Source organism: Balaenoptera borealis (assembly GCF_965194805.1).
Source record: "Balaenoptera borealis genome assembly, chromosome: 8".
In the NCBI taxonomy this organism is placed as follows: domain Eukaryota; kingdom Metazoa; phylum Chordata; class Mammalia; order Artiodactyla; family Balaenopteridae; genus Balaenoptera; species Balaenoptera borealis.
Window position 1 is genome coordinate 28,619,696 of NC_138865.1, and position 102,299 is coordinate 28,721,994.

Here is a 102,299-nt window from a genome sequence, read left to right on the forward strand (position 1 = left end):
GTATATGTAGGTATGTTGTGTTTGTATGATTCTGTATTCTGCAAGATGGCAGAGTTAATTCTGTGTGAGAGGTTGGGAATGTGGGGTTATGTATATGCCAGTAGTGTGGTACTGTATGTGTATTTGGAACAAAGGGCATATAGGATGATATTATTGCATATTTGTAGTGTTCTGGGTAATTGTGGTTGCATTTGGGACTTGTGGAGAGTTATGTGTTAAATGAGTTTGTGTGTGTATTCAAGGGGCATGGCCACTTGGAGGAATATTTGCTGAGGCTGTGCATTTGTAATTTTCAGTAGGAGCCTCTGAAGCTTATGTATTTTGGGAAGTGAGTATATGTGTATCTGATAAAGAGGTGGGGTTCTATGTTTCTACAGGGAAGTTGGACAATTGCATTTCTATGTATTAGAAATATGTGATATGCGTATTTGTTAGTACTTGCATATGTGTGAGCTGGCTCCTAATAGCTAGGGATCATTTGATATATGGAAGTTGTTTCATAAATGGTTTGCTGGAGACACTTCCATGTATCTTACTTGTGTATTCTAATCTGTGTGTGTGTCCATCATCAGGTTCATGCATTATCAAAGTTTGTTCATAAGGTATGGAGTTGTTAGGAGTATTCAAAGTGTATTTCTTTGGAGAATGCTAGGGTGTTTATACATGTGTTTGGTAGGAGTAAGAGGTGGTCTGTCTATATATTCAGGGTGAGGGTAGAAATATATATATATAAACACCCCCCCCACATATACAGTTGATATGTTGGGGTGGTGGTGGGGAGCTTGTATTCTGGAGAGGTAGCATAACGTATAGTGTTTGGGAGGGGATCTGTATGTTCAGGGCTTGGGAATATTTGCATGTGTGTGTCCATAGGTGTGTGAGAATTGTGTATGTATATTAGTAAGACTGCAGAGGTTGTCAGTGTTTTTCTGTTTTGAGTGTGTCTGAGCATTTGGGGTGTATACTCATGAGTAGTTTGTGGGTGTGTGTATTTGTGATTTGTGAGTATATCAGGAGGCTTAGAGTCCTCTATGTGTCTATTTCCAAATGTAATGCCTGAAGAATTTAGTGGTGTTGCTTGTATGTGTGTTCTCAGTATTAGTGAGGTGGACTTATATGTACAGTTGACCCTTGAACAACACACGTTTGAACCACACGGGTCCACTTCTAGTGGATTTTTTTTCCAGTAAATACTACAGGACTACTACACGATCCATGGATGCAGAACCACTGCATGGAGGGCTGACACCCTAACCCCCAAGTTGTTCAAGGGTCAGCTGTATGTGATAAGAATAGGTTATTTGTGGCTGTGTGTGTTTTTGAGTTCCTGGGGCTTCTGGGGTATGTATTCTGGGGGATGTGAGAGTTTAGTTTGTGTGTTTGGAAACCAGTAGACGGTGTAGGTTATGTGTGTGTGCAGGAATCCTGGAGTATATGTATTTTAGGGCTGTGGGATTGCATATGGGTCTTTTTTGGGTTGCCCATGAGACAGTTGTGTACTTGGTGAGCCTGTGTGTTTAGGTACTCAGTGTGTACATCTGGATGGCATATTGGTTGCACGTGTTTGTTTTCAGGCCCATGTTGTGTGTGTATATATAGTTGTGAGAGTGGAATGTGAATATTCAGGGTGAGTAAGGTTTCGTCTGTAAAAATTTAGGTAGTAAGAGGTAGTCTGTGTATTTATTCAGGGTGAGGGTAGAAATGTACGTGTGTGTTCAGGATATATATATATATATGTATATGTACAAACACATATGTGTATGTGGTATCCTTTTGGTTATATATCTGTGATGGGAGTTGAGGGTTCTACTTGGGGTGTAAGTGGATTGTGTGCACAAATTCATAGGAAAAGGTATGGGATGTGCTGGAACTGGTTCATACTATCCTGGGATAGTCAATGGTGCATATCTTTTCCCAGCTCTGTGTTCAGTGATGTCAGGTGGGTAGCTTGAAATTGGTCATGCTGGGAATATTTATACCACGTAGATAGCATAGGTGAAGTCTTTCCCACCTTTCTCGGAGAGTTTTTTAGCACTTACCAGCACACCACTGATGTGCGTGTTTGGATGTATGTATGTATGAAGCAAGAATATTTGGGCATCGGTGGGTACGTATGGGACACCCATGTGAATTGTGAGTGGGGCATCTGGGGCTATGGGCCCCTGTATATGTGCATTGACCCTGGTAATCGTGAATCATTGCATTGCTCCTATCAGATTGGTCTGTTCTTTAGGGCCAAAGAATCCCCATAAATGTTGTTGATTCCCAGTAGAAATCATGCAGATGGATACAGGGGTGTCTGTACCTTAGGCAGGTGGACACTCCTTCAGCATTTGGGTGGTCCTAGCATCTGGGTCCCTAGAAGGGGGGGCCTGGTGGACAGATGGCCATGCAGAGCAGAACCTTCACAGGTGTGTTGTTGGCGTGACAGGCAGCAGTCAGAAAGTCACGGGGCTTCCTGGATAGGAGGTCAGATGACCAAGGGCTCTCCCAGGAAAATACCCTGAGAATCAGTTGGACAGCTACAGGCGTTACTGGCTCTTCTGGGGCACAGCTGACGTGCAAGGACACCCTCCACATGGGGTCCAGAGCCACGTGTCCCTGAGCCCAACTGCCCCAGGGTGGTGGGAACTGTTGCGTATCAGGCTGGTCAACTGTATCACTAGGTCTCAACCAACCTGTCTCCATGGAAACCTAAGTCCTCAGGGATAGGCAGGACCTCTAGGGAGCAGTGAGCTGACAAGGACAGAGGTGAGGAGGCTTTGTCCCTGAAGGAGAGTTGGGGACTGAGACCTGGAGAGCCTGGGGAGTCCCACTCTGAGGAGATATGACTCTGATGTTCCCAAACCCTTTAGACATGTTCTCTGTTCTTTTCTGAAGGCTCAAGATGCTTCTAGCAGTGGGAAGCTTATCTCAGTTTCATGTTTCTCTGATAGGATGAACTGACCCTTTTATTCACTATTCCACATCGAGCTGCAAACCCATCAGATGGAACCATGTGATCATTGTGGCCACCAGCTGACCCCACAGCCACCTTGTGGCTCCCTTGGACCCACCCAGGAATTTCTGAGCCTTCTTTATGGTGAGTCTTGTGGCCTTTTCTCCCTCATTGTGAATCCTCCTGCCAATAAAACATGCTGTGAGTGTTAACAAAAGGAAACCTCAACTAGAATTGGAGTCTGGAAGGCCCGTAGAGGGAGCTCTCATGCCGTGTCACTCATCATCAATTACCCCAACAGGAAGAGGTCATTTACTGACCCCAAACAGGAAGTGCAACCACTTTACTACCCCAGCTGGAGGAGGGAAGACTTCCTTCCTGGCCAGCAACAAGAAATAGAAAATAGAAAGAGCTAATAGAAAATTCCGCAGTTTAGCCAATGAGAAGCCATTGTCACCTGAAGTTTCACTTTCCTCCAGTGAACTTTCATTTTTTCCCTTGATGATGATTTTCTTTCCTTGTCCCACCCTCTTTACTTTAAAAGCCTTCTGGGACTTTCCTGGTGGTCCAGGGACTGAGACTCTGCTCTTCCAATGCACGGGGCATGGGTTCGATCCCTGGTCAGGGAACTAAGATTTCCACATGCCATGTGGCGTGGCCAAAAAACAAAAAGCCTTCCATGTTGTGTAACCCGTTGAAGTATCTCCCTTTCTGTCAGATGAGATGCTGCCTGATTCACGAATCGTTTAATAAAGCCAATTTATTCAAAATTCAAAGTAAATCTTCAAATTTACTCAGTTAAATCTTGTTTTTTAATACATTGGTGGCATTCAGAGGTGGCCACTAACAGTTTAATATGTATCCCTTCAGAAATGTTCTGTATAAAAATATGTATGTGCACTTTTGTAAAATCCACTCTTATGATTCCTCCTGCTAACACGATGATTTTATGATTAAATGCTTATCTTTTTAAAAAGAAAAAGATAAATATATTGGTGGCAGTGATGGGATCTGAAGCAAATTTCTGATAACATTTGGGACAAGGAGAAACAGGTGTGGTGCCCACAACTCCTTTGAGTTCACTGTCTTTTGCCATTCCTGAAGGTTGTTGGTAAGTTCCTCTTGGTTTGAGCTCCATTCTCTTTGATTGAGTTTGTGCTCACAATCTAATTGGCTTTCCTTTACAGGGCAGGTCAGTTTGGCTGGTAGAGGATTCTCCCTGAGGCCAAACCCCTAGCCTTTCAGATGGAAATTCCCAGGACACAGTAACATCTCTTGGTTATTGCCAGTATATTTTTGAGTGGTAAAGCCTAGCCCCTAATTTTGTTCCCTGGATTCCACATTGGGCACTGCTGGCAGTGTAGTCTGCACTTCCCCATCTGTTTGGCATCAGCCCTCAGTTTCCATGCTTGGAACTGTTGGTGGCGGCTATAGTTCTCCATTTTGTTAGGCATCAGTTTGCAGTCCCCATTCCTTGGGATTTGCTGGTTGGATCTTTTTCCTCAGTCCAGGGATCCCTGGGAATTGGTGGTGGTGCATACCAGGCCTTCTTTTGGCCAGGACATAGTAACATCTCTTTGTTACTGCTGATATATTAAGGCGCAGTTCTTTTGTGTGTTCTTTTGGGTTGACAAAGGCTAGCTAAGGAAATGAGATCCTTTATCACCAAAGAGTTGAGAATGCCAGCTTCTGGCACACCTGCTTATTTTATTTTTGAGAACTACGGTCCTGGAGGCTGTAGATATTTAGAAAGATGGCAAAATTATACTAATATTGATCTAGAATTACAATGGTCATTGTGGGGAATGTTCCAGTTAGACAAGATTGTTCATTTGAGGAAAACACTGGAGAGCAAGGGTTCCCAAATTGGACAGGGAGAATGAGATGCCTGCTTTAATTGGTATGTAAAAGTTTACAGAAGGTCTCAAGATTCCAAAATAGCTTCGTTTAGAGACTTAGAACAAAAAGCTAATGAAAAATTAAGGAGACAAAAGGTACCTGAAACAAAAGACCATAGGACGGATGTGACTGCAGATTTAACTCCTACTGTCCCCCCCTTTCCTTTTTCACCTGAGTACTCTTGTTTTACTCATTTTCTGTCTGAAATACTTTTCTATTCCCAAGAGAATATTTAACAATTGCCATTTAAAGTAAAACTAGCTGAGGTTGCAGGTGAGCCCCCTCAGGTGTCCTTTACCCCTTGGTCAAAGACTGAACTGAGAGCTATAGTCAAAGAATTCTCTAAACCTAGGGAGGAACCCCCAACATTTTTTGAAGAATTTAGAGTCACTGTCACGGCCTATGTCCCCAAACTGCTAGATCTTTATCCGCTTGTACACATGTTGGTAGGACTGGGGGAAGCCCCAGAATGGACGCGGGAAGCAAAATGACATAATCCCTAGGATGATATTCAAGATCCTCAACCTAAAAAGGCTTGCAGAATAACAACTAACCTTTTATAAGCTATTCCTAAAATCTTCCCTGCTCACACTTGGTCTATTATTAATTGGCCTAATAATGATTGGCCTGTTATTCACTCATACAAACAAAAGAGGGGTGAATCTGTGGAAGACTTTAGAGCCAGTTTGTAGGGTCTCTTTTTACAGCATTTGGGGTTGCAAGCAATAAAAAGGCCACTCAGCCTACTTTAACTGCCCTCTTTGTAAATGGATTATCTTCTGAGATTAGTGGATTGATAAAAGGGCAGAAAATAGGCTGGGAGGCTGTAGGCCTGACTGAACTCCTGACTGTAGCTGAGCATTTTGAAAGGACCTTGGAGCAAGATCACAAACAGAAATCCACCAAGCTTATAGCCTTACAGTTACAACAGCTCTAAGGCAAGAGACACAAAATAACACCTAGGCCTCCCCTCATTACAACCTCCTAGGGGTCCATGATCAATTCGATGACCCAAAGTTGATGTTTCATTTGTAATCAGTGAGGACACTAGAAAAAAAGGTGTCCTCAAAGGTCCTATGCAAACTCTTCACAAATGCTCTCATATCTGTCTTAAAGGGAGGGCCCCCCCCCATGACCCTCTCCCCTAGTTGGCAGAACTCCAGAGGTTCTCTGGTAAACTATTACCAGCAATTACCTTAAACAGCCCAGAGGAAAATAGAATGAAAATTGATGAAAAACTGCCAAATTTTAGTTGATACTGGAGCTATGCTTTCTACGTTAAACCCCACTCTCATATTTTACTTTGAAATCTGCATTAAACCCTAACCCTAACTGTAAACATAATTACCTAACCCTTTAACACCCTAGCCCTAGCCCTAACCAGAGCTGTGCTTTCTACTCTAAATCCCACCCTCAAAGAACAACAGGTCCCTCTGAGTCAAGAGGATGTTTCCATAGTGGGAGTACCTAATAAAGTTCAGAGAGAATTTTTATCTCAACCAAGATTCCTTTTTGCTATGCAATATAGCCCCAGTTAATCTATTCGGTAGAGATCTCTTTTCTAACTTAAAAGGGCCAGTACATTTTGCCTCCAGTGGAGATCTCACCTTAAACTTTCCTGATCAACCTGAACCTGATTATTTATGTTCCTTACAATCTGTCCTGGACATAAAAGAGGAAGTTCAGCACAAGTTCTCTAATTTGGTGGAGATGCCTGCAAATTTGGGGGCTACTTCTGACAGTGTTAACATCAGAAGAATAAAAAAAATGCAAACCTATAAAGATTCAGATAGATGTAGCTAAACCTCTCCCTAGGTTTCCTCAACAACTATTAAAGCCTGCGGTCATACAAGGTCTCACACCTATTGTAGAAAACTTAATTTCCTGGGAGGGGAGGTAGTCATTCCTGTACTCGTCCCTGCAGCATGCCAATCTTGCCTGGTTGGAAACCTGGCAGGACGGCGATTTGTCCAGGACTTGGGAGCTGTTAATAAAAATAGTTATTCCCTGTTTTCCTGTTGTTCCAAACCTAGCCACCCTTCTGTCACAAGATTCAACTGACTTGGAATGGTGTACTGTTGGAGACCTTTGTTCACCTTCCTTCAGCATCCCGGAGACCCAACAGCCAATATCTATCTGCCTTTACTTGGAACAATCAACAATATACCTGCACTTTTATGCCTCAAGGGTTCACTGGGACCCCTTCTTTTTTCTCCCAAGTACCTCACCAAGATTTAAGTACCCTCTAGTTCCCTGAGAAATCAACCTTTTTACCATATGGAGATAACCTCCTGCTGTACTCAGCTACTGTAAAGATTCCATAAGGCATGCATAAAAGATTCCATTGATTTGCTGCAACAGTGAGCTGAGAAAGAACACAAAGGAAAAATTACAATTATCTCTAGACACTGTTCATTACCTAGGACATAATCTAAGCACTGAAGGAATTCAGCTATCTCCAGAGAGAATTAGGCTGATACAGGAACTTCCTAGACTCACAACTAAGTGCTAGCATTGTGGATTTCTAGGTTTAGCTGGTTATTGCAAGCTCTGGGTTCCAAATTTTTCTCTGTTACCTCTTCCACTCTATGAACTTATTAAAGATTTAGTCCCTGAATCCTTTGCTTGGGAAGATAAACATAAGCAGGCTTTTATAAGGCTAAAACAAGCACTGCAAGAGCTGCCTGCCTTAGGGTTACCCAAATGATCAGGTTCAGGTTGATCCGGAAACCTTAAGGTGAGATCTCCACTGGAGGCAAAATATGTTAGCCCTTTTAAGTTAGCAAAGAGATCTCTACCTAATAGATTAACTTCAGGTTATGCAGAACCTTTTACTTGATTTGTGCATGAATGGCATAATCAGGCCCCGCGGAACTATGTGAGCATGGTAGTAAACATAGGCCTTTTGCCTATTATAGCATGCAACTTGAGTCAGTTGCTTATGCCTATCTCAGTTGTCTTAAGGTTATAGCCACAACTGCAAATTTAGTGGAAGCCTTGGCAGATTTGACTCTAGAAAATGAAGTTTATTTGCAAACTCCACACATTGTCCACAGTCTTCTTAACTCTGAATTGACAACGTTTCACTGCAAGTGTCACTAGATTCACTTCCTGTGAAATCCTGCTTTCACCACCTAATCTTTATCTTAAACTTTACAACGTTCTCAATCCTGCTACGCTACTACCTCTGTCTCACAAAGGTGAGGACCATGACTGCAAGGTAACAGTGTCCCATGGGAATTCCCTGGTAGGCCATTGCTTAGGACTCCGAGCTTCCACTGCAGGGAGCGCGGGTTCGATCTCTGGTCGAGGAACTAAGATCCCACAAGCCACGTGGCGCAGCCCAAAACAAAAACAAACACAAAAACAAAACAAACAAAGAGAAAACAATGTCCCATTTTGTGACACCGTGTCCTGAGTAAAGATGTTACCAAGTCCAAGCTTGCTGTGCTTGCCACACGACAGGCCAATAAGTCGGAGATGAGGTGTTGAGGCAAGGAATATGACTTTATTCGGAAAGCCAGCAGACCGAGAAGATGGCGGACTAAAGTCTCAAAATAACCATCTTATCGGGGTTTGGATGCCAGTTTGTTTTATAGCACAGAGATGGGGAGGAGATGAGGAGGTAAAGTAAAAGGGCCATAAGTTTTGCGAATATCCCCTGGAATGGCCAGCCTCAGGGAGGGGATGTGTTAATTTCTTCTTAATTGCAGCCATCCACAGGTGGACAGAGTCCGTATGTTTCCCTGAACAAAGGCACTTTGGTTTAACATTCAGGCAGAGGGGCAGGGTTCCCCGAGGCAGGCCATTATGTACAGACAGTATCCTTTTAGTGAACAAAAGCAGCAGAAGGCAAAGGTTAAAGTCAAAGAAACAGATCCAACGTGTAGTCAGATTTGGTTCTTCCCTGTAACAAGGTCTCAAAGAGTGAGTGCCTCCCTCCAGGTCACATATAATAATAATATATATAATAATAAAAATTATTCTGGTAGAGAAAAGAATGCAGAACTCTAGCCACTCTAACTCCTTAGTTAAAAAATGAGATTTATTTGCAGGATAAGAATGATGCTGCTATTAAAAAAAATAATAGCAATAGCAAGTTTGAAAACTTTCACGTGGACCTATTCAGGTGCTTAATTGGCATTTAAGGCCTTCTGAGTATCTGTACTAGCCTCCTTCAGGTCAGCCTGTGTTGCTGGGAAACTGCTTTTCTCACTACTCTCTGGACAAAACTCTGGGTCTAGTTTCCATTATTCCGTGGAGTGTTTTTAGATCCCACCCGTTGTTAAACACACACACTTTTGTTATTAATACAAGAACAGATTTTTCAGAGTTTTTTCTTTGTCTTTTATTGTTAAAATTTTTTTAATTGAGGTATAATTGACGTAACATTACATTGGTCGCAGGTGTACAATGTCATGATTTGATGTTTGTATATGTTGCAGAGTGATCACCACAATAAGTCCACTTAACATCCACCACCTCACATAGTTACAACACTTTTTTTCTTGTGATGAGAATTTTGAAGAGCCACTCTTCTAGCTACCTTTAAATAGGCAATACAGTATTATTAACGTACATAGTCACCATGCTGTGAAAGTTCCATCCCCATGACTTACTCATTTGATAACTGGAAGTTTGTACCTTTTAACCTCCCTCACCCAGTTGGCTCACTCATCCCCTGCCTCAGGCAGCCACCAGTCTGTTCTCTATCTGTGAGCTTGACATTTTTTTGTTTGTTTTTTAAGGTCCCATATATGTGAGATGATATGGTATTTATCTTTTTCTGTCTGGCTTATTTCACTTAGCATAGTGCCCTAAAGGTCCATCCATGATGTTGCAAACAGCAAGATTTCATTCTTTTTTATGACTGAAAAATCAAAAACAGATTTTTTATTGGTTCTTTAGTAGATGCCAGCTTCTGATATCAGCTTTTAGGTGAAATTATTGTTAATCTTTTTATGTGTGATTTTATGAGTCAGAGTTCAGAAGACCATTTGGATTTGCTATTGTAGGCAGATGTTGAAAATTCAGTTTTTTAATAGAATCTTGTACTGTTTTGTAGATTTTACTTTTTGGATTTGATTCTCAAAAAGAAATCTTAACCTGTAAAATGTTTCTTACTTCCTTTTCTTACCAGGAAGAGATATTAGGAATCATCTAGGAAACAAATGTAACAGTTTTATGCAATTTAAGCAATAAAAATGAGTTTCAAAATCCTCCTTTACTACCAGTAAAGCTTGAATTTTGTACTTAAATATAATATTTTCCCCCTTCCCCTTTTACCCAAGATTTATCCGCCTATTAATGTGCTGCCCTCGTCGTCTCGGTGAATGAATCTGCTACTGGAGAAGGTATGACCAGAAAGGATCACGCCGATGTATCTAACCAGCTGGTACATATGTTTTCTCCAGGATGGTGTTTAAAGAAATGAATACTTTCTCAGTTCATGCTGCTGTCTTATACCTCTTGTCTTTCTTCCATATCACTTTTCTTCTCCCCCCATCAAAGTAGAATTTTAATATAGAATATATAATATAGAATACTGGAATACAGAAACATTCATTAGAGCCAAACAGTCTTTTTCATAAGGATAACTGCTCATGACAAAGATTAAAGATCACATGCTTGAAACCCACCTCTAATGCTGTATGAGGTAGTTTTTAAATAAAAAAGGCATAAGACGATTAAGTTTTTATTAGTAACCTTTATTAGAGAGTATTTCTGAAAGACTATTCCAACTAATTTTTTGTTTAACATATTAGGCAATCACCAGAACGCTAAGGGATACAGCTGTGTATATTCTATGAAATCCTTGGTTTCTATAGTCCTGAGATTGTATACCAAGCATAATTAAAGAAAAATACATATGACCTTAAAGTAGAAATGATAAATAAACCTACTGATAACCCAGATATTTTTTTTTGAATAGAATTTAGAGATGGATTTCTCCTATTGCGTAAGTTGTGATTTTTAAATGCTCTACAAAATGGAAGCTCATTGATATATTGAGGGAGTGTATTTTTTGTAGAGTGTTAGTAATGTCTATGTATTGCATGCCTGAAGACTCCTTCCTTAGTGAGACTGCCGTATAATAAAGTCTTTCCAATACTTGCATATGTGAATTATGTTTGGAAATAATGTGAAATACTGTGAAGATAGCTACAGCAATACACTTATAATGCCCAGAGTACCGTTACCATTTATAAAGGTTCACGTAAACCTTGTTTTCTCTTTAGTATGCATGCTATGCTATTGGTAAGGATGTGCAGGCCATGAAAGCCGTACTTGGAGAAGAAGCCCTTACCTCAGATGATGTGCTTTACTTGGAATTTCTGCAGAAGTTTGAGAGGAACTTCATTGCTCAGGGTAAGATTACTACTTTCCTATGAATAGAAACAGCATCATATGTAGTTTTGAGGACTTCTTTCCTAGTCTGAGAGAATTTACATTGGTCTCCATACAATTTTCCTTCTGATTAGAGAAGAGGTTCTTCCAGCCGCCTGCCATGTCTTCGTTCTTAGCCCTCTGGTTCCTTCCCCTCTACCTTCAATTTCTTTATCCATTTATTTAGCTCCTATCTTATTTTATATCTTCCTTACAACCGGCCTTCTGCTCTCCTACCTCCATTGCCACTTCTCCTCGCTCTTAACCTCTCTGCAATGCTCTCCTCTGGCTTTGGGGGTTGGGGACTTTCCCAGTCCCTCTGTTTTCATCCTCCTGATTTCTTATCTTCCTGCTTCTTAATTGTTAATGTTCCCAAAGGCTTCATTACCTGTTCTTTCTGTGCTTTTTTCCCCTATGCTGATGACTAACTTGCTATGTATGAGGCTTTACCCTCTTTCTGAAGCTCTAATCTCACATCTCCAGCTTGGAAGCCTGTGTTTATGCCACCATCCTCTCTGGCTCAGCGTGGTGAGAACCAAAGTCTTTTCCCAACTGACCACCTGCCTAGCAATTCCCTTTTCAATTTCTGTCTACCTCTGGCATGACCATTACCCTAGTTAGCCCAAGCTCAGGAATTGGGCATTCTTAACCCTCTTCATTTATTCTCCAGTCATCAAATATTTGCTGATTTGCATTGTTCTCCTTTGAAACATCTTATCCTGTTCTCTTTTCATTCCTATTAAAAAAACTTCGGCCAGTGTTTCTCAAAGTTGAATATGCTTTTGAATCTACCAGGGATCTTGTTGAAGTGCAGATTCTGATTCGGTAGGTGTGGGTGGGGCCAGAGAGCCTGTATTTTGACAAGTTCCTGGGCGATGTTGAAGCTGCTGATCTCTGACCACTCTTTGTGTCCCAAGACCTAGTCCAGGCCTTTGTCCCATCATCCTTGGCCGTTAGTGCCAGCATTTTCACCAGTCTCCCTGACTATGTGCCATTGCCGGGGTAAATTTAGTATTAATTTTATTGATTGTCCTTCTGTTAAAAAGTCTATAATGGTTTTTATTACATAGCATGTGTAGGGCTTTCAAGCTCTTTTGTTTGGTCTCTTCCCTGCCACCCCTGCTAATGCTGGTAAACTCTATTTTTGACCTCAGTGACACTTACAAACGATGTGTTTATTTTGGAATAATGCATCAGCTGCACACTTAGGATTTGTGCACTTTTCTATTTGTGTGATACATTTTTTAAGTACCATTAAAATCCCCAGAACATATGATTGTTGGGTTTTCTAAAAAAAAAAAAAAATTTATGCAGAACCTTAATATCATAAAAGAATAAAAATTATTCTGGTAGAGAAAAGAATGCAGAACTCTAGCCACTCTAACTTCTTTTTTTTTTTTTTTTTAAATTTATTTTATTTTATTTTTGGCTGTGTTGGGTCTTCGGTTCATGCGAGGGCTTTCTCTAGTTGAGGCAAGTGGGGGCCACTCTTCATCGCGGTGCAGGGACCGCTCTTCATCGCGGTGCGCGGGCCTTTCACTATCGCGGCCCCTCCCGTCGCGGGGCACAGGCTCCAGACGTGCAGGCTCAGCAGTTGTGGCTCACGGGCCCAGCTGCTCCGTGGCATGTGGGATCTTCCCAGACCAGGGCTCGAACCCGTGTCCCCTGCATTAGCAGGCAGATTCTCAACCACTGCGCCACCAGGGAAGCCCCACTCTAACTTCTTAGTTAAAAAATGAGATTTATTTGCAGGATAAGAATGATGCTGCTATTAAAAATAATAATAGCAATAGCAAGTTTGAAAACTTTCACGTGGACCTATTCAGGTGCTTAATTGGCATTTAAGGCCTTCTAAGTATCTGTACTAGCCTCCTTCAGGTCAGCCTGTGTTGCTGGGAAACTGCTTTTCTCACTACTCTCTGGACAAAACTCTGGGTCTAGTTTCCATTATTCCGTGGAGTGTTTTTAGATCCCACCCGTTGTTAAACACACACACACACGCACGCACGCACGCGCCCAACGTCTCGCCTGCGGGCTTTCTCCCTTTTCTCTGATTCCCAGGGGTACTTACTGTCTAGACCCTCATTTCCACATTTGGTCACATCCAGTCCTGGGAGACCTGACTGCTTTGTGTCTCTTTTTTATACTTCATGCTCACAGTGCTAGACCCATAACAATAAATTTTGAATAACGCTGATAAGTTGGAAGTACTTGGCCTTTATTCATCTAATCTCAATATTTTGTAAGGTCCTTAGGAAAACCGCACTGTCTATGAGACTTTGGACATTGGCTGGCAACTGCTCCGAATCTTCCCCAAAGAAATGCTGAAGAGAATCCCTCAGAGCACCTTGAGCGAATTCCTCCCTCGAGACTCTGCAAAGCATTAGCTGCTACTTCATCGCTGGCTCGATGCTCTTGTGAAATACTGGTTCTGTTTTCTTTATTCCTTTTGCACTCCCCCATCCCCACCTTTGTGTTGGAGTTTACTGTGTTACCCTGTAATTAAAAACAAAGAATAGGTAACATATTGTGCCAGTGCTGCAATGTTTTAAATTGCTAACAGACTTTAAAATATCCCCTGTTCCGAAAACCTGGAACTGCAGTGCTTTGTTTAAAGTAGCTGAGGGTTGGAGGTGAGGTTTTCTTACTGATGTGTGTATTTGTACGTAGTGGTGTAGTTAGCTGCCTAGTGTCCTCATTATTTGGGTCTCTCAGACCTTCCCTGTCCACCCCCTCCAGAGTATCACTATCTGAAGTTACAATGCTTTGATCTCCAAACTAGGGACAAGATAGGGTCTGAAAGACGCTTCCTCTCCGAGCCGAGACGCTTTCCTGAGCGCTTGTTTTTAGATTTTGGTGTGCCTCTGGGTCTGCTCTAAGCAGATGGCTTTTCCTGTCCACCTGCTGTTTCCTATTTAATGAATAGGTTAGAAAAGGAGTTTCCTTTTCCTCTTTGGTGCGGATAAGTTTCAACTCCTGTGTCTTACTGTTCTCCCTCCCTCTGAGTAACACAGAATCATGCAGCTTTTGCCCAACTGGCATTGATCTGATAGTAGTGAGATGCCCTGTCTTTTTTTTTTTTTGTCAGAGTCTTTTCCATGAATTTCTTGAAGATGAAACCCTTTAATAGGAACATATTTGCAAAAGCATCAGAGTACACCCAGAACTGTCTGTAAATGAGAAAAGACTTAAAAATGACCACAGTTAAAGATTTGATGAAAGTTCATAATAATGCAGTTGACAAGAAAATTAGTTATTTCTGAGATATACATTTTAAAGTAATAACTAGGATTATTACTTATAACATTATACCAGAACATATAAGATTTTTAGAAATTTCATGTAATGTCTGAAACATTTATATTAACATATTTCCATACATATTTCCATACAAATACAAATATAAGATTTTTAGAAATTTCATGTAATGTCTGAAACATTTATATTAACATATTTCGATACAAATAACCCAATGAAAGTTTAGTATTAGTTGTTTTGTTTGTTTGGTTTTTTATACTGCAGGTTCTTATTAGGCATCAATTTTATACACATCAGTGTATACATGTCAATCCCAATCGCCCAATTCAGCACACCACCATCCCCACCCCACCGCAGTTTTCCCCCCTTGGTGTCCATATGTCCATTCTCTACATCTGTGTCTCAACTTCTGCCCTGCAAACCGGCTCATCTGTACCATTTTTCTAGGTTCCACATACATGCGTTAATATATGATATTTGTTTTTCTCTTTCTGACTTACTTCACTCTGTATGACAGTCTCTAGATCCATCCACTTCTCAACCAATGACTCAATTTCGTTCCTTTTTATGGCTGAGTAATGTTCCATTGTATATATGTACCACAACTTCTTTATCCATTCATCTGTTGATCGGCATTTAGGTTGCTTCCATGACCTGGCTATTGTAAATAGTGCTGCAATGAACATTCGGGTGCATGTGTCTTTTTGAATTATGGTTTTCTCTGGGTATATGCTCAGTAGTGGGATTGCTGGGTCATATGGTAATTCTATTTTTAGTTTTTTAAGGAACCTCCATATTGTTCTCCATAGTGGCTGTATCAATTTACATTCCCACCAACAGTGCAAGAGGGTTCCCTTTTCTCCACACCCTCTCCAGCATTTGTTGTTTGTAGATTTTCTGATGATGCCCATTCTAACAGGAGTGAGGTGATACCTCATTGTAGTTTTGATTTACATTTCTCTAATAATTAGCGATGTTGAGCATCTTTTCATGTGTTTCGTGGCCGTCTGTATGTCTTCTTTGGAGAAATGTCTATTTAGGTCTTCTGCCCATTTTTGGATTGGGGTGTTTGTTTCTTTAATATTGAGCTGAATGAGCTGTTTATATATTTTGGAGATTAATCCTTTGTCCATTGATTCGTTTGCAAATATTTTCTCCCATTCTGAGGGTTGTCTTTTCGTCTTGTTTATGGTTTCCTTTGCTGTGCAAAAGCTTTGAAGTTTCATTAGGTCCCATTTGTTTATTTTTGTTTTTATTTCCATTACTCTAGGAGGTGGATCAAAAAAGATCTTGCTGTGATTTATGTCAAAGAGTGTTCTTCCTATGTTTTCCTCTAAGAGTTTTATAGTGTCCAGTCTTATATTTAGGTCTCTAATCCATTTTGAGTTTATTTTTGTGTATGGTGTTAGGGAGTGTTCTAATTTCATTCTTTTGCATGTAGCTGTCCAGTTTTCCCAGCACCACTTATTGAAGAGACTGTCTTTTCTCCATTGTATATCTTTGCCTCCTTTGTCATAGATTAGTTGACCATAGGTGCGTGGGTTAATCTCTGGGCTATCTATCTTGTTCCATTGATCTATGTTTCTGTTTTTGTGCCAGTACCATATTGTCTTGATTACTGTAGCTTTGTAGTATAGTCTGAAGTCAGGGAGTCTGATTCCTCCAGCTCCGTTTTTTTGCCTCAAGACTGCTTTGGCTATTCGGGGTCTTTTGTGACTCCATACAAATTTTAAGATGATTTGTTCTAGGTCCGTAAAAAATGCCATTGGTAATTTGATAAGGATTGCATTGAATCTGTAGATTGCTTTGGGTAGTGTAGTCATTTTCACAATATTGATTCTTCCAATCCAAGAACATGGTATATCTCTCCATCTGTTGGTATCATCTTTAATTTCTTTCATCAGTGTCTTATAGTTTTCTGCATACAGGTCTTTTGTCTCCCTAGGTAGGTTTATTCCTAGGTATTTTATTCTTTTTGTTGCAATGGTAAATGGGAGTGTTTCCATAATTTCTCTTTCAGATTTTTCATCATTAGTGTATAGGAATGAAAGAGATTTCTGTGCATTAATTTTGTATCCTGCAACTTTACTATATTCATTAATTAGCTCTAGCAGTTTTCTGCTGGCAGTTTTAGGATTCTCTATGTATAGTATCATGTCATCCGCAAACAGTGACAGTTTTACTTCTTCTTTTCCAATTTGTATTCCTTTTATTTCTTTTTCTTCTCTGATTGCTGTGGCTAGGACTTCCAGAACTATGTTGAATAATAGTGGTGAGAGTGGACATCCTTGTCTCGTTCCTGATCTTAGAGGACATGCTTTCAGTTTTTCACCATTGAGAATGATGTTTGCTGTGGGTTTGTCATATATGGCCTTTATTATGTTGAAGTAGGTTCCCTCGATGCCCACTTTCTGGAGAGTTTTTACCATAAATGGGTGTTGAATTTTGTCAAAAGCTTTTTCTGCATCTATTGAGATGATCATATGGTTTTTATTCTTCAATTTGTTAATATGGTGTATCACATTGATTGATTTGCGTATATTGAAGAATCCTTGCATCCCTGGGATAAATCCCACTTGATCGTGGTGTATGATCCTTTTAATGTGTTGTTGGATTCTGTTTGCTAGTATTTTGTTGAGGATTTTTGCATCTATATTCATCAGTGATATTGGTCTGTAATTTTCTTTTTTTGTAGTGTGTTTGTCTGGTTTTGGTATCAGGGTGATGGTGTCCTCATAGAATGAGTTTGGGAGTGTTCCTTCCTCTGCAATTTTTTGGAAGAGTTTGAGAAGGATGGTTGTTAGCTCTTCTCTAAATGTTTGATAGAATTCAGCTGTGAAGCCATCTGGTGCTGGACTTTTGTTTGTTGGAAGATTTTTAATCACAGTTTCAATTTCATTACTTGTGATTGGTCTGTTCATATTTTCTGTTTCTTCCTGGTTCAGTCTTGGAAGGTTATACCTTTCTAAAAATTTGTCGATTTCTTCCAGGTTATCCATTTTATTGGCATAAAGTTGCTTGTAGTAGTCTCTTAGGATGCTTTGTATTTCTGCGGTGTCTGTTGTAACTTCTCCTTTTTCATTTCTGATTTTATTGATTTGAGTCCTCTCCCTCTTTTTCTTGATGAGTCTGGCTAATGGCTTATCAATTTTGTTTATCTTCTCAAAGAACCAACTTTTAGTTTTATTGATCTTTGCTATTGTTTTCTTTGTTTCTATTTCATTTATTTTTGCTCTGATCTTTATGATTTCTTTGCTTCTGCTAACTTTGGGTTTTGTTTGTTTTTCTTTCTCTAGTTTCTTTAGGTGTAAGGTTAGATTGTTTACTTGAGATTTTTCTTGTTTCTTGAGATAGGCTTGTATAGCTATAAACTTCCCTCTTAGAACTGCTTTTGCTGCATCCCATAGGTTTTGGGTCGTCGTGTTTTCATTGTCATTTGTCTCTAGGTATTTTTTGATTTCCTCTCTGATTTCTTCAGTGATCTCTTGGTTATTTAGTAACGTATTGTTTAGCCTCCATGTGTTTGCCTGTTTTACGTTTTTTTCCCTGTAATTCATTTCTAATCTCATAGCGTTGTGGTCCGAAAAGATGCTTGATATGATTTCAATTTTCTTAAATTTACTGAGGCTTGATTTGTGACCCAAGATGTGATCTATCCTGGAGAATGTTCCGTGCGCACTTGAGAAGAACGTGTAATCTGCTGTTTTTGGATGGAATGTCCTATATATATCAATTAAATCTAACTGGTCTATTGTGTCATTTAAAGCTTCTGTTTCCTTATTCATTTTCATTTTGGATGATCTGTCCATTGGTGTAAGTGAGGTGTTAAAGTCCCCCACTATTATTGTGTTACTGTCGATCTCCTCTTTTATAGCTGTTAGCAGTTGCCTTATGTATTGAGGTGCTCCTATGTTGGGTGCATATATATTTATAATTGTTATATCTTCTTCTTGGATTGATCCCTTGATCATTATGTAGTGTCCTTCCTTGTCTCTTGTAATATTCTTTATTTTAAAGTCTATTTTATCTGATATGAGTATAGCTACTCCAGCTTTCTTTTGATTTCCATTTGCATGGAATATCTTTTTCCATCCCCTCACTTTCAGTCTGTATGTGTCCCTAGGTCTAAAGTGGATCTCTTGTAGACAGCATATATATGGGTCTTGTTTTTGTATCCATTCAGCCAGTCTATGTCTTTTGGTTGGGGCATTTAATCCATTCACGTTTAAGGTAATTATTGATATGTATGTTCCTATGACCATTTTCTTAATTGTTTTGGGTTTGTTTTTGTAGGTCCTTTTCTTCTCTTGTGTTTCCCACTTAGAGAAGTTCCTTTAGCATTTGTTGTAGAGCTGGTTTGGTGGTGCTGAATTCTCGTAGCTTTTGCTTGTCTGTAAAGCTTTTGATTTCTCCATCAACTCTAAATGAGATCCTTGCCGGGTAGAGTAATCTTGGTTGTAGGTTCTTCCCTTTCATCATTTTAAGTATATCATGCCACTCCCTTCTGGCTTGTAGAGTTTCTGCTGAGAAATCAGCTGTCAACCTTCTGGGAGTTCCCGTGTATGTTATTTGTCGTTTTTCCCTTGCTGCTTTCAATAATTTTTCTTTGTCTTTAATTTTTGCCACTTTGATTACTATGTGTCTCGGCGTGTTTCTCCTTGGGTTTATCCTGTATGGGACTCTCTGCGCTTCCTGGACTTGAGTGGCTATTTCCTTTCCCATGTTAGTGAAGTTTTCGACTATAATCTCTTCAAATATTTTCTCTGGTCCTTTCTCTCTCTCTTCTCCTTCTGGGACCCCTATAATGCGAATGTTGTTGCGTTTAATGTTGTCCCAGACGTCTCTTAGGCTGTCTTCATTTCTTTTCATTCTTTTTTCTTTATTCTGTTCCGCAGCAGTAAATTCCACCATTCAGTCTTCCGGGTCACTTATCCGTTCTTCTGCCTCAGTTATTCTGCTATTGATTCCTTCTAGTGTAGTTTTCATTTCAGTTATTGTATTGGTCATCTCTGTTTGTTTGTTCTTTAATTCTTCTAGGTCTTTGTTAATCATTTCTTGCATCTTCTCAATCCTTGCCTCCATTCTTATTCCGAGGTCCTGGATCATCTTCACTATCATTATTCTGAATTCTTTTTCTGGAAGGTTGCCTATCTCCACATCATTTAGTTGTTTTTCTGGGGTTTTTTTCTTGTTCCTTCATCTGGTACATAGTCCTCTGCCTTTTCATCTTGTCTATCTTTCTGTAACTGTGGTTTTTGGTCCACAGGCTGCAGGATTGTAGTTTTTCTTGCTTCTGCTGTCTGCCCTCTGGTGGTTGAGGCTATCTAAGAGGCTTGATGGGAGGCTCTGGAGATGCCCTGTCTTGATGATCCCTTACTGGGTTTCCATGCAGAGGAATCATAATGAAAATAATTAATAGAATTCTTGGTTGTAAAGAGTTGGGATACAGTTTTTTAAGAAAGAAAAAACCTATATCGGTTCTACATTCGGACATGCTAACAGTGGTTTTAAGTTTCTAAAGTGTTGACCGGATGCGAAAGGCAAGGTGGGGAAGAGAAAGCTCTTCTGTGTATGGAATCTTTTATATATATATATAATCTATGGATATTTTAAACTCTGTTAGATAGCAGCCTTTGGACAATCCCCTATTTGGTCCTGCTTTCTGACCTATCTGCCTTTTCAGGGTAATCTTGTGGCACAAGTGATAGCATTTAAAAGCTTTAGTCTTTTAATTCCTCCTCCTTCCTGCTGCGAGCCCTGAGCTGTCTTCTGTGCACTTCTGACATGTCTACTGTTTGGTCTCTCTGTGTTCTTTGTTACTTGGGTGCAGTAGCAACTTCTCTGTGCATTCTATCTTTCTTTCAAGTTGTGTAAAGTTCTTCACTTTTTTTCTCTGAGGGTGTAGGGGGTGGGGGGAGTCAGCATGATTATATTTTAATGTAGAAAATGTGACCTGGATATAAATGAAAATAAATATTAAATTAAATGGAAGTTACCTAAAGTGACTCTGTATCTTCTAATCAGAAAAGCAATAGCAACAAGCAAATATATAATAATGCACCTCTCTTTGATTGACAGTTTTGAACATCACCAGTATTGTGAACCAGCCCCTTGATTCACAATATTATGAACCATGTCCCCTTTACAGGGACATGGCCCATGTTCTGTACCCTCTGCCTTTTAGGCTGCCCTTTCAAGCTCTTTTCAGTAATACCTCTTCCAACATATTGTAGTTTGATCCAAGGTTGAGAGTTGCTAGGGTGTGGGGTGGTTTGTTTGTTTATTTGTTTGTTTTGCAGCTCGTTAGTGGCTGTAAGTTCTCTGAAACTTGAAGTTTTGATTCAGGGTTCACTTAGCATTTTCGAGAGTTACTAAGGTGTTTTATAGCATTCTTTGTTTCAGACATTCTCAGGACCTCTAGAGCCTGTCTGCCATGAATGAAAGAGGGTAATAAATAGAAAATGAAATACATACTGAAGCAAGCCAAAACTTGCTTCAAATAAAATCTGAACTAGATGGTCCAGTATATAAAGGAAACATACTGGTTAAAGCACAGGGATGTGGCATCACGGTGGTCTCCCATTTCTTTCCCCTCTTCAACTCAGAGTGACATTTAGAAGATGTAGAGGAAGAGGCTCAGTCATAGCAAGAGTAGGTAGACCTGTGTTCTGATTCTGGTGCTGCCACTAACTGTATGGTCTTGCTTAGTCATTTAACAGATTTGTGTTCCTTTTAGGGTTATTATAAGGACTAGAGATTTTGCTTTTTATATCGCTTTTTAACTTATGTAAAAAAAAAACAGTTTGTTGTATTGGCATGTGTCTATTTCTGTATTCTCTATCCTATTCATTGAACTATGTCTCTATCCTTCCACCAATACCACACTGTCTTACTTATAGCTTTACAGTAGGTCTTAATATCCTCTAACTATATTCTGCTTTCTCAAAATTGTTTTACTTATTCTGGTTCCTTTGCCTTTACCTTTTGTTCATACATTTTAGAATAAGCTTGTCCATGTTGACAAAAAAATTCTGTTGGAAGTTGACCTTTTATTATGTTGAGTCTTCCAATCCATGAATGCGATATGTCTCTCCATTGATTTAGGTCTTGTTTGGTTGTATCATACAGATCCTCTATTAAAATATTTATAATCAAATACTTCATGTTTTGGAAGCATTGTGTATGGCATTGTGTTGTGTTTTTTTTTTTTAATTTTTCTTTTTTTTATTTTTGTCTGTGTTGGGTCTTCGTTTCTCTGTGAGGACTTTCTCTAGTTGTGGCGAGTGGGGCCCACTCTTCATCATGGTGCGCGGCCCTCTCACTGTCGCAGCCTCTCTTGTTGCAGAGCACAGGCTCCAGACGCACAGGCTCAGTAGTTGTGGCTCACGGGCCTAGTCGCTCCACGGCATGTGGGATCTTCCCAGACCAGGGCTCAAACCCGTGTCCCCTGCATTGGCAGGCAGATTCTCAACCACTGCGCCACCAGGGAAGCCCCGGCATTGTGTTTTTAGTTTTGGTTTCCAGTTGTTCATTGTTAGTATTTGGAAATATGACTAATGTTTTTGTGTTGATCTTGTATCCTGAGACTTTGTTAAAGTAATTGCCACTTATTAATTGCTTCTTAGAGATTTCTTGGGATTTTCTATGCAGACAGTCATGCTATCCATGAGTATGGACAGTAATATTTCTTCCTTTCTAATCTGTGTGTCTTTCTTTCTTTTTCTTGCCATGCTGCACTGGCTAGTACCTACAGTACTAAGTTGAAAAGGAGAGATGAAAGAGGACATTCTGGCCTTCTTTTGAATTTAGGAGGAAAACATTCATTCTCTCACCATTAAGTATGATGTTCACTGTCGTTTTTTTGTAGATATTCTTTACTGGGTTGAAGTAGAGCCCTTCTATTCCTGAGAGTTTCTGAGATGAATGTGTGTTGAAGTTCATCAAATGCTTTTTCTTCATTAATTGATGTGGCCATGTAGATTTTCTTCTTCAATCTATTAATATGGCAAATTACGCTGATGATTTTTGAATAGTAAACCAAGCTTGTGTTCCGAGAATAGACTCCAGTTGATCAGAGTGTATTGTTATTTGCTTCCTTCTTCATGTGTTGATTTTATTGTGCAATTTTTTTCCCGTTTCCGTGTGTGAAAGCTTAGATTATTGATCTGAGACCTTCCCTCTTTTCTATTATAAGCATTTAGTGCCATTCGTTTCCCTCTTAATAACGTTTTATCTGGATCCTTCCACATTTTATGTGTTGTATTTTCATTTTCACTCAGTTCTATTTATCTTAAAAATTTTCCTTGAAATTCCTCTTTAACCATGGATTATTTAGAAGTGTGCATCTTAATTTCCAAATGTTTGGAGGCATTCTACTTCTCGTTCTCATTTTTATACAATTTAAAGCTTAGACTTTGGACACAGTGGAATAAAATGCGATTATGTTTGTTTAGTTATTTTATAGAGGTTCTTCAAATATCACTGGAGTGAAGTTTTCAAATATTAGTTTTACATAGTAGTTCTCAGTCTTTTGCCCTTGTAACCATAAGAGAGTTCCCTAAAAATATGTAACCCTGGCTGCTGGAGCCATGTTTATCAGGGGCAGTTCACAGTCACAGGAATAGTGGGGAGTTTGTGGGTCCCCACTGCACACTTTGTTCTGGGCCAGCACACAGGGATCCAGTAGGGATCCAGGGTCCAGGAGAGGGACCCAAACTTTGGGCTCTGGTGTTTATATTGCAGAATCAGGGAAACCCAGGTCCCGTGTGGGCAGGAACTAGGACCAGCACTGGGACACACAGGACCCAGGTCCAGTCCCTCTCCATGGAACGAGCAGTCAGGCTGAGGGAGGCCCAGCCTCTCTCCTGCTGGTCAGGGCTGAGCCAAGCTGTGGTTGCAGCTGTATTGTTCAGTAGGCCCATGGCTGAGTCACCAGCTATGACAGCCGTAAGCCCTGGCTATGGGTAGTGTCCATGAAGTCTTGAGGAAGGCCAGCCTTCCTCCTGCAGGGAGGCAGTCTTGAACAAGTTAGCCCTGCCCTGTCACTACTTCAACAACCAAAATTTTCATTACTCCCTCTTGCTCCCCAACCCCACTCAGATAAAAGCATAGTTTCTCATGGGGTGGCCAACCTTTTATTTTTCAAACATTATCAACATCATTTCATACAAGAAAGGACATTCGAACCCCAATTAACTAAGAAGCACATATTGCAGAATAAGCTCGTTTGCCCTAAAACAAGACCCTTAGCTATTTCCATGGACCATCCTTGATTTCTCCATTATGCTGCTGAGTAGTGCAAAGTTGGTGCTCAAGAACTCCTTGGATGATGGTGTGCTATCAACAGCTGCTGTGAACGCCAGCAGCTGGCACCCTCGGTGGCTATATGGGCAGAGGAGTTGAGGAGACAGTAGGTGATGGCTCTGTGCTGTCAGTGAGGGCTGTCCTCTGCCCGCACCCCTTTTAATCCCTTTGCATCCCTACCACCTGAGGAATGAAGGCAGTGATGAGTTATTGGCAGAATTGCCCTGTCTGATAAGAGGGTCACCTGCAAGCCAGAGGGCCCAAATCCTCCCTGGAACACATCACTCCCTACCCACCACTTAACAATTTCCTTCAAACAAAGGTGCAAATTTGTAATAGCTGTACCGTTAAGATATGCCGTCTCTGATTCGGACAATTGTGACTGCTTGCCCTGTTCTTGGAGGAACATGACATTTTGTAGGGAGAACCCAGGCCAGGTGGCCAAAGTCTCTGTCAAGTCTGTTTCTTCAGCCAATACTTTGATTCAAGTTGAGGGTGGTGGAGATGAGTGGGCCTTCACCATGATAGCCTTTTCCTGGTATCACTGGCCAAGGTTCCCTTTGGTGAACATTACATACAAAAGCTTGCCCAGCACATGCCTCGCTCTCAGCCGAGCCGTGGCCATGCTGCTCCTGGGATTAGGCACCTCCTTTGCACACCCTGTGGATGGTGCTCATTTCCTTGATTCTGTGAATGGGGCATTTGTTAAACTATTATTTCTTGAGGCCTGTAAACTATTATTTCTTGATGTCTGTGCAAGTTTCAATTCTGCAATTTCTATTTCCTTCTTCTTACGGATTGAAAAACACTAGTGAAATTCCTCATCTTACAGTCTCTGCTCCTTAACATTAACCGTAGTCTTCTTAAAGTCCTCGGTCTTGCTCTCTCAAAGGCTCCCTGGGGCTTGATTCCAGTGGGCTGGTGAGGTGGACACCACTGAGCTTGACAACATGCCATACTCCACCCAAGCCTGGAGATCTCCGGTGTCTGGGGGAAAAGGCAGGGGCCGTGAGACAGGAGACAAGAATGGAGGTAAATTCAGGGGTAAAGCCCAGGGAAGAGTCCATATGTCAGTTACAGGTCAGCTATGTGCCCTGTGTCCGAGAAGACGCCCCTCAGTGTGGGATGACCAGCTGCTCTCAGAGAGAGCGAGGCTCCCGGCCCCGGCTTCTCATGTGATACTGGGGCAGATCCTATGCACAGAGGCTGTGGCCTGCAGGGGGCGTGTATCGGCACCTCTGCAGGGTTGAGGGGCCAAAGGGGGCCATGGGCAACCTCTCCCAGGAGAAGTCACCTGCCCTGGGGCTGGGGCATCAGTCCCTCAGACCCACACCATCTACCTTTCTACCTGGGTTCCAAGCCCAGCAAGGCACAATCCTGACTTCCCCAGTGTAGGATTTCCCCAGTGTGTGACAAGCCAGGCTGTGGCCACCTACCCCGAGGGTATAGTTCAGCGGGGCAAAGCCCGTCACTGCCCCCTGGTGAGGCAACTACAACAGAAAGGTGAGCTTTTGAGAGCAAGGGTCAGGAGTCAGGGAGGAGAGGCAGAAACCCAAGAAAGGACCCATCGCCTGAGCCCACATCCTTGTCCACCTCTGTGGGGTCAGTCAGCCTCCAGTGTCTGCTCTGAGATCACAAGACCCCACAGTACTGGCCATCACAACCACCTGCCTCAGAACAAAACAAGAGGGCACAAGAGCAGGAGGCCCATATGATAAGTGTGGTCCGTTGAGGAGGTGCTCCCTGGGCCAAGTGACAAGACATGGCTTCTCAGGGCACAGCTGCCCCCAGACTCAGCATAAATGTCTGGGCTGTGAGCCCATTGATTCTGGGAAGGGCACCAGCACAAGGTGAACAGATGCTCCATCCTTTGCGTCAGGCAAGCCAGGAGCCAAGCACTGACAAGCAGCCTGCGTTACACCCTCGTGTTTCACAGGGCAGGAGCCTCGGGGGTTGGGGGTGGGGAATGGGGCCTGCCCTGAGGTCACAGCAGAGAAGGTTTGCTGCTGGAGGGCCACACACAGGACAGCTGTATAGAATGTGATCAAAGGCTCTCTGGTGCTTCATGCCATTCAAAACCAGGGGCTCTTAAACAGCCGGAGGGTAAGATACCGCCAAATCCTTGCTGAAATTTCTGAGCCCATCCTCAGATCCCAAATTTTGCCCAGATTGCCAAAAGTTTCATGGACTTCTGGTCCAGGACCCGATTCATCTGGACTGCTCAGTGCACAGCAAGATTGCCAGGACGGGGCCTAGGGATCTTGCCCACACAACCGTCCCTGACATTTGCTCCTGGAGAACCACCTGCCCAGCTACCGACATGTCCTCCTTCCCTCTCATCAGGCTAAATGCAACTGGGAGAAAGGCAACACAAAAGGAGGCAAATGTGGAAACATAAACCCGACAGTGCTGTCTCCCCCAGCCAAGACTAAGAGTCCATGAGTCTACCCACTGCACTCACTTGAAAGCCCCCACATATCACCAGGAGCACAGAGAGCACACAGGCCATCAGATACACCTGACCTCAATTTCCTCCTGAGAGAGCACTCAGGGGCCTCCCTGGGATTTGGAGGTGTCAACAATTCACTGCATTGTGGCTTATGCCACAGAGCAATTTTGAACAAGGATTATAGTACCGGTAAACTTTAAGCACTGCTTTAAGTCCAATCACTTTATGTTTAAAGAGAGAGGAATTGGGACTTCCCTGGTTGCGCAGTGGTTGGGAATCCGCCTGCCAATGCAGGGGACGTGGGTTTGATCCCTGGTCTGGGAAGATCCCACATGCCACCGAGCAACTGAGCCCGTGCTCCACAATTACTGAGCCTGCGCTCTAGAGCCCACGAACTACGACTACTGAGCCCGTGTGCCACGACTACTGACGCCCGCACGCCTAGAGCCCGTGCTCCACAGCAAGAGAAGCCACCGCAATGAGAAGCCTGCTCACCGCGACTAGAGAAAGCCTGCGCACAGCAACGAAGACCCAACGCAGCTAAAAACAAATAAATCAATTAATGAATTTGAAAAAAGAGAGAGAGGAATGGAATATTTTGAACAGAGACATAGGAGCCCTTTAAAGGGCAAAAACATGTTGCTTACAGATTTTCACATGGAAAAGGAAACAAAAAGTGACTGAGTTTGCCGTTTTCCTTGAATTTGTCTAGTACTAGCACTAGATAATATTGACGATCTTCACGCTTGATCACAAACAACATGATGCTGTAATATTCAAACTGTTGGTGAAACTTTTTTAATCTCATGATTTACTCTGGAACAATTGTGTTGACATAGGTACTGATGGTGCAAAAGCAAAGGTGGCAGAAGTGCTGGCACCTTAACCCAAATCAAGGAGTAGCAGCAAACTGTACTAGTTGGGCTTGTATTCACTATCATACACTTGTATTAACAGTGCCAGTTCCAGTTAAGAATGTTCTGTCTTCAACAGTAAAAATGATTGATGTTAGTAAATCTTGACCATTGAAATTGAATATTTTATAGTGGATGATGAAATTCAACATACAAACATCACACATCTGTATATCAAAGGGAGTGGGAAAAAGTTAGATCAGATACTGATAAAGAGGAAGTGGATGACATGGATGATAGATGTGAAAAATTAGCTAAAATGTAGCACAGAAAAGAAACGGTCAGAAATTATGAATGAGAAATGTATGGACCTAGAGTCCGCTGGTGGCTTGATTTTGGACTTTGCAGCCTCCAGAACTGTGAGAAATATACGTCTTTTGTTTAAGCCACCCAATCTGTGGTAGTTTGTTATAGCCCTTTGAGCTAAGACACATTTTAGTACCAAGAAGTAGCAAATACCTAAATATGTGGAAGTGGCCTTGGAATTGGATAGTAGGTAAAGGCTGAAAGAGATTTGAAGTGCATGCTAAAAAAGAGCTGAAATCGCCATAAAGTTCTTTCAGCCTATACCTATTAAAAGTGATTCTGGTGATGGCTCAGAAAGCAAAGAGGCACACTGGAGAGAAAATCTCCACCTTTGTAGAGAATACAGAAATAATCATGAACAGATAGAAATATGGACGTTAGATGCTATTCTGGTGAGGTCTCCAACAGAAATGAGGAACACATTATTAGAAATTGGAGGAGAGGCAATTCTTATTATAAAGTGGCAAAGAACTTGACTGAACTGTGTTCTAGCGTTTTGGGGAAGGTAGACCTTGTAAGTGATGAAATTGAATATTCATCTGAGGAGATCTCTGAACAAAGTTTGGAAGAAGTAGCTTGGTTCCTCATCACTGCTCCTAGTAAAACACATCAGGAGAAAGATAAATTGAAGACCAAATTGTTAAGCAAAAAGAAATCAGAACTTAGAGATTTGGAAACTTCTCAGCCTATCCATATTTGAAAGTGAGAAAGCTTGTTCTGAAGAAACTCTAAGGGTGCAGCTGAGCAACCCTTTGAAGAAGAGATCATAGGTGTGATATTAATTTAATTAGTCATCTCAGCAGAGGCCAGGAGTAGAGAAGGGACACTGCCAGTTTGAACTAAAGGGGACAGAGAAAGCCAGGCAGAATGAGGAAGGCTGTCAGAATTCCTGGATTCTACAGAATGGGAGACTAGAGCCATTTGGCTGTGAATGTGTACTCCTCTTGACGAAAAGGGAAGAAGGACCCCAAAGGTGATTCCGAGGTCATCGGGTCTGTCAATCCCACCACAGGCCCAGGGGGCCTCAGTTTCAAAGTGTGAGATTGTCGCCCTCACAGAGAGTCATGGTGTAGGTGGAGGCCCTACAGAGAGCTGCAGTGTGGGTGGCACCCCACCAAGCTGAAGGAGTGGGGCTGCCCCACCGAGCTGTGGGGATGATGTTGCCACCCCAGCGGGCCTGGAGGGCAAAGCATCAAACTAAAGAGGGTTATTCTCGTTCCTTAAGATCTAATGGGATTGGCCTTGCTAGGCTTTGGACTAGCTTGGAAACTGTCACCCCTTCCTTCTTTCCTGTTTCTTCCTTTTGGAGTAGGGCTGTCTATTCTATGCCAGTCCCAACATCGTATTTGGAAACACTTAACTTGTTTGGGTCACAGATTTACAGCTACAGAGGAACTTTGCCTCAGGATGAATAGTACCTCCAGTCTCACCCATATGTGATTTAGATGGTGTTTAGATCAGACTTTGGACTTTAAATTTTACAGTTGATGTTGGAATGAGTTAAGGCTTTTGAGGCTGTTGGGATAGAATGAATGTATTTTGCATACAATAAGGACACGAATTTGGGGTACCAGGGGCAGAATGCTATGGACGTATATCCCCCCCACCAATTCTTATGTTGAAGCCCTACCCTTCAATGTATTTGGGGATAGGGCCTTTGGGAGGTAATTAGGGCATGGGAATGGAGCTTTCATAATGGGTTTAGTGCCCTTAAAAGAAAAGACACAAGAGAGATCCCTCTTTCTCTCTGCCACGTGAGGACGCGGTAAGAAGACAACCATCTGAAAAGGAGGAAGAGAGCTCTCACCAGGAACTGAATATGGCACCTTGATCTTGGACTTCCAACCTTCAGAACTGTTAAGAAATTACCGTCTGTTTTTCAAGCCACCAGGTCTATGGCATTTTGTTATAGCCGTCCAAGCTGATGAAGACACAGAGAATATATAAGATGGTCTAATATACATATATCCAGGGTTCTAGAAGTAGAGACAGGAGAGAATGAGTAGAAGTAACATATGAAAAAGATAATATTATGTTCTAGATGAGATGAAGAATGTGTATTATCAGTGAATGAAGCAAAATAGATCACATGGAGGATACATTTTTTTAACCTGAAACTAATCACACGTCAAGAAACTGGAGAACACAAAAGACAACAGTCTTCCAAAAAACAATTAGCAAGGAAACTGATCACCCACCATGAAAGGGTGTATTGATGGCATAATTTGAAAAAAACAGTAACAAAAGCCATATTCGATGGAATAAATACTCAAAGTTCGGAAAGGAAAAACTTTTCCTCTGGAACTGATTACCCTGTCACATTATAATTTATAAAAGTTCACCAACAAGGGAACTGATAAATTATTTTTAATGTATGCATACAATGCAAAATTATAAATAATTAAAAAATTAAAGAACATCTAATATATCCATTTTTCTTAAAGTAAGAATGTTGAAAGAAGAAGCCAAAGGCAATATGATTTACATGACACCGTATATAACCAAAAATATTGTTATTATACATAATTTTGATTATCTACAGCTCTGCTAAAAGCATAAACATTTTTATAAGATGGATATATACCAAGTTCTTGATGGTGGCTATCTTTCTCATTGTTGGTGAGAGGTGTAAAATGGGACAACCCTTACGGAAAACAATATGAAGTTTCCTCAAAAAATTAAAACTATAACTACCATGTGATCCAGCAGTCCCACTTCTGGGTATGTATCCAAAAGAATTCAAAGCAGGATCTCAAAGAGATATTTGCACACCCGCATTCGTCGTAGCATTATCCAAAATACCCAAGACGTGAAGAAACCCAAATGTCCATCAACAGATGAAGGGATAATGGGGTCTATAAACACAAGGAAATATTTCCTTCCTTGAAATAAAAGGAAACCATGTCTCATGCTACAACATGGATAAACCTCTAATACATTATGCTAAGTGAAATAAGCCACTCATCAAAGGACATATCATAGCCACTCACATGAAGTATCTACAGTAGTTAAAATCATAGAAACATACAAAGGTGATTGTCAAGATCTCAGGGAGGAGGAGGGAGGATTAGGGAGTCTCTGCTGTCCCAACCCCCGCCTGGGTCCTGGGGAAGGAGTCAGAACTCAGAACCGGGAGAAGAGGCTTTGGCCAGCAGGGAAGGGGGGGTGAGGCCCAGGGCGGGTCCACAAAGGATCAGAGCATCTGAGTGCATTAGGAGGAAGGGGCTTCAGAGGTGGGCCAGCACAGGCCATGACGGGGGCTAAGCAGGCTGCGAGGGGGGGCAGTTCAGGGAGACAGCAGGGGTCTGCTCCCTGCCCCTCATTGTTTGCTCGTCTCACCCTTATGAGCGGGTCATTTCCCCTGCTCTGATGATTCAAAGTCTCTGCCGGCAACCGCAGGACGGTGACTGAGGCCTCCACACTCCTCAGCATGGATCCCAGCTCCCACCCAGATCTGGGGCCGCAGACACCTCTCCCCCACCCCTGCTGCCCCTGTGAGCAAGCTGTTCTTGTGAAACACGGTCATAGTTTGTCAGGAGGAACTGTTTTCTATGGGAATACAAATCAGTGTTGATACCAATACACACACATGTCCAGCCATGGGTGGAAAGGGAAGGGACAGTAGTTCTGGGGTGTCTTTGCACACCCCTAGGCCCCTAAGGCCAGTCCCCACAGCCACAGCCAGATGGGTCCTCCTCCCTCAGTTGAAAGAGATGCTGCTGCACAGAAATCCCACAAGTTCCACAAAGGGGCCCAACTGTCGTTTCCCTTAGACACACCTGTAACAGGTGCCCCATGAATTTCCCCGCGCCCATTCCCCTCGTTGCATCCTCACTGGGATTAAGAGGTAGCTGCCTCAACCACTCTCCACATTGCAATAATCCCAGTGGGACTAGAGAACGCTCCCGCTATGACGAGGCAGACAGTCCTGTCCCCATGGCCAAAACTTTTCCTGTCTGGTCAGGCCACCCACACAGGAAACCCTGGATGAGCGGAGGGTCACCCCAGCGCCATCGCCTGGCCACTTTAGGGAAGCAGAGAGCAGCTCCATAAAGACAAGGGCTGTCTCCAGGCTCCGTCCTAGAAACTGGTTAGTGTCCAGAGGGCTGAGAGGCACAAAAGCAGCTCTCCCTCCCCAGACGGTTCAGGGATGCAGAAGATGCTACAGATGCCCCAGAAGGCCCCTAGCCAAGCAGGCTTTAGAGAAGGGGATGGTGAGGGGGTCCCTGGGGAAAGTGAGAGCTATGTGTTCCCAGGGGCAGCCTGAGGAGTCCTTGTCTATGTGGAGGAAAGGTTTGGCCACCTGTAGATCCATAGCTCCTGTGACCTCCCTCACCCTTCCTTCCTCTCAGGATCGCTCTCTGTGGAGCAGCTCCACACGAAGAAGATGACAGTGGCCTGAGAGCATTTCCCACCAAAACTATCTTTATTCACAATTTTCATACATCACTCCAAAGGTCCTGCCCACACCCACCTCCCCCACCTCCCTAACCCCCCACAATCCCAGGATCAGCTCTGGGGTGAGGAGGAGCCCCTAGGCTCCCCTGGGGGCCGCCCTGGGGGGCTCGCCCTGGAGGGCCGGCCCGGCTGTTCCCTACTGGCTGCAGTGCTTCCTCTTCTTCCTCCTCTTCCCTGTGACAAACGGGTCACGCTTTCTCTTTCTCGGCTGTGAGGGGCGAGCCAGCCCCAGAGCCAAGGCTGGCCTCGCAGAGACCCCGTGGCCAGCCCCGGGGATGGGCAGCTTCTCAGCAGCGGCTGGGCGCCCACACAGAGCCCGCTTCCTCGACTTGGGAGCGGCTGGTGGAGCTGGGCTGGGGCCTCTTCTCTGAGGGGAGGGGGCCTGGGGAGCACTCTGGGCCCCCCAACCTCCAGGGGAGGCCAGGCCTGAGGCAGGGGAAGGACTCTGGGACAGCCCGCAAGGCGGCAGGCTCTGCGGAGAGGCCAAAAGGGAGGCCAGGCTGGGGAGCGCCTCCTCGTTCTCACAGGATGCGTCCCTGGGCCCTCGGGCCTCCAGAATAGGAGACGCCTCTCTGAGAACAGACGCATCCCTGGGTCCCAGTAGAGGGCCAGTGCGCCTTTGACCCTGGGGAGGGGAGGGCCGTCCGGCCCGGAATGGAGAGACCTCCTGACGTCCTCGAGAGGGAACAAAGACTTTGGGCCCGAACGGGCCAGTGTCTGCTCGGATGGGCCTATGAAGAGCCTCAAAATCAATCTCTGGTGGGCAGGCTTCATCACTGACCCCTCGATGGCGGTCTTGGTCGTGCCTCTGGGCACCTTGGCCGGCGTGGGACTCAGAAGGACTTGAGCCCATTCCGGGTGCACTGTGGCTCGGGGCTGCCGGCCCACCTTCCTCCTCTTTCAAGGCCAGGAGTCGTTTCTGCACCAGCTGGTAGGAGGGAGGAGGACAGTGACGGCTCCACGCGCACGTGTGAGAGGAGGAGCACTGGGCAGTGGGACAATGGCCCTGGGGGGGAGGAGGGGACGGGTGACCCCAGGACTAGACTCCAAATACAGACACGGTGGCATTCCTGCCATCCTCCTGCACCTTATTCCCAGCTGTGTGTCCTTCCCTCCGCTCCCGGCTCCCCATCCTCTCCTTCCTATCACCCTGCGCTGCACCCACCCCAGAGAGGGCCCTTCCCCATGCCAGGCCTCCGAGGCAGGGAAGGGACGGACAGAGCCATGTGGGCCTCCTGTTCTGGGGCCCTACCTCTCCCCTGCTCACTGGGGTCCCTCCGTGCCCTGGTCTTCCTGGGTGTCCCTTGTCTCCCCTGTTCTACCTGCGATCCCTCCCTCCTCTGGCTCCCCTGGGCCACCTGGTTTCCCCTGTCCCCTGGATCACCTGGGGTCCCCCCTCCCCTGGAGTCCCCTGGCTCCCTAAGTGTCCCTCTCCCTCCCCTGGCTCACTTCTTCAGGGGTGAGTCCTTCCTCCTGCTTCAGCTCCTCAGCAAGGGCCAAGACATCCAGCTGTGGGTCCGGGGAGAACAATTCTGCCGGGAATCGAGGATGAATGACTGCCTCCACCTCGGACAGAAAGAAGAGGCTGTGAGCATCCTTGGCCAGGAGTGGCCTGTGACACAAGAAGACCAGGAGGGAAAGTGAAAAGCAGAGACCCACCCCAACTCTCCTCCACAAAGCGGGGATGGTCAGCACACACACACAAACAAACATGCACATACACAGTCACACACAAAAGAGCACATATACAGATGCACATACACAGACACACAAAGGCATACACACAGACACAAACATATACACACATACATCTCCGTAAACCTCCCCTAACACCAGGCTCAGGAACAAGGAGCTGAGCTTAAGTCCCATCGGCCTGAGCAGAACCCAGATCTTGGGTGCTGAGAGTTCCATGCCCTGGCATCTTGTAGACCCCAGGCTCCAGGCCCAGCCTACCTTGGTGACAGAGTGTTCCCGGGAACGCAGCTCGTCAGTGTAGCTCAAGAGACCCGGGTCCAAGTAGGTGTCGTCCTCTTCCTGCTTCAGCTCATTTCCGTCCTTTCCACATTCTGCAGGCGACTTGCCTGTGGCTGAGTGGACGTGCCCCACCAGCGCCTCCATCCTGTCCACATACTCCCTCACAGTCTCAGGGGGAATCTCCTTGGGCGCCTTGGGCTCCGGGGGCCACTGGGATCTGTGTGGCTTCGGGTGCGAGGGCTGGGCCCTGGGGCCGGACATCCTGGGAGCACAGGCTGAGGCAGAGCAGGAGGAAGGGAAGGAAGGTGAGGGACTCCCGGTCCACCTCCTGACCACCGAGCGCACGTTGGTGAGGGCATTGTTTGGGGGACGTTGATGTGGGTGTGGGAGGGGTCAGGACCATCTGAAGCCTCATGCACACTTGGAGAGGGGAGGTTAAGGGGTCATCTAAGAGAGTCACAAGTAAGGAAGTGGGGAACCTCCAATTTTCTAGGGGTCTCCCCATCAAGCTCACTTCTTAGGCAGACTTCGTGTGGGGTCCTTTGACAGGGAGGTGTGAGAGGAGTTACAAAACTGACCAAGTCAATACCCCGTAGTGACAAAGGGCAGCTGAGACCCCACCCCCCCACCCCCCGCCTCGGTGGCTGTTTTGGTTGAAAGACCAATGCCCCTGTCTTGAAAGAAAAGGATCCACATGGGGACGGTGGCCAAGCCTAGGCCCTGTTACCTGTGCCTTCAGCTCCAGTGGGAAGCTGGGTGCCTGGCTGAAGGCGCACTTTCGGGGCTGCGGGCCCCCGAGGATCCAGCTTCGGTGGGGCTGGAGGAGGCAGGTCCTGCGCGCACTGCATCCACTGCAAATGCTGAATGTGCGTCTCCTCCTCGGCCGCAAATTCCATGAACCTGGGGGGTGACGGAGGCACAGGCCACCCTGAGAAAAAGGCCTGGGTTCTGGAGCCCAACAAAGGCAGCCAAGAATGAGGCACTCGGAGAGGATGTGCCTTGGGGCCGTCAAGGCCCTGTGAGGTGCTGTCCACAGCAGAGAGCTGCTCCTGGAAGTGATAACAAGATCTGGGACCCTTCCTGCCTCACCAGCACTGGAGGGCATTCAACAGCATAGACCCAGGTCGCTGAATTGAACCAGGTCAACGGGACACATGGCTGACCCAGGGGGCACCCTCCTCATGCCCCCGTCCCCATCCAGAACCACATGAAGGGCTGACAGCCAGAGGCTGGAACAGGCATGTGTTCCCCACAGGGGTCCTTGCCCGAATCCAGGACCCTGGGCTAGGACTGAGACTCCTGGAACATAGACCTGGAGACAGGGCCCAGGAGAGGCTGGACGATGTGGATGCTGAGCTTAGAGGAGAGGCCTTCCCTTCCTCTGAGAGGCGCTCGTTTGTTTGCTTTTGTTTCTTAAACCAAGGGGATTACCATGGAGCAAACACTGGAAGGGCCGGAGACCCTTGGGCCGACGACAGCTGGCTTCCCCAGCCTCTTCAGGGATGCCAGGGTACCCACACAGGGCACTTTTCATGAGGAGAGGTGGTCCCAAATCTATGTTAGTGGCCGCCAGTCACCCACCACTAAGGAAGCAGCAGGCTGGCGGGTGGAGCTCTTTCCCCGGCCCAGCCCATATGGCCGGAGTTGGACCCCTACTGGACACACAGCTTCACCCTGCCCCGTCCTGAGACCTTCATGTCAAGGCAAGGGTAGGTCAAAATCAGGGGAGGGCAGAGCTCCTGGTGGAGGAAGGACAGAAGTCTCAAACTCTCCAGGTGAGGGAGGGGTTTCTGGGGGACAGTAGGACCCCTGGGCTGCGGGGACCCTGTGCTGGGTGACAGCCCTTCTCCTCTGTCCTCTCTGATGAGCACCCCCATGGCCAGACCCTGCCCTCACCCATTCGCCTCACCCTCCACGCAGCCCCTGGGCCCAGGACGCTGACTCACTTTTCCGCCCTCTCGTAGTAGATCATCCGGTCAAGGTTGCTCAAGCGCCGCCATTCCTGCACGGCCCTCCACAGTCCCTCCTCCAGCGGCATGTAGGGATTCAGGCGGGCCACGGATCGAAGCACTGGGCTGTAAGCCCTCGGGGTCAGTCTCCGGGCCCAGCCCAGCCCGCACCTGCCTGACCCCACCCGCCCATGTGGACCACACATCACTCAACCCAGAATGACTGAGCAACAGGAGGGTGAGAGGCGGGTGTCTGGGAGGGCAAAGACAAGCCTTCCCGGCCACTGCTGTCACCGCCTCACACTCACTCAAGGATGACCATCCACTCCCAGGCTAGAGCTGGGACATTGTGCCTTGGGGAGCTCTTTTCTTCCTCAAGGCTGCATTTTCATAATAAAAATCATCATCATCAATGAGGCATGGCATGTGCCAAGCAATCTGCTAACACTTCATAGATTGGCCCAAGGCGTCTTCTGCACAGTCCTCTGAGTGAAGTGTAATTGTCCCCTTTTTACGAGGGACCGGAGGTTTAGGATGGAAATGCCTGCCAGGCTCACAAGTCTAGTGGGAGAGAGCCCACGCCCTTAGGAGAGCTCTACCATCACCCTGTTCCTCGTGGAATTCTCCACAACGAAGTGGAGGCATGCATAAAGCGCTCTCCTGGGCCCCGCGCTCCTCCCCCTCCTCTGAAGTGACCTCCCCTGGCCATGTACGCTCAAGTCCTGTATGAAGGACACGGCACCACAGGACAGTGCGGCATCCACTCCTTGGCTCCTCACCTTACACCACGACCCTCTCTGACTGCAAGTCTTCAGTCCAGATTACCATGAGAATCATGGAAGAGCAAGCTGGCCAGACTCACAGGGTGGTGGGGCCAGTTGAGATAGGGCACATTTCAGTCCTGATGTCACGGACTGGTAGGCCCACCCATGTGACCGACAATGTGCCCTCTCATAGCATGGACATCGCCCTCACACCTTCCTTCCAGTATCCCTAGAAAGCTAACGTGCGAGTCCATCCCCAGTTCCTCTTTATCTAAAAGCTCCCATAAGCTCAGGACCCCCTGAGCGTTCACTCACATGAGAAAGCAGGAAAAAGCTTCTGCATCAGGACTCAGGTGAAAGTGTCTCCGGGCCAGGGGCTTGATGTGCTGCCAACGTCGGAAGTTAGTGTACTCTCTCTGGGTGTTAGAGGAGCCATCGTGCGAGGCGTTGGACTGGTTGGTGGCCAGGCGGCCCTCCCTGGAAGTGCCATGTGGCCATGGCCCAGAGTTCACTGGGCGAATGATAGGGGCCAGCTGGGCAGCTGGTGGTGGAGCTTGAGGAGGAAAGCCTGGGGTCCAGCCTCCCTTGCCAGCCTGACTAACTCCAACAGCTGAAGCAGTCGCAACGGTCCCCATCACAGGAGTTGCTAAGAATACGGGGGCAGGACATGCAGTACTCCTGCTAAGGGCCCCTGGAGCGCTCCAGTTGAGGGGGGCCTGAGTAACGACAAAGGTCTGAGTCTGGGGGGCCTCCACTGTCCTCCCTTGTGACCTGACTTGGACAGTGAGGTTGCAAGCCCCAGGGGCACTGGGGCCACGGCCACCATTAGCCACCATAGGCGTCCTGGGGAAAGCTGGCAGCAGCAGGCTGCTGCCAGGAGGGAATGCTGGGGTGATGGGACGTGGCAGGTGCTGCTGCCAGGGTGGCCGGTGCTGGGCGCCAGGAATGGGTGGAGGGAAGGGCACTGCCGTGAAAGTAGACAAGGAGGCACCGGGGTTCATGGTCACATCCGTTCCCAGCACTGGACATGCTGTGGAGGCAAAGGAAAGGAGTGAATGGAGAAGGAGAATGGGCAAGTGGGACTGAGGCTTTCTGTGGCATCAGAGTGTACATCTCCACAGGTGAGGGACACTTGGACAAGGGAAACTGTGCAGCGTGCAAATGTCTTCAAGTGATTTTCACGCCCTGACCTCCAGTTGAGAATTATTCCACTGGTGACCCCGCGCCCATCCACCAAGGTCCCTGACCCCTGTCTGCCGAGAGGAAATCGCCTCAGCAAGCACTGACTTGGAGAGCCTCCCTAAGGCACCGCCTGGCACCTAAGCCTCACAGGCTGTCTCCCAAGACCTGGAACTGGGTGGACATCCGCTCTGTGAGAAATGCCCCTCAGCCGGCGTACTAGCAGGTAGGGACCTTCTCCAAGGTAAGTTCTAGGCACCCAAAGGCCCTTTGTGGACAGGTATTGTGTAAAATATTAGGGCCCCACCTCCTCCTCAGTCCTCCTTTTCCTGATGCTCAGTAGAAATCCCCTCTTTCTTTCCTAGCCTCACAAAACAAAACAAAATGCTGGAAAATATCTCTCTAATGGAATCCTGATACAAACCCATAACACTGGCCCAGAATGCACCTGCATCTCAGAACAACCCACAGCAGACACGTAACATGGGCCAGGTCCTGTCACCCCCTCCCCAGTGCCCAGAGTCACTGTCATCACTCAGGAGTTCTGTTCCTAGGAGGCGGGGGTGGGGGGAGTGGTGTGTGAGAAGTAGGCGCGTGTCCCTTAGATTCTGTCATTTCACAGCCAGTGATGGCTGCAGAGGATTAAACAAGGGCCAGGGAATTGTCATGTTACATTGGTCATGGGACTACAGACCGCCTGTGGTCCTTCCCCCTCCAGCTCCGAATAACGGAAAGACAATCTGAGAAGCACGCATAAGCCAGGTGCCATGGCAATCAAGTTGTCTGGATCACATCCCTGTTCAGGAGAACAAGGTACACACCACGGTGCACCTAATTAACCAGAACAGGTGTCATAGGACGTTTAATAATAACACAGAAGATCGTCTTCCTGCCCCTGGGCTACACTCCTTCCCCCTTTAAAAGAGGAAGCAGCCTTCACAGACATTCCGCCCGAAACAACCCCACTCCACATCTGTCCCCTGTCCATGAAGGAGTGACAGGAAATATGAACAAACTCTTCCTCTCAAGGCAGCCTGAGGGTCCACCATGAGATACTGGACGAGATGAAGTAGGTCTGAAGTACTGCGATTCCACAAAAGGAAGAACAATTCAGAGCAACTCAGGAACCTGAGCCCTCTCTTGGCTGAAGTTACACGGTTGCCCATCCCCTGTTGAATCCCAAGCAACAGTTGCCTGAACTGAGAAGTGAGCTCTGGGCTGGGAGGAGTGGACGAGGTGTGGGCTGCGGCAGTTAGAGTAACCTCCTGCCTAGCTCTCGGAGAGGACACTTCACTGCAGGTGTGGCCACACACAGCCCCACTGAACAGTTTTCTCACCAAGACCATCTCTCCCCACGGCCCCCTTAGATACAGTATGCTCCTGTTCAAATCCCTTAGAAAGATATGGTGAGGCAAGCTTCAGGTGCCTCAGGAACACAAGACACGTCTAGGCTTTCCTCATGACCCTCCCTGTGTCACCACCAGGACATCACACACATCCTTACACACACGTTTCAAAGTGGCTTGTCTCCCTTCTAGAAAGAATCAACCTGCCTGCTGCCATCCTTTCTCCATAGCCAGGGCAATTCCTCTTGATCCACCTCCAATGACCCCTCCTCCCCAGTGCAGTCTCAGGTTTCTTCAGGCTCCCCAGTCTCCCCAGGTGAAATGTCCTCGTGTGTCCAGGGCTCTCTTCTCCCTCTACTTCAGTCCAACTGTGTGCCCACCGTGAAGTGTCACGTGTGAACCCGAAGGATGTGAGGGATGGCAGGGTCTCTGAGAACACACCCCCAGCCTATAGGCTTACCTCCTGCTGAAGCCATCCTGCAGGCTTGGGCACGGACTACTGCTGCCTGGTAGCCTCAATGAGAAAAGTCAAGACCAGGACCCAGAGAGTGACCTGCTTCAACAGACGCTCAGGATCCAACTGAAGGAGGGGCACGTTTGAGTCATAACAGTAGAATGTGGCTGAAACATTCTGCAGTGGGGGAGGGGCAGAGGGCACGTGGGTCTGGGTAGGGTGGGGGTGGGGAGACATTCCACGAGGGCTCTGGCAGGTAGGCAAGAACCGGAAGTTCCTTCCACCTCACACGGTGGCAACACAATTGGCGTGTGCCTCTTTACGCACTTTATACACTGTTTTTTTGATTCACGGCACCGAGGTTGGACTTGACGGTCCCTTCCTTTCACTTCTTTTTCCATCAACCTAGTTTTGTGTCCCTCAACACACTCTGCTTCCTACCTGGCTCTTGACTTACTTCAACAGAGACTAGACTTTCTGAACAAAATTCAGAACTGTTAGTCTGATAAACACTTGGGTATTTGTGGCCACATGGAACTGAGTATTTGAAATTAGGATTGTCTCAGCAGATCCAGTGTCTTTGACTGCTGTATGTACATCACTCCTAAGGGAGTGGTCCTTGTGCTCCAACCAACATCCAGCAGGACCAGCCTTACTAATGATCCTTTGTGCTGGAAAGCCCCCGTCCATCAAAAAACCGTCATGCAGCCCCCATGTCCAAGACCAGAATTCACTAAATGTCTTTCTCATAGTATTCCATGGTTGTAAAACATTTAGTTTTTTACCTTTTAAATGATTTTAGTATAATATTTTAAGCGAGCAACGCCTTCTCATCGTTCAAAATTAAAATGTGCAAAATGGAATATGCAGTGGCGAGTCCTCCTCCCACCTCTTTCCCGGAGGAAACCAGTGTTACCTGTTTCATTAAAATCTTTCCAGGGATACGCCATGCAACTAAAAACGAAGGCAATCTGTTTTCAGTTTTTAAAATGCCTTCATTTTTTTTCTAGATGAAAATTCATATATGTTCCAATATATCTGAGGATATTTCCAATGATTGTCTTTGTACGGGTATCGTGGCTCCTCTGTTTCTGCACTAGATTCCTAGAACAAGACTTTCTAGTCTCTTAAATTTCAAAGCACCTGAAAGAATAGGGTGGCTCGATCTAGTAAAGAAAAGTAACAAATGCCTAACTGAATTTGACTTTTGAATTTCACATAAACAATGAATTCATTTCTAGTACAATTTTGTCCCATGCAACATTTTGGACATAGTTTTACGCAAATTCTTTCCCTGTTTATCTGAAATTTATGTTTAACTCGAAATCTGTATTTTATCTGGCAACACTACCAAGAAAGTATAAACATACCAAGCTATTATTAGTTACTCATCTTTATGAGAAAGAGAACTTGGAGTAAAGAGACTCAAGTGTGCACATTGGCTCCAGCAGAAAACACAACTGTAAACATACATAAAATCTGCAGGCTCTTTGGATGAAATGGATTTGGAAGAGCCATCATATAAGCACTGAATATCTTGGCTTAGTAGGGGTAAGGACAGAAGTAAGGAACAAGAAGGCAGAAAATCTTTTTCTCTTTCCTTATGGTAAAGGGACTAAACATCCTAGAGCCCTGGTTTTTCTAGGTGTTAAAAATCCACTACCCATGAAATGGATGTGCACTTTGACACAATGCCAAGAGTTTATCTACCAGTTACAAATCCCCATTCAGACAAACCCACTTCCATCTAAATCCTAGCCTGCAAGCCCTGCTTACAAGTTTGTTAATTTCCTGTCTGCATTTCTTACCCTTGCTCTTTAGAATCTAGGCCTCATCATTGCATATGGTCCCATCTGCACGGGAATCATGGTAGCATTCCTTTTAAAAAACTTGTTTGATTATTTTTTTCATATTGAGAATCCATGTCAGTCAGTTTAACACTATCAAAATGATGTGAAAGAGTATTTGTGTTTTGTGTTGTGAGAGGAGAGGACTGTTAGGAAACTTGTCAAGGGAGATGAAGGCTGAAAACCTCAGAGGATGGCAACCAAATCTCTTGCGAGACGAGATTCACTCACTGCTGTAGCAGCAGTACAACTCCTACTGATTGTGGGGTGTTGGAAGGAAACAGAGGTTTAGAAGGACTGTTCCACAGTGTGAAAGAGACTCCTGTTGGTGCTTAAGAAGTTCCTTGCCCCTTGTCAGGAAAAATTGACTCAAAAGAAGATGAGAAGATAAGGTGAGAATATTTCAAGCAACATCATGGTGAACTTTATATCTAAAGAAACTCCTCTTGGGGACTGAAAAAAATAAACAATTTGGGAATATCGGTCAGTACTGGAGCTTTTATAATGAAGGAAAACTTAAATGATTGTCAACCAATAACTTCACACTAGAGGGATGGTGAGGCAAAATATTGTACCCAGGCACTCGAGAAAGGCAGGCTTCCTTGTTGCTTCCTCCCTTTGTTCAGTCATTCAACCAATTATTTACAAGATTCTCACTCATAATTCTGATACAGTATTTGAAGGACTCTTCTCAAGGCCACTGATACAAAAATTGCGCTGTGCAAAAATTAGCCAGTCCCAAATCTGCAATCACTGTTGTAATACTTCAAAATCCTACACCCCAGGGACAGAGATAATCAAATTAGCCCAAATGTAATTTGGGAAGAGCAGTCACAGAAGGGAGTATCTAAAAGTCCTTTGGATCATGATCTCTGACTATTCCTGCACAGAGGCTGCGGGCAGGCATTGACTACTGAGAAAAAACAACTCTGGACATGCATCACAAGCCTCAGAAGACAGTTCATCTTCCACTCAATCACGAAACATTAAAGAAACGAAGAGATACCATGTTTGTGTCTTGTGGAGTTTTCAAGTCTGTGCACTTGGAGGCGCTTAGTGCTGTTAGACGTGAGGGGTCTTCAGGGGCATCCTGTTGAGTGAGAAATGCTCTAATCTTGCAATTGACCAGAAAGAGGATCTGATGATTGAAGTTTCTTTGGGAAGTATTACAGAGTCAGGTCAGTAAGTTGATTCCGCTACTATTTTTGTTGTTGTTGTTGTTTTTAATGCCAACTGAAAGTCTGCCAAGATATTACAAAAAAGGAGGGAGGGAAAGTAAAATTGTTCCCATACTACCTGCTGTGTTGAAATTGGCCCAGATTGTCCACTCTCTCTCAAAGTTATTTAAAAAAAAAAAAAAAAACCGTACAAACACCTGTGAATCAACATTTATTGAAAAACCTCCATGTATTAAATACACTGAGAAAAAATATTCTAGTAGAGTAAATGCGTTTGGAAAAACTCTAGGAACGGAGTCAGGAGACAGTATCTTAAGAGTGTTTCCCAGGTCTGAATTCTTGGCTAGAATTGTTCTTTAACGGAAACTTCAGGCTTGCTAGGAAAAAGGACCTACTGTTTTTTGAAAGGCATAAACAAGAACCAAGGAAGTGCAGTCCAAAGGGCATGAAAGCACTTGCCCCAATTTGAGGCTACTGTGCTTAGAGCGGAGCTCTCCAGAACTATTTGTAGCTAAGTGCATGGGTTTCACGTGTGCAGTATAAAAATCAGGAGTGCACATCTCACAAGAGCTGGTTTTAAGAAGAGACCGTCACGAAGGTTCCCGGCAAGGAGCGTCGCCAGAGATGCTGCGTAGCGTGCCCGACCCTGCATTTCTCTCCTCTCCTGCAGAGACCTCCTGGAACAGATCCCCGCGCGCCCCTCGCCTGCACGCCTGCGCACGCCCACTGGGGCGGGGCTCTCGGGCACGCGGACCGCCGTCCTCCAATGGCTCCTGGCGTCTGTTGGGCCAGTCGGCTCCAGAAGACAGGAGCGCATGCGCGAGCGCGGAGGGTGGGGCCCCAACGGCCGTCCGGCGGGGGCGGGGCCTGTCATGGCGGCCTCGAGAGTCAATTCCAGGAACCCTGAGGTAAGGGGTACGGGGACTTTTCACCCCTCAGGTGTCACCGCTCTGCGCTGTTGTTCACCCTGTGGGTTATTTGTGCCCTTGTCCGTGTAAGGAGACTCCCCACAATGTGGATTCACGCCCCCATAGAGCTCGATTCCCTTGAGGGGTTTACCCCAGGGTTATTGGCACCACTGGGGAGCCGGCTGCACGAAGGGTTCAGTGATTGCGGGGCCTACGGTGGGGGGTAAGTAGTGTGTGCGAGCTATTAAACAGGTGCCGTTCTAGTCTGTGCGTTCTGAAGAGTACAAAAGCTAGAGGGAGTTCTTGCGAGTTGAAAACCCTCATCTGGTTCCAAAGGTGTAGCTCAGGTCACTGGAATATGAGTGAAGATCTAGCGAACATCCTCACAGCTTCACTAGTAACTTTTTAACATAAAAATATCAATCAACACTTATGTTCAAACTGTACTCTTTTGTCAATGAGAGGAGTAAGTTTCCTGAATCTAACAATAAGCATTTATTCGTAGTCTGATACTCTCAGATCATGACGGAATTGCAAGCATAGTTTGGCTGGTGATGCAAAAGTTCAGCAAAAATCAACGAAAGGATTAGGTAAGAATCAATTCGGTATATAGAATTTACAGTGAAGAATAGTGTACATTTTAAGTTATTTGTAAATTCTGTGCACACATCCATTATATCTTTAAAATTAATTATATGGTATATATCTCCACATTTCTTTAGGGAGTGCTGATTCAGGTTATTAAGGCTTTGCTTGATGACACACCACTGCAGGTGCGTATGGGGCTTAAGGTAGTTTATGTTTGTATTCTGAGGTTGTGAAAGTACTGTGTGGGTGTGTTTGTAGTGTGAATTACATATATGTGCGTTTGTGGCTTGTTGGAGTTCAGTGTCTGTATTTAAGGATATTAAGAAGTTACATCCTTGTTTTTGGCAGTTGGGGAGTTGTGGGTGTTTATGTGTATCTGGAAGTGTCATGTTGTATATGCGTATTTGTAGATCTTCCAGGGATTGTAGGACCTCATGGGCAGTGGGTGGTTTTATGTATATCATTATTTGGGAGTCTATTGGGAATGTGTTTCCATGAATTCCTGGCGTGAGGTTTATTTGTGTATTTATGGAGTTGGTGAGAATCTGAGTAGTGTATTTGTATTTGTGGGTTGGTGATGTCTGTGTGGATATTTGGGGTTCAGTGGAAGACATGAGTGTGTTGTTGTGAGAGTGGATGTATTTGAGTTTATGTAGAGGGTTTGAGATGTAATTCAGATGTAGTCAAGTTGTTTGGGTTATGTATTTGTAGTGTAAGACTTTGGGAATGTGCGTTTATTTGTGTGTTTTCTCCCAGCATGTTAGAAATGCGTGTCTGATGGTGGGTTTTGAAGGGTTAGCTGCATGTACATAGTGGAAAAGTTGGAAAAAGTACTTGTGTTTATTATTTTTGGTGTAGGGTCATGTGTTTTGCCTATTTTTGAAATGTAGAGGGATCATTTGTATATTTAGGGCATGCTGTATTTTGTGCGTTTCTTCTGGTGGTTTTCAGGAATTGTGTGTTTTGGGGTGTGTGAGGGCAGGTTTAAGACTATTTTATGGGACTGGTGGTATAATGTATATGTGCATATGAATGTGTTGTTTGGTGTGGGGTTTATATGAATCTGTGTTCTGGAAGCAGGTGGTGTTATTTCAGTGTGAGTATTTGGGAGTGTGGGATTATGTATATGCAGATAGTGTGAAGCCTTATGTTTATTTTTGGTTATAGGTTGGTATATTTCCATATGTGTAGTATGCTGAGTAATTGGGGGTATATTTGGGGCTTGTGGTGAGAAACATGTATGTTGAGTTTGTGTGTGTATTCAAGGAGCGTAGCCGATTAGATGAATATTTACTAGAGTATGTGTTTACATTTTTCATTGGGGGTTATTTGTATCTGGAAGTGAGTATTTTTGTGTTGATATAGTAATGTAGTTATGTGTATACAGGAGAATGGGAGAATTTATTTGTACTGGAAGTATATGATATGGTTCTAAGTAAGTATTTAGGGGTATGGAGGTTTAAGATGTGTAATTTGGGACTTGGAAGGGCTTTTATGTGTATTTATATATGATATGCTGGAGATGTGTCCATGTGTCTTAGGAGTGTGTACTGGTTTGTGTGTATATCCATCAGGGCATGGGTGAATTCATAAGGTTTGAGGTTGTCAGAAATGGTCACAGTGGTTTCCCGGAATGCTCGGATTTTTGTGTTTGGAAATGTTTGGGGATTGTGGTGGTAATGTTGGATTCTGGAAATGTAAGGATGATGTATAGTGTTTGGGGGGATATATATATTTAGAGATTGGGAATATTTGCTGGTGTGTGTGTCCATGAGTGTGTGGGGGTCATGAGTGTATAGTAGCTACAGTTGAGGGATTGTTGGTGTTTTTGTGTCTTGTATGTATCTGAGCATGAGGGGTGTATGTTCATGGTTAGTTTATGAGAGTGTGCATAAGGGCTTTGTGTGTGTATTAAAGTATTCAGGGATCCTCTTTGTGTCACTTCTGGAATGTACTGGTTGAAGAACTTGGTGGAGTTGCTTATATGTGTATTTTCAATGTTCGTGGGATGGTCCTGTATATATTTGGTAAGTTTGGTTGTTTTGTGCCTGTGTGTGTGTCTTTAGGTTCATGGGGCTTACGGGGTGTGTATTCTGAGATATGGGAGAGCTTCAGTGTATGTATTTGGAAACAGAGAGGCTGTATAGGTTGTGTGTTCAGGAATTGTGGAGTATATGTATTTTGGGACTGTGGGATTGTGTGTGGGTATTTTTTTGGTGGTTCATGAAACAACTGTATACTTGGTGTTTTTTGAGAGCCTATGTGTCTACAGGTTATTTGTTGTGAATATACAGGTAGTGTGTTGGTTGCATATGTTGGTATTTGAGCACATTCAAGGTGAGTGGTTTTGTGTAAAAATCAGGTAGTGAGAGGTGTTTTGTATGTACATTCAGGTTTCAGGTAGCAGTTGTATGGGTGTATTTAGTGTATATGAAAGATTGTATGTTCTGAGATATGTTCTGGGGATATGTAGTGTGGTTTTGTTTGTATATTTGGGGTGAGAGTTCAGGGTGTTACTCAGGGTGCAGTCAGACTGTGTGCACATATTCACATGAAAGGGGATAGGGTGTGCTGGAAGTGGCCCGTACTAGCTTGGTATAGCCAATGGTGCATATCTCTTCCCAGCTCTGTGACGTCAGGTTGAAATTAGTCATGCTGAGAATAGTTACACCAGGTAAGTTGTGAAGCTCCGTAAATCAAAGCTTTCCTACCTGCCCTTGGAAAGCATTTTATTAAGCATTCATCAGCATTTATCACCGGTGTGTGTGTGTGTGTGTGAAGTAAGAATATTCAGGCATCAGTGCGTACGTGTATGGGAGACTCTATGAGAATTTTGAGTGGGGCATTCAGGGGCTGTGGGCCTTGGTATTTGTGCCTTGACCCTGGTCGATCAAGTTGGTGCATTCTTTTTTTTTTTTTTCCTTGCCCATGTACTTTTAATGTTACAAGTACATTGTGTTTCAATTCTGACATATTATTTTATGCTATAATTGATATGTTTTATTTACAATAAATATAACAAAATATCCTTTTATTATTTTATTAGGTTTTTAGATTCTGTTTTGCTCTAAGTACTCTTTATATGTATACCTGTTACAGTGCCCTTAATTTTCCTTTTTCTTAAAAAGCTTTTGCTATCTAGTCTGTCAGTTTTAAATGGTACTCACTGACACTCATATATACAACAGTCAGTTACCTTTTTCAAATTTCACTCTTCTCCCTCTCTTCTCCTCCCATTTTTAATGGAATTCTTTCCACATACTCGGAACATGTAACAATTAAACACTATTCTCTCACCCATTACCCTACTCTTGTGTTAGTATTTGATTTACAATTAAATATGTTAAATAATCACCAGCAATCATTTACCAAGGTTTCCTCAGTGTGTGCTGTTGACATGAGCTCATCCTATTGTAGATTCCTCATGAATGACTCACCTGCACAATAGTCCCTGGGTTCTTGCACAGTCGAAACTGTTTACTTATAGACTTGATACGTTAAAGGCAGCTTGGCTGAATATAAAAACCTTGGGTAACTTTTGTTCTATGGAATATTTTGAAAATGCTGTTCCACTGTTGCTTTGCATTGTATGCTGCTCTTGAGAGGCTGGTGCTAGACTAATATTCTTCTCATTATAGGTAATTTGATTATTTTGTTTAGAGGACCTGATGATTTTTTTCCTTAGAGTCGTTTTACTAACATGTTTCTCAAAGTGATTTGTTTTTGAATCATTTTCCCGGGTACAAGGTAGGCCCTCTCAACATGTCAATTTAAGTTATCTTTTATTTCCAGGTAGTTTTCTTGCCTTACAGATTTAAATATCAATATTTATTTCTGTTGTGTTTCTTTTTCATTTCTAGTAACTCTAATTATATAAAGATCAGATTTTTTTTTCTTGCCTGCCTGGCATTTCATCCACTTTCTCCTTAAACATTTTTACTCTTTGAAAAAAATCTCAGATGTACTCTCTTGGTTGTCTTCCTGCCTTTCCTCAAAGTCCCTTATTAAAATTTTATTCCAATCTGTACTCTCTTGGGCACCCTCTAATTTGTTCTTCCTTCCCTGGTGGAATTTGTCTTTTTCTTCAATTCGTTTTCTGAACTTGATTGACTTTCATTGAATTTTTTGTGTGTTTTGTCCTGTTTTGTCATTAGTTTTTAAAATTGCTGATTCAATGCATGCATTCAATGTTAAAAAACTTATTGTTTTAAAACTAATTGCTTGTTTATGAATATTTAATTCAATTTAGAAGTTTGTTACAGTATTCTTCTGCTCCCTTACTAATTTTTGGAAAGAATATCTATCACAGGAAATATTTTAATTTGAATTTTCTATTTACTTTTTGTAGTACTTTATGTTGAATTGAGTTAATTTTTTTTCAATCCTAGGCTTTTTGTTGATAATTTTCCTGGTGTAAGAGTGCCCTCTTTTACCAGTATTTTAAAATGCATTTAAAATTTTTGATTATGTTGGTAATGGTTGGGATGGCGGCAGAAAGAGAGGAGAGGTGGTGTGACATGTTTGTCTTTGGTTTCTGTAGGATCCTTAACTTTTACTTCTTCCTTTTTCTTCCTTCTTTCTTTTCACTGCCACCACTTCTCCATTTGGCAGATTCTCCCCCAAGAAGCAATGCTTCCCAAAGGCTAATACCTAGAGTTCTGCTTACTTTCAAGCCCAATTCTTATAGCTGATGCCAGAAATTGACAATTCTTCAACTTGTGTTTAACATTTTGACACTTACTCTTGTAATCTCACTTTCTGGAAGTGATTTTGTCTATCTTTATCTGCATCTTCTGTTCCACTTTTCTTTTTCACAGAATCTCTTAAGTTCGCCTTCCCTCATTCTTCATGCCTGTAGACTTTTACCAGCCATGATGATACCGACCAGGGTTCTTGGCCTTCCTCAATAAACAGAAATTGACTAGAGGCCAGACAAGAAATTCAGGCAAGGCTTTATTGGGGCCCCTGCTGCAGCAGTGGGGAGCCAGAACAAGTTACCGGTTCCCTTGCTCACTTGCTCCCTTGGTGGGGGGGAAGTGAGCTGGTTCTTTATATGGGGTGAGCGTAGGGGGTGTCCAGGGGTCGGGCCAGAGGGGTGGCTTAAGTGTTTTGTCCACCCCTCTGGTGGTGTTGAGTGCAGGGGGCGTGCTCAGTACCCTGCTTTTGCTCCGGACACCCTGTTTTTTTGCTCCTAGGTCTTCAGAAATGACAGTAGGGAGGTTTTTTGTTCTTTTTGTATCTTTTGTACATAATTTGTCCCAACTGCGCATGCATGCAGTTATCTTTAGCCCCTTATAGTTTCTTTGTATTTTTTTGCTTGAGGAGAGGTTTGTCCAGGTGCAAGCATTGCAGCACTGCAGCAAAAGGTCCCAGGTCCCAGGCCTGTCTCAGTGAGAGCCTGTTGAAACTTGTTTTTCATTTCTCTACTTGTAAATAATTAGAAGTTCGTGGTATTCTCTGTACCCTAGTATATCTAAAGTATGGCCAATAGTAATTTTATTAGTGTTCTTTATTTGTGTTGTTTTACTTGTCATTGTTGATCTTCTGGTTTGGAAGGTTGAAGAGATTCAGATTCAGGTGGTCACCATTACAATCTGTAGCTGGACAGTTTCCCAGGCGAGGTTTTAAACAAGAAAATGGCAGTTTTAGAAGCTGAGCTGAGGCACTACTGCAAGATTGAAAGAGTGGAATTGGGGATCACAGTAATTGTTCTGGTTGGTGAAGTGACTCAATAAGTAAGTGGCAGTGGAATTTAGAAGTGAGGGTGGATTCAAATTGCACTCAAAACGATAAGGACGAATTGTCAGTTTCTTAAATAAATTGTCTTGGGACTTCCCTGGTGGTCCAGTGGTTAAGACTCTACGCTCCCAATGCAGGGGGCCCAGGTTCGATCTCTGGTCAAGGAACTAGATCCCACATGCCGAAACTAAAAGATTCTCGCATGCCACAACTAAAGATCCCGCATGCCGCAACGAAGATCCTGCACACAGCAACTAAGACCTGACACAGCCGAACAAACAAACAAACAAACAAATAAATAAATAAATATTTAAAAAATAAATTGTCTCTTTTTAAAAAATTGTTATGTATGGACTAAATTTTCTATTCATCGATAGCAAAATAATCAGTTCATGGGTTAAGATAACCTCCTGCCAATGCACAGTAAAGATACCCACTGGTCATTGACCTTCAGGAAAATTCCAAAGGAAGCATTGTATTTTTTTTATTGACGTATAGTTGATTTACAATGTTGTGTTAGTTTCAGGTGTACAGCAAAGTGATTCTTTTCAGATTCTTTTCCCTTACAGGTTATTACAAAATATTGAGTATCGTTCCCTGTGCTATATGGTAGGTCCTTGTTGATTATCTATTATATATATGGTAGTGTGTATATGTTAATTCTGAACTCCTAATTTATCCCTCCCCTCCTTTCCCTTTTGGTTCCATAAGTTTGTTTTCTATGTCTGTGGATCTATTTCTGTTTCATAAATAAGTTCATTTGTATCTTTTTTTTTAGATTCCACATATAAGTGATATCAAATGATATTTATCTTTCTCTGTTTGACTTACTTCACTTAGTATGATAATCTCTCAGTCCATCCATGTTGCTGCAAATGGCATTATTTCATTCTCTTTTTATGACTGAGTAATATTCCATTGCATATAAATAGCACATCTTCTTTATCCATTCATCTGTTGATGGACACTTACGTTGTTTCCATGTCTTGGTATTGTTAATAGTGCTACTATGAACATTGGTGTGCATGTATCTTTTCAAATTAGACTTTTCTCTGGATATATGCCCAGGAGTGGGATTGCAAGATCACATGGTAACTCTATTTTTAGAGTTGGTCCATTCTCTAGGGCCAAAGAATCCCCATAAATGTTGATGATTTCTGGCCCCTCTTCGTGCAGATGGGTTCAGGGTGTCTGTACCTAGGCAGATTCACACTCCTTCAGCATTTGTGTGGTCCTGGCATATGGGTCTTGAGATGAGTGAGCCTGGTGGACAAACGGCCATGTAGAGCAGCAGCAGTGTATTAATCAAGTTTTCATTTTCTGTATTTTGTGATGTTTTGACACCTTAAAAAGCTGTCTGGCCAGGGAGAGACTGCCCCACACTGGGCTAGCAAAGGGCTCTCTGGGAGCTTGTCTTTCATATGCAAATCAACCAACCAGTCTGGGGTCTAGAGCCCCAATTACCCCATTTATCTAACTTACACACTAAGCCAATATTTCCCCTGACCTAAAATGTCCCAGGGTCAGGTACCAGGCAACTAGGGACCACACCTATAGCCTAAAACCCACCAGAATTATTCAAACTAAGCAATCCTAAATTGTTTACTCTGCCCTCCCTTACATTTTCTGTCAAAATTCCAATAAACGCTCTGGCATAGGCTTTCTCCTTGTTCCTGCTTCTGCCTCCTGACCAAACCTGGTACTTACCCACTAGCCCTGTGTGGTGTTGCATGTCCCCTTCTTTCAGGAAATGTAACTAATGAGTTTCAAAGGCATTGGCCTCTCTATCATCACTTGGTCACCTCTGTAAATTAAATCCTGGACATAATTTTAGAACAGTTGGCACAGTGAGCAGAACGACTCAAGTGTTCAATGGAGGGGCCACCTCTGGGCTGCTCTTGGCTTTCTAACTGATTTTACCACACAGCAAGTTCTGCCTAAGAAGGCACTGTTAGTTCTTGGTGCATTTGCACTTTGGCTGCTGCCACTTTGTGCTGTGTCTACCATATGCTGTATTCCAACTTAAATTGTTATAGGATCTTGAAGGAGTAGTCCTTAAGGTCCTTCTCAGCTCCTTTTGTAACTTAAAGGTGCTATAGTATAGGTCTGAAAAGGCTATAATTCACTAGTTGGCACCTTAGCCAGGACAGATTCATCTCATCAGTCTCTTTTTGTCTGAGATCAGCATACCTGCTTTTTAGGCTGGTGACTCTAGGAGTGACTAGAATAACTAGTTAACATACAAGGCAGAGGCTTCTCCCAAAAGTGAGTGAGGGGAGGCTTCCTCCAATAGACTGTGTTGGGATGCCAGTCTGATCAACTAAGCGAACAATGGTGGACTGCAGTTTTGTTTTGTTTTCCATCTTCATTGAGAAATAATTAACATATAACATTGAGTGAGTTTAAGGTATACAATGTGATGATTTGCTACACATACATAATTGCAAAATGATTACCACAGTATGGTCAGTTAACTTTTCCATTCCTTCACACAGTTACCTTTGTGTGTGTGTGTTTAAGCCATTTGAGATCTGCTCTCTTAGCAACTTTGAAGTATATGATACAGTATAGTTAACTGTAGTCGCCATGCTGTACGTTAGATGACCAGAACTTATTCGTCTTATAACTGGAAGTTTCCACCATTTGATCAACATCTCCCCATTTCCCCCAATTCCTAGACCTTGGCAACTACCATCCTACTCTGTTTCTGTGAGTTTCAGCTTTTTTACATTCCATGTATAAGTGATAGCACACAGTATTTGTCTTTCTGATTTATTTCACTTAGCATAATGCCCTCATGGTCAATCCATGTTGCTCAAAAGGCAAGATTTCATTCTTTTTCTTGGCTAAATAATATTCCATTGTGTGTATATCTATATATATAGATATATTTGTCACATCTTCTTTAACCATTCTTCTGTTGATGGACACTAAGGTTGTTTCCATATCTTGGCTATTGTGAATAATGCTTCAGTGAATATGGGAGTGCAGATATTTCTTTGAGATAGTAATTTTATTCCATTTCCTTTGGCTATATATCCAGAAGTGGGATTGCTGGATCATATGGTAGTTCTCTTTTTAATTTTTTGAGCATACTGTTTTGCATAATGGCTGTACCAATTTACATTCCCACCAACAGTGTACAAGCATTCCTTTTCCTCCACTTTTATCTTTTGTCTTTTTTATGATAGCCATTCTAATAGGTTTGAAGTGATATCTTATTGTGGTTTTGATTTGTGTTTCATTAATGATTATTGATGTTGAGCATCTTTTCATACACCTGTTGGTCATTTATATGTGTTCTTCGGAAAACTGTCTATTTAGATCTTCTGTCCATTTTTAAATTGAATTGCTTGGTTTTTTGCTGTTGGGTTAAATGAATTTCTTATGTATTTTGGATATTAACCCCTTATTAGTTTGTTTACAAATATTACTCTCATTCCATATGTTGCCTTTTCATTTTGTGAATTGTTTCTTTGCTGTACAGAAGGTTTTTAGTTTGATGTCGTCCCATTTTTTAATTTTTGTTTTGTTGTTTGTGCTTTTGATGTCATATCACTAAGACAAATGTCAAGGAGCTTCTACCCTATGTTCTCTTCTAGGAGTTTTACAGTTTCAGGTCTTATGTTTATGTCTTTAATCTATTTTGAGGTAATTTTTGTGAGTGGTGTAAGTTAAGAGTCCAGCTTCATCTTCTACACGTGATATCCAGTTTTCCTAACACCATTATTTGAAGAGACTATCCTTTCCCCAGTGAGTATGCTTGGCTCCCTTGTCAAATAATAATTGACTGTATATGTGTGGGTTTATTTCCGGGCTGTCTACTCTGTTCCATTGTTTTATGTGTCTGTTTTTATGCCATACTCTTTTGATTACTATAACTTTGTAATAAGGTTTGAAAACAAGAAGTGTGGTAACTCCAGCTTTGTTTATTCTTTGTCAAGATTGCTTTGGTTTTTCGTGGTCTTTGTGGTTCCATTCGAATTTTAGGATTGTTTTTTCTATTTCTGTGAAAAATGCCCTTGGAATTTTGATAGGAATGACATTGAATCTGTAGATGGCCTTGGGTAATGTGGATATTTTAACAATGTTAATTCTTCTGATCCATGAACATGGGGTATCTTTCCATTTATTTATGTCTGTCAAATTCTTTCATCAAAGTCGTATAGTTGCAGTGTACAGATCTTTTGCCTCCTTGGTTAAATTTGTTCCTAAGTATTTAATTATTTTGGATGCTATTATAAATAAGATTGTTTTCTTTATTTCTTTTTCAGATATTTGTTTGCTAGAGTATAGAAATGCAATTGATATCTGGATGTTGATTTTTGTATCCTGGAACTTTACTGAATTTTAAAAATTAGTGCTAACAGTTTTTGATGGAGTCTTCAGGATTTTTTATCTATGAGATCATAAATCTGCAAACAGATTTACTCCTTTCTTTCTGATTTGCATGCCTTTTATTTCTTATTTTTGCCTGACTTCTCTGGTTGGGACTTCTGGTATCATGTTGAATATGTGTGGTGCCACTCTGGGTACCCTTGTTTTGTTTTCTTGTTTCTGATCTTAGAGGAAAAGCTTTCACCCTTCCACTCTTGAGTGTGATTTTAGCTGTAGGATTGTTGAATATGACCCGTATTCTATACTCAATTTGTGAAGAGTTTTTTTTTTTTTATCATGAAAGGATATTTTGTTTCATCAAATGCTCTTTCCCCATCTATTGCGATGATTATATTATTTTTATCTTTCATTTTATTAGTGTGGTGTATCACAATTATTGATTTGCATATGTTGAACCATCCTTGCAGCACAGGGATAAATTCCACTTGATCATGGTGTATGATCCTTTTAATGTGCTGTTCAATTTTTTTCTATTGTTTTTCTGGTCTCTATTTCATTTGATTCTGCTCTGATTTTTGTTGTTTCCTTTCCTCTGCTAACTTTTGGTGCAGTTTGTTCTTTTCTTTAAATTTTTTGATGTGTGAAGTTAGGTTGTTTATTTGAGATATTTATTTTTTCTTAACATAGTCATATATTGTTACAAACTTCTGTTAGAACTGCTTTTGCTGCTTCCCATAAGTTTTAGTGTGTTGTGTTTCCATTTTCATTTGTTTTAAGATATTTTATTTCTGTTTTGATTTCTTCTTTGACCCACTGGTTGTTGAAGGGTGTGCTGTTTAATTTCCACATATTTCTGAGTTTTTCAGTTTTTCTACTGTTAATTGATTTCTAGTTTCATACCGTCATGGTTTGAAAAGTTGTTTGGTATCAATTCAGTCTTCTTAAACTTGCTGAGAATTGTTTTGTGAGCTAGCATATGATCTATCCTGGAGGATGTTCCATGTGCACTGGAGAAGAATATGTATTCCACTGCTCTTGGATGGAATATTCTGCATATGTCTGTTAGGTCCATTTGGCCTGAGGTATAGTTTGAGTCCAGTGTTTCCTTATTGATTTTCTGTCTATATGGTCTGTTCATTGTTATAAGTGGGATAGTAAAGTCTTCTACTATTATTGTATTGTTGTCTATTTCTGCCTTCTTCACTGTTAATATATTTGGGTGCTCCAATGTTGGGTGCATATGAATTTACGATTGTTATATTCTCTTGGTGAATCAACCCCTTTATCATTATGTAATGATCTTCTTTGTCTCTTGTTACAGTGTTTGAGTTAAAGTCTCTTTGTCAAAGATGCAGACATAGAGAATGGACTTGAGGACGTGGGGAGGGGGAAGGGTAAGCTGGGAAGAAGTGAGAGAGTGGCATGGACATATATACACTACCAAATGTAAAATAGATAGCTAGTGGGAAGAAGGCACATAGCACAGAGAGATCAGCTCGGTGCTTTGTGTCCATCTAGAGGGGTGGGATAGGGAGGGTGGGAGGGAGATGCAAGAGGGTGGAGATATGGGGATGTATGTATATGTATAGCTGATTCACTTTGTTATACAGCAGAAACTACCACATCATTATAAAGCAATTATACTCCAATAAAAATGTTAAAAGAATTAAGTAAAGTCGTTTGTCTGATATAAGTATAGTTATCCATGGTCTCATGTTGTTTGCATTTTCAGGAAATATTTTTTTTTCCCTTCACTTTCAGTCTGTATGTGTCTTTGAATCTGAAGTGAGTTTTCTGTAGGGAGCATTTAGTTGGATCTTTTTTTTAAAAAAATCCAGCTCCTCTGTCTTTTGACTGGAGAATTTAATCCATTTATATTTAAAATAACTGTTGATGGGTAAGGACTTACTAATGCCATCTTATTAATATTTTTCTGACTCTTTTGTAATTCCATTGTTCTTTCTTCCTCTCTTGCTTTCTTTGTGAATTGATGATTTCCTGTAATGTAAGCTTTGATTCTTCTCTCTTTAACTGTTATGTATCTATTGTAGGTTTTTGCTATGTGGTTACCATGAACCTTACATAAAACATAGATGTAACAGTTTATTTTAAGTTGATGACAACTTAACTTCAATTGCATACCAAAATGCTACCCTTTTACTCCCCGACCCCGCATTTTATGTTTTTCATGTCAAAATTTACCTCTTTGTATATTGTATATTTTTACAAATTAATATTATTGTCATTTTTAATAATTTTGTCCTTTAACCTTTATACTAAAGTGATTAACACAACACTGTATTACAATATTACAGTATTCTGAATTTGTCTATATACATACCTTTACCAGAATGTTTTATATTTTCATATGTTCTCATGTTAGTAATTACCGTCATTTCCTTTCAGCTTGAAGAAATCCTATCAGCATTTTTTGTGAGGCAGGTCTAGTGTAGAATAGCTCCCTCAGCTTTTGTTTGAGAACAAACATCTCTTCTTCGTTTCTGAAAGATAGCTTTGCTGGATAAACTTCTTTGGCAGTGTTTCTCTTTCTGCGCTTTGAATTTTTCATCCCGCTCTCTCCTCGCTTGCAAGGTTTCCACTGAGTATCCACTGATAGCCTTATTGGGGGTTCCTTTATTATGTGAGGGTTTGTTTTTCTCTTGACAGTTTAAAAAATTCTCTCTTTGTCTTTGATTTTACACAGTTTTTTAATAGTGTGTCTTAGAGAAGATCATTTTGGGTTGATATTTGGTGTTGACCTATTAGCTTCATGACCTTGTATGTCCAAATCTTCTCTCCCCAGATTGGGAAGGTATCAGCCATTCTTTCTTTCTTTTTTGGCTTAAAAGAGCAGAAATTTATTTTCTCACAGTTTTGGAGGCCAGAAGTCCAAAATCAAGGTGTTTGCAGGGCCACGATCTCTCTGGAGACTCTAGAAAAGATTCCTTTCCTTGCAATTTCCAACTTCAGCGAATGGCTGTTGGCATTCCTTGGCTTGTGGCTGCACACTCCAATCTCTGCCTCCATTTTCACATGGTCTTTCTCCTCCTTTCTGTCTGTGTCTTCTCCTCTTATTATAAGGACACTTGTCATTAGATTTAGGGCCCACATGGATAATCTAGAATGATTGCAAATTAGTTTTTGATATAATTACATATGCGAAGACCCTTTTCCAAAATAATGTCACACTAACAGGTTCTAGGGATTAGAACATGGACATATTCAGTGGGGGAACCATTTAATTCATTATACCCAATGTGTGGTGCCCTTCCAAGTGGCAGGGAAGCATTTGTCATGAACACATTGAACTTTCCTACAGGTGCCCACATCCTGTTCTCAAACTTGCCAAGTACCCAGATGGGTTTCTGTGATGCCAGCAAACCCAGACGGGATGCAGACTGGGACCCAGACACAGCTTTGTTTCATGTTAGCTTTCAGTGATGTCTCTTTTTTTTCCTTTCTTTTTTTTAACCTTTCTTTTTTATTGAGTTAAATATATATCTAACATAAAGTTTACCATATTAATAATTTGTAAGCATTCAGTTCAGTGGTACTAAATACATTCACATTGTTGTGCAGCCATCTCCACCATCCATCCTTATAACTCTTTTCATTGTAAATCTGAAACTGTATACTTATTGAACAACTCAACTTCTCCATTCCCCCAGCCTCTGGCAACCACCATTATATGTTCTGTCTTTTTGATTTTGACTACTGTAAATGCCTCATATCAGTGGACTCATATAGTTTTTGTCTTTTTGTTACTGGTTTATTTCACTTAACATAATGTATTCAAGGTTTGTCTATGTTGCAGCATATTACAGAATTTCCTTCCTAAAAAGGAAGTTTTTAGAATAAAACAACGAAATATTCCATTGTAAGTATATACCACATCTTGCTTATTCATTCCTCATTTAATGGGCACTTGAGTTACATCCATGTTTTAAATAATATGAATAATGCTGCTAGGAATGTGAGTGAACAAATATCTCTTCAAGACCCTACTTGGTTTTTAGTATATACCCAGAAGTGGAATTTCTAGGTAATATGGTAATTCTACTTTTAATTTATTGAGGAACCTCCATACTTTTTTCCGTTGTAGCTGTACCATTTTAAATTCCCACTGACAGTGCACAAGGGTGCCAATTTCACCACATCATTGTCAGTACTCATTGTTCTCTAAGAAGTCATTACCAAATCAAATATCATGAAGCTTTTGTCTTGTGTTTTCTTCTAAGAGTTTTGTTGTTTTAGGTCTTATATTTATGTTCTTGATCCATTTTGAGTCAATTCTGTATATGGTGTTAGGTAAGGATCAAATGTCATTCTTTTGTATGTGTATATCCATTTTCAACAGCACCATTTGTTGGAAAGACTACCCTTTACCCATTAAATGGTCTTGGTATTCTTGTCAAAAATCATTTGATTGTATATGTATTTATTTCTGATCTCTGTAATCCACTCCATTGCTCTATATGTCTGTCTTTATGCCAATACTATATTGTTTTGATTACTGTAGCTTTGTAATAGGTTTTGAAACCAAGAAGTGTGAGCCCTCCAGTTTTGTTTTTTTCAAGATTTTTTGGGGCTGTCTGAGGTCCCTTGAAATTCCATATGAATTTTAGGCTAGGTTTTTTTCTATTTTTGCAAAAATATCTTTGGGATATTGATAAGTATTGCATTGAATCTGTGGATAACTTTGGGTAATAGTGACATTTTAACAATATTAAGTCTTTCAATCCATGAAACTGGGATGTATTTCCATTTATTTATGTCTTCTTTTATTTCTTTTAGCAATGTTTTGTAGTTTTCATTTTGCAAATCTTTCACTTTTGTGGTTAAACTAATCCCTAAGTATTTTATTCTTTTTGATGCTATTGTAAATGGGTTTAAAAATGTTTTCTTTTTCAAATTGCTCACTGCTTGTGCATAGAAATGCAACTGATTTTTGTGTGTTGACTTTATATCCTGCCACTTTGCTGAATTCATTTATTAGTTCTAACTTTTTTGATGTGGAATCTTAGGGTTTTCTAGATATAAGATCATATTAATTGCAAACAAAGATAATTTTAATTCTTCCTTTCCAATTTAGAAGCCTTTAATTTCTTTTTCTCGCCTAATTGCTCTGGCTAAAACTTCCAGTACTATGTTGAATAGACGTGGTGAAAGTGGGCATCCTGGCCTTGTTCCTGATCTGAGAGGAAACGCTTTCAGTTTTTCACCATTAAGAATTACGATGGCTGTGGGTTTTTCATGTATAGCTTTTATTATGTGGAGGTACTTTCTTTCTATTCCTATTTTGTTGAGGGTTTTAATCATGAAAGGCTGTTGAATTTTGCTAAATGACTTTTCTGCATCATTCAGATGTTCGTGTGTTTTTTCTTTCATTTTGTTGATGTGGCATATTGGTTGATTTTTGTTTGTTGAAGCATCCTTGAATTCCAGGAATAAATCCCAATTGGTCATGGGGTAAAGTTCTTCCAATATATGCTAAATTCTGTTCACTAGTATTTTCTTGAGGATTTTTGCACCAATGTTTGTAAAGGTTATTGATCTGTAGTTTTCTTATAGTGTTTGTCTTGCTTTAGTATCAGGGTTATTTTGGCCTCACAGAATGAATTAGGATGTGTTTCCTCCTCTTCAATTATTTGGAAAAGTTTGAGAAGGATTAGTGTTCTTCTTTAAATGTTTGGTATAATTTGCCAGTGAAGCCATCAGGTCCAGGGCTTTTCTTTTTTGGAAGATTTTTGATTATTGATTCAGTCTCCTTACTACTTAGAGTTCTGATTGTCTGTATCTTTTTTGGGGGAGAGGTGTATGAATTTACCTCTAGATACCTTTTTGTTTGTTTGTTTTTGGCTTTGCTGCGTGCCTTGCAGGATCTCAGTTCCCTGACCAGGGACTGAACCCAGGCCATGGCAGTGAAAGCACCAAATCCTAACCACTAGACTGCCAGGGAACCCCCACCACCCCGTTTTTTTTTTTTCTTTTTTTTAGTTGCGATATAGTTGATTTACAATATCATATTGGTTTCAAGTGTACAACATAGTTATTAAACATATTTACAGATTATACTCCATTTATATTTATTTTAAAATATTGGCTATATTCCCTGTGCTGTGCAATATTCTTGTAGCTTATTTATTTTATACATATTAGTTTGTATCTCTTAATCCCCTACCTTAATCTTGCCCCTCCCCCCTTCTCTCTAGGTAGGTAATCACTAGTTTCTTAGTGATTAGGTAATCACTAGTTTCTTCACTAGTTTCTTCTCTGTATCTGTGCATATATTTCTGTTTTGTTATTTTCATTCATTTGTTTTATGTTTAGATTCCATGTAACAGTGATAACACACAGTATTTGTTTTTCTCTGTCTGACTTTCTTCACTTACTTCATAATACACTCCAGCTCTATCCATGTTGTTGCAAATGGCAAGATTTCATTCTTTTCTATGGGTGAGTAATATTACATTGTATACATATGCCATATTTTCTTTATCCATTCATCTGTTGATGGACACTTAGGTTGCTTCCACATCTTGGCTATTGTAAATAATGCAGCTATGAATATAGAGGTGCATGTTATCTTTTAAAATTAGTGTTTTCCTTTTCTTGGGATATATACCCAGGAGTGGAATTGCTGGATCATATGGTAGCTCTATTTTTAATTTTTTGAGGAACTGCCATACTGTTTTCCACAGTGGCTGCACCAATTTACATTCCTACCAACAGTGTACAAGGGTTCCCTTTATTCCACATCCTCGCCAACATTTGTTACTTGTGTTCTTTTTGCTGATAGCCATTCTGACAGCTGTGAGGTGATATAGAAAACATCAATGAAGCTAAAAGCTGGTCTTTGAAGAGGTAAACAACGTTGATGAAACTTTAGCCAGACTCATCAACAAAAAAGGAAGAGGGCCCAAATCAATAAAATCAGAAATGAAAAAGGAGAAGTTACAACCGATGCCAGAGAAATACAAAAGATCATAAGAAACTACTGCAAACAACTATTAAAGTGGACATAAAATGGACAATCTAGAAGAAATATGCAAATTCTTAGGAATGTACAGTCTCCCAAGACTGAACCAGGAAGAAATTACCAGTAGTGAAATTGAATCAGTAATTTTAAAACTCCCAACAAACAAAAGTCCAGGAACAGATTGCTTCACAGGTGATTCTACCAAACATTTAGAGAAGACTTAACACTCATCCTTCTCAAACTATTCCAAAACCTGCAGAGGAAAGAAGACTTCCTAACTCATTTTATGAGGCCACCATCACCCTGATGCCAAAACCAGACTAAGATATCACAAGAAAATTACAGGTGAATATCACTGATGAACATAGACGCAAAAATCCTTAATAAAATATTAGCAAACTGAATCCAACAATACATTAAAGGGTTCACACACCATGATCAAGTGGGATTTATTCCAGGGATGCAAGGATTTTTCAATATCCACAAATCAATCAATGTGATACACCATATTAACAAATTGAAGATGAAAAAACATATGGTCCTCTCAATTAATGCAGAAAAAGCCTTTCACAAAATTCAACATCCATTTATGATAAAAACTCTCCAGAAAGTGAACTTACAGGGAACATACCTCAACATAATAAAGGCCATATATGACAAACCCACAGCTAACGTCATACTCAATGGTGAAAAGCTGAAGACATTTCCTCTAAGATCAGGAACAAGACAAAACCACCCACTCTCACCACTTTTATTTAACATAGTATTGGAAGTCATTCTGGTTTTGATTACATTTCTCTAAAGGTTAGTGATTTTGAGTATCTTTTCATGTACCTATTGGCCATGTGTATTTCTTCTTTGGAAGAATGTCTATTGAGGTCTTTGGCCCATTTTTTAATCAGATTGTTTGTTTTTTTAGTATTGTACAAGCTGTTTATATATTATGGATATTAACTGCTTATCAGTCATATCATTTGCAAATATTTTCTCCCATTCAGTATGTTATATTTTTGTTTTTTTGTCATTTTGTTTTGTCGATGATTTCCTTTGCTGTGCAAATGCTTTTAAGTTTAATTAGGTCCAATTTGTTTATTTTTGCTTTTACTTCCATTGCCTTAGGAGACATATGCAAAAAATTATTGCTACTATTTATGTCAAAGAGTGTTCTGCCTATGTTTTCTTCTAGGAGTTTTATGGTCTCTAGTCTTATGTTTAATTATTTAATTTGTTTTGAATTTATTGTATATGGTGTGAGAAAAAGTTCTGATTTCATTCTTTTATATGTAGATGTCTAGTTTTACAAGCGCCACTTATTGAAGAGACTGTCTCTTCTCCATTAAATATTCTTGCCTCCTCTATCATTGATTAGTTGACCACAAGTATGTGGATTTATTTCTGGGCTTCCTATTCTGTTCCATTGATCTCTGTGACTGTTTTTGTGCCAGTACCATGCTCTTTTGATTACTGTAGCTTTATAGCATATTCAGAGGTCAGGGAGTGTGATAACTCCAGCTGTGTTCTTCTTTCTCAAGATTGTTTTGGCTATTTAGAGGTCTGTTGTGTTTTCATACAAATTTTTAAATTATTTGTTCTAGTTTTGTGAAAAATTTCATTGTTACTTTGATAGGGATTGCATTGAATCTGTAGATTGCCTTGGATAGTATGGTCATTGTCACAATATTAATTTTTCCAATCCATGAACATGATATATCTTTCCATTTGTTTGTGTCATCTTCTATTTCTTTCATTAGTATCTCATAGTTTTCCAAGCACAGGTCTTTTACATACTTAGGTAGTTTTATTTCTAGGTACTTTTTTGTTTTTGATGTGATTGTAAATGGGATTGTTTCCTTAATTTCCCTTTCTGATAGCAACAGATATCAACAGATTTCTGTATATTAATTTGGTATTCTGCAACTTTACTGAATTCATTGATGAGCTCTAGTAGTTTTTTCATGATGCCTTTAGGATTTTCTATGTATATTATCATGTTATCTGCAAACAGTGACAGGTTTACTTCTTCTTTTCCAATTTGGATTCCTTTTATTTCTTTCTTTTTTCTGATTGCTGTGGCTAGATCTTCTAATACTATGTTGAATCAAAGTGGCAAGAGTGGGCGTTTTTGTCTTGTTCCTGATCTTAGAGGAAAAGCTGTCAGGTTTTCACCATTGAGTATGACGTTAGCTGTGGGTTTGTCATATATGGCCTGTATTATGTTGAGGTGTGTTCCCTCTAAGTTCACTTTCTGAAGTTTTAATCATAAATGGATGCTGAATTTTGTCAAAAGCTTTTTCTGCATTAACTGAGATAACCATATGTTTTTTACTATTCAATTTTTTAATATGGTGCATCATATTGATTTATTTTCAGATATTGAACCATCCTTGTATCCCTGGGATAAATTCCACTTGGCCATGGTGTATTATCCTTTTAATGTATCATTGGATTTGGTTTGCTAAAATTTTATTAAGGATTTTTGCATCTATGTTCATCAGTGATATTGGCCTGTAATTTTCTTTTTTTGTGATATCTTTCTCCAGTTTTGTTATCAGGGTGATGCTGGCTTCCTAACATGAGTTTGGAAGCCTTTCTTCCTCCTCAGGTTTTGGAATAGTTTGAGAAAAATAAGTGTTAACTCTTCTCTAAATGTTTGGTAGAATTTGCCTGTGAGCCATCTGTTCCTGGACTTTTGTTTGTGGGAGTTTTAAAATGACTGGTTCAATTTCATTACTGGTAATTTGTCTGTTTATGTTTTCAAGGAGATTACACATTTCTAGGAATTTGTCTATTTCTTCTAGGTTGTCCATTTTATTGGACAAATACATATTTGTAGTAATTGCTTAAGATTCTTTTTATTTCTGTGGTGTTGGTTATAACTTCTTTTTCATTTCTAATTTTATTGATTTGTGCCCTCTCTTTTTCTTGATGAGTTTGAGTAAAGGTGTATCCATTTTGTTTATGTTTTCAAAGAACCGGTTCTTAGTTTCATTGTTTCATTTTCTGTTTCATTTTCTGTTTTATTAGTTTCATTTTCTGTTTCATTTTCTGTTTTATTAGTTTCATTGTTTCATTTTATTAGTTTTCTGTTTTATTAGTTTCATTGTTTCATTTTATTAGTTTTCTGTTTTATTAATTTCATTGTTTCATTTTCAGTTTCATTTTCTGTTTATGAGTTTCTATACCACTTATTTCTGCCTTGATCTTCTACTACATTTGGGTTTTGTTTGTTCTTCTTGTCCTGGTTCCTTTAGGTGTAAGGTTAGGTTGTTTATTTGAGATTTTTCTTGTTTCCCAAGGTAAGCTTGTGTCATTCTAAACTTCCCTCTTAGAAGTGCTTTTGCTGTGTCCCATTGATTTTGGATCGTTGTGTTTTTGTTTTCATTTGTCTCCAGGTGTTTTTAAAACTTTCTTCTTTGATTTGTTCAGTGATCCATTGGTTGTTTAGTAGCATATCATTTAGCCTTCACATGTTTGCATTTTTTGCAGTTTTTTTCTTAGAGTTGATTTTTAGTGCCATAGCCTTATGGTGTGAAAAGACGCTTGATATGATTTCAATTTTCTTAAATGTACCAAGACTTGTTTTGTGGTCCAGCATGTGATCTACCCTGAAGAATGTTCCATGTGCACTTGAAAAGGATGTGTATCCTGATGCTTTGGGTTGGAATGTTCTGTATATATCCATTAAGTCTATCTAGTCTAATGTGTCATATAAGGCCTGGAGGCCTGGTTTTTCATACTGATTTTCTGTCTGGATGATCTGTTGATGTAAGTGAGGAGTTAATGTCCCCTAATATTATTGCGTTACTGTCAATTTCTCCTTTTATATCTGTTAATACTTGCTTTAGTTAATTAGATTGTCTCATATTGGGTGCATATATCTTTACAATTGTTATTCTTTTTGGATTGCTCCCTTGATCGTTATGAAATGTCCTTTTTTGTCTCTTGTAACAATCTTTGATTTAAAGTCTATTTTGTCTGATATAAGTATTGCTACCCCATCTTTCTTTAGGTTTCCATTGGCCTGGAATACTTTTTTACATCCTTTCATTTTCAGTCTGTGTGTCTTTAAATCTGAAGTGAGTTTCTTGTAGGTAGCATGTACGTGGGTATTGTTTTTATATCCATTCAGTTACTCTATATATTTTGATTAAAGCATTTAGTCCATTTATGTTTAAAGTAATTATTGATATGTATGCACTTATGGCCATTTTGTTAATTGTTTTGGGTTGTTTTGTGGTTCTTTTTTGTTTTTTTTCTTATTTTCTCTCTGCTCATGTTATCTGATGACTGTCTTTAGTGTTCTATTTTGATTCCTTTCCTTTTTCTGGGCATGTGTCAATTATAGATTTTTGTTTTATGGTTACCACAAGTTTTGTATATAGAACTCTATATGTATAAATGATTTTAAAAATTTGTTGATCTCTTAATTTCAAACACTTTTAAATTACTCTGCATTTTTACCCTCTTCTCACGATAACTGTTTTTGACATCATATTTTACATCTAATTTTTTGTGTATCCCTTAAGTTCTTATTGTTGGTCTAGCCTTTCATAATTTCATGTTTCTAGTGTCGCCTTTTCTTTTTTGTTTAGAGAAATCCTTTAAACATTTCTTGTAAAGCTGGTTTAGTGGTGCTGAACTCTTAGGTTTTGCTTGTCTGTAAAACTTTTTTAATCTTTCCATCAAATCTGAATGAGAGTCTTGCTGGGTAGAGTATTCTTGGTTGTAGGTTTTTCCCTTCATCACTTTAAATATATCATGTCACTCCCCTTGAGGTCTGCAGAGTTTCTGCTGAAGTCAGCTGATAGCTTTATGAATGTTTCCTTGTATGTAACTCATTGCTTTTCCCTTGCTGCTTTTAATATTCTCTCTTTATCTTTATTTTTTTGCCATTTTAGTTACAATTTGTCTTGGTGTGGTCCTCTTTGGGTTGATCCTGTTTGGGACTCTGATTCCTGGACTTGAAAGTCTGTTTCCTTTTCCAGGTTAGAGAAGTTTTCAGCAGTTATGTCTTCAAATACATTCTCTGCCCCTTTCTCTCTCCTCCATCTGGGACCTGTATAATGTGAATGCTGGTACATTTGATGTTGTTCTAGAGGTCTCTTAGACCATCTAATTTTTTTTTGCTCCTTTTTCGTTTCTCTGTTCAGCATCAGTGATTTCCACTACTCTGTCTTCCAGCTCACTGATCCATTCCTCTGTATCATTTATTCTACTGCTGATTCCTTCTAGTGTATTTATCATTTTAGTTACTGTATTCTTCATCTCTCTTTGATTGTTCTTTATGTTTTCTCTTTGTTAACAATGTCTATTTCTTCTCACTCTGTTCATCCCTTTTTCTCTTCTCTTCTTCGATCATCTTTATGATTGTTACCTTGAACTCTTTCTTGGGTAGATTACTTTTCTCCACTTGGTTTTTCTTCTGGGTTTTTAATCTTGTGCCTTCATTTGGAATATGTTCCTCTGTCACCTCATTTTGCCTAACTTCCTGTTTTTATTTCTGTTTATCTGTTAAGTTGGTTACATTTCCCAACTTTGGAGAAGTGGCCTTTTGTAGGAGACATCCTATGCATCCCAGCGGTGTGCTCCCCTCTGGTCACCAAAGCTATATGCTCTAGGGCTGCTGCCTATGTGGGCTGCATAGGTCCTTCTGTTGTGTTGGGCTGACTACTAATGGGCAGTCTAGTAGGCTTGGCTGGCCCCCGGTATGGTTGGTTGCCAAGCCCTACCTTGTGTGGAGGCTGCCAGCTTCTGGTTGGCAGGGCCAGGTCATGAGGCAGCTAGTTGCTGAACCCTGGGGGATTCTAGGGCTAGTGCTGGCTTCCTGGCGGGTGGAGTCAGTGTCCAGGTGATCCTGAGCCTGTGCTTACCCTCTGATGGATGAAGCCAGGTCCTAGGGTTAATGCTGGGACATGGAGTTTGGCTGCAGGGCCCAGGGTTCCCAGAGCTGGTGTTGGACTGCTGGTGGGTTGAGCTGGTTCCTGACACAGCTGATTTCAGGGTTTGAGGTGTCCTGAAGCTTGTGGTGGCTGGAAGCTGGATGCAGCTGGGCCCAGCCAGTCTGAGGGCCGGTGCAGGCCTGCTGGTATGTGAGCTGGGTCCATAGGCTGCAGGAGTACAGTTGCCGTGGGGTCAGTGTCCACCTACTCGTGGGTGAGGTTGGTCCCAAAGCTAAAGCAGGCTTGCTGACGGCCAGGGCTGTAGATTCTCTGGCTGCTGCCTGCATTCTGGTGCACACAGCTCGGTCCCAGGGTCTCTGACTGCAGGGCATTGGGGGTCCTAGGTTTAGTGTCTGTGCACTTGTGTGGGAAGCCAGGTTCTGGGCCCTCTGGAGGGCAGGTCCATGTCCAGGGGTAGCTATGGGCTATGGGGTTCTTAAAGCAGCCTGTCTGCTGGTGGGTGGGGCTGTGTCCTGCCCAGTTAATACTTTGCCTGAGGCATCCCAGTGCTGGTGCCCACAGGCTGTTAGATGGCCAGGGGGTGGAGTTGGAGGTTGGTTCTTGAGGCTAATAAGCTAGAGGGAGTATTCCATAATGGTGCTTATCAGTACTGGTGTCCATGTAGTAGAATGAGCTCTCAAAAGTAGTTTCCGTCAATGTCTGTATTCCCAGGGTGAGTTCCACTTGCCTCCTGCCTCTCTAGGAGACTCTCCAAGATCAGCAGGTAGGTCTGACCCAGGCTCCTTTCAAATTACTGCTTCTGCCTTGGATCTTGTAGCATGTGATTTTGTGTGTGCCCTTTAGTAATGGAGTCTCTATTTCCCACAGCCCTCTGGGTCTCCCAAAATTAAGTCCTGCTGGCCTTCAAAGCCAAATGTTCTGGGACCCCCAGGTGGAGGAGTCTGATGTGGGGCTCAGACCACTCACTCTTTGGAGATAACCTCTTCAATTATAATTATTCTCCAGTTTGTGGGTCACCCACCCACGGGTATGGGTCTTGACTATACCACCACTTAACCCCTTCTACCCACCTAGTTGTGGTTCCTTCTTCATATCTTTCTTTATAGAAGCTCTTTTCTGGTAGGTTCTGGTCTTTTTGATAGGTGTTCTGTAAATAATTTAAATTTTGGTGTGCCTGTGAGAGTGGGTGAACTCAGAGTCTTTATACTCTACCATCATGGCTGATCCTTTTCAGATTGTTCTTTTTGTGTGTGATGTAGTCTTGGTAGGTTTTGTTTTTCTAGGGATTTGTCCATTTTATGTGTGTTATCCAATTGGTTCACATAAAATTGTTCATAGTTCTCTCTTGTAATCCTTTTTATTTCTGTAGATTTAGGAGTATTGTCCCCACTTTCACTTGTGATTTTAGCAATCTGAGTCTTCTATTTTTTAGTCCATCTAGCTAAAGATTTGTCAATTTTGTTGACGTTTTGCAAAGAATCAACTTTTGGTTTCATTGATTATCTTCATTTTTCTATTCTCTATTTCATTTACCTATGCTCTAATCTTTAGTATTTCCTTCCTTCTGCTAGGTTTGGATTTAGTTCATTCTTTTTATAGTTCCTTAAAGTTGTAAAGTTAGATTGTTGATTCAAGAAATTTCTTTTTTAATTTAACAAATTTCCCTCTTACCACCACTTTTGCTGCATCCATAGGTTTTGGTATGTTGTGTTTTGTTTTCATTTATCTCTAAGTATTTTCTAATTTCCTTGTGATTTCTTCTTTGATTCACTGATTACTTAAAAGTGTATTATTTAATGTCCACAGTTTTGTGAATTTTCCAGTGTTCTTTATGTTATTGATTTCTAACTTCATTCCATTGTGGTCAGAGAAGATATTTTGTACGATACTTATCTTTTTAAAATCTTGAGAATTGATTTGTTGCCTGTCATATGGTCTACCCTGGCATATGTCCTATGTGCACTTGAGAAAAACGTGTGTGCAGTTGTTGTTGGAAGGAGTGTTCTGTATATGTCTACTAGATATAAATGGTTTATTGTGTTAAGTTCTCTATTTCCGTACTTGTCTTCTGTCTGGCTGTTCTATCCTTTATTTAAGAGCAAGATTAATATCGCCAACTATTACGGCAGAATTGTCTATTTCTCCCTTCTATTCAGTCAGTTTTTGCTTCATGTATTTCAATGGTCTGTCATTAGGTGCATAATTGTTTATAATTGTTACATCTTGCTGCATTGGGCCTTTATTAATATATAGTAGCCTTCATTATTTCTTGTAAACTTTTTTGATTAAAGTATATTTAGTTTGATATAAGTATAGCCACTCCTGCATTCTTTTAGTTACTGTTTGCATGGACTATCATTTTCCATCCTTTTATTTTCAAACTGTTTGTGTTTTGGATATCAAGTGAGTCTTTTGTAGACAGCATATAGGTGGGTAATGTATTTTTATCTCTTCTGCCAATCTCTATCTTTTGATTGGAGAATTTAATCCATTTACCTTTAAAGTAATTACTGGTAAGCACGGACTTACTTCTGTAATTGTACTAATGTTTTCTATATGCCCTACAGCTTTTTCATTCCTCATTGACTACATTCCTGACTTCTTTTGCGTTTAGTTGGGTTTTCTCACAGTGAGATGTTTAAATTCCTTGTAAATTTTCTTTTGTTTATAATCTGTAGGTATTTTCTTTGTGGTTGCCATGGGGATTACATTTAATCATAAAGTTATAACATGCAAATTTGAATTTATAGCAGCTGAACTTCAATAACATATAAAAACTCTGCTCCTTTACAACTCCATTCCCATCCCTTTTGGTTGTAGATATCACAAAATTACATCTTTATACATTGTGTGCTCCCAAACAAATGATTTAAACGCATTAGTCTCCTGAGTTATATAGAAAATAAGGTACAGTAATAATAGCTTTTATGTTAATTTTTTTTAAACATATTAATTTTTGTTTTTTGGGGTTTTTTTTAGCAAACAAAAAATACAGTTATAGACCATTGTTAAAAAACTACTGGCTCTTGGGACCTCCCTGGCAGTCCAGTGGTTAATACTCTATGCTTCCACTGCAGGGGCCATGGGTTCAAACCCTGGTCAGGGAACTAAGATCCCGCATACTGCGTGACACAGCCAAGAAATTTTTAAAAAGTATACTACTGGCTCTTATAATTGCCCATGTATTTACCTTTATAGATATCTTTATTTCTGTACATGGTTTCAAATTATTGTCCAACGTCCTTTTGTTTCACCTTGCAGACTCCCTTGAGCATTTTTTTCAGGCAGATCTAATGGTCACAGACTCACTCAGCTTTTGTTTATCTGGGAAAATCTTGATTTATCCCTCACTATTCAAAGACAGTTTTGCCTAAATTGGATTCTGCCTGAGTTTAGGATTCTGAATTGACAGGTTTTTTTTTTCTTTTAGCACTTTAAATACAAGCCCACTGTCTTCTGGACTCCAAAGTTTCTGATGAGAAATTTGCCACTAATCTTGTTGAGGATCCCTAGTATGTGATCCCTAGTATTCACTTCTCTCTTGCTCCCCTCATGATTTGCTCTTTGTGTTTGTCTTCCAAATATTTGATTATAATGTGTCTCGATGGGGGTCTTATTTTATTTCATTGTGGGTCTCTTGGAGTTCATTGAATTTCTTGACTGTTTATATTCATGACTTTCATCAAATTAGGAAGTTTTCAGCCACTATTTCTTCACATATTCTCTCTGCCTCTTTTTCTCTCTTCTCCTTCTGGGGCTTGCATGATGTGTATGTTGGTCTTTCTTTTGGTGTCCCATAGTTCTCTTAGGGTTCTCTTAGGGTCTCCTAGGGTATTCCTAGGGTCTGTTTGCTTTTTAAAATCTTTTTTCTTTCTGTTCCTCAACCTCAATAATTTCCATTGTCTTATATTCAATTTCACTGATTTTTTCTTCTGCCTACTCAAATCTGCCTTTGAATCCCTCTAGTGAAGTTTTCATCTAATTTATTGTACTTTTCAGCTCCAGAATTTAGTGTTTGGTCTCTTTTTAGGTTTCATTTCTCTATATTTATGTTTCCATTTTGTTAACACATTATTTTCTTGACTTTCCCCATGTCTTCCTTTAGTTCTTTGAACACCTTTAAGACAGTTTTTTAAAAGTCTTAGTCTAGTAGGTCTGCCATCAGGTCATTTTCTGGGACAGTTTCTGTTAACGTATTTTTTCCTTTGAATTAGCCATACTTTCCTGTCTCTTTGTATGCTCTTTGATTTTTTATTGAATACTGGCTATTTGAATCTAATGAGGTTGTAACTCAGAATATCAGATTCTCTCCCTCCCCCATGGTTTGCTTTTTTTGTTATTGTCTTGTTTGTTTATTTTATTGTTGTAGACTGTCTCTGTGGCAAGGATCAGCCTGAGGTGTAAACTTTAGTTCTTCTCAGGTCTTTTCTTAGTCTGCAACTTTTCCTGGGCATTTCTAGTTTTCCCCATATTTGAAGTTGTTTTTGAGTGTCTTAATGTCTCCTAAAAGGGGAAAAGTAGAAAAATGGAGAGGGGGAAAGAAAAGGTACTGGCCCTTTATATCCCATGGAAGTTACTTTAGCTGGAGGGGGAGGGGTTTGTAACAGTTATGGTAGGTACAACAAAAATGGCCACTGACTTCTTTGACTGCACCTCTGTGATCAGAAGCAGCGATCAGAAATCAGAGCACAGGTCCCTAATATTTGGAGCATAGGATCCTTTTTTCCCACCCTGACTCCCACAAGCTGTGTACAAGCTGCTTCAGGAGATGTGCACAGTTGCCTGCCATGTGGCTGGGGGTGGGGGATGGATAATTGCTACTATGCTAAGAGCTGAAATTGACTGAAGTTAAGCACAATTTCCCATCCAAGCCTTCCCAGAATTCTTCATCACCAGATCTTGATAAAGTTTATTCCTGGGTCCACCTTCATAATTCTCAATTAGTACTTCTGGGGTGGGACCTTAAAATGTGCACTTCTTTTTAGCTCTTTGCTGATGCTTATGTTGCTGTGATTTGCCCAAACTTTGAGAGGCACTGTTCTAGAACACTTCATTCTCTCTTTGGCGGTATCTAATCTGAAGTGAAACTCATTTAATGAGTTTGTAATTTAAGTTATATTTTTCAAGCCTGGGAATTCTGCTGGATTCTCTGCCCTAGATTATAATCTTACTTTTTTTTTTTACTTTTTCATGTAAATTTTATTTTATTGATTTTTTTAAACTTTTTATTTTATATAGGAGTATAGCCAATTAACAATGTTGTGATAGTTTCAGATGCACAGCAAAGCGACTCAGCCATACATATACATGTATCCATTCTCCTCCAAACTCCCCTCCCATCCAGGCTGCTACATAACATTGAGCAGAGTTCCCTGTGCTATACAGTATGTCCCTGTTGGTTATCTGTTTTAAATATAGCAGTGTGTACATGTCAATCCCAAACTACCTAATTATCCCTTTCCCCCACCCTTCCACCCTGGTAACCATAAGTTCGTTCTCTAAGTTAGTGAGTCTGTTTCTGTTCTGTAAGTAAGTTCATCTGTATCGTTTCTTTTTAGATTCCGCATATAAGGGATATCATACGATATTTCTCTTTCTCTATCTGACTTACTTCACTCGATATGACAATCTCTAGGTCCTTCCATGTTGCTGCAAATGACATTATTTCATTCTTTTTAATGACTGAGTAATATTCCATTGTATATATATCCAGAGAAAAATATGGTCCAAAAGGATATGTGCACCCAAATGTTCACTGAAGCACTGTTTACAATAGCCAAGACATGGAATCAACCTAAATGTCCATAGACAGAGGAATGGGTAAAAGAAGATGTGGTACATATATACAATGGAATATTACAATCTTACATTTTAATTATTCAAATAATATTAAGGATATTTACTTTATATACATGCATAGTTATTTCATTATCTGTATCTCTGATTTTGTTTCAAAGGTCTTTTTGTTTGTTTTGGGTTATTTGGATATTGTCTTTTCTTATATCTGGTTATTTTTGTTTGAATACTAGAAATTGGTTTCGGAAAGTTGAATAGGGAATTTGGATTTATAGTTGATTCTGGAAGGATACTCAGGCACTAGTAACCTCCAATCTTCTTAGTCCAATAAGAGATTGAGATGATTAAAAGCTGGGTTTTAATCTCTGTGTAAGCTGGGTTGTTTTCCACTTATCCTAACCCATGGTGTATAGCCATTCCATGGTTTACAAGGGCCTTCTCCTTTGTGAGGATTTTAACATCAGTTTTTATATGTTAGTTCCATTAATATATCAGTTCCTCAGGTTTCTCCTCAGGTTTTTTTGCTGCCATTTATAGAATTGGTAAATTCTTTTTTTTCTACAGGTAAAAAAAAAAGTTAGGCTCTTGGAATATACCTCTAGAACATTCTTCTCCTTCACAACAGATTTTAAAATATTCTGAAAAAAAAATATTCTGTATCATTTTTTAGTCATTTTCAGTGTGTTTATTGTTTAAAATTACCTGTTACTTCACCATTCTTAGAAGTTGAACCCTTGGCCTCTGTGTTCACTTTTGAAAATCGTCTCTTTGGCTGAATAACTGCATTAAATTTTTCATATAACATAAACCTTCAGTCTTTTCCCTATTTCAAGGTCTGTGATTTTGAGCTGAGGCCGGGAAATTATTTTATAAATTCCCCAGTTGAATTAAATGCATAGCCAGTGTTTAAAACCCCTAACATATCCATTCTTTTTTTTTTTCCTTAGAAAATTATAGTGGTTTATTAGAAAAAGTAATCTCCAGTTAAGGAGTATTATAAAAAAACAGATATAATTCAAATGAGAAAAGGATCAATACAGGGAATTCCCTGGTGGAGCAGTGGTTAAGAATCCACCTGCCAGTGCAGGGGACATGGGATTGAGCCCTGGTCTGGGAAGATCCCACATGCCGTGCAGCAACTATGCCTGTGTGCTGCAATTACTGAGCCTGCGCTCTAGAGCCCACGAGCCACAACTGCTGAGCCTGTGTGCCAAAACAACTGAAGCCCACGTGCCTAGAGCCAGTGCTCCGCAATAAGAGAAGCCACCACAATGAGAAGCCTGTGCCCCACAACAAAGAGTAGCCCCCACTCACCACAACTAGAGAAGGCCCACACACATCAACGAAGACCCAACACAGCCAAAAATTTAAAAAAATAATAATAATAAATTTATTTTAAAAAAACCTTATTAAACAAAAAAGGATCAATTCATCAGGAAGACATAATTCCAAATATAGCATATCCATTCTTTTTTTTTTTTAAACTTTTTATTGGAGTATAATTACTTTACAGTGTTTTGTTAATTTCTGCTGTGTAACAAAGTGAATCAGCTATATGCATACGCATATCCCAATGTCCCTTCCCTCTTACGACTCCCTCCCACCCTCCTTATCCCACCACTCTAGGTGGTCGCAAAGAACCAAGCTGATCTCCCTGTGCCATGCAGCTGCTTCCCACTAGCTATCTATTTTACATTTGGTAGTATATATATGTCAATGCTACTCTCTAACTTTGTCCCAGCTTACCCTTCCCCCTCCCCATGTCCTCAAGTCCATTTTCTATGTCTGTGTCTTTATTCCGGTCCTGCCCCTAGGTTCATCAGAACCATATTTTTTTTTTTAGATTCCATATATATGTGTTACCATACAGTATTTGTTTTTCTTTTTCAGACTTACTCCACTCTGTATGACAGACTCTAGGTCCATCCACCTCACTATAACTCAATTTCGTTTCTTTTTATGGCTGAGCAATATTCCATTGTGTATATGTGTCACATCTTCTTTATCCATTCATCTGTCGATGGACACTTAGGTTGTTTCCATGTCCTGGCTATTGTAGATAGTGCTGCAGTGAACATTGTGGTACATGACTCTTTTTGAATTATGGTTTTCACACGGTATATGCCCAGTAGTGGGATTGCTGGGTCATATGGTAGTTCTATTTTTAGTTTTTTTTTTTTTTAAAGGATATAAGGGTACATTTTTGTTTTAATTTAAAAAAATTTTTATTTTTTATTTATTATTTTTTTTGGCTGTGTTGGGTCTTCGTTTCTGTGCAAGGGCTTTCTCTAGTTGCGGCAAGCGGGGGCCACTCTTCATCGCGATGCACGGGCCTCTCACTGTCGTGGCCTCTCTTGTTGCGGAGCACAGGCTCCAGACGCGCAGGCTCAGTAGTTGTGGCTCACGGGCCTAGTTGCTCCGTGGCATGTGGGATCTTCCCAGACCAGGGCTCGAACCCGTATCCCCTGCATTGGCAGGCAGATTCTCGACCACTGCGCCACCAGGGAAGCCCCTATTTTTAGTTTTTAAAGAAACGTCCATACTGTTCTCTATAGTGGCTGCACCAATTTACATTCCCACCAAGAGTGCAAAAGGGTTCCCTTTTCTCCACACCCTCTCCATCATTTATTGTTTGTAGATATTTTGATGATGGCCATTCTAACCTGTGTGAGGTGATATCTCATTGTAGTTTTGATTTGCATTTCTCTAATGATTAGTGATGTTGAGCATCTTTTCATGTGTTTGTTGCCAATCTGTATATCTTCTTTGGAGAAATGTCTATTTAGGTCCTCACCCCATTTTTACATTGGGTTGTTTGTTTTTTTTGATATTAGCTGCATGAGCTGCTTGTATATTTTGGAGATTAATCCTTTGTCAGTTGCTTCATTTGCAAATATCTTGTCCCATTCCGAGGGTTGCCTTTTCGTCTTATTTATGCTTTCCTTTGCTGTGCAAAAGCTTTTAAGTTTCATTAGGTCTCATTTGTTTATTTTTGTTTTCATTTCCATTTCTTTTGCTGTGATATATGTCATAGAGTGTTCTGCCTATGTTTTCCTCTAAGAGTTTGATGGTGTCTGGCCTTACATTTAGGTCTTTAATCCATCTTGAGTTTATTTTTGTGTATGGTGTTAGGAAGTGTTCCAATTTCATTCTTTTACATCTAGCTGTCCAGTTTTCCCAGCAACACTTATTAAAGAGGCTGTCTTTTCTCCATTGTGTAATCTTGCCTCCTTTATCAAAGATAAGGTGACCGTATGTGCGTGGGTTTATCTCTGGGCTTTCTATCCTGTTCCATTGATCTTTATTTCTGTTTCTGTGCCAGTTGCATACTGTCTTGATTACTGTAGCTTTGTAGTATAGTCTGAGGTCTGGGAGCCTGATTCCTCCAGCTCCGTTTTTCTTTCTGAAGATTGTTTTGGCTCTTTGGGGTCTTTTCTGTTTCCATAGAAATTGTGGAATTTTTTGTTCTAGTTCTGTGAAAAATGCCATTGGTTGTTTAATAGGGACTGCATTGAACCTGTAGATTGCTTGGGGTAGTAGAGTCATTTTCACAATGTTGATTCTTCCAATCCAAGAACATGGTATATCTCTCCATCTGTTTGTATCATCTTTAATTTCTTTCATCGGTGTCTTATAGTTTTCTGCGTACAGGTCTTTTGTCTCCTTAGGTAGGTTTATTCCTAGGTATTTTATTCTTTTTGTTACAATGGTAAATGGGAGTGTTTCCTTAATTTCTCTTTCAGATTTTTCATTATTAGTGTATAGGAATGCAGAAAATTTCTGTGCATTAATTTTGCATCCTGCTACTTTACCAAATTCATTGATTAGCTCTGGTAGTTTTCTGGTGGCATCTTTAGGATTCTCTATGTATAGTATCATGTTATCTGCAAACAGTGACAGTTTTACTTCTTTTTCCGATTTGGATTCCTTTTATTTCTTTTTCTTCTCTCATTGCTGTCACTTAAAGTTCCAAAACTATGTTGAATAATAGTGGTGAGAGTGGGCAACCTTGCCTTGTTCCTGATCTTAGAGGAAATGGTTTCAGTTTTTCACCATTGATAATGATGTGGGCTTTGGGTTTGTCATATATGTCCTTTATTATGTTGAGGTAGGTTCCCTTTATGCTTATTTTTTGGAGGGTTTTTATCATAAATGGGTGTTGAATTTTGTTAAAAGCTTTTTCTGCATCTAGTGAGATTATCATATGGTTTTTATCCTTCAATTTTGCCAATATGGTGTATCACATTGATTGATTTGCATATATTGAAGAATCCTTGCATTCCTGGGATAAACCCCACTTGATCATGGTGTATGTTCCTTTTAATGTGCTATTGGATTCTGTTTGCTGGTAGTTTGTTGAGGATTTTTGCATCTATGTTCATCAGAGATATTGGCCTGTAGTTTTCTTTCTTTGTGACATCTTTGTCTGGTTTTGGTATCAGGGTGATAGTGGCCTCGTAGAATGAGTTTGGGAGTGTTCCTCCCTCTGCTATATTTTGGAAGAGTTTGAGAAGGATAGGTGTTAGCTCTTCTGTAAATGTTTGATAGAATTTACCTGTGAAGCCGTCTGGTCCTGGGCTTTTGTTTGTTGGAAGATTTTTAATCACAGTCTCAATTTCAGTGCTTGTGATTGGTCTGTTTATATTTTCTATTTCTTCCTGGTTCAGTCTTGGAAGGTTGTGCTTTTCTAAGAATTTGTCCATTTCTTCCAGCATGTCCATTTTATTGGCATATAGTTGCTTGTAGTAATCTCTCATGATCCTTTGTGTTTCTGTAGTGTCAGTTGTTACTTCTCCTTTTTCATTTCTAATTCTATTGATTTGAGTCTTCTCCCTTTTTTTTCGTGATGAGTCTGGCTAATGGTTTATCAACTTTGTTTATCTTCTCAAAGAACCAGCTTTTAGTTTTATTGATCTTTGCTATCGTTTCCTTCATTTCTTTTTCATTTATTTCTGATTTGATCTCTATGATTTCTTTCCTTCTGCTAACTTTGGGGTTTTTTTGTTCTTCTTTCTCTAATTGCTTTAGTTGTAAGGTTTCATTGTTTATTTGAGATGTTTCTTGTTTCTTGAGGTAGGATTGTATTGCTATAAACTTCCCTCTTAGATCGGCTTTTGCTGCATCCCATAGGTTTTGGCCCGTCGTGTTTTCATTGTCATTTGTTTCTAGGTATTTTTTGATTTCCTCTTTGATTTCTTCGGTGATCTCTTGGTTATTAAGTAGTGTATTGTTTAGCTTCCTTGTGTTTGTATTTTTTATAATTTTTTTCCTGTAATTGGTGTCTAGTCTCATGGCATTGTGATTAGAAAAGATACTTGATAAGATTTCAATTTTCTCAAATTTACCAAGGCTTGATATGTCACCCAAATATGGTCTATCCTGGAGAATGTTCCATGAGCACTTGAGAAGTGTATTTGCTTGGTTTTGGATGGAATGCCCTATAAATATCTATTAAGTCCATCTTGTTTAATGTATCCTTTAAAGCTTGTATTTCCTTATTTATTTTAATTTTGGATGATCTGTCCTTTTGTGAAAGTGGGGTGTTAAAGTTCCCTACTATGATTGTGTTCCTGATGTTTTCCACTTTTATGGCTGTTACCATTTGCCTTATGTATTGAGGTGCTCCTATATTGGGTGCATAAATATTTACAATTGTTATATCTTCTTCTTGGATTGATCCATTGATCATTATGTAGTGTCCTTCTTTGTCTCATGTAATAGTCTTTATTTTAAAGTCTATTTTGTGTGATATGAGAATTGCTACTCTAGCTTGCTTTTTTAAAAATATTATATTTTTAAATTAATTAATTTATTTTCCTATTTTTGGCTGAGTTGGGTCTCTGTTGCTGTGCGTGGGCTTTCTCTAGTTGTGGCGAGTGGGGGCTACTCTTCATTGCAGTGCTCGGACTTCTCATTGCGATGGCTTCTCTTGTTGTAGAGCACAGGCTCTAGGCACGTGGGCTTCAGTAGATGTGGCTCACGGGCTCTAGCATGCAGGCTAAGTAGTTGTGGCACACAGCCTTAGTTGCTCCGTGGCATGTGAGATCTTCCCGGCCCAGGGCTTGAACCTGTTTTCCCTGCATTGCCAGGTGGATTCTTAGCCACTGTGCCACCAGGGAAGCCCTAAATATTTTAAATGTTACAATGTCAAATATTCTTTTTTTAAAAAATTAGTTTATTTATTTTTGGCTGCTTTAGGTCTTCCTTGCTGTGCAGAGGCTTTTTCTATTTGCAGCGAGCATGGGCTACTCTTCCTTGTGGTGCACAGGCTTCTCATTGCAGTGGCTTCTCTTGTTGCGGAGCACGGCCTCTAGGTGTGTGGGCTTCAGTAGTTGTAGCATGTGAGCTCAGTAGTTGTGACTCATGGGCTCTAGAGCGCAGGCTCAGTAGTTGTGGTGCACAGGCTTAGTTGCTCTGTGGCATGTGGGATCTTCCCGGACTAGGGATTGAATCTGTGTCCCCTGCGTTGGCAGGTGGATTCTTAACCGCTGACCCACCAGGGAAGCCCCCAGCTTTCTTATGATTTCCATTTGCATGGAATATCTTTTTCCATCCCCTCACTTTCAGTCTGTATGTGTTCCTAGGTCTGAAGTGGGTCTCTTGTAGACAGCATATGTACAGGTCTTGTTTTTGTATCCATTCAGCCAGTCTGTGTCTTTTGGTTGGAGCATTGAATCCATTTACATTTGAAGTAATTATTGATATGTATGTTCCTATGACCATTTTCTTAATTGTTTCGGGGTTTTTTTTGTAGGTCTTTTCCTTCTCTTGTGTTTTTCTTGCCTAGAGAAGTTCCTTTAGCATTTGTTGTAAAGCTGGTTTGGTGATGCTGAATTCTCTTAACTTTTGCTTATCTGTAAAGGTTTTAATTTCTCTATCGAATTGAAATGAGATCCTCACTAGGTAGAGTAATCTTGGTTGTAGGTTTTTCCCTTTCATCACTTTAAATATGTCCTGCCACTCCCTTCTGGCTTGTAGAGTTTTTGCTGGAAGATCAGCTGTTAACTTTATGGGGATTCCCTTGTATGTTATTTGTTGCTTTTCCCTTGCTGCTTTTAATATTTCTTCTTTGAAAATAATTTTTGATAATTTGACTAATATGTGTCTTGGTGGGTTTCTCTTTGGGTTTATCCTGTATGGTACTCTCTGTGCTTCCTGGACTTGATTGACTATTTCCTTTCCCATGTTAGGGAAGTTTTCTATAACTATAATCTCTTCAAATATTTTCTCAGACCCTTTCTTTTTCTCTTCTTCTTCTGGGACCCCTATCATTCGAATGTTGGTGCGTTTATTGTTGTCCCAGAGGTCTCTGAGACTCTCCTCAATTCTTTTCATTCTGTTTTCTTTATTCTGCTCCCTGGCAGTTATTTCCACCATTTTATCTTCCAGCTCACTTATCCGTTCTTCTGCCTCAGTTATTCTGTTATTGATTCCTACTAGAGTATTTTTAACTTCAGTGATTGTGTTGGTCATCACTATTTGTTTGCTCTTTAGTTCTTCTAGATCCTTGTTAAATGTTTCTTTTATTTTCTCCATTCTTTTTCCGAGATTTTGGATCATGTTTACTGTCATTACTCTGAATTCTTTTTCAGGTAGGTTGCCTACTTCGTCTTCACTTATTTGGTCTTGTAAGTTTTTACCTTGCTCCTTTGTCTGTAACAAATTTTTTTGTCATTTCTTTTTTTTTGGGGGGGGTGATGCTGTATTCCTGTCTTACTGGTTGTTTGGCCTGAGCTGTCCAGCACTAGAGTTTACAGACAGTTGGATAGAGCTGAGTCTTGGTCCTGAGATGAGGACCTCTGGGAGGCCTCACCCCAATTGATATTCTCTGGGGTCTGAGGTTCTCTGTTAGTCCAGCAGTTTGGACTCAGAGCTCCCACCTCAGGAGCTTGAGCCTCACCTCCAGCCTGGAAATCAAGATTCTGCAAGCTTCATGGTGAGGGGAAAAAAAAAAGAAGAAAAAAAGAAAAAAAAGAGCAGTACAATATCAAAGAATAAAAAACAAAATAAAATTAGAAAGATAAAAAATATATTAGGAAAAATAAAACTACATTTGAAACAACTGCAACAAGGTAAAATAAAACCACAACAGAAAAAAGAAAAAAAAAGGGGGGGGGGTGGCAAGCCAAAAGGAGAGAACACTAACAAAGTATAAAGAATAAAATAAAATTAGAAAAATAAAAGATGTATTAGGAAAAATAAAAATATAAAAGAATCAACAATGAATCAACAAGGTAAAATAGGACCCCAATCTAAAAGAGGGGGGAAAAAAAAAAGCCTTGGCTATGGGGGTGGAGTTTAAGCAGGGGTGGAAGTTAGGCAGGGGTGTGGTTTTTGGTGGGGCAGGACCTAGGCAGGTGGGGGGGTTACGTTTGAGCATTGGATGGGGCCTAGGTGGGGCGACCTTCAAGCATGGGGCCGGGCCTCTGCTTAGGACCTGCACAGAAGGTGAGAGGGCCTCTGGAGTGTGGTGTTCCGGAGTTTGGAGGTAGGTCCCTGAGTGAGAGTGTGTGTGTGGGGTTTAGGCCCAGCTCGTTGGAGGGGTTCTCCAAGTGTAGAAGTAGGGCCCTGGGTGGGGATGTAGGGGTGGGGCTTGTGCTCTGCGTGGCAGGAGGGAGGCTCTGAGGGTATAGCATTAGGCCTGGGAACCCAACAGGGTTCCTGGTGCCTAAGTGGACAGGGAAAGCACTGGCTGCATTCCCTTCCGTTCCTTTGTGCCCCTCCCCTACGGTCTCCCCTGTCACCGCTGGACCCCTAACTGTAGGTGGGTCCCGCTGGGTGTAGAAACTACAGCCACCACTCAGAGTGCCAGTCCTGGAGCTCCAGCCTTTACTTTTTCTCCCCCTTCCCTCCCTCCCACTCCCTCAGGGCCTGCGTGGCTGGAGGGGGTCTAGGTGGGCAGAGGATCAGGCCCAGGATCCCAACAGGTTCCTGGGGGTCCAAGTGGGCAGGGGAAACCTGGCCATACTCCCTTTTGATCCTCTGCCCTCCCAATGGTTCCCCAATTTCCACCTTCGGGCATGGGATCCCTTCCCCTCCCCGAGCCACCCCTCAGGGGTGCCAGTCCTGTCCCGCCTCCACTTCTCCCCCTTCACTCCCCCCATTCCCCGTGTCCTACTCGGTCGTTGGGGGTTCCTCCCTTCCCTTTAGGTGTCTGTGGTCCCCCACTGGTGCCTGGTAGGTACCCTGGTTGTGAGGAGACGTGAATTCCGTGTCCTCCTAGTATGCCGTCTTGACTCTAGCATATCCATTCTTTCGCCAAATTATCTTCAGTGTCACCTTAGTCATATATCAAATTTCCATATGATTGTGATTATGTTGCGTATTTTTTATTCTCTTCTCTTATCTCACCCCTATCTTTGCTACATTATTGCCTATCAAAACTTATTAAACTTTAAAACATGCCCCTTCTACACTGAATTTTGCCTTGCTCTTCTTCAAAACTGTCTTGGCTATGTTTGGCTTCTTTATCTTTCATAAGAAATTTAATATGTGCTTTGGAATTTTCATAAAAATCCTTGTCATTATTTTTATTGAAATTGCATTGCATATATGGTTATATTTGGGAGTTGACATCTTTATGACATTTTCTTCCCATCCATAGTTATATATATATATATATATATATATATATATACACACACATACATATTATATGTTAATTATATATATATATACATACATACATATATATAATTAACAGTTATCTAATTTTTATTTAACATGTCTCACTGAAGTTTTGTTTATTTTTTCACAAGTTTTATTAAATTTATTCTGTATCGTGTATATAATTAATATATTGATAGTATTTGTCATTATAAATATTATCTTTTTAAAAATCTGTTTAGTTTTTTTGCTGTATATAAGAATGCAATTGATTACTACTCATATGCTTTCTTCTATTTTTAAAAATTCTCCTTTGCCTTTGGTGCTCTGAATCTTAAAAGATGTACAATTTTTATTTCACATTTTTGATAATTTTTGTGCTCTTTCTCAAGGATTCATGTATTTTCATACAGTCTGAAAAATTCTCAGTCATCACTTCTCACCTGGAGTTACACTGCTTTCCCAGGCTCTTTACTGTCTTTCCCAAAGTCCTTCCTTTTCCATTGCCATCTATCCTTTCTGTAGGGCCCAGAGTGAGGTTTTGAAAGTGCAATTCAAATCATTTCACACCCCTGCTTAAAAGCCCAAGAAGGATCTCCTTTGCATTTAAGATTCTTTAAAAATCCTTATAATGGCTGATGAGGCCCAGCCAATGTCTACAGCCTTGTTCTTTGGTATCTTCGTCTGTGCTTCAGTCACACTGACCTCCCTCCAGTTCCTTCAAGAACATGATGTTCCCCTCAGACCCTTCACATCTCTGGTCCCTGCTTGGACTACTGCTCCTGACCACTGTGCTGGTCTCACTTTTCCTTATTCTTCATGCTGTAGCTTAGTTATGACTTTCTTAGAAGACTTTCTCCATGGCACCCACAATTATAATTCACTGTCCTTGTTATGGTCTCACATAGCATGCTATGTTTTGCCTTTATAGAACCAATCACATATTGTAATTATGTGTGTTTGTGATTATTTGTTTCTTTCTCCTTTACCACAAGCCTCATAAAGACAAAACTGAGACTTTCGTGTGGAACCCCAGCACCTAGCTTAGTACCATACTAGTCATTCAAAAGTTCTACAAGAAATAAAGTACATATTTAATATTTTAACTGAGCCTCAGATGGAAATCATTTGTCTGAAGTCACTCAGCAAGTGAGTGCTAGAGCCAGGATTCACACTCTAGCTCTCACCACCACTTGCCAGTTGGCAGTCAGCAGTTGGCAGGTCTGTCACTTACCTTCAGGGCCAGTGTATCATACTGAGAAGTGCTGTGATCATACCTCGTTAATGTTAAAGCGCCAAGGGGAAATGTTTTAAAATAATACAACAGACCTAATGTTAGGCCTGTACATCCATGAGACCCAAGGAAGGCATATTTGATCAGCCTGACTTTATGAAGTGTAATTAGCATCTAACTGCTGTTCCTTAAATATTGCTTAAAATTCCACAACTGTGTATATTTGGCCTACATTTTTGTTTGGGTCCTAGATACCTGTTAATGTATATTTTTAAGGGATTAAAAAAATAATTTTCTTGTGTTATACTCTATACCTTAGTTATAAATATTTAGGAAAATATACAAATTTAAAAATGAAAAACAATCTTGGATAACAAAAATAGTTCGGTTTTAGTTGTTCCACTTATCTGTCAATTGAGTAGTTTTGGAAAATAGATAATTATAACATTCTCTGAATAGCCTTGACACAAACAGAAAGCCATTTTTGGTGAAAATCCTCTTTCATAATTGATGAACCAGAGAACCTTTCAAATCAGACAGAACTCAAGACTCCGGGCAGAGTTATAACTTGGGTGCCTTTATTATCTCAGTCCCTCCTGAGATTAAAAATGCAGTGATACCCTCTCAGATAATTCATGTATTCAAATCCAAATCCAAGAGGGAGCCAATTAAGCATAGGCTTGTCAGGTTTTTCCAACGTTAGCTATATCTCTGTCCAACCTTTGCTTTATATGTTTGGTAATAGAACCAGCTGCATGCCTGTTTCCCCATTGGTGATGATGTCCCTTCTGTCTGCAGCTACATATCCAAAGCCAGACACGATGATATGAGCATAGAGTGTGCTATGTCAAGAAAAAACTGGACACAATTTTCTGGTGATGTACTCTTTGAAAATGTGTTATGGTAAAAAATGAAGTAAATTTTGTCTCATCATTCTAGGTGTAGTAGATTTTGATTGGCAAGCCCAGAATAATTATGTTAACTGTATTAGGAAAAAACTGCCTTCTATGGATCAGAAAAAGACACTTCAGCTGGCATTGTGGAGTAAGAGTAGTAAGAAACATTTGCTCTAATCCTGGGCAGAGTATTAATTAGATGGAGATAAAGGTAGCAAACAAACATACCATAATAGAATTTCAATCTAAGGAATATGAGAGTATATGGGGGAGGGAGGTTAGTATTTTGAATTCAGACTGGGGCTGGTTTGAGAGGAAAATCCTCTGAATCCTTCAGAGTTAATTGCTGTAAGTAATCAAAGTCACCTGTGATTATGAATCCATGAAAATAAGCAAAAACTAAAGCATTTTACTTTAGAACCCCACAGCTGAACTTTAAAAGACTGCAGGACAAAAAGACACAGTACAAACATTGAGACCTATGTGAAATTGGGAGGCCAAGACAGAGACATACATAGACTTTCCATACATGGAAAGCTGTCATCCCTTATAGGTGAATTGAGAAAATATTCTCTCCTGAGAATTTCCAACCACTGGGACATGTCCCACCAAGGTCCTAGCAGAGTACAGATGGGATACTTCAGGCAACTTATGAGGGTTTAATACAGGAACTTTTAAATGTGTGAGCAGGAGGTAGGGAAACAAACAAGAGATAGTGATACACCCAGAACTTGTACCTGTGGAGCTACTGCTAACTCCAAGACCAAAGTGAGGAGGAGCACTGAAGGTTGCTGGAACACAGAAGGTGAAATTCATGTGCAGAAGGTTGCCTTGAGAGAAGCAGTGACCTCAGCTGAGAGACAGAGTCAGCCTAAGGCAGCCCTACTGATCAGCTAAACTCAAATGTAAATTACTAGGTCATCTGAGTTGTTTGTCACTCTTGTTCACCAGGTCCAATCAAGATTTTGATATTATTGTGGACTGTTGTGGTATTTCTGCATAAAGTCAAGGTCCCTGTGAACTATATGTGACAAAGAGCAAGAATGTTAACATGGGCCCCTGGCAAGACAATGAATGTATACTTCTGTTTTCCCATGAAAAAGCCAACTGCTCATGAGCCTCTTTTTTTTAAAATAAATACATTTATTTATTTATTTATTTATTTATTTTTGGCTGCATTGGGTCTTCATTGCTGCACGCGGGCTTTCTCTAGTTGCGGTGAGCGGGGGCTCCTCTTCGTTGCAGTGCATGGGCTTCTCACTGTGATGGCTTCTCTTTGTTGCGGAGCATGGGCTCTAGGCGCGTGGGCTTCAATAGTTGCAGCATGCGGGCTCAGTAGCTGTGGCACACGGGTTTAGTTGCTCCGCAGCATGTGGGATCTTCCCGGACCAGGGCTCGAACCCGTGTCCCCTGCATTGGCAGGCGAATTCTTAACCACTGCGCTACCAGGGAAGCCCAGCCTCTTCATTAATGAGAATGGAAAGTAATGTGATCACCAGGTCAACACCACATACTAAGTGTCTGAATTTGGTAGATGTCTTTTAGCAACGATTCAACACTCAGCATAGAAGTTATAAATTGAGACTACCATACTTTGTTATAGCAGACTACTGTTATCCATTATGATTCTTCTGGTTTTGCAAGGGTCATAAATGGAAAAGGAATATGATGGAGACTACTACCACTACATCTTTTATGACTCTTCTGGCATTAATCTCAGTAAATCCTCCTGAAGTGCATTATTCTTTCTGAGTTGTTGTTTTGGCTAAAATGTCAGTTTCCAGGGTTTCCACTTGGCTCTTTCTATTGAAATAGCTCTTACTCTACAAGTTTGAAGATCAGTGTGAGGATTCTGCAGCATCTATTCCCACATCTATCCCACTTATACATTGTGGAGCTGGGGCTATTCACAGATTGGGTTTATGGAGGCTTTGAAGAGTCTTCATATTCCCCATCCCCACAGTTACTCTGAATAATAACTTCAACAACCTTTGGGAAATAGGACAATACACACACACACACGCACACACTGGTATTACCATGTTTTTCTTCAGATAGGAAAAACAGTCAACAGTCCCCTCATTGATTGGTTTGTGTGTCTGTGAACTGACACGAATTCTGTATACTAGGGGAGGAGCCAGTATCATGCAATTAAAGAAATGCTAGTGTGCTCTACATTTACCTTGCCCCTAGGGACACTATGACAAAGTAGCCACTGTTATACAATCCAAAGGTCAAGGTACTTGGTAACCACTCTTGCACTGCTGTATTATGTAATTATATCCACCTTCCCACTGATAATTAAGTGCTGCCTCTTGGTTTCTGCCATTCTGGAATCTCTACATCCTCATTGGTATTGCCATGGTAGTATCTCCCACTGTCAATTCAGGCCAATAGCAAAGGGTCACCATCAAATTTGTCAAAGATGCTGGGTCTCCTTTACCAGGGTGTTCCTTAACTGCTTTAGGGAAAGGAGAGACATCTGCTTGCTTAGGCTGACAGAATGCAACAGAAGAGTGATGGTCAGTTCTGAATCCAGGTCTCAAGAAGCCCCATGTGATTTGTTCTCTCTCCTGGAACCTACCCAACTACCATATGAACACTCAGGCTAGCCTCCTAGAGGATGAGAGACTGACTACCTGGAAGATGAGTGGAGATGAGTCATCACAGCTGAGACCATCCTAAACCAGCCAACTTTTGGCCCACTGGATGGCTGATGCAGAAGCACCAGCAGCCTATCCAAAATTAGCTGGACCTGGCCCAGATCAACAGAGACACTCAGGAGCTAAATAAGTGGTTGTTGCTTTGGCCATCAAGTGTTTGTAGTACTTTATTACACAGCAGTAGCTAATTCATTTAAACAGTAGAAAGTCTTAGTAAATATATGCTACTGCAGGCCAGGAGCTATTGCCACTCTCCTAATCTTCAGTGAGTTCATGTTCCCATGGCAGTGATGGGTATTGCATGTTTGTTTCTCTGAGAAACCCACCTCCTCCTCGGACTAGGATTACACAGGTAAACTAACTTAGTCCAGGGAACATGTCAGTGATGTCCAAAACTCTATAGGCCTTGATGCTTACAGAGTTTTAAGGGAAACTCTTTAAATAAAAGAAGACAAAATAGGTACAAAATTACCTCTGCTTATGAATGTCTATAACAAGAAAATAAATCACAATGAATTACATATTTTTTTTTTGAAATTTCATGTAATGTCTGAAACATTTATATTAACATATTTCCATACAAATAACCCAATGAAAGTTTAGTATTAGTTGTTTTCTTTGTTTGTTTTATACTGCATATTCTTATTAGTCTTCAATTTTATACACATCAGTATATACATGTCAATCCCAATCGCCCAATTCAGCACACCACCATCCGCACCCCACAGCAGTTTTCCCCCCTTGGTGTCCATATGTCCGTTCTCTACATCTGTGTCTCAACTTCTACCCTGCAAACTGGCTCATCTGTACCATTTTTCTAGGTTCCACATACATGCATTAATATATGATATTTGTTTTTCTCTTTCTGACTTACTTCACTCTGTATGACAGTCTCTAGATCTATCCACGGCTCAGCAAATGACTCAATTTCGTTCCTTTTTATGGCTGAGTAATATTCCATTGTATATATGTACCACAACTTCTTTAACCATTTGTCTGTCGATGGGCATTTAGGTTGCTTCCATGACCTGGCTATTGTAAATAGTGCTGCAATGAACATTGGGGTGCATGTGTCTTTTTGAATTATGGTTTTCTCTGGGTATATGCCCAGTAGTGGGATTGCTGGATCATATGGTAAATCTATTTTTAGATTCTTAAGGAACCTCCATACTGTTCTCCATAGTGGCTGTATCAATTTACATTCCCACCAACAGTGCAAGAGGGTTCCCTTTTCTCCACACCCTCTCCAGCATTTGTTGTTTGTAGATTTTCTGATGATGCCCATTCTGACTGGTGTGAGGTGATACCTCATTGTAGTTTTGATTTGCATTTCTCTAATAATTAGTGATGTTGAGCAGCTTTTCATGTGCTTCTTGGCCATCTGTATGTCTTCTTTGGAGAAATGTCTATTTAGGTCTTCTGCCCATTTTTGGATTGGGTTGTTTGTTTATTTAATATTGAGCTGAATGAGCTGTTCATATATTTTGGAGATTAATCCTTTCTCTGTTGATTCGTTTGCAAATATTTTCTCCCATTCTGAAGGTTGTCTTTTCGTCTTGTTTATGGTTTCCTTTGCTGTGCAAAAGCTTTGAAGTTTCATTAGGGCCCATTTGTTTATTTTTGTTTTTATTTCCATTACTCTAGGAGGTGGATCAAAAAAGATCTTGCTGTGATTGATGTCAAAGAGTGTTCTTCCTATGTTTTCCTCTAAGAGTTTTATAGTGTCCGGTCTTACATTTAGGTCTCAAATCCATTTTGAGTTTATTTTTGTGTATGGTGTTAGGGAGTGTTCTAATTTCATTCTTTTACATGTAGCTGTCCAGTTTTCCCAGCACCACTCCTTGAAGAGACTGTTTTCTCCATTGTATATCTTTGCCTTCTTTGTCATAGATTAGTTGACCATAGGTGCGTGGGTTTATCTCTGGGCTTTCTATCTTGTTCCATTGATCTATGTTTCTGTTTTTGTGCCAGTACCATATTGTCTTGATTACTGTAGCTTTGTAGTATAGTCTGAAGTCAGGGAGTCTGATTCCTCCAGCTCCGTTTTTTTGCCTCAAGACTGCTTTGGCTATTCGGGGTCTTTTGTGTCTCCATACAAATTTTAAGATGATTTGTTCTAGCTCCGTAAAAAATGCCATTGGTAATTTGATAAGGATTGCATTGAATCTGTAGATTGCTTTGGGTAGTGTAGTCATTTTCACAATATTGATTCTTCCAATCCAAGAACATGGTATATCTCTCCATCTGTTGGTATCATCTTGAATTTCTTTCATCAGTGTCTTATAGTTTTCTGCATACAGGTCTTTTGTCTCCCTAGGTAGGTTTATTCCTAGGTATTTTATTCTTTTTGTTGCAGTGGTAAATAGGAGTGTTTCCTTAATTTCTCTTTCAGATTTTTCATCATTATTTTATAGGAATGCAAGAGATTTCTGTGCATTAATTTTGTATCCTGCAACTTTACCAAATTCATTGATTAGCTCTAGTAATTTTCTGGTGTCATTTTTAGGGTTCTCTATGTATGGTATCATGTCATCTGCAAACAGTGACAGTTTTACTTATTCTTTTACAATTTGTATTCCTTTTATTTCTTTTTCTTCTCTGATTACTGTGGCTAGGACTTCCAAAACTATGTTGAATAATAGTGGTGAGAGTGGACATCCTTGTCTCGTTCCTGATCTTAGAGGACATGCTTCCAGTTTTTCACCATTGAGAATGATGTTTGCTGTGGGTTTGTCGTATATGGCCATTATTATGTTGAGGTAGGTTCCTTGTATGCCCACTTTCTGGAGAGTTTTTATCATAAATGGGTGTTGAATTTTTTCAAAAGCTTTTTCTGCATCTATTGAGATGATCATATGGTTTTTATTCTTCAATTTGTTAATATGGTGTATCACATTGATTGATTTGCGTATATTGAAGAATCCTTGCATCCCTGGGATAAATCCCACTTGATCGTGGTGTATGATCCTTTTAATGTGTTGTTGGATTCTGTTTGCTAGTATTTTGTTGAGGATTTTTGCATCTATATTCATCAGTGATATTGGTCTGTAATTTTCTTTTTTTGTAGTATCTTTGTCTGGTTTTGGTATCAGGATGATGGTGGCCCCATAGAATGAGTTTGGGAGTGTTTCTTCCTCTGCAATTTTTTGGAAGAGTTTGAGAAGGATAGGTGTTAACTCTTCTCTAAATGTTTGATAGAATTCCCTGTGAAGCCATCTGGTCCTGGACTTTTGTTTGTTGGAAGATGTTTAATCACAGTTTCAATTTCATTACGTGTGATTGGTCTGTTCATATTTTCTGTTTCTTCCTGGTTCAGTCTTGGAAGGTTATACCTTTCTAAGAATTAGTCCATTTCTTCCAGGTTGTCCATTTTATTGGCATAGAGTTGCTTGTAGTAGTCTCTTAGGATGTTTTGTATTTCTGCGGTGTCTGTTGTAACTTCTCCTTTTTCATTTCTAATTTTATTGATTTGAGTCCTCTCCCTCTTTTTCTTGATGAGTCTGGCTAATGGCTTATCAATTTTGTTTATCTTCTCAAAGAACCAGCTTTTAGTTTTATTGATCTTTGCTCTTGTTTTTTTTGTTTCTATTTCATTTATTTCCGCTCTGATCTTTATGATTTCTTTCCTTCTGCTAACTTTGGGTTTTGTTTGTTCTTCTTTCTCTAGTTCCTTTAGGTGTAAGGTTAGATTGTTTACTTGAGATTTTTCTTGTTTCTTTAGGTAGGCTTGTATAGCTATAAACTTCCCTCTTAGAACTGCTTTTGCTGCATCCCATAGGTTTTGGATCATCGTGTGTTCATTGTCATTTATCTCTAGGTATTTTTTGATTTCCTCTTTGATTTCTTCAGTGATCTCTTGGTTATTTAGTAACGTATTGTTTAGCCTCCATGTGTTTGTGTTTTTTACGTTTTTTTCCGTGTAATTGATTTCTAATCTCATAGCATTATGGTCAGAAAAGATGTTTGATATGATTTCAATTTTCTTAAATTTACTGAGGCTTGATTTGTGACCCAAGATGTGATCTATCCTGGAGAATGTTCCGTGCGCACTTGAGAAGAACGTGTAATCTGCTGTTTTTGGATGGAATGTCCTATAAATATCAATTAAATCTATCTGGTCTATTGTGTCATTTAAAGCTTCTGTTTCCTTATTTATTTTCATTTTGGATGATCTGTCCATTGGTGTAAGTGAGGTGTTAAAGTCCGCCACTATTATCGTGTTACTGTCGATTTCCTCTTTTATAGCTGTTAGCAGTTGCCTTATGTATTGAGGTGCTCCTATGTTGGGTGCATATATATTTATAATTGTTATATCTTCTTCTTGGATCGATCCCTTGATCATTATGTAGTGTCCTTCCTTGTCTCTTGTAATATTCTTTATTTTAAAGTCTATTTAATCTGATATGAGTATAGCTACTCCAGCTTTCTTTTGATTTCCATTTGCATGGAATATCTTTTTCCATCCCCTCACTTTCAGTCTGTATGTGTCCCTAGGTCTGAAGTGGGTCTCTTGTAGACAGCATATATATGGGTCTTGTCTTTGTATCCATTCAGCAAGCCTGTGTCTTTTGGCTGGAGCATTTAATCCATTCACGTTTAAGGTAATTATCGATATGTATGTTCCTATGACCATTTACTTAATTGTTTTGGGTTTGTTTTTGTAGGTCCTTTTCTTCTCTTGTATTTCCCACTTAGAGAAGTTCCTTTAGCATTTGTTGTAGAGCTGGTTTGGTGGTGCTGAATTCTCTTAGCTTTTGCTTGTCTGTAAAGGTTTTGATTTCTCCATCAAATCTGAATGAGATCCTTGCCGGGTAGAGTAATCTTGGTTGTAGGTTCTTCCCTTTCATCATTTTAAGTATATCATGCCACTGCCTTCTGGCTTGTAGAGTTTCTGCTGAGAAATCAGCTGTTAACCTTATGGGAGTTCCCTTGTATGTTATTTGTCATTTTTCCCTTGCTGCTTTCAATAATTTTTCTTTGTCTTTAATTTTTGCCAATTTGATTACTGTGTGTCTCGGCATGTTTCTCCTTGGGTTTATCCTGTATGGGACTCTCTGTGCTTCCTGAACTTGGGTGGCTATTTCCTTTCCCATGTTAGGGAAGTTTTCGATTATAATCTCTTCAAATATTTTCTCTGGTCCTTTCTCTCTCTCTTCTCCTTCTGGGACCCCTATAATGCAAATGTTGTTGCGTTTAATGTTGTCCCAGAGGTCTCTTAGGCTGTCTTCATTTCTTTTCATTCTTTTTTCTTTAGTCTGTCCCACAGCAGTGAATTCCACCATTCTGTCTTCCAGGTCACTTATCCGTTCTTCTGCCTCCGTTATTCTGCTATTGATTCCTTCTAGTGTAGTTTTCATTTCAGTTATTGTATTGTTCATATCTGTTTGTTTGTTCTTTAATTCTTCTAGGTCTTTGTTAAACATTTCTTGCATCTTCTCAATCTTTGCCTCCATTCTTTTTCCGAGGTCCTGGATCATCTTCACTATCATTATACTGAATTCTTTTTCCTGAAGGTTGCCTATCTCCACTTCATTTAGTTGTTTTTCTGGGGTTTTATCTTGTTCCTTCATCTGGTATGTAGCCCTCTGCCTTTTCATCTTGTCTATCTTTCTGTGAATCTGGTTTTTGTTCCACAGGCTGCAGGATTATAGTTTTTCTTGCTTCTGCTGTCTGCCCTTTGGTGGTTGAGGCTATCTAAGAGGCTTGATGGGAGGCTCTGGTGGTGGGTAGAGCTGACTGTTGCTGTGGCGGACAGAGCTCCATAAAACTTTAATCCACTTGACTGTTGATGGGTGGGGCTGGGTTCCCTCCCTGTTGGTTGTTTTGCCTGAGGCAACCCAACGCTGGAGCCTACCTGGGCTCTTTGGTGGGGCTAATGGCAGACTCTGGGAGGGCTCACACCAAGGAGTACTTCCCAGAACCTCCGCTGCCAGTGTCCTTGTCCCCACGGTGAAACAGAGCCAGCCCCCGCCCCTGCAGGAGACCCTCCAACACTAGCAGGTAGGTCTGGTTCAGTCTCCCCCAGGGTCACTGCTCCTTCCCCTGGGTCCCAATGCGCACGCTATTCTGTGTGCGCCCTCCAAGAGTGGGGTCTCTGTTTCCCCCAGTCCTGTCAAAGTCCTGCAATCAATTCCCACTAGGTTTCAAAGTCTGATTCTCTATGAATTCCTCCTCCCGTTGTCGGACCCCCAGGTTGGGAAGCCTGACGTGGGGCTCAGAACCTTCCCTCCAGTGGGCGGACTTCTGTGGTATAAGTGTTCGCCAGTCTGTGAGTCACCCACCCACCAGTTATGGGACTTGATTTTAATCTGATTGCGCCCCTCCTACCGTCTCATTGTGGCTTCTCCTTTGTCTTTCGATGTGGGGTATCTTTTTTGGTGAGTTCCAGTGTCTTCCTGTCAATGATTGTCCAGCAGCTAGTTGTGATTCTGGTGTTCTCGCAAGAGGGAGTGAGAGCACGTCCTTCTACTCTGCCATCTTGGTTCCTCTTTTCATGAATTACATATTTAAGAAAGTTTTGAAAACTACAGAAATATCACAAAGTATATAAAATACCATAATGTTTATATTAATTGTCTAGTGTATTCTGTAATATATTTTTCTATACTTCAATGGCTGCTTATTCTTTGATTGGTTCTCATTTGAAAGTAAGTTTGCAGGGTTTTTTTTTTTTCTATAGAGAAAATAGATTCTGATGTCATGCTTGACTGTGTTTATTATAGGTGGCATAGAAAATTCATTAGCTTCACAAATCATTAGTGGTAATGTTATGGAAAATTTTGGGATTGTTGTCAAATTTAAGAAAAACCCTATCAAAATTATTTCATTTATTAGCTACAGGATTTCAGCTAATTTCATATAAGTGGTCAATTTTCTGTTCTTTTATATGAAACTGTTAGACTTCATTATGATAGCAAATATCAGATACCCTAAGATAGAGCCCATTATGTTGGGCTTATAAAATGTGTGACTTCATACACAAATGGAATCACTGTAGTACTGCCAGAAGTCTTTATCCTACAAACATAGGCATTCTGATTTTCAAAAAGTAAGTGTGTGTGTGTGTTTATTGCATTAATAAGTACAGGTTAAAACTTCTGTTTTGACTGGGAAGATATTCAAACCAAATATGTAGCTTACAGATTTACACATCTGATGACCTAATACTTGGGAGAATTTTCCACAGATAAGCTTTTTTCTCCTTAGATTTCAAACTTTTTTTCCTTTAATATCAACATACTTTCAGGCCCATTTAAGAAAACAATATAAATATCCACAAATTGTCCCTGAAAAATCTTGAAAATAACTGTCTTAAATATTCTCAAAGAGCAAAAAGGAGAACATGGATAAAGAACTAAAGGAAATCAGGGGAACAGTATATAAACAAAATGAGAACATTGACAAAGAGAAATTATAAAGAAAACCAAATTCTGGATCTAAAAATTCAGGAGCTGAATTGAAAAACTCACTAAAGGAGTTCAAAAACAGTTGCCAACAGGCAGAAGAAAGAATCAGTGAACTTGAATACAGGTCACTTGAAATTATTGAATCTGAGAAATAAGAAAATAAAGGTGAACAGAGTCTAAGGGATGTATGGGATACCATCAAACAGACTAATATATACATTATGGGGATCTTAAAGGAGAAGAGCAAGAGAAAGAAAAAGGGTCAGAGAGATTATTTGAAGAAATAATCACCCCAAACTTCCTAAACTTGAGGAAATGCATGGATATAGAAATACAAGAGGCTCAACCAACTCCAAGTAGGACAAAAAGGGACTCACAGTGAGACACTTTATAATCAAACTGTCAAAAGACAAAGGCAACAAGAGAATCTTGAAAGCAGCAGGAGAAAAGTGACTCAGCACATACAAGGGATCCTCAATAGAATATTAGCAGATTTCTTGGCAGGACTCTTACACAGTCCATATAGTAGTGGGATTATATATTTACTAAAATGCTGATAAAATGCAGAAAGAAAAATTGTGAACCAAAATTTCTATATCTGGCAAAACTATCCTTCAGAAATGAGGGAGAAATTAAGACATTCCAGATAAAACCTGAGGGAATACATTACCACTAGGCCTGCCCTAAAAAAAATTCTAAAGTCATTCAAGATCAAATTAAAGGATTCTAGACAATAACTAGAAGCCATATGAAAATATAAAGTTCTCCCATAAAGGTAAATATATGGGCAAATATAAAAGTCATTACTTTGTCATTTGAGCCTGTAACTCCACTTTTTATTCTACAGGATTTAAAAGACAAAAGCATAAAATATATTTATAAATATGTTAGTAGGTACACAGTATATAAAGATGCAACTTACAACATCAATAAAATAAAGAGGGGGCAGAGATGTAAAGGAGTAAAGTTTTTTTATGTGATCAAAATTGGTTTGGTATGAATTTTAAATAGTTATAACTTTAGAATGTTATAACATCCCCAATGTTAACCACAAAGATAATATCTATAGAATATACACAAAAGGGAATGAGAAGAGAATCCAAACGTGTTACTACAAAAATTAACTGAACACAAGGGGAGGCATTAATGGAGGAAATAAGGGACAAAATATTCTATAAGACTTAAGGACAACAAATAAAATGGCAACAGTTAAGTCCTTCACCAACACTAATTACTATAAATGTAAATGTGTTAAACTCTCCAATCAAAAGACATAGACTGGCAGAGTGGATTTAAAAAAACAAAACAGGATATAACTGCATGCTCTCTACAAGAGACTCACCTACCTAAAGACACAAATAGGTTCAAAGGATGGAAAAAGATATTCCATGCAAATATCAAAAGAGAGCAGAGGTGGTTATACTAATATCAGACAAAATAGACTTTAGTTAAAAAAAAATTGTAACAAGAGACAAGAAGGGGGCTTCCCTGGTGGCACAGTGGTTGAGAATCTGCCTGCTAATGCAGGGGACACGGGTTCGAGCCCTGGTCTGGGAAGATCCCACATGCTGTGGAGCATCTGGGCCCGTGAGCCACAATTACTGAGCCTGCGCATCTGGAGCCTGTGCTCCACAACAAGAGAGGCCGCGATAGTGAGAGGCCCGCGCACCGCAATGAAGAGTGGCCCCCACTTGCCACAGCTAGAGAAAGCCCTCACAAAGAAACAAAGACCCAACACAGCCATAAATAAATAAATTAATTAATTAAAATTAAAAATTAAAAATAAAAAAGAGGCAAGAAGGACATTATATAATGATAAAAGTCAATCCAACAGGAAGATATTACAATTATATGTGCAACAAACAGCAAAGCTCCCATATATATGAAGCAAACATTGTCATAATTGAAGGGAGAAATAGACAGCTCTACAATGTGAGTAGACTTCAACACTGCACTTTCAGTAATGGTTAGAAGCTCAATAAGGATATAGAGCACTTGAACAACACTCAACCCAAACATTCACCTCCCCAGATGTGAAGCCACAAATCTGTTATGAAACAACCCACACGTGACAATGTGGCCTTAATCATACATTGGCCTTTACACACCTAAACACATTTGCCCTTAGCTTCCTCATACTCCTTAGCAAAATACACACACAGCAAAGGAACAGGCTCTGAACAGATACAATGTGGTAGACTGTATCATTAAGAAGAATATGTACTGCCCCTTTCTGTGGTGTTTCTGTCTAAGAGAGTATACATACCACCCAGTTGAACTCAGGTGTAGCCATGTAACTTACTCTGGCCAATAAAATGTGAGTGAAAATGCCATGTATAACTTCTGATAAGACACATTCCCCTCTGTTGCTGTTCCAGATGGGGCTGCTTCATCCATCTAGATCCAAGGTGAAGAGGACAGGGAACCAATCTAAAACTAACCAATGGAGGATATGAAACATAAATGAGAAACAAACCTTTGTTGTTGGAAGTCACTGAATTATTTGTTACATTGGATACTCCAGCATACCCCACATACCAAAGCATAGAAAACACTACATTCCACACATACACATGCTCACACACACATACATTCACACATACCTCCAAACTCCACCCATATAAACATACAATATATTAATACTCTGGAAAAATGCCTATCACACCCAGCTGGACTCAGAATAGATACAACCATTCAGCCCCCAAAATACACACACACACCCACATCCCCTCAAAACTCCCAAAATATGCATCCCCAACTCCCTATAGTTAAAAATACACACATCTAGAACTTTACATGACCCAAATACACATAGACACACCAATCCCCATCCCCAAATGCATATATATGTCATCCTAGCCTTCTCAAATACATGCATAAAACCTTCACAAGCTATGAATTCACACATACCCTATCCCAGCAGAATTCAACATGTATTTCACATAGCCTCACCCTCCTCAGATACACATGCACTCTCCCTACAGTCTGAATATTCACATAAACCACCCAAACTCTAGCTTGCAACATAACCCACAAGAACCTTCACATATACCTTCATACATACCCTCAACCCCACCACAAACAGGAGATTTCAAGCTTCCTTAATGTATACATAGCCCCTCAAATCCCATTTTCACACACTGCCAACCTGAAGTGTGCACACAGACAGACACACTATCTTGAACACACACACACACAACTCCCACAACCTGAACATGCACATTTTTCTCCCACCCTCAGGATGAAAATTAAAATGGATGGAACTGGAGATTATCATACTAAGTTAAGTAAGACAGAGAAAGACAAATATCATATAATATCGCTTATTTGCAGAATCTAAAAGAATGACAAAAATGAACTTATTTACAGAACAGAAACAGATTCACAGACTTAGAGAATGAACTTATGGTTACCAGGGGGAAGGGTGGGGGGGAGGGATAGATTGGAAGCTTGGGATTGACATGTATACACTGTTATATTTAAAATAAAATACCTTTCCATGAATAAATAAAGAGTAATTCATAACTATTTTAAAAAAAAGGATTCAGGGTGTATGGGGTGGACTCTGTAGAATACTGGCACCTGCAACCTAGATCCTGTCTCAGCAAAGTACCTACTTTACTGGTTGCTGATGTGCTGTTGGAAGACAGCTTTGGCTGCTGGTCCCTTAGGGTTGCTTTAGCTATACACAGTGCCCTGCCAATTTTTATCTCTCCCTGGATAGGCTTCATATCCAGTGGCCAAATCAAGCAAGGGACAAATCAGCCTGAAGACAATTCTATCAAGAATTAATTTTTAGCCCTATGACTGCACATTAGATCCAGTGAAACTGTTTGGGAACCTGAGTCTGATTTCTACTCAGCCCAATGATGCTCCCTTTTTTTTTTTTTTTCCCAGTTCTTTTTTAAAGAAAACATCCTGCTCACAAAACTCTGACGCAAAGACAATTCCAGGGAACCAAACTGAGGTAACATTTATTGTTTTTTTACAAACACAAATTTTTAGAATGGCTTGTACCTTAGGTGTGTAGACTTTTTTCTGTCTTTTTTCTTCTCATTTTGGTCTCCTTTCTGTCCCCAGCCATTTTTCCCTTTTTTTCTTTCTTTAGGTGTCCTAGTGGTCCTGAGTGACCCCTGCTGCAAGCGGTGGCCTCCCTTTCTAGGGTGTCCCAGTCAACTTTAGAGGGCCCAGGGTCCACATCCAAGAGAGCAGTGGTTGTGGCATCCTGATTTTGTGACAGTGTGGTTTTGATTAGGAGACTTTTAGCATGCTAATGGGCAGCAGCACTTAGGAGATTCCAAGCAGGAGATCTGTAATCTCAAATCAGTTGATAAACCTCCTCAGCTATCTTAGGGGGAATGAGAATGAAGTGCTCCTTCTCTTTGACAAAGCTTCTTACCTTGACCAAACTCTATTAGGCTCCCCTAAACTTTCCAACTAGGCTTTCTTCTATATTCCTATCTGCATTGTCTGATTTTAGCAAGAATCTTGCCACATCAGTGTGGCCAGAATCCCCCAGCCTTGATATCTGATCACCCTGGATATCTAATTAGGTTCCTCATTCTCCACCACTCTCCTGGTGATGTCTGATTACCCAAGCCTGCCATTAGCAAGAATCCTGTTAGGTAAGCTTAGCCAGAAACCCCTTACCACTGATGTTCCTCTTAGTCGTTTTCCATCCACTGACCCACACGCTGCTCCTTGGGTATAAATCCCTACTTACCCATGCTATATTCAAAATTAAGCCCAATCTCTCCACCTGCCACTTCAAGACCCTATTGCAGTGGTCCCTACAACCATCGTGATGGTCCCCCTTGAATAAAGTCTTACCCTTCTTTAACAAGCGTCATGAATAATTTTCTTGTTTAAAAGTTAGAATATTATTTTTTCTTTAACACCCTTTCCCTTTTTCATTAAACACTGAGCCACCAGTCTTCATCAATGGGATACCTTATACTCTACTGTATTGAAGTATGAAATGCAACAGAAGCAACTTAAGCAACAACAGAAAAATTTGCCTTCAAGCAACATTTAAGCTCTTTTGTGTGCCATGGCTTCCATGAGAGCACCCCATGATGAACCCAGTGGGTTCCTATAGTGTACCTGAGACAGACACCTGGACTCTTTGCCAGGGTCACCCTCTAAAAGGACAGGCCAATGCAATCTCTTACAGAATGGGGAGACTCAGTTGAGCAGTGACAAAGATTCTTTTTTTTTTCTTTTTTTCTTTATTTTTATTTTTTTTATTAAAGTATAGTTGATTTACAATGTTGTATTAATTTCTGTGGTACAGCAAAATGATTCAGTCATATATATATATATATATATATATATATATATATATATACATTCTTTTTTATATTCTTTTCCATTATGGTTTATCATAGGATATTGAATATAGTTCTCTGTGCTATACAGTAGGACCTTGTTGTTTATCCATTCTATACATAATAGCTTACATCTGCTAACCCCAACCTTCCACTCCATCCCTCCCCCAACCCCCTCCCCCTCAGCAACCACAATTCTGTTCTCTATGTCTGTGAGTCTATTTCTGTTTTGTAGATAGGTTCATTTGTGTCATATTTTAGATTCCACATATAAGTGATATCATATGGTATTTGTCTTTCTGACTTACTTCACTTATTATGATAATCTCTAGTTGCAAAGATTCCTTTTTTAACCAAACTTTAGTCAGGCTCCTCTGAACCCTCTTCTCAACTAGGTCCTGACTTTGGGATTCTGTGTCCATCTTTGCATTGCCTAGGTTTATCAAGAATCCTGTCAAATCAGTTTAGCCAGAATCCTCCATATTTGATCACCCTTGATATATGACCAAATTCTTCCTCCCCCACCATCCTCCAAGTGATGTCTGATCACTCTGGCCTCCCTTCATCAAAAATTCTGCTAGATTAGTTTAGCAAAAAGTACTCCACCTTCCCAGTAATTTCTACCCACTGACCCCTCAACCTGCTCCTTGGCTATAAATCGCCACTTTTCCTTTTTGTGTTCATAGATGATCCCAGTCACTTTCCCCTATTGAAATAATATTGACGTCCATTCCAACAGTCCTGAATAAGGAGTTCCTTACTATCTATAATAAAAATCAGAATACTTTTTTTCTTTAACAGCAGCCTACAAGAAGTGACATCAACAAGAAGGTCGAATAAGTTGTCCCTCATCATATCCCACTCTCAATAACAACTGGGCATCTGTCCATAGACAAAAGTGTTTTTGTGGGAGCTGTGGAATCCAGCACCAAACAACAAGTGGCCAGAGAGGAGTCTCACATACTTGTGTATCCAGTAATGGGCATACAGACCTTGGTCCAGCTGTGGACCCTGAAGTGGCCTGTGTTCCAGCTCCAGCTCCTCTTGGCCATGGTCCAAGAGCCCCTGGAGAACAGTGGCTTAGATAATCACCCACAATAAAAGAGTCTTTGTGAGAATCCAGGTTTCCAGTGAAGAAGCTCTGGCACACTGTTGGAGCAAAATAATCCAAGATTGAATACATTGGGGAAGATAAGAGGAACAATTAAGACTTTACCTGTGTCACCCCTCCTCCAAAGAATCACAGTTTAAGGCAAAGAGAGAGCCCTTCTTGGCCCATGATTTCTCCCTTGGGGGAGAGTGAGGGTGTGTAAGTGAGCACTCAGCTTACCCTGCTGTGCAGGAAGCTCCCAAAGAAGAACATTATTTCTCTTGCCCCATCCAGAGTAACTGAGTCATGAGCTGCGTGACGGGGGGGTGGTGAGTAGGTAGCACATCAGCTAGGGCTCAGATGGTATCAAAGGGATGTGGATTCTACTAACCACACCACAGACTCCATTGGGAGACCCACCAACAAGCTGCTGGACCACTCACCCATGTATTACCCCAATTGCCCCATGGGTATTTACAGTGCTACACACACATCACCCCCACACACTTCCACTCCTTGGTTGGCTCTCTGTGCAGTCTCCTAACAGTTTAGAGAACAGGGTTTTGCAGATGACTAATGAGCATATGTAGAAAGCCAGCCTGAGTCTGCAGACTTGAGAGAGACCCAGGTCTCTCTTAAGCATTTAGCACTGCTCTTGGGAAAGCAAAAGCCCAGCCTGGTGCATTGCAGGATTGAGGGAAGGCATACAAGCTTAATAATGTCACAAGAAGGAATAAGTGTGAAGCATACCCACAGAATGTCTAAGGAAGCCACAGAATCCCTAGCAGGGCTAATGGAAGGCATTTCTCAAAGACCAAAAGAAGTGACTGATAGTTCAGATGTGAAGACAGCAACACAAGTCTCCAAGGAACATGAAAACTCAAGGAAACATGATGGCACAAAAGGATCACAATGATCTTCCAATAACAAATCCCAAAGACATGGAGATATGTGATTTAGTTCATAAAGAATTCAAATTAGCTTTTTAAGGAAGCTCAGTGAGCTACAAGAAAACACAAAAAGACAATTCAAAAAATCAAGAAAACGAGATAGAAATCATAAAAAGAATCAAAATAAATTAAGGAGCTGAAGAATGCAATGAATGAAATGAAAAATGCAATAGAGCATCAACATCAGAATGGATCAAGCAGAGGATTATACGAAGTAGAAGACAGGACCATTGAAATTATCCAGTCAGAGGAGAAAAAAAACGAATATAGAATAAA

The 102,299-nt window shown here is 40.9% G+C and overlaps 2 protein-coding genes across 8 annotated transcripts in view; both read left to right on the forward strand.

Annotated features, from left to right (window-relative positions):
* LOC309632918 (uncharacterized protein) overlaps nucleotides 1–13,747 on the forward strand; it is a gene marked incomplete at its 5' end in the record, with an annotated part of 247,570 nt that extends 233,823 nt beyond the window's left edge. For 3 of the 7 annotated variants that reach the window (XR_014247130.1, XR_014247132.1, XR_014247135.1), the window contains one exon: nucleotides 13,472–13,747. Of the gene's footprint in view, nucleotides 1–10,175; nucleotides 10,233–11,076; nucleotides 11,207–13,471 lie in introns of those variants that run through there. The other 4 variants (XR_014247138.1, XR_014247139.1, XR_014247140.1 and 1 more) reach the window with 4 other exon arrangements.
* Nucleotides 13,748–43,189: 29,442 nt separating this feature from the next.
* LOC309632917 (uncharacterized protein) lies at nucleotides 43,190–100,881 on the forward strand. The gene is made up of 4 exons (XM_082400989.1): nucleotides 43,190–43,511; nucleotides 97,035–97,064; nucleotides 98,554–98,623; nucleotides 100,785–100,881. Exons 1-4 carry the CDS (start codon nucleotides 43,228–43,230, stop codon nucleotides 100,821–100,823), a joined length of 423 nt encoding a protein of 140 aa, XP_082257115.1. The 5' UTR covers nucleotides 43,190–43,227; the 3' UTR covers nucleotides 100,824–100,881.
* The last annotated feature ends 1,418 nt before the right edge of the window (nucleotides 100,882–102,299 follow it).

Excerpts from the sequence above, each read along its gene's own strand:
- LOC309632917 (XM_082400989.1), top strand. The coding sequence starts at position 43,228 with ATGCTGCGTAGCGTGCCCGACCCTGCATTTCTCTCCTCTCCTGCAGAG. Across the intron at positions 43,512-97,034 it reads TCAATTCCAGGAACCCTGAG|ATGGGGCTGCTTCATCCATC; the intron begins GTAAGGGGTACG and ends TTGCTGTTCCAG. Across the intron at positions 97,065-98,553 it reads TTCATCCATCTAGATCCAAG|TTCTTTTTTAAAGAAAACAT; the intron begins GTGAAGAGGACA and ends TTTTTTTCCCAG.